This window comes from Chiroxiphia lanceolata, chromosome 7 (genome assembly GCF_009829145.1).
Source record: "Chiroxiphia lanceolata isolate bChiLan1 chromosome 7, bChiLan1.pri, whole genome shotgun sequence".
Classification (NCBI taxonomy): domain Eukaryota; kingdom Metazoa; phylum Chordata; class Aves; order Passeriformes; family Pipridae; genus Chiroxiphia; species Chiroxiphia lanceolata.
The window spans coordinates 724934-865663 of NC_045643.1; the positions used below are offsets into that span (position 1 = coordinate 724934).

Sequence of the window (140730 nt, forward strand, 5' to 3'; positions counted from 1 at the left end):
CCTCTGTTTGACTCCAGTGAAAGGCATCAAACAGCAGGTGCTGGGGCTCTGCCCTGGATTTGTTTGCAAATGTAGACACTTAATGGCGAAAAAAGGTATGCCAGCACTTCCCAGCCTGGAGGGGAGCGGCTAAACCTGTGCCCTCAGCACTTTGAAACCGTAATTAAGAGTTTCAGGCGCGTTTGGCTGAGGAAGCCTGTTAGCTTGGCAGGGAGGGGGATTGTTTTCCCTGCCACGTCAAAGATTAAGCTCTAATTACCTGGTTGAACACCTGGTGTCATGTGAACGCAGTGGCTGAAGATACATTTTCACTTGGGGGGGTCTCTGTAATTGCTCAGGCAGAGATGTTCCTGATCTTTGCTGCAGGGACACATTTGAGTCCTGGAGATCCCGATGTCTCTTGTGCAGCTGGGGAAGGAAAGGAGCAGCAAAACTGCTCGTTTCACACAATTTTTGGCTGTGTGGCTGCTGCAGTGTCCCTGTGCCCTCCCAGCGATGTGTGACGTGACTGAGGGATATCTGTCACATGCTGTTTGTCCTTCCATCCTCTTCCCAGGGGTGGGTGCTGTGCAGTGGCCTTGCTTCAAGGCTTTATCTGTTTGTTAAAGCCAGGAGGGTCCCAGACGTGGATATTCACTGGGAGAAAGCTGCTGAGGAGCAGGGAGGAACATATTGAACAGTAACAGGGGGTTAATTTTGTGGCTACTTTTACTCATGACAGAATTTAATTTGGCTTAAGTTTGGTCTGCAGTGCATGGGGGTATCCAGCCTGCTGGAGAAGGAGGGGTGTATAGTTAAAGAGCTCTTGTGATAAGGTTCGGGGGGTGAAAGAGTCCCGTTGGAGTGGGCTCTGCTTCACTGTAATGATTGAAATCCCCTCCTCTGCCTGATGTCAGAGATCCTTGGACAAGCCTCGAGCTGAACCTGTTGGAGCCATCCCTGGCACATCCCCTTTGATTTCACAACTCTTCCATTAGTGGGATGGGAAGGCATGAAGGTAAATCCCTGCTAGGCTGGCAGGCTGCCTGCCAGCTGATCCTGGCCAGGAGGAGCACTGCTCCAGGGATTTAGCTGGCTGTGGCACCAGAGTGCCTCAGGGGAGATGGATCACTGAGCTGGAGAGATCAGCAGTAAGATGGTCCCACCAAGGCACGTGAACACAACCTCACTCTGTTCCCCTCAGGAGCTAGAGCACTTCCCGGGAAGCATGCCTGAGAATGAGTCATTAAGGTGGGAAAAAACCTTTAAGATCACTAAGTGCAACCATCAACACACAACTGCCACCTTGCTAATCCTGTCATCAAGGGCCACATCCACGTGTGTTTTGAACACTTTCAGGGATGGCAACTCCACTGCCCTGGGCACCACATTCCAATGCTTTACAACCCTTTGCTTAAGAAGCAATCCTGAGCTTTTGGCCCCATCAGCCCCTAAACAACATGTGTGGAGATGGACCAGAGTTTATCAGATGGAAAGGATGCTTTAGTCCAGGCATCACTGCTGTGGCAAAGTGAAAGGTTTCGTTTAGGATGGTCTGGAGATGGGGCCAGAGCCAGGGCTGGAGGTGAAGAGACAGTGTGGGTCTAAGAGATTCATCCAGGAGATGTGCTGGAGACAGGCACTCCTTTGCTGTAACCAGGACTGTGTCCTGCTTTCAGAGGACGTCCTGGTCTGTTTGGGGGGTCCCAGGTGGGGCTGCTCAGGCCACTGAGGGCTGACACTGCACTAAATGCTCATTGTTTTTGGTTACTGAACCTCCCCCGGGGTGAGGAAGGTCCCTACTGCTGTGTCAATTCTTCAGGGACAGGCTGATTCCCAAAGGGGCAGCACAGAAGCACTGCCATGCAGGGAAACTCCTGCTGCAGCTGCAGTGAGCTTGAAAAATCAGTGCTGAAGACTACTGTCTTGGGTTTTCTTTAAATAATTGTTTTCTGAAATGGATTTTTTTTCAGACTACTGTTGTACCAATATTCATTTGGAAAGCTCAGGATTTCCATATAAAATTAATGGTGGGACTAGACTGGCTTCTTTTAAAGGATATAAAAGGAAGGTAACGATGCTTGTCTTATTGTACTAGTTTGGATGGGACAGTTAATTATCTTCCCAGCAGCCTGTATGGTGCTGTTTGGGATTTGTGGCTGAGGCAGTGTTGGTAAGACAGTGGTGTTTTGGCTAATGCTGAGCTGTGCTGGGTGAGGAACAGGGACAGGGCACAACCAGGACACCTGACCTGAACCAACCAGAGAGATGTGCCATGCTGGATGGGGATTGTATCAGGTGCCCAGAGAAGCTGTGGCTGCCCCTGGATCCCTGGAAGTGTCCAAGGCCAGGTTGGATGGGGCTTGGAGCAACCTGGGCTAGTGGAAGGTGTCCCTGCCCATGGCAGGGGGTGGAACAAGAGGGGCTTTAAGGTGCCTTCCAACCCAAACCATCCTGGGATTCTGTGATATTGTGCTTAGCATTAGGAGCTAATGGAAAGTAGGAGGGGGATGTTCAGGTAAAACTCACTTTCACAGGGAACAACACGAAACCTTGCATCTAAAAATCTGTAGTTCCATAGTGCTTCTTTGATACTAGAGACAAACAGAGGCAGAATTACCTGCTGTGCATCCCTTCAGCTGCTTTCAGCTGTGCTAAGGAACATCTCCCAGAGCCTGACCTCGGCTACCAGCCGCTCTTCTGTGTGAATGTTTGCTGTAAACAACGTGCTCGTTATCAGGGAAGTTAAAAGGAGGCGTGTTGGAGACTGAAGGGAACGAGCATTTGCCAAAAGATAAACACACAGCAGTAGCTGCTTCCCTTTCCCAGGCAGAGGGAAAATCACCTCTGCATCAGGACACCAGCTACACCAGCTGGTAGGTGGGAATGACCTGAGGCAGTGATATCCAGGGGCTGTGGGTGGCTCTTCCTGTAGCTTTTTGGAGGCTTGGTTGGTATGCTGTCCACAGCAACCCAGGGCATCCTGCAGAATTCCAAACCCTTAGTTAAATGGAGCTGCACTGCTGAAGCATCAGCTCTACATAAGAACATTTTTTTCATGTAAGAAAAAAAAAAGGGGGGGGCGGAAGGAAGGGAGAAAAGGTGGACCAAAAAAAAGCAAAGATAGAAAGGATTGTGATAAGTGAATGGCTTATGAAAGAGGCTCAGGAGGAGGGAGACTAAGAGGAGATTATTTCATGGGAGGATTTGTATGCAGTACTTGGGGGAGAGAACAACCCCAAGGCTGGGAGGTTGAATCCGTTGGTTTTTTTCTTTTAATTTGGAGAAACAGGAGTTGCTGCAGTGCCTGGGTGAGTGTTAGACACTGGACAGTGCTGGGGGGGCCTTTGTGGGGCAGAAGATGACAGACAGGATACCTGATACTTGTGGGACATGTGTCTGTAGCTCAGTTCATTTTAAGTCTCTGTATCTCAGTCTCAAAACTGGAGGCTGGACCACACTCGTGCTTTCTTTCCATGGGAGGAGGGACTGACCTTTCAGTGCAAAGAAATCCCCTGATACCAGTTGGTTCTTGCTTTTTTATACTGTTTTGGTGGAGAGTCTCACCCTTTCAGGTCTCTGCTTAAAGCAGGAACTCATGATTGCTCCCCCAGCAGCGTGTGGGGTTGTACCTCTCCCGTGCTCATGTCTGCTTACATTTTTTTCACTTGCATGAAAAGGCAGCCTAGCAAATTAGAAGCACTCAGTAGGCATTATGCTGCTGTTAATTATGGAGGAGCCCAGATGCCATTCACAACAGTAATAGGAAAACTACCCAGGCAAAGGCAGCAGAGTGAAATGCCAGATTAAGGTCTCAGCTCCTGAATGAAGCTGAATTTGCAAGTGGGTGCTGGACACTAAGTGTGGGGGTCTAGGCTTCCCTGAGTAGTCCCCAGGCTTTATCTGGTGTGTGCATCCTGGGATTAGAGCTGTATTTGCAGGTGGGATCAATGGGAGCCAGAAGCCTGGGGAATCATTAGGCTCTGTATTGAGATTTGGTGGCGAGGAGAAGGTGAATTGCTCCTCCTGCACCAGACCTGAGCAGAAGGGGGTGGCACTGCTGTCACAGTGTGACTGGCATTGTAAACTGTACATCTTGTGGCTTTCAGTTGTTCCAGGCTCCTGGAGCTGCTCTTTGTGAGCCTTGGCAACAGGCTGCCAGCCTGGAGGGGTCGGGGGGAGTGCCAACAGACTGCTCCTGAATTCTGGCACTGACACCAGAGAGTTAATGAGAGAGCAGTCCCTGCATCACCTTTCCATCAGCCTTTTGGACCACATTATCTCCAGTTCATGCACTGTTGCCCTGTGACACCTGGGTTATCACCTTCTATGTGTTGCTTAAAGCCAAGTTTTTAATCCTCGGTGAGGTCTTTGTGTGCTTGTTGTTTGCTGTGGAGGATTATTTGGCTGATGGCCCCTTGTACAGTTCTCACTGCACCCTCATGGCACTGGGCAGTTTGTTTCTTTGCTCTGTTTTCATGTTGTGGCTGAGGTCCATAGCAGAGAGAATGGGCTGGACACAGTCCTGGGGTAACTTTTATCTTCATTAAAGCAGTGCCTGCTGGGATTTCTGAACGTGAGGGCTCTGCAGGGGTATTTACACCAGCCTTAGATTGGATAGGAGGAAGAAGGGATACTGGGAATGAATGTTTGCTGTACTGGCTTGACAGAAACTCCTGGTGTTTTGTGTTTGTGATTGAGGAATTGCTTTCTTTGTTTGCCACAGGTAAGACCTGTAGTTTCCTGCTGATGACCTGGATTAGAGCTGTAACTTCAGCCAGCAATGCCAGGATCTCCTTTGAGTCCAGGTACTTTGGGTAACCATGAAAGTACCAAAAATTTCTGGCAGGTCCTAAGTTGCTTCTCATTCTTGTACGGGACAGACCTCCAGCCATGATCAGTCATCCAGTGTCTGGCTCTAGTCAGACATCCCAAAAGCCAACTGTGTTAAGTCTGCTTTGACCTTTTTTCTTTTTTTCCCCCTCCTGTAGCTTCTGAGCTTGAAAAGCATACATTCTAATAGTGTTGGCCTTATATCCTGGTATAAGTGTATGTATCTGAATACATCTGAACTGTATGTTCATTTTTCTAAAAATAGTACAAAAAGATGCACTTGGATGGGGGAAACACCCCTCTTTCTATTTTAATAAGACTCGCTGCATCTTTTCCCATAAAGATTTTTCAAGAACTAGGGAAAGATTCCCACTATTCTTCTAGGACTGAGTGCACCACAGGACAAAAATAACTATCATTAATATTGCAAATGCATATTTTGCCAGAGGATGGCGGTGTGAAAGGGTTTTCATTGCTCTGGGAATGCCTTTGTCTCCGCTGGGGAAGGAAAGCACCATCTGCTTTCACAGGCGAGTCAGCACATGCACCCCGACAGCTCCACCTTCAGACAAATCGGAAAAATAAGGTTTGGGACTGGTGGGTTAAAGGGAATTAAGCTTAAGGACTACCAAACCAGTGACCTTCCCTGACAGTGCTGTCTTAAAAGGGAGAATAATCTATTGAAGAAATTATTCATTAAAATACGAGTGTATGTGTGTGGTGAGAGTTAAGTGTGTGTAAAACACTTTGGGAACTGGAGCACTTAATATAAATAACACTATTCAAAGAGTCCAACTAGCAATCTGTGGTCCTCTTGTCCTAATTCATAAGGAAGTAATAGTGCCAAGTACGTACTTTTTTCCTATTTGTGTTGCATCAGATTGTGTTGGTACAACCTTTAGAATATTTATCAAAGCATTCACTGCCAGCTTGCAGGGGAGGCATAATTGAAATATGTGTTCAGTCTCCTCTTAATACCGACTGCAGTGTGTTTGTTGTGTCTGACCCAGTGCTTACAAACAGTTCAAACAAACCCAGCCAGTTTTCAAGGAGCTGTCCTGCAGCCTGGTGTTGGAGCTCCACATGTTGGCCAGTGCCTTGTCTCTTGCTCTCACACGGTGCCAGGGGGAATTTGGATGAACAGGCTGCTCCCAGGGCTGGCTCTGTGTCTGGCTGTCCCATGTCCGTTGGCTTTGGAACAGCAAATACTACAAAGTGACTTCTGAGAGCATGAGATGTGTCCAAGGGCAGTGGTTGGTGACACCTGTGCAGACCCTCCAGAGGGCTGTTTGGGGAGAGAACAGGTCTGCATGTCAGCAGGGAGCTATTGCAGTCACCTGGGGGGTGCCTGTGGGGGTGAAACGGGGCCAAATCCTGCCTCCAGCTGAGTCCCAGCAGGAGGATTGCTGTGGCTCTCCAAAGGGCAGGAGCATCAGGAAGGGGAGGCAGCGGGATACCAAAAGCTGCTATAGCAGGATTGTACAATAAATTAAAGCTTGAGGGCCTTAATAGAAGTGCTTAACAGGGACTTCCTAGTGCTGATAGCAAAGTGAAACCTCTTTCCTGTCCTTTGGAAGCCTGACTTCCCTGAAGGCTGATTCCACAGGTGTTGTGCCTGTGACCTGTGTCTGTGAAAATTCTGAGCAGTCAAGGCACTGAAGGCTGTTAAATACAGCTGCCAGTGTCCTGTGCAATCCATCCACTGGCACAGCCACTAAATGCCTTAAAACCATGGTCCTGGTGGTGTTTGGCATTTGAAACCTTTCCCTCTTTTCCTCAGGCCCATGAGGATGCAGCAGCAGAGCTCAGGGCAGGTAAAAGGGTCAATGGGACGCCTTGCTCCAAATGAGGGGTTGGACCAGGGTCCATCCAGGGGTCCAGACAGGAGCAGGGGCTGTAGGAAGGTTGCAGAGAGGGTCCAAGGGGTCACCTGAGAGATGGACCTGACCCCAGCCCTATCTCTCCTCTATCTCAGCCCAGGACTGGGTGCCCAGCATGGAGCTGGAAGGGATGCTCTGGGCAGGACTGCAGGTAGAGGCCTTTGGGGAGACTGCTCAGGGTGGCTGGGGACTATTGGTGCCATGGGGGGTCCTGCTGGTGAGCTGGGGTTTGTGGCTCTGCACTCCAGCAGCCTCTTCCTTCCAGCTGCCTGTTCATTGATTTTTTTTTTTCCCCTGTGCTGATGCTGCCTGGAATGTTTGCTCCCCAAGTCTGTAAGAACAGGAAGTGTTTTCATGGACAGGTATTGATCAGGCAATGAATCCCAGTTTCTGACTTTGCACATTCGAGTGAATACATTTCAGTATCCCTTGAAAAAGCAGGGACAAATCCAACAGGCAGCCTCCTCTGTGGCTTCCACAGGTCAGCACCCCTTTGAGTGAAGCTGAAGATTTCTCTGAGCTTAGCTGTGTTTTGACAGTCTTGAGGGCAAAGCTCCTGAGCTGAAGGTGCTGTTGAGTTGTTGATCTGCTGTGGCTGAGGAGAATTGTCACAGAAATAAATCCAGGCTTACCAAGGACATTGTGCTGTGGAATTTGGCATCTGTCAGCTGACTCCTGGGCCAAAGTCACTTCCCTGGCCCCTTTCTCATATTAATCCTTAGCTAGTCACTATAAGGCTTCTTATAATTAGATCAAGCAGCCAGAATGCACAGATCAGAGCTGAGACCAAATTCCAACCTGACAGTAGATCACACACTGGCTGTGTATCTTCTGCCGAGCTTGTTATGCTGGGGACTTGTGGCACTTCCCATGTGCTGCACTGCACAGCTCCGTGCCTGGAGATGAGACACCTTAAAAGCAACAATAAGCTTTCTCAGAACTCAGCTGGGCTTTGTGCTCATGAATAAAATATCCCCTGCCTTGGTTTATTTATGGGGCTTGTGTGCCGAGACATGAGTGGTAACAGAAAGTCAGGAAACTGTTCTGCAAAATAAAAACAGGGTTTATTTATATGGCTCTCAAATGGTTGGTGTCCACACTGGGCTGAAATCACGTCCTCCTTGTAGCAGGAAATATCTGTTGCATACAGGGCTGTGCCAGTGGTGCATGTAATCCTGTTACCTTCTGACAGGCTGACAGTTCAAGTCAGGCTTCAGAGCTTTCCAGTCCCATGGAAGGAAGCAAAGTCGTCATGGTGGATGAGGGAAGACCCTGGGAAAGGGACTGGTCACTGTGGTTAAGGCTGATGGTAGAGCAGGGTCTTAGAGGGGCAACAAAAGGAAGGTGAAGGACTGGTGGAAGGTCTAGAGCCAGTCCTGTGAGAGCAGCTGAGGGAGCTGGGGGGGCTCAGCCTGGAGCAAAGGAGGCTCAGGGGGGACCTTCTGGCTCTGCAACTCCCTGACAGGAGGGGGGAGCCGGGGGGGGTCGGGCTCTGCTCCCAGGGAACAAGGGACAGGAGGAGAGGGAACTGCCTCAGGCTGTGCCAGGGGAGGGTCAAATCTCCTGGTGCAGCAAGGAGTTCTCATGCAGCTGTCACTTCTGGCCAACTGTAGAAACAACAAGAAGTTATTTTCTTGTAAGAAAATCTTATTCTACCTCAAATAACTGCAGTGGGACCATATCTTATATGGATGGGGTCTGCTCAGCTCTCAGCACATGGCTTGGCGCCGTCTTTGATGCTCCACCATCTGCAGTTCCCAGCATCTAACGGGACATAAAATTATCTGCACTATTTTCTCCTCAGAATGTTAGCTGTAATAAGTAGTTTTTAAGTGATACCTTACAGTTCTAGCCCCTGACAGTTTATTTTAATGTTGAAGTAAACATCAACAGAAGTGTCGCCACGGGAGAAATACCTTCCCTAGAGTGCTTCCCTGCTGGAGTTGTATTATTGTTAAAACTTACAGAACTAAAGCACAGAAACAACCTGAATATGGGATTACCATCTAATACGCCACAAAAATGACAGTGAAATGAGTATATCAATACAGCAAGAATCTTTTGTTGATTTTTATCAAAATTTGAGAAAGCTTTTACGGAGTTGAATAATAACTTAAGAGTTCAAAGCAGCTCGAATAAAAATCCAAATTAGCTCACAGGGCTTCCATCTGGATTCTCCTCTTACTTGTGGGACATCTAGTGGCAGAAAGGAGTCTGGATCTTTGAATACAAAATGTTATTTTAGAGTGTGGTTCTTGTTTGAAAAAAAAAACCCCAACACTCAAACTCTTTTTCCTCTTTATGTTGGTTTGAAGTTGAAAGAATTGTGGGGTTTTTTTAAATATTGATATTTGAAAACAGTTTGGGCTCTCAGTCACAAAGGCAGTTTGTGGGTAGTGTTACTCTGTTGAGAAATAGCCTCAAGAAAAGTTTTACCTGAGTAAGACTGTTCTCTGTTCCAGCTGACCTGGGTCTCTTTTATGACACCCAACTGCTCCTCCCAGAAGCTGTTCATACCTCTTATTTGCCCTGGATGGTGTTTCTCTCTCTGGAGTATCCTGCTGTTGTCCCAGAGTTTCTCAGAGCAGATGTGGGGCTCCACAGCAGCTGGAGCAGACCTCAGCCTGGCTGCCAGCCAGGAATTCCCAACATGTGGGAATACAGGTGAGTAGGGCAGTGGGGGGCAGGAAAAGACGTTTTGTGCATTGGTCTTGCTACACCTGCAGGGTTCTTGGTGTGCTGTGCTGGGGATACTCTGCAGGAAGCAGCTCAGGCTTTTATCAGGTATTGACATGGGGTGGGACAGCCCCCTTTTCCCTTCTGTTTTGCCCTCTCCAGGCCAGGGAGGGGTGTAGCACAGCCCAAATAATGGGCACCAGGTGTTTCCTAAAGGGCAGCAGCCCTGGGCTCTGTGTGGCAGTGAGCTTCTTGCACAGCAGCCACTTTCCTGGGCATTTTTGTGCTGTTCCATTCCACTGGCTCTGCAAGAGTAACTGTGGAAATAGAATGTTCTTCTTTTTTCTCTTTACTTTTGTTCTTTAAACTTGTCTCTCTTCTTGGCAAAGCCCATGGAAACCTTCTTTGATGGAGCTGATGGGCTAATGTGAACTTCTGTAACAGCCACGGATATTTTGCAGCAGGATCAGATTTGTACAGAAAAATGCACCTGCCTTTAAATCTCTGCTTTAATGGTGTGGGTTTTATCACCTTTCTAGTACATGATCTCTTTGAGGTTTGGTGTGGTTTTGTTTTGGGGTTTTTTTTGTTTCTATTATATTCTGCAGACTTAAGGGCACAGAATCCATTTAAAAAGCAAATTGATATTCCTCTGGCACTAAGTTTTGGGGGTTTGTGTAGCAGGGCCTTAATGGAAAGATTAGCTGAAATGTCTGAGTTCTGTCAGTAGATTTCTGCACTTCAGAGTCTGAAGAAAGGTCAAGGCTCTGCAACCAGCAGGTGCCAGGTAACACCCGGGCTCTTGGATGCTGGGTGACCTCTTCAGAGAGCATGGAAGACCTGGGAGCCCTGGGATGCTCTCTTGTGGCACTACCCCTGACTCCCTCTCACCCCCAGCAGAGTGGGGAACAAAACAGAAAAGACCCAAAGATTCCCTTTCTCTTTGTGAGCATGGTGCTATGTTGTGTGGGCTGTCCCTTTGGTCAGGTGTCCTGGTTCTGAGGTGACCCAGCCACTCCAGGTGGATGTGGTCCAAGGTCCACTACTATCACTGGTTGCTAAACTGTCCAAGGTCCACTACTATCACTGGTTGCTAAACTGTGCAGGAACAAGGTGGGATGTTCTGGAGCTGTGCCAGGCAGGATGTCCATGTGTGAAGCTATCTCCAGCCTAACTCAGGGCTATTTGCCACCTAAGAGAAGCTGGAGCAACAATTAGGTCCATTCTTGTGACTCTTTCTATAAGAAGGGACTTGGAAAAAGCAATTGCAGGATGTGAGCAGGGGTTGTCTGAGGCGGAAGAGAGGGAACAACACATGGAAAAGAAATGTGCCTGGAGGCAGCAGGCTTGTAGGAGCCAGGACTGCCTGGGGCTCAGTGGGTGAAATCACCTCCTTAGGTGTATTCCTCGTGCTTGCAGAGTTTGCTCCATGTTCAGCTGGGAAAGGACATCAGGAATAGCAGCTTTTTTTTCATCCTGGCAGGAAAATGTTGGCTTGCAGTTTGTGTAATTGATGGTGATGGGAAGGGGGGTGTGTGACACTTTTGCCTCTGGATAACTCAGGCCTGGTGCAGCACAGCTGTTCTGCTCCAAGCCTGGCTGTCTAGAGGTTGAGGTGTGAACTCCAAACCACTGTTGTGCACCCTACACTAGGAAAAAAACCAGCTTTCTGCCTGCCAGAAGCCCATGGCTGCTCCTCCCCACTGAGGTGGTGCACAATAAATGGTGGCAGTGGGTGGGAGGCTCAGGTTCCACGTGAGATTCTGGGATGGATCACTTTTGGTAGTTGAAAGACCAAAAGCTTGGATGAGTTGAAGAGGTGCTGGGCCCCTCTGAGCATGCTGCTGTTGTCCAGAGTGCTGAGGGCCAGGAATGTCTGCAGGACGTGTTTGAAGATAGCACAAACTGTGGTTGTGAGGCTTCATTTGGAAATGAGCTCCTAAATGTGTGTGAGCTGGGGCAAGTCTGTATGAGAGGCAAAACCACTGGGTTTTGAGAAGGCAACCTGGAAATTCCTGTAGCTTATTCCATACCTGGGATCCAGGATATAAGCAAGGTCACTGGTTGTTGCATGACTCTGGCAACTGGTGGAGACAAAAGGAAAGGCTGAGGGAATTGGGATTGTTCAGCCTGGAGAAGAGAAGCTTTGGTGTGACCAAATTGGCCCTTCCAGGACCTGAAGGGAGCCTGAAAGAGCGATGGAAAGGGACTATTTACAAGGGCCTGGAGTGACAGGAGAAGGGGGAATGGCTTCCCACTGCCAGAGGGAAGGTTTATGTTGGATATTGGGAAGGAATCCTTCCCTGGGAGGATGGGGAGGCCCTGGCACAGGTTGCCCAGAGAAGCTGTGGCTGCCCCATCCCTGGAAGAGTTCAAGGCCAGGTTGGAGCAACCTGGCTAGTGGAAGGTGTCCCTGCCCATGGCAGGGGGTGGGACTGGAGGAGATGATCTTTAAGGTGCCTTCCAACCCAAACCATGCTGTGATTTCCTGATCTCTGATCAGAGCAATGCACACAGCAGCCTGCTGAGCTCGAGGAGCCTCTGGGCTGGGGAACAGCAGGATTTAGTGCAGTAGCACTGGTTTGTCTGGGCTGTGACAGTGGGAATCTGATCAGCCTTACAGGTTCTGATGAGGGGACAAGTCTGTAGAGCAGCTGATGGGCTCAGGGAGGGGAGGAGCTGGTCTCTCTGACTCTGGGAATCCAAACTGCTGTGAAGAGAAATGCTGCCTCTCCCATTTCTCTTCTGTCTCTTCTCACAGAATCATTTAGGTTGGAAGATCTCTGAGATGAGTCTGTTTTCTGCATTCATGCTGATTGAGCCACATGAGTATGTGCACTTGCTCCTGGTTTTCCTCAATTACCCCTAAAATTGTGAAAATTGGACACCTGAGAAGGGGATTTTCCATGGTGGGCAGTGGGAGAGGCAGTGTGGTAAGTGAGGGATTTGGAGGTGACTGCTGGGAGTGGATCAGAGATGTATGGAGTAGATTTGGGCAACAAAAGAGGTCAGCAGAGCCCTTGCTGTGCTGAAAACTTGCTTTAGGGATGGATTTGATTTTCAGACACCAAGTGTTAAGCTGGTCCTTTTTCCATTTAACCTCACCTTCTATGTGATGGAAAATTACTGCCCTCATATTCTCTCTTTGTCCTGTTGCAATCCTAAATACTCGGAGAGATGTTTATCCATGCTGTTAATGTGTAGTAATGGGATTGCTATTTTAAAAATCGATACAAATCTCACACTAGAAGAGAAAGGCTTATAGATTAGTCTGTCAAGAGCTGTTTTAATAGATCTATCTGACATTTGAGACACTTTCCCCAAAAGTGCTCTTGCAGTTTCAAATTGCTTCTTAAATGTTGCTGCCTGCAGATTCCAGGCCAAGCTGTCAGAGTGAAAACCTTTCTCTGCAGCTTCAGAGAAGCTGGAAATCATAAATGTTTTCATTAATTTTTTTCAGTTGATGAAGAATGTGTTCTCCCCTAAATTAGGGAGCAGCAGTTTCAGACACATGCTTTACTTTTGTGGTTTCAGCCATCTGGTAGGAGGGAGAAGCTGGAGAGTTGGGGATGATGGGGAAGTTTAGAACAGATCTTTCTAATACTGCCACTTGCAGTGAGAAAAGCTGAATGGTGCTGACTTGCTTGAGACTCCTTTTGAGATGCAAAAAATTACTAGCAGATGGGATATGCATTTGTAATCTAGGTATTTGAAGCTGGCTTTAATATCCTTTTTATATTTTAACAATATTCCCTACCCTTCTCATTTCCTTCCACAGCTCAGAGTAGGATGTCTCTGGTGTTCCTCTGTCAGGGTACTCACAGCCCTGATTCCTAAGGGACTGTTAATTAGCAATAATTGCATTAGTTCATCAAATTCAGGGCCATGTCTTTAGGGTGTGTGTTCTGGTGAGAGTCTGAGACCAAAGCACGTTACCAGTGCCAATAACTTGAAAACTTGCAAGTCTTGGAAGAATTATTGCTGCTGTTGCTCTCTCCATGACTTAACACTGCTCAGAGAAGTGCAAGAGTTTGGTTTAGGGGTATGTTTGACTTTTCTCCATCTTAAGACCTGCAGCAGCTTCCACTTTGCAAAGGGGGAGGAACAAGGAACTGGCAGAATGACTTCACTGCCTGCAGAGCCCACAGCACCAGTGGGAAGCAGGGAGATCCACTGTGGGTGATCAGATAGATATTTACCTCAGGCAGACTAAGGCCAAGCCTAAAGGCCTTAATGCTTGGTATTATGGGGAGAGAAGTTAATCCCTGCAAACTTTTTGCCAACTTTATTTTTAATTTATAACATGTTTCTTTCTGCCATTTTTCTGATGCTCCTCGTTCCCACTGGTCTCCCCCAGTAGCTGTTTTTTGGGACACGTACCATTTCTGCCTCCTGCTGACCTTGCTGGCAGTGCTGCCTGTGGTCTCTGGGCAGCCCATCACTTGGTGGCTCTGGTGAGCTTTGTCCCTTATCAGTGTCTCCACAGTGGTTTTGTTGGGTTTTTTTTTATGGTTTCCCCCTTTATCCCTTGAGTTCCCAACTGACAGGGTCCCCAGTCAACCTTCCTGGATTAAACATTCTCACCCTCTCACCTGCACTTCTGGTCCTGGGCCTTTGAGTGGTCTTCAGCCTTGTGAATGAAGCGTCTTGGAGAAAGGATGAGTGGATGCTTTGTGCTGCTGACGTGCTAAGGATGTACTGGAAGAAAGGCAAGTGGGACCAGGCTTGGAGAAAGTACCAACCTCACCAGAAAAGTGTATTTTGTATGCAATGCTAATGGGCTCTAGAGCCATTCAGTGTCCACATCAGTGGTATCTGTTGGGGCAGGGGGGGCAGGAGGGGTGTGTCTGGTCCCCTCTTTGCTGCTGGTTGTGTCTGCAGGTAGAGACTCCAGCTTTGGTGCAAGTGCTGCTCTCTATCCTCCAGTCCTGGCTGTGAAATCTGGGGATGTCTGGGAAGCAGCAGTGCCCACAGAAGCAGAAGCTCTCCAGAAGTGTAACTGCAGGTAAGTCGTGCACCTTCCCTTTGGGCCTGACCTTGGGCTCGTGCTGTTCTTCCCCTTAAAGTTGATCCAACCCCCCACCTCCCCAGACACCAACTCCTCATGGGCTTGGGACAGCAATGAAATGTATAAGTGAGTGGATCAACTTCATGGTTTACTCTAAATCACTTGTCTTTCATTTTAATGTTGCGTGATGGACATAAAATCAAATTGACAAACTGCCCCTTATAAAGAACACAATACTTAGTGTTTTTAAGCACATGGGCTTGACAGCAGCAGCTGATTAATTATTAATTAAAATAATGGTCAATGAAAGAAATATACCTTTGCTAACCTATAATTACTTGGAAGCTTCTTCATACATTTTCTATGAGAGTCTTTTCCTTGTAAGACTCTGAAAAAGTATATTTGGTGTTTGTTTGCTTTCAGCTATGGTTTTCAGCGGATATTGACTGAAACAGTGTCTTAATCCGTCTGACCTCAGCCTCCAGGGGACTTTTTTCCACTGATTCCCTCTCTTCTTCCTTGCCTCTCCCTGTGTGCTGAAATTCTTGTCAGAGCTGCTGCCTCTGTCTATTAATGTTGCCTTTAGTGGTTCTTTTTCAAAGACTCTTTTTAGCTCAAAACTTTTTCTGAACGTTCCTCCCTTGGGAGGGGGGTGGGAGAGGGGCAGTTCTTGCTGACTGACCTGAGCTAAATTTCTTGGAAGCAGTTTCCCCTCACCCTCCTACTTTTCTCCAACTGACTTTCCAGCAGCAGCTGTGCTGAGAACAAAGTACTAAGTAATACAAAGCATTTTAGAGGCCTCAAGGAGTCGGGTCTTCTGTGTGAAGAGCACTGAAACTTTCCCACCTCAAGCCTGAAGTGCGGCTATTTTTATTTTTTTCCTGTGAATTTGGCAATGGTTGTTGTGTTCTGCTTGTTGTCTCTGCATTCCCTGACATCTATTCTGTCATTGCTCCCTGTTTCAGCAAGTTTTAATGAATCCAGCTTTATTTCAATACATGAAGGTGTCCTTGGCCTCTCACCACTCTGCTTTTAGAAAACGAGTCACTCAGAGTGATCTGGGGTGACTGTCACAGCTGAGTTTGGTTTCTACCCTCACTTTCCAGCTGAACACTTCTCCTGGTACTTTCTTAACATTACCTCCAAGGGATTGATGATTGCTGTCCCTTTTTCTTCTCTGGCAGCGGGAAAACAAACAGAAAGCAAACAGGACTTGGACAAGTTACCTCTGGTCGACCTGCTCAGGGATTGGGAACTGGTAGCACATTCCCAGGAGCTGCCAGGTTTGTTCCTAGCTCAGCTAGCAGTTTGTAATTGCCTGACTACATGTTTCTGGTCCCCTCCCTGGTAAAGCCTGTCCTGGGTTAATAAAAATGTCATTAATTGGATCTGTGGGATGAAGTTGAATATGTGTCAGCACAGTTCCCTGGCAGCAAGAGGCCAGTGCTGGCCTGGGCTGTGTTGGAGAGAATCCCCCTCCGTGATATTTAAGGTCCCTTCCAACCTGAACCATGTATTTCCCCCACCCCAGTGGACGACAAGAGGTTGAGATAAGAAGGTGCTGTGGGATCTTAATGGTATCTGGAACTGCCTGACATGGGAAGGTGGAGAGGAAATGGATCCAATCTTCTCAGAGGTGCGTGGGAACGGGGCAGTGGACACAAGCTGGATTAAAGGAAATCTCAAGTAGGAAGCAGCCAGTCTTTTTTGCTGGAAGGTGTCCCTGACCACGACAAGATGAACTTTAAGGTCCTTTCCAACCCAAACCACTCTGGGATTCTCTGATAGTAGAAAAAAAAATCAGCCTGAGGATGTTCAAACACAAGAAGAGGGTCTGGACAGGTTATAGGATTGATGTCCTCTGAGCTATTGAACTATGTGGAGTTTAGTTCTGACTGACTTGGGTCTCTCGAGGTACCTTCCCATTACACGACTCATTCTGATTTCCATGGATTAAAGGCATTTTACCCAAGATACATTTGGATATCTGATTAACTGCACCCTTTTATGGGGGATGTTGACACACACTGTTACCCCATGTAGGGGTGTGAAATTGGAGTAAATGTGCAAGGTGTGTGTGTTACACCCAGTTCCAGAGAAGGGGGGCTGAAACAGTCCCAAGCATGTGTTCATTTGCACTGAATATTGGATGAATTTGACAGTGTGTTTTAATACCATGGCTCTGTAAAAGCAGATGTACTTCTTCACTGGAGCAGTTTCTTTGGATTAAATTACAATTGGAGAGCATTTTCTTTGGTGTTACCACTTGTCTTTGTGTCACTTTGCTTTGATTTCTGTATGTGATCTGAGGCATGCAAAATAGGAATATGAATATTATGCATTGTCTCAGTTCAATGAGACTGAAGTGTTTTGCTTGATAATTTTCTTAAATACTCTGTGTATATTCAGATATATTTAAACCCCTCCCCCCTTTTTAAGGAAGGTGGTTTTGATGAAGCTTAGATTTGGTGCAAATGTGAAGAGAATGTATTGCTACTTTAAAATTCAAAGTTTTTTAGTTTTGACAATTTTCCTTTGTGAGTCCATATCTTCAAGAAGTGCTGTGTCAATGCTGTCACTTCCCTGTGATTGTCATCAATGGGATTATTCTGTGTTAATGCACATTTTTATTTTAATTCCAGCTCAATTCTGAGAAACCCATGGAGCTGGAGCTAAGCTGTGCATTGAAACTGGTGGGAGTGAGTCTCCAACTCTAGTGTGTTGACTAAAGGTTTCTTGTTCCTTTTAGTTTAGGTTTTGGTTTTTTTTAATCTGATCTCAAGCATCCAAAGCTTTTCCTCTCCCCTCGTCATTTTTAAAGCTTGATGAAACTTTCTCAGAACACTTCCATCAAATTAAGTGCATAAAAGCCTGAGGTGACCAATTTCTAGTCACTCAACATTGATAAGCTGAAAATTATGTAATTATTTTTGGTGGATTTCTTTTTAAATTATTTTTAGGGCTTTTACAGAAAGAATCTGCCAGTGTTCTGTTCATACCTATTAATATTTCACACCAAAATGCACTTTTAAAGCTTTCTGGGCTGACATGCACATGGGCATGACTTCATTGTTCTTCAAATGCAATGCACTCTCACACTTAGAGGAAATCCAAGTGTCTGCATTTAGGAACGTAAATTGTTAAATAGGGTTTAAAATGCTTGTGGACAGCAGGATGGGTGATGAGAGAGGGCTGAACCAGAGCTCTCTGCTCTGGTTCGAGGTCCCATAACAGCAGGACTTTCTCTTTGCAAGGTCATACTTACATTTGTCCAGGAGACTGTCCTCCTTCAGTGAGAGTAGCTCTACGCTCAGATTAGTAAGAAGTGCTTCAAATAGTTTTAAATTCCATCAATAATCCTTTTTTTTTTTTTTTGAACAGTTCAAATATCAGGAGTTACCAAAATATTGCCATTTTGCAGTAGAGTGTGTTCCCTCTGCTGTGCCCCTTAGTGTGTCATTGTAGGCTTGATGGAATGTTCTGTTTCATCTTTAGGCAAACAGCTAAAAATTACAAAATTGCTTTCAGTAATGAATCTGAAATCCCTGTGACTTGAGCAGCCACCCAGAAACATGCCATTTTAAAAGGGTTTCCATTCACCAAGAGTAGAGGGATCACTGGCACCGGGATCTTTTGTGAAACTTGGTTTATCCTCAGCAGTGCACCTTTCTTCCCAAATACAGGAAAAGCTGAGGAGTCCAGGTGTTGCCTGTTCACAGAACTGTGCTCTTTAGGCTTTTCTAAGATGGTTTGGGTTTTCAGAAAGTTCTGCTGTGTTTTTGTTGCCATAGTTGTATCATGAAGGGACTTTCCACACCTGTGCTTTTCAGACAGGACTCTGCTATAGTGTGAATAGTTCTATTGACCTTTCTTGCAGTGAATCCCTTCTGTTGCTCCTCATTTTACTGAGCTTTAATATAACCCAAAATTAAGGCAACCAATTGACTGTATTATCGGAGACTTATTCTGGTGGCTGGTATGTGCATCCCAGTGGTCCACACACACAGAAACAGGAGTCAGATCTCTCACTGCCAAAAAACCCCAAGAAACACAAAGCTGGGGGAAGTTTATCCTTTTCCTCTTGTTTAAGTTTCCTTTGCTCTCTCTTAATGCTTTTGGGGGGTGCCTGTTGCCAGAATATTGACCTGCCACTGCTAGACTATTGACCTGCCATCCGTGTAGCAGCCTCAGGTATTCTTGTCCAGGGCTGGGAAATTGTAAAAGACACAAACAGGGAACTTGCCAGTTGGTCTCAGCAAAGCTGAGCATTTAAGGAGCCAGGTGAGGTAGAGAGACAAAGGGCATGGAGTTGAAATGGCAAAAGTTCTCTATTTCTCTCTCTGTTTTTTGTGTTCATTATGTTCAGGGTGCTTTTGAGGATGGAAGTGCTCAAGTATTATCTCATAGTTCCCATTTAATAATTTTCATTGCTTCCTCCTCTGCTTCTAATGCTGTTGAGAAATGGAGTGTCTCAATTGGCAATGTGACAGAACAGTTCTCCCCGGGGGTTACAGATCCAAAATCACAACATGAAAAGGGTGAGAAGCCACACACAAGCTGTTCCCCTGTTCAAGGGGAGTTTCTGCAGTTTGGGCAAAAAGAGAAGTGGATTGTTACCTGAGTAATAAATGGGATACAGTGGGCAGGTCACGCACAGCAAGTGGAATTCTGTTTGCAGCTGCATCAGTGCCTGTGTCCTGCTCAGAAACAGGAGCAGTGTTAACAGCTTGCAGCCAAAGCAAAGGAAATCCAGAGGGGTTTCTGGGATGGGAATGCTCTTTGTGAATCTCCATGGAACACTTTATTTGAGCTTCTGTAATTAGTCTGGCTGTTCTGTGACAGTGTTTGACACTTTGGTCTCTCTGGTGATCCACCGGGAGAATTTAGCCAAGGGAATGGTGGTGATTAGCACCCAACAGAGGAAGTATTTCACTTTCTTGCCCGTCTGATCCATCAAAAGATTAACCAATGGCTTCTGTGGAGCCTGAGCTTTGAAACCCTGTATACAAATTTCCAGTAAGATGTCTTGAAACAGTGGCCTAATAATCACAGAATCCCAGGATGGTTTGGGTTGGAAGGGACTTTAAAGTTCATCTCATTGCAACCCCTGCCATGGGCAGGGACACCTTCCACTTGACATCCACTAGACCAGGCTGTTATAAAATGTGTGGCTCAAAGCTTAGCCAAAACAGCCTTGTTCCTAAACAAGGGTTTCTTGGTCAGTAGTGGTGACTTTAATGCTGTCAGCCCATGACAGTCTCCTTGGCACTAAGAATTTTCCTTGCTGTGGTGAACTGAGACTAAAGTAGTTTAAAAAACAAAACCCACAAAACTCCCCCCCAAAATAAATTTTACAAGAGAATGAATATGTATTACAAAGGCAGAGAGTGAAAGGACAAGGGGAAATGGTTTTAAACTAAAAGAGGAGAGTTTTAGGTTTGATATTGGGAAGAAATTGTTCCCTGGGAGGGTGGGGAGGCCCTGGCACAGGTTGCCCAGAGAAGCTGTGGTTGCCCCATCCCTGCAAGTGTCCAAGGCCAGGTTGGAGCAACCTGGGCTAGTGGAAGGTGTCCCTGTCCACAGCAGGAGGTGGAACAGGATGATCTTTAAGGTGCCTTCCAACCCAAAACACCTTGGAATTATGTGATATCATTTAACTTCACAGGGGCACCATCAATTCTGCCTTCACCCACAAAAAACCCCTCTCAAGCTCTCACAGGTCCTGGGATAAAAGGTGATTTTCTACCAGCCATGGAATTAAATCCTATTGGACCTATTTTTCTGCACAGTGGGGGCAGCAGGGCTCAAATCTCTGTAGCTCTTCAGGCACCATTTTCCTTAAATCTGTTTTCTGGCTTTATGCTTATTAAAAAATGATCATAAGGTTTATTCACATGCAGAAGCATCTTTCTTCCTTACAGTTTCTTCTCTGCTCTCAGTACAATGGAAAATGCTTTTATATCTACATGAATTTCCATTTCTTTGTAATAATAGTGCTTGCTCCGTTTTGATTCCTGCATCAATAACAACAGTGCTGATGCTGAGGCTGACAGCTTTTACTTCACTCATCATAGAAACAGCTCTTGGGCCAGGATCCATGACAACTCCATTTGATTGTTCACAAATACCTCTTTTTAGTCCAAAACCAGAGTAATATAACTTCTGTGAATTAGAGAAGACAGGAAATGCTGTGCAGTTTGGCAAATTCTCACTGAAATCTCTCTGCTGCAGTCGGACCTGATTTGCTGGAATACAGCAAATATATTAGCATATTACTGTAGATTTGGAATATCTGTATATGTATTCTCAGACCAAGAATGCAGGAATGCTGGCAAGTGTGAATTATTGCCCATGGAGGAGCTCTTGTCTTTGGAAAATATTGATTATCTTGGCCCTAAAAACTTCCTGACCCGTTCAGAGAGCGTTTCTGAATTGTGCTTGGTGTGCCCGGTTTCTTGCTTGAGGTACGCGGGGATTTGCTGCACTTGAGAACAATTAAGTGGCCCCAAAAATCCGTCTGCTCTCTAGGCCTGCTCTGCCTGAGAGGACCAGGCAGAAGGGCTGTTCCCCAGCTCTGCAGCTATGGTTTTAAGGGGATCATTGAGTTCCCCATCCCTGCACTCAGTAGTTTCTTTTCTTGTGATCTGTTGTCGGGCTGGTTCCCAGGACAGCTGCTGAGGGAATTGCTGCAGGTGTCAAGATTCACGTTCAGCACTTCAGGGATGTTGATGCACGACCACATGGACAGGAACATGCTGCTGTCCATGAAAACTCTGCTCTTGGGAAACAGGGGGCCAGAGCATGCACAGGAGCCATTTAGCTCCCTCTCAGGTTTAGCTGCTTGTCTTTGGTATCTGTGTTTTCTGTGCACTCCTTAGGGGCAGTGGATCACCTGGATGTGAACTTTGGGCTGAACACCCGCAGGTGGTAGGGAGCTCTTGGATGCTGCCGTGTGAAGTGAAGCCCCTAATGTGTATATGCCAAGGTAATGTGAGATTTGGGATAATAAAGCTACACTCCGTCACAGAAGGAAAGGTCACTCTGAGACTTAGAATCCAGGAATGGTTTTGGTTGGAGGGAATCTTAAACATCACCCAGTGCCACCCCCTGCCACGGGCAGGGACACCTTCCACTAGCCCAGGTTGCTCCAAGCCCTGTCCAACCTGGCCTGAAGTGGGTTCAAACTGAGTGGTTCAAACGGGGCTGTAGAAGGTTCTCCAGCAGCACTTGGTATAGCTCTGCTTTCTGAAAGGGGAGTGGACTGGGGATAATCAGTCTCTCCAAGGACTCGCTGAATATCACCGCAATAGGAATTGCTCTGACCAAAGTGAAAAGCTTTAACTTAAAGGCGAGAGAAAACCAGCTGAGTGTCAAATAGAAAATTAAGACACTGACTAATATTTTTTGGGGTCAAAACATCACTAGTATAATCCTCTGTTGCATTCACCAGTGCTTCAACAACCTTGTAGAAAATTAGATTAATGGGTGTTGATTTTACAAGCCCTCCACTATCTTCTGCTGCCTTAAAATCTAATTGTTTATTCCCCCAAGCATTTTCTTATACCTCTGGCTTTTTAGTAGTGCTGTTACTGACATGGAGCTGCAGTGCATGGGCAGCAGGTGGGACAGCAGCACTGCTGCTCTCACAAATAACCTGCAGCTGTCATCTCCTGCAGCCCGCTGCAATTAGGCGGCTTCTGTTACTAATTGGTGAGCAATCCTGCCGTTCCTTGCTGCCGGTCCCTCCCTCCCTCAAAAGGAGGGCGTGACACAGATAAAGGTGGGGCTTTGCCAGCTGAAGTATATCAAAAGCTGCCTCCTGAAGGCATGACTGCAGTAGGATCGCTGGGGCACATCCTGGGGGCTTTGGTGAGTCTGTGGTACGCGATTAGACATTGGTTTGTTTTCTGTCCTTATGAGTAGAGACTTTGAGTTTGCTGGATTTGGGGTAGCGCTGCAGCTGGAGTTTGGTAACATCCTCTGCTTTCTGAGAGCTTTCACAGGAAGCCAGTTGTGGGATTATGTTAAACGCAAATAGTGGTTCCATTTATCTGGAAGCTGCCTGGGAATGGAGGCTGGTGTTGCTTTTTCAGTTGCGGACAAGTTTTTAAAAGCCTATTTAAAAGTCTCTTTAGAACTAGCTATTTTTTGTTACTTCTCTTTCTTTTTAGTCACCTCCAAGCTGAAGATTTCCTTGGAATATGCTCCTTCAAGTGCTGTGGAAGTCATAGTATTAGCCTTTACGTTTTAGAGGATTATTCTGGTGTTTATCTAGTGGCTATTACTCTCAATATGTGTTACTTCATAAAGTTATGCTTTAATCCGTTAAATATCTTATATATTTAATTCAATGGGTTGGAAATGTGATAGAAAATGAACTGTTTGCCTGTTCTGTGGGCTGCAGCTGTGTCACATCTTTTAAGATGTGTGTAATTGCTGCGTTATCTCTAACACTTGTGGGCGTCGCTCCCTGATACCAGCCAAACACTGAGCTATCAGTGATGCTCTTCAGAACTTGAATTTAAAATTAAATCCCACGTTTTCAGGGCTCCTTTGCCATCTCACGTTTTTTTTATTTGCAGCATGTTCATTCCTATCAATTCTGCAGCGAGGCAAACTTGCAATCCTGTAGTCTTTGGAATTAATGATTTAAAACTCTTTCCTTTTAATCTTCTCTGTACGGTTGTGTCCGTAGCCAGATTCCTGGTGTTAAACTTATTAAACAAACCAACAATGCAAGTAAAACTGTCAATAAATAAGTTCCACAGATCACGACCAAAGCGTAATTTCCCTCCACGGAGCTTTTATCTGGAATTACAGCTTTGAAAACATCTTTACAGTGAACATTAATCATATGAAATGATAAGAATTGCTTTCTGGGTTATTAGGAAAAATGTCTCCCTGTGCACAGTTGCCAGTATCCTCCAATCTCAGGTTTCCATCCCTATCAGCTGCCAAGTCCCAGTTTCCTGGGGTTTCTTGCAAACTGTGCCTGACAAGGTGGTTTTTTTCACGTCTTTATGTCCACGATGCTTCATTGCCAGGTTGGAGCCTCTCTGGGCGCAGCCATCCATCTCTTCACTTTCAACCTTTTGCCTTTTCTTGGGTTTAAATCACTCCTATCCTGTGCAGAAGTCGGGAAGGAAGAAGAGGGGTTTTTCCCATCACTTAGCAATGATGGAGATCCCAGGCATGCTGCAGAATTTGGGGGAAGTAGGTGAGGGCTTCTGCCATGCACAGTAAACAACGAGTCAGTCATGCTCCTCCTCAGCACAACATGATTTTCAAAGGATTTTTAAAATAACTGTAAAATATAAATATATGTCGTTTTGTGGAATCTTGCCTTTTCTTTCTGCTTTGGGGGTTGCCCACATCACACTCCCATCATCTTATTTACAACTGCAGCTTCCGCAGCCTGAGCCATTCCCGCTGTGTCAGGCGCCCTAAGGAAATTGTTTCACACTTGCCGGTTCTTGGCTCTCAAAAGTTACGTGTTTACAGGGGGATGGCTCAGCAGGGCGGCAGGACGAGTATTTCTGTGTCTGGGAGGGATGCTTTGTGCCGTGCAGTGCAGGATCACCCCAGAGCACACTGCCAGAGGTAAAGGCAGGAGAGAAAACAGTGTTGGAAGGACAGGTGGACTCTGAGTTCTTAATGTAAGCTGGCTGGCAGCTCTCCTTTCAGGAAAAGGCTTTTTCCAGTATTATTCAGAAAGCAGCATGAAGGGAATGGAAATATTTGCAGTAGAATAAGTACAGCCTTGTTCTGTGCTTTGGTGCAAATGCAGTGATGCTCCTTCAAAAACGGTGAGTTTAATACAGGGATGTATTAGAGGGCACCTGAAATCAATTTGCTCCCAAGGGTGACTTCCTAACTCTTGGATCCAGTATCCAGTCCACTCACTCTCAGGAGTGCACGTGTTGACTGTGGTTGTTCCAGGCTGGACAGACCTGTGGGATCGCTGCTCAGGTGCTACTGGAAGCTCCCGGGTCACTGCTAGGCCAGGTGCTTCAACACTGCAGTTTGTTGTCTTTGTACTCCAAATGTACCCGAAAATCCCCTTTCATTTGTAAATACGCCGGGTTAGGTACTACTCAGGTGCATGAGCCCTGAACAGCCAGGTCCTGAGCATCCCATCAGAGACAGAGTTGAGATTTGGGCATGAATTGAGTGGGGTGGCATATAAGGTGTGTTCCTCTCTCAAAGGATGTTGCCTTGGAGTGGGGAAAGAAAGAAGGAAGTCTCTCTGAGGTATGAAATAACAGAAAAGATTGGTTTGGAATGCTTTGTGTTTTAAGGATTGATGTACTTCCTAATTCTGTATGCTGGATTGAAATAACCTCTGCCTTGCCTTCCCAGGGCACCAAGTGTCCTTGCTGGTGTCTGGTGATAGAAATCTGCTCCTCCGTCCCCCCCTCTGCCGTGCTGTGCTCCTCCGGGTTTCCATGGGCACCATGAGGCACCGGAGAAATGGCAATTTCGAGAATTCCAGGCTCCTGTATTCCAGCATGTCCCGCAGCATAGACGTGGCCTGCAGCGATGCCGTGAGTACCTGGGACCTCTGCTGTCCTGGGAGTGGGACGCTGTGGCTGTGACTGGGGTCGTGTCAGGAGCAGGACCATGGGTTTGTCACTTCTCCCTTTGTGGAGAGGTTTCCCAGCCAGTGCCCTTAGAGCAGGAGCAGTGATTTGGCTGACATGGTGAATCTCTTAAGGAGGTATTGCATTCCTTTTGATCCCTGTAACTCTTTATTGTACATCCTTAGTCCCTCCTGGTTTTAAATCTTTTCTGGTGTTTCAGAGAGATAAATCTGTCCCAAGAACCACGCCGACCTCCTGAGCAGCTTGCTGGCCAAGGCAGACAACACAGAATTACCTTAAACACCCCTTTATGCCTGAATGATTTGCTGATGGCAGCAATTGTCTGACAGATTCCCTGCTCCTGACCGGCTTGCAAGAAGCCTAATGGCTGATTCTTGGGGCTTTAGCAAGTGCCTCCCCCTTCCTTTTATCTTTTTGGTCTTGCACCGTTGTGACTTCTACTGGTTAAATACGTTCCTTTCAATTTTCTTTGTTTTGGATATTATACTTCTCATGTTTTTTTTCCACTTGGAATAGCTTCCTCTAGTTGCTGTTTACCCACAAGTGTTGTGTCAAATTGGTAAACTTAACTGTAGCTTCATGTCTTCCCTCTTTGTCCTGAGCTAAATCTTGCCTTGCAAATCCAAGCAGTGCCTGAAAACAAACAGCCCCCAAGCCTTTATCAGCAAGTTAGAATTTCTCTTTGCTTTGGTAGCTTGCAGAGGCAGGTTAGGGATGAATTTGCATTCCCCAAGTGTGAAAGCTTCCCCTGGGCTCCTGGAGTTTCAAGGTTTAATAGGAGAGTTAATGGTTAAACAAGCTGGAGAGGCTTTGTATTCCACTGAGCTCCCATAAAGCATGACTTGAAGTTGTTCAGGTCTCCTTCGGGGGAGTCTTAATGTGTTGAATTAAAATAGCCTCTACCCTGGAAAACCTTGTCTCTTTTTTTTTCTTTTATTTTTTTACTCTTGGGAAGAACCAGTGTTTGCTGTACTGTTTAAAGTAGTATCTTGGTTTAAACTGACTATGCTGCTACTGAGGTTTCTTGTGTTCTGTGAGTTATCAGAAAGAAACTTTTAAAAATTATTTTCCAGGATTTGGCCAACTTCATCCAAGAAAACTTTAAGAAGAGAGAATGTGTCTTTTTTACAAAAGACTCCAAGTCAATGTAAGGAGATACTTTTCAATTGTTTTGCAAGGCTGGGGGGCCGGGAGCCGAGGATGTCTCTGTCTGCTAAGGCAGGGAGTAAACTGCTGGCTTTTTTTTGTTGAGAAGTGAATTCAGCAGTGCAACCACACCTTGGTCTGGTTCCTCTGAGTTACTCCATAAACAACTTGATACAAAACTATGGGTCTGACCTTCCAGCAGCTTTGTCACAGGGTTTAATATCAAATACCCTATTTGAAGCATAACTGTAGCAATGTCTTTTTAAGGGTGCAGTACCACTATTGGTCTGTAACAATGTATGTATGTATCAGAGGTTTGCATAATTTTACGTTTTCCTTTTAAAGACAAATCACAAATTTCGTGCACAAGCCTTTACAGCAAAGACAGTCACTCACTAGGTTTTGCTCAGGCTGATGTTCTCTTAAGACAGGATATTATCCTGGCTCCATTTTCAGCTGCAGGTACCTATGCAATGCAAGTTTGGGGACCATGACATTGCTTTCAGGGTTTTTTTGGGTTTTTTTGTTTTTGGTTTTTTTTTTATAGTCTCAAGAGAAAAGTGATCAAACTAATACAGCTGCAGAAGTCCTAATATAGAGCTCTGAGAGCTCTCTAACCCCATTCTGCTCTGAAGCTAAGAGGAAAAATGCCTCGGAGAGAGCGAGGGAAATTAGTCTCATTTCAGAAAATCTTACTTAGGGTCCTCCTCTGCCACCTAAAATGGGGTGTCTGGCAAAGGACCAAGGAAGGATGGAGGAGCTGGTTCCTCCCAGCTTCTCTTCCTCCAAGCCCACAGGGAAAGGGTTGCAGAACTTGCTGGTTTATTTTTGTCTGTGTATTTTTAAGGTGAGCTGGTTTGATTTGCAGCAGAGTGCAGGAAGCCTCTGAAGGAGAGAGGCAATGCCCCCTTGTCCGTGCCCTCCGAGGGAGCAGGGATGTGCAGAGCATTTCACGGATGGCGGTGCAGCTTTTCCTAGGAAGAGTTCTCCTAGCTTTCCCAACTAGTCCTGCACAACTAGTCCACACTTCCCAGTGCTGGGCAGAAGCAGGCTATGGGGAAGGAAGCAGGATTAGGTGCTTTGTCAGGTGGCAAATCCCAGTAGCTACAAGTGGTTCTGTAGCTCTGCCTGTTGCTTTCCTTGCTGCCAGAGCTCACTTCTCTGTGCTCAGGATAACTGTGATTTCCTGGCTATTCCCTCTTTTTCAGGGGAAACTTATGTAAATGTGGATACCCTGAAAACCAACACATAGAGGGCACTCAGGTTAACACCAGTGAGAAATGGAACTACAAGAAGCACACGAAGGAGCTTCCTACCGATGCCTTTGGGGACATTCAGTTTGAAAACTTGGGAAAAAGAGGCAAGGTAAGTGGGTGTATTAGGGGTGCCCATGAGGCCACTGTTGGGTGCCAGTGGAAGCCCCAGGAAAGCAAGGAAGGTGAAGTGGGTTTTAGCCTAATGGAAGGAGTTAGGCTGCAAAGGAGACAAGCTGGTTTCTCAAGCCCTGAGAAAAGGTAATAAAGAATAACTTCTTCTGTGCTATTTGTTGCCTAGGCTGGTGATTGGAGTGAAAAGAAATTATCCGTTGCTGGGCACGGCAGGAGAAGGGGTGAATGAGGGTGATGCTCTAGTATTACTTTACATCCACATGGACCAGTTTGCTCAGGCCTGTAAACAATTGAATGTGGAGTATTTCCCAGGGTGGAGATCCAACAGTAACAGTAAATTCTGGAGGGATGCAAGAAATCAGTGGAACTTGAGAGGTTTTATTCTGTTTGTTGTTTTTTTCCTCTGTGTTTTTGCTTGGAGTGGAGACAGTGGAAAGGAGTGAGAGGGGTGGAAAGGAGAAAGGAGCTGGTGTTGCTGTTTGTCATGATTTATGCTGATACTGTGTGAGGAGTCACATGTGGGTGAGCTCATCTGCCTCCTAAAAGACTGATACTTCCCACCAGTGCAACTTGCTTGAGACACTGAAAATAAATGAGGAAAATCAGAGCCCACTGTGTAAATTAATTGGGTTTGTTTTATGCAAAGTAGCAGAAATAGGAGGCATTTCAGTGGGAAATAAGACTGAGAGTTTTGAATCACGCTTAGAGCTGAATACTTCAAATATTTTTTGATATGCATATTTTAGCTTCAATACTGTGTTCTAAGCTGCTGTGTGACTTTACTGGAAGAAGAAATGTGTCGTCCTATTGCAGTATTTCAGAGTTCTCAAAGCTTAAATGTTCTTTCCTTAGGTTGTGTCCCCCCTTCCAACCTCAGAAATCAGTTTGTGTGTCCACAGTTGTTTCATGAGGACTCCCAAGGCCACTGTGCACGTTTCAGAGCACACTTTGTTCAAGGCTTTTGTCTCCAAATCCATCCCATCAACACGTTGGCTGGAGTCACATTCCCTGTTTTCATTCCCTACCTAGCAAGGCACCTGCTACTCTTAGAGATTGCAAAGTATTTCTTGTTGATCTCCTGCACAGTGGGCAGAACTTCAACCCCAAGGTGACCTAAGAATTGTTGTCAATGATCAGTGAGGGATGGGAAGTTTTATAGCCTGACTGGTGCTTTTTAGGAGAGATGAGTCCTAAAAAATTCTGATTAGAAATCAGATGCCCACAGACTCATAAACAGGTTTGAGGACAGGCTGAGAGAGCTGGGATTGTTCAACCTGGAGAAGAGAAGGCTCCAGGGAGACCTTGGAACCCCTTCCAGGGCCTAAAGGGGCTCCAAGAAAGATGGAGAGGGACTGGGGACAAGGGATGGAGGGACAGGACAAGGGGGAATGGCTTCCCACTGCCAGAGGGCAGGGATAGATGGGATAGTGGGAAAGAATTCTTCCCTGGGAGGGTGGGGACACCCTGGCACAGGTTGCCCAGAAAAGCTGTGGCTGCCCCATCCCCAAAAGTGTCCCAGACCAGGTTGGATGGGGCTTGGAGCAACCTGGGCTAGTGGAAGGTGTCCCTGCCCATGGCAGGGGGATGGAACAAGATGTGCTTTCAGGTCCCTTCCAACCCAAACTATCCTGAGATTCTATAAAATCTCTACCCTCAGTAAGTCCTGCTTTGAGCTCCTTGTTCCTGCTGTGCTGCTTGAACCCTGTAACACCCAGGGACATCACAGTTGCTGTGTTTTATGTTCTGGGAACTGTCAGTCCCCAGAAGGCTTCTCTGAATCGTGACCATGTTCAGGAGCAGGATCCAGCAGCACCAGGAGATGGCACCGTTGCACTGTGGAGAAGGGGAGTGGCTCAGCCCAGGGGCTCTAATGAGGTTTGCCTTGGGCGTAGTTTACTGGCTCACCAGTTAAATATACTGGTAGCCTCCACTCTCCTAGGGGGAACCCTCTCCTGAAAAACACCCAAAGCTTTATGTGGCTGAAGCTTCTCAGAGCAGAAGCTGAGGGAGGCCCTTAGCTCTCCTAGGTAGGTGCTGCAGCCTGCCAGTCATCCTCTGTGATGTTCTGTTCTGAGCCAAATACCTTCACTCCTCCTGGGAACCTGTCCTGGAACACGGGCATATGTTCTTTCATTCAAGTTCAGCGTCTCAGAGACTTTTCTTCCTCAATCGAATCCTTTGGTTTCGCTCTCCTGTAAATACTGGGCAATCTGTACAAGATCCTCCATGATTCAAGTCTGAGCTGCTCCCTTTCATCCCCCATATGGGCTGTGTAGCCGTGACTGTTTGCCAGAAGTCCATCCCACCAGTGATGGAATTGTGAAGGGGCTCTTGAATAGCAAAGCAGGACAAAGCCAGAGTTCAAGCTGTACTGCATGTTTGATACAGTTACGTGTTATGCTTGAAATGCTGCTATGGGTGTGTGTTGTGACAGGGGCACCTCACACATGGAGCCTGGAATTTGTAGTTCATTAAATTAAATCAAAACACAACTGTCATTATTATTAGTTCCCTTGCAATGGTGCTTGCACTGATTTGTGATGTAAGTTATAAATAGCATTGTTACAGTGGGAATTGTCATGCTGGTGGTGTGCTCATCCCTGCAGTGTTCCTCTGAACCCCGGGGTCAGTGCTTCTGCCTTCTCTAGAGGAAGGTGGGTTGGGAGCCTGGTTGCAGGGGAAGGATAAAGGTGTTTTGGAGGAGGAAACAAGGATTTCATCCTCATCCCTGCTGGCTGTTGGAATGAGGCCGTGCACTAGAGAAGAAAGCGCGATCCCCGCTCTGTCCCCGGCCGGGACTGGGATATTTGGTCATCCTGCTGTTCTCTCTCTCCTCTCACCCAAGTACATCCGCCTGTCGTGCGACACAGACTCCGAAACACTCTACGACCTCATGACCCAGCACTGGCACCTGAAAACCCCAAACCTCGTCATCTCTGTCACTGGGGGAGCCAAGAACTTCGCGCTCAAGCCCCGGATGCGCAAGATATTCAGCAGGTTGATCTACATCGCCCAGTCCAAGGGTAAGGACCTGCTTTTGTGCCTGTGGTGGTCGATGGCTGCAGGATAGTGTCGGAGAGGCAGCAGCTCAAAGGGTGAGGAGGAAAGCAGAGCATTCTGTTTGCTGCTGCCTGGCTGGTGTGTTTGGGGCATGTGTGACCCCGCGGTTTGGAAGTAACAGGGTTGAGAGTTAGTCGTGGGGTGCCCGGGGTAGCATAAGGTGAGTCGTGTAGCACATCTTTTGTGTTTAATTGAAACACAAGCACCTCCTCTAAGGTCGTGAGAGGGGGTTGGGTGGTTGTGTCTGAAGGCAGGGGGAGCGCAGGCGTTTCCCTGCGTTCCCCCGGGTCACTGGGTGTTGTTGCAGGGGCCTGGATTTTCACTGGGGGCACTCACTACGGGCTGATGAAGTACATTGGGGAGGTGGTCAGAGACAACACCATCAGTCGCAGCTCCGAGGAGAACGTGGTGGCCATTGGCATAGCGGCCTGGGGCATGATTTCCAACCGGGACACCCTCATCCGCGCCGCCGACAGCGACGTAAGGAACGGGGATCGTGGAGCGGTTAAGGTTGGAATAGATCTTTATCAAGTCCAACCACCAGACCAGCACAACCACCATGTTCACCACCTAACCATGTCCCCCCAAGTGCCACGTGGATGGGGTGGTGGGAAAAGAAAGAGGAGGCTTGGCCTTAAAACATCAAGTGCTCTTCCCAGAACAGGAGGAAGCTGAAGTGTCCAAGACAGTCAGGCCTGGTGGGGAGGGTTTCAGCTGTGCCAGATTTGAGCACGTCTGTGTGGAGGTTCAGCAGCCCTAATTCCATGTCTGGTGTTGCATTAGGGAATGACCTCTTCCATGGTTATTCTAGCTCCAGGAAAATCCCTATGCACTCAACCAGAGTGAGGATTCCCACCGGCCTAGACAGGTTGTACCTGCTACTGCTGTTGTTAAGGATCTTCATTGATACTGTCATCCAACTTTGCATAGCTCCCCTTGTCTCTTGTCCACTAGACGTTACAGAACATGTCTAAAAAACCATCCTACTAGATAAATAACAGCAGATCAGTTTGTTGAGGGCTCCAAAGATGTTCGAGGGTTGAACTAGATGATCTCAGGAGGGTCTCTTCCAACCTAAAAAATTCTGTGAGGTGTTGAAATGAGGTGAGTCTTGGGGATGGTCATGTGCAGGGCCAGGAGTTGGACTCGATAATCTTTGTGGGTCCCTTCCAATTTGGCATATTCTGTGATTCTGTGAAACTAAGTATACCACAGATGTAATGTTTTTGGTGGCTGAAGGAAGCATAAATTTAACTGGGTCTCTGAAGGGACTAAACTGTTGCAAATAACTTTGACTGTTCTTTTGGCTGAGGTGGAGTTACGGGAGGATCATCACAAATCAGGCAGCTCTTGTAAAGAAAAACTTTCTCTGCAAATATTTATGCTGTGCTCCTGTGCTAGTTTCTCTCACTGCCTTCTGCTGCTGTTGGTACTGCCAGTGAGCAGTGTCCTGAGTCAGGAAATTCGGGCTCCCAACTAATGAGGAGTAGCTGGTGGCTTGGGGTTCAGCTGTCATAGCTTGTCATAGAATCATAAAATGGTTTGGGTTGGAAGGGACTTAAAGCCCATCTTGTTCCATGCCCTGCCATGGGCAGAGACACCGTCCACTAGCCCACGTTGCTCTAAGCCCTGTCCGGCCTGGTCTTGGACACTTCAGGGATGGGGCAGCCACAGCTTCTCTGGGCAACCTGTGCCAGGGCCTCACACCCTCCCAGCGATGTGTCCTTGTCCTGGGAGGTCTCTGTGTTCCCTGTCCCTGGGTCTCTCTCAACACTGTGCTTGTGCTCCTAGGGGAACTACTTGGCCCACTACATCATGGATGACCTCAAGAGAGACCCACTGTATTGCCTGGATAACAACCACACCCATCTCCTGCTGGTGGACAATGGCACCCACGGGCACCCGACCACGGAGGCCAAAGTACGGACCCAGCTGGAAAAGTACATTTCGGAGCGGGTTATCCCAGGTTCGTGTGGGGGCTGGGGTGCACACCTCCTCCTGCTCGTCCTTGCATGCTGGGGGGGGATGCACAGCGATTTCCTGGGAATGACAAAGCGGTGGCAGCATGGAAGGGATGTGTGTGTGTGTGCTGCGTTCCATCTTGAGCGCTCTCAGGAGCTGCCAGACCTTTTCAGAGCAACACCTCCCCCTCATATTGCTTTCTTGATGTCACAACAAATGCTCCATTCCAGCCACACAGCCCTTCCCTCACCTCCTGTTGGAAGCTGACCCTTCTACACACATCCCACCTGGCACTGAATTCTGGGTAGCTGAAGAACAACTACGCAGGAGCTGAAATTAGGCTTTTCCCAAAATGTTTATGTGTGAGGGTGATTGAACCATCTGCAACCTGCTCCTAAAGAATTTGTCTTTCACCCCCCTCTTTACCAAAATGAAGCAAAAAATCAAAGGCCTTGGCAGGAAATTCTCAGTTAAAGAGTTTTTTTCTTTGGGGGGGTTTCTTGTTTGGGTTTGGGGTTTTTTTGGAATGTCTCTCAAACAGTAGCTCCTAAAGTTACGGGATTCTTAGCTTTCCTTTACAACTGAAAATGTTCTTATCACAAGTTCAAGATACAGTCCTCTGAGCTCACCTTTCACTGAGACTCAAAATGGTCAAAGCAGTAGGAAAATACAATAAAATCAAGTTTTGGAGGAAAAAATTTTGATTTCTAGCAGGAAAAAGCTTCTGTTGTAAAAGTGTGTCTGAAGCCAGCTATGCAGAGTGTTAGTCAAAACTGAGTTTTCCTTAAAAACAGGAAAAACTGTTAATAACTGTGGCAAAATCAATGTCAAACTAGTTTTTGCATGAACTGCTTGGAACTTCTTTCATTGTACTCAGGAAAGAGAAATTGTTCTGCATTAATAGATTTAACCCTTGTCCTTCGTTTTACTTTTGGCCTGTTTCACAGAATCTAATTATGGTGGGAAGATTCCAATTGTGTGTTTTGCCCAAGGTGGAGGGAAAGAGACTTTGAAAGTAAGTTTATTTCTTTTACTTTTTTCCCGTGAAGAAAGCAAAATTAAAGCAGTGATATTTATATTTATGAATTTTTTTTTGTTCAAAGAGGTGATCTTGGTACTTTTCTATTCTCCTGTTAATATTGAAGTTAATCAAACTATTTTGCTTGGCAGGTGTGCTACCACTTCACTGCTGATGTTAATCAATTAGTCTGAACCACAGTGAGAAATTTCAGTTATCCCAGCCCTTCCTGTACGTTTCCTGGGTGTTCTGGTTCCATTCACATGGTTAATTTTTGCTTTCCCACAGATAGGTTGTAGGGGAATGTGGATGCAGAGTGTTATTCAGAGGTCCTGAGAGGAAATGAAGGATCCATTCGGGTTTTAGGGGAAAGCTGTCCTCAAAAGGATGTGTTGAATGTGTCCATCTTCTTTTAGCTCTAAATTGCTGATGTTTAAAGAGAGGATTTGGCCATCACTGAAGGAACTGACTCTATGTGCCATGGAATTACACATGTTATAAAGAGACCTCAGACCCACTGTTAGGCAATGACATGTAACACAGACTTAGTGGCTGGTCAGAATGAGTGAAAGCCTTGTTAAATCAAATGCATCATTCCTAGCAAGAGGTTCCTCTGGAAAGTAACTGTATGATGATTCAATTAAGTACCCATGCCAGTCTCTTGGCTATTTAATAGAATCACGGTTGGAAAAGACCTCTGAGATCATCAAGTCCAACAATGTAGCACCGTCGTGTTCACCACCAAACCATATCCTCACGTGCCATATCCACACAGTTTTGAACACTTCCAGGGATGGTGACTCTGCCACTTCCCTAAGCAGCCTGTTCCAGTGCTTGACAGCCCTTTCAGTGAAGAATGTTTTCCTAATGTCCAGCCTCATCCTCCCCTGGTGCAACGTGAGGCTGTGTCCTCTCATCCTGAGTTCTATTTCTCAGTGGCACTAAGTGCACTGAGACACCCGTGCCTGCCTTCTTGCTCATTTGTAGGTGAAGACCTTTTCTGAAGGAGGAAATTGGGTCTGTGATCAGCCCAAATGACACAGCAGGCTCCATGCTGTGGGGGTCTGTCCTAGCCAGGCCTCAAACTTAGCAGTGCTGGCCGGGAAAGGCTCCCTCTTTCTCAGCTTCTGTGAATGATGACAAGAATCAACTTCAGCAGAGGAGAAATAAAACTGTTCCAAGCTTCTGTTTTAAACTCCCTGTGATGTAAAACGTGCACTTTAGCTGAACCCTTCTTTAGAAAACCACTCTGATGTAGTTGGTAAGAAAAAACACCTTGCCTTTGTCACAGACCTGCTCCTCACCTGACAGGAGGAACTTGCCTGTGGTTTTGATGACTACAAGTTGATTTTTTTATTTTTTTTTTTAATTCCCAGAAAACTGTCTCATTGCTAATGTGTCTTTCCAGTGCTTGATGATAACTTGCATGGACTCCCCTTGTACAGTTTGCTGGCAGACAGTGAGTCTGTTTTCACTGTAGTGACGCAAATGAAATCAATGTTTGCCATTGTGGTCTTTGCAACAGGGATAAGGGTCCTTCCATCGTGATTTCAACAAGTTTTTTTTTTTACTGTTAGTCCATGTACAGCACTGCTGTGTGAGAAATCACACAAGTGGCTACTTGGAGACTTTCAGTAACATCAGAGTTCCATGTTCTGTTGGTGCTACAGAAGTAGCGCTCTGTAAACGCTGCTGCAGGTAAATCCAGAGCTCTTTCTCTCAGCTGTGGTGTTACCTCACCAGTGCTGTGCCATAACCAGCAGTGACTGGAGCTGGCCAGTGTTATGTGACCTGACTGCCATTTCCACTTGTCAGTTGTCCTGATTTGCCCATCAACTCAAAAGCTGAGCAACCTGGTCTAGTGGAAGGTGTCCCTGCCCATGGCAGGAGTTGGAATGAGGTCTTCAGGGTCCCTTCCAACTCAAAACATCCTGTGACTCTATGAAAATCTGGCAGATGGTGATGTCTGCCCCTCAGTTTCTGTGGGACTTCTTGCAGCCCTTTGTCATTAGATAGGTGATGTTTTAAAGACTTGTCATTGGTAATGTATGAGTGGACAGCAATAAAAATACTCTTCTGGACTGTGGGTTTCTGTTGCTCTCCAGGCTTTCTTACTCAATAGCAGGCTCTAATAACACAGTTGTGCTTCAGGTGATCCCCTCTCCCTCTCTGCCTCCCTAGTCCATCAACGTGGCCATCAAGAGTAAGATTCCCTGTGTGGTGGTGGAAGGCTCTGGCCGGATCGCCGATGTCATTGCGAGCCTGGTGGAGGCAGAAGGCACTCCTGCTTCCTCCTGTGTCAAGGAGAGCTTGCTCAGGTTCCTGCCCCGCACCATCTCCAGGCTCTCGGAAGAGGAGACTGAAAGCTGGATCAAGTGGGTAAGTGAGTGGGACTGTGGGAGCTGAGAGCGGGAGAAGGGTAGACGGATCCAGGGATATCTGGTGATACCTGTGGGATGTGCAGGGCTCCCTGCCATGTTATGTCCACGGGGATTTAAAAAAAAAGGAAAATTCCAAACTCTCTCAGGGATCAGGATACAAGGAGGTGGGGGGCCCCAGTCTTTTGGAAAGTCAGCACATGTCTAGACCCAGGAGAGCTAAGACCAGATGTTTTGTGACTGTCTGCTCCTGGACGCTTGTGATTCCTCTGAAGCACTGGCTGCTGGATGTGTCTCCTGGCTGATGAACTGGTTGGTGTTGCAGTTCCACAATTGCTCGGAGAGAAAGGGTTGTTGCTGCTGCTGCACAGGCTTTCAAATTGCAGTGATTCTACTTCAGGATTCTGTCATTTCTTCCCTAAGCTCCTTTGTTAAGGCATGCAGGAAGAAAGCCATGGGGCAGGAGGCATTTCCCACCAGGAGTGGGATGTTCAGGGCTAGAGGCTTACTGGGGCAGTGTTTCACCACATCTCCACTGTGACTCTTAGGTTGATTTACTGGCTCTGTGTACATGGAACGCAGTTGAAGACACATCACTGAATATACACCAAAACATTCTTCTTTTGCCCTTTTTTTGCCTCTTGGACCAGAGGTAGAGCCTTTAGGATGTAGTCACCATTGTGATCCCACGTGTAACTGTTTATCACAAGTGTTTTCTGGAGGCTGGGAAGACTGGAGAAGTGAGGAGAGCACCTGCTGCTTTGGGTTGCTTGGCCCAGTCTCAGGAACCTGTTGTGCCTCTGGTTACCTGACCCTCAGGTGGACCTGTTCTTACACTTCTGCCCTCCTTAATAGGGACAGAAGAAAGTGCAGCTCCTGAAAAATCTGAGGCTGCTTTCAGCATTGAAACTGCCTTTGAGGAAGAGTTACCTTTTAGACAGAAAACAGTTTCCAGCTATCCCGTTACAAACTCTTCCTAAAGCACTACTCCTACAGTCAGGAGTGGTCAAGACTTTTTGTCTGTGTGCTAGAATGGAAGTAACTCCATAAAGCTTCATTATGTGAGAAATTATCTCTGTTTTTGACAAAGCACGAGGAGGTAGAGACTGGTATCTAACAAATTGTTTGACATTTGTTGAAACTTGTGCTTCACAATCTTTTTTTTTTTACTTTATAAGTAGCTTCTAATTACTGAGATTATATCTTTTTGTTCTGCATAGGGGAATCAGTTATTTGCTGTATGTTCAGAGGATAATTAATCTTGTACTTTGGTGACTTTAAAATAAATCTCATTATCTACTTGTATTTGGGCTTATTTAAATTTTAACTATTGGTGGAAATGAGACTGATGAGAAGCAGCTTTGCCAGAATGTGGTGGGAAATTTCTTTTTAAAATGCTCTAGGGGATCAACTACTAGACAGCCTTGATTGCTTTGAAATGGAACTTTTTCTTTTTGTAGATCAAAGAAGTCCTTGAGAGCCCTCATTTACTGACAGTGATCAAAATAGAAGAAGCTGGAGATGAAATTGTGAGCAATGCCATTTCCTTTGCTCTGTACAAAGGCAAGTAATTGTTTTTCCTGTTTGGAGTTTGTTTGGGTTTTTAAAATAAATGGGAAAAGATGGTTATTTATTTTCTAGAACAGTTTTCCTTAGAGCAGTGCCATCTCTCTACGCTCCTGCTTGTCTTCATCTGGAGTGGTGTGGGCAGGCTACAGCAACATGGTGGGATCTGTTAGTGTGGGTGAGATCCAAGCCAGGTAATTGGGAAGGGATTTAGGAGAGCTCTGGGGATGCTGGTAGGGCCCCATTGGGAATCCTTTTGCAGGACACTGAGGAACCTGAAGGAGACTCCTTGTGTCCTGCACGACACTTGTGTTGATTTTGGTTATAAAGTGTTCCTGGCAGCTCTTCTGTGGCCTGTGTTGGGCCATATGTATGTCTCTGAGTCTCCAGCATCCTCTGAAAGCCTTTCAGGAAGACGGGAAAGACACTTGGAAACAGTCTTGTCAGGTGGCATGAGAAGCAGAGGTAATCATGCCAGGAAGCTCTCTGGTCTTTACCTAGAGGTCGTTCCCCCTCTGCAGCTTTCAGCACCAACGAACACGACAGGGATAACTGGAATGGGCAGCTGAAGCTGCTGCTGGAGTGGAACCAGCTGGACCTGGCCAGCGATGAGATCTTCACCAACGACCGGAACTGGGAGGTACAAACCCCTCCTGTGTGAGTACAGGGAGTGGGACAGGGGGCTGTGGGAAGAGGGGCATCCCAAGGCTGCCAGAGCTCAAGGGGCGTTTGGACAACGCTCTCAGGTGCAGCGTGGGGTTCTTGGGGTGTCCTGGACAGAGCTAAGGGTTGGACTCAATCCTCGAGGGTCCCTTTTAGCTCAGGGTATCCTATTCTATGGATTCTATGGTCACTGTTTGCGAAGGTGATCTGCCCATGCCAAAAGTGCTCTGGGCCATCCAACAAAGGCAATAGCATGCAGAAAAAAACTGGTTCTGTTGAAAAGATGAGTAAACCACGTGCCAGGCCTTAGGTGAGCTTTGCATGGCTCACATGCTCCCTAATATTGCTTTCCCATTTCCTCCTAGTCTGCTGACCTACAGGACGTGATGTTCACGGCCCTAGTGAAGGACAGGCCCAAATTTGTCCGGCTGTTCCTGGAAAACGGCTTGAATCTGCGCAAGTTCCTCACCACAGAGGTCCTGAGAGAGCTGTACACCAACAACTTCAGCAGCCTGGTGTTCAAGAACCTGCAGATCGCCAAGAACTCCTACAACGATGCCCTCCTCACCTTCGTGTGGAAGATGGTTGAGGACTTCCGAAGAGGGGTCAAGAGGGATTACAAAAACAGCAAGGATGAGATGGAGATACACCTCTCAGTAAGTGGTGGATCCCACTGGGAATGAGGTTATCTCAACTGCATTGGTTACTGCAGGAAGTGACTCTGACTCAAATGTCCTTTAATGCCACCTTTGGGAAAACAGGGAGACTGATTTAAGGCTTTATTATAAATACCAAATGTAACCTAACTCACAGCAGTGTGTGACAAGTGGCAGAGAGCTGAGAGAGGGGGTCGGTGGGCTGGCTGTAAAAGGAAGAAAATGTGAAAACAAGAGAGTGGCAGGCTTGGATTTGTTCCAGCTGAGAACAGTTTGGTGAGCGGGATTGTTGCTCTCTCTTTCAGGAGGAGTGTCCTATCACAAGGCACCCATTACAAGCTCTGTTTATTTGGTCAGTCCTTCAGAACAAGAAAGAGTTGTCTAAAGTCATTTGGGAGCAAGTAAGTTGGATTCTCCTGTATTCCTTACAGTGGAGTTCTCTGTCTTTGGTTTATAGGCCTCTGAAGGCTCTGGATCCATCTTCAAACACAAAACCAGAAGACATAATTGCTAGGTGACTCTAAGTTGGTTTAATATTGCCCATTTTGAGTTTGGTGTGGTCATTTCTTAGGGTCATGTGTGAGTCAGCAGGCCAAACCAGTTGTATGTCCTCATCTGTGCTCAAGCTTGGATGCCGAGTTCCCACCAACATGGGTGGGTTCTGGTTCCAGGTGTTCGATTGAAATCCATTTCTAATTTGGATTAGACAGGATATTTAATGATCACAGAATCACAGACCACCTGGTTTAGAGAAAGGTGACCCTGGCCATGGCAGGGGGTTGGGACGAGATGGTCATTAATGTCCTTTCCAACCCAAACCACTCTGGTTCTATGATTCTATGACCATGTTTCCTTCACAGAGGGATTTGCATGAATTGACTCTCTCTCTCTCCACAGACCAGAGGCTGCACTTTGGCAGCCCTTGGGGCCAGCAAGCTCCTGAAAAGCTTGGCCAAGGTGAAGAATGATATAAATGCTGCTGGTGAGTCTGAGGAACTCGCTAATGAATATGAGACAAGAGCAGTGGGTAAGTGCCTTTTCTCTCTAATTTCTTTAGAAATTTAGTAGGAGAGGTCAGAGATCAGGGAATTGAAAACTAGATATCCAACATTAAATATTTTTCTTCAGTGTCAACACGTGTTTCTGTTGCTTGGAAATCTCTTCTACACCGTCTGTTCTCAGTAGAAACTGTGTGTCCTGTCTGAACAGCTTGCCTCCAAAAGTGGGTGTTGAGGGGTGGGGTTTTTGGGGGTAAAGAATTTCTTTTGTGGGGTAATAAAAGCTGCTTTTCCAACCTGAATGGTTCTGTGATTCTATAAGGAGTGGCACAAGGCCACACTGAAAATATTTTACTCATTACTAGAAAATATCTCCTACTCCACAGGACAAAACCTGCTTAAACAGACTTTCTTGCAGGTATCTACATCCCTCAGGTCTGATTTAACAAGACACTGAGGAGTGAACGGGTGAACAAAGCATTTCCCAGTGAAAAAGCATCAGATTCTGACCTTTTCCAGCCCTTAATATGGGAGTGACTGTAATTCATTAGATCAGTGCCAAATGGAATTTAAGAAAAGAAGATGAAATAGGTAGACATACCAAGTCATTTAAGGAGAAGGTTGTACTTTTTACTCTATTTTTTAGTGCAGATCTCAACCTAATGCTGTCTTTTGTGTGAGCTAATTGTGTTACAGTTTTCCATCCACACATGTGCAAGTGGGTTTGTAAAGCAATGCACACGTCGTTCTACAGTGGTGAAAACGTGAAAGGAGTTCTTGTGTCTGCATGCTCTGATACTGCAAATGTTATACTGAAGACAGTTGCACCCAAGTTGGTGGGAAATGGAAGCTGGATCTCAGTGTGGGGCTGCCTGTTCCCTGCAGAGCTGTTCACCGAGTGCTACAGCAGCGATGAAGATCTGGCCGAGCAGCTGCTGACTTATTCCTGTGAAGCCTGGGGAGAGAGCAACTGTCTGGAACTGGCAGTGGAAGCCAGAGACCAGCAGTTCATTGCCCAGCCAGGTGTGCAGGTAATGGCAGTGCACAGGAGGTGCTCAGGTGGCTGTAACTCCTGGGACCTGACTGCGGGTGTGGCTCCTCCTGTGGAAATAGGAGGGGGCTGATTTACCCACAAGTGCTAAGTCAGGAGGGAAGAATCTTGATTTAAAGTTGTAAATCATAATGAGCTGGAGGGCAGAGACTGCCTGAAGTGATTTCTGCCTTGGCACAGCTCTGTGTGCAAAGTGTGGATTTAATGCCTGGTGTGGATGGGCATTACATAAAAGGTCATGATTTATATATGTCTTATCAATCAGGTCCAGTCCTGCTCTCAGCCTCACTTTTAACTCCTCATCACACAGATGGAGAACGGCTGGACCTGGCACATGGTTACTAGTGCAGATAACTTTCTTTATTGTTGAAACAGAAATCTCAAGTATTTTGATGAAAACTCAAAGTTTGGGGTTTTTTTACTAAATCAGATGTTTTTTAATAGCACTTCTAGGTTGTTTTGTTGCTGTTAGAACTAATGAGAACGTTTTCTTCCTCCCTGCAGAATTTCCTTTCCAAGCAGTGGTACGGAGAGATTTCAAGAGACACTAAGAACTGGAAGATCATACTGTGCCTGTTCTTTTTCCCTTTAATAGGCTGTGGTTTCATCTCGTTCAGGTAATTAACTGGCTTCTCATTAGCAGAAAGCAAGTGAGTCAATTAATTGTAGAATCCTAGGGCAGTTCAGGCTGGAAGGAGATCACCCAGTCCAACCCTGTGCTCAAACTGGGTCAGCTGGAACAGGTTGCCCAGGACTGTGTCCAGTTGGGTTTTGAGTATCTGCAGGGACAGAGACTCCACAGTCCCCCTGAAAAACCTGTTCTAGTGTTCAGTCAGTCTCAAAGATATTAAAAGGCTGAATGATCTTTTAACAGCTTGTCTTCATTCTGATCTTGGAGTTAAGACTGCAAAATCCCAGACTGGTTTGGGTGGGAAGGGACTTTAAAGCCCATCTCGTTTCACCTCCTGCCATGGGCAGGGACACCTTCCAGTAGCCCAGGTTGCTCCAAGGCCCTCCAGCCTGGCCTGGAAGATGTACCAGTTTCCTGGAGTGCCTGAGGTCAGTGGATGCAGGATGGCTTCACTCTAAAGTAACATCCTGTGCTAGACTTTGCACCTTTCTCATTTTTGCTTTGAAGAACGCAAGTGTTCCCAGGCATAAAAGCTATGCTTTGAGACCTTTTCCCTCTTTTAATCCCTCAGAAAAAAGCCTGTGGAGAGGAGTAAGAAGCTCTTCTTGTATTACGTGTCTTTCTTCACCTCCCCCTTCGTGGTCTTCTCCTGGAATGTCATCTTCTACATCGCTTTCCTGTTGCTCTTCGCCTACGTGTTGCTTATGGATTTCCAGAAGGAACCCACTGCCCTGGAGATCGTCCTTTACGTGCTGGTCTTCATTCTGCTTTGTGATGAAGTGAGACAAGTAGGCAGCGCTTGCAACCCAAGTGTTCAGTGTTAGAGCCAAGGCCTGTGGTTTTCCCCCCTCTGAGTAGTGTAAGGCAGCACAGGCTGGTGCTCAGGGACAGGGGGACTTCTGGGGGGGGGGGTTGGGGTGGTGTTCAGGCAGCTCAAGGCTCAATGAATATTTTTTTTTTCCTCTCATATTTAATTTCTATTTGTACCCCAGTGGCTGCAGTGTCCATGCACCAGGAGGAGTGTGTGGATAAGCCGATGCCAGTGCAGATATTTCTCAGGAATGCTTGGCTCGCCAAAGCAGTTGAGAATAAAGGGTTAGATTTAGCACATTTATCCGGGTGCATACCTCTAGATCAAGTGATCCCAGCTTCCCTTCTCCACATCCCACCCCCTTACGTATTTCTGTTTAGCTTTTAATCATCTGTACAGTTATTACTAGTTTGATATAGGACCAGATTAGCTGTGGTATGGGAACAGCATGCAGGACAACCTTTATAGCCAACCACATACTGGTATCTTCTCGATTCATATGTAAGGGGACACATGAAATGGTTGGGTTTTGGGCAAGCTGGTCTCTGCCAGTCAGTGTTCAGAGCAGTGGGAACGTGCAGGGGAAATCAGAAGAGCAGTGGGTGGGTGTGTGGTTTGGTGCAGTGCTGTTTTCTGACTCCTGTAAGGCACGAGTGTTTGTGGGTGATCTGCTGGATCCTCCCACCCTGCAATAACACTTTTTACATGAGCTCAGATGACATTTCTGATGTTGATGTTATTGTGGTCTTTTCCCTTTTTAATAGTTAAGGTGGAACCTTGTTTATGTCAAGTTTACTTGCTAAGGAAAGTGGGGGAGAAGTACAAGACTCTTTTGCAATGAAAACACTAATGGAGTGTTTGTTTCTGCTGATTTAGGTTCTGGTGTCTCTGGACCTGTCCTTGCACTTCCTGTGTGTACCCAGCAAAAGTCCTGGGGAAATACCTTAGGGATAGAAACCTTAAATTCCTACCAATGTCCCTTTGTCTTGCCACCCTGAGCAGGTAGAACAGCTGCAGATCTCAGTAATCCTATTAGTAACTTGTGGCCAATTTGGCTTGGGAGCAGAAGCAGCTAAAACAGAGACTTTGGTGAAGGTTTAGTTATCTCAAACCAGTGTCCTGACTTCAAAGATGTTCTGCCAAGGAGCAGAACACAGAAAAGTGTTTCAATCCTCTATGCTTCTCAGGGAAATTTCTCCCTGGCTTCCTCCAAGATATGTTGTGTGTGGATTAGTCTAACTCTGTATCAAAATAGTATCTGTGTCCTTAATATTTAAAAGAAAAAAAGAAAAGCTAGGGATGTGCCAAATTTTGTTTTCACATCCAAGGAAAAGTAAGAGTAATGTTGGTTGGGTTCCCACTGTAGCTGCTGCAGTTGGATAACCAGTTTTGGGGAGAAATCAGCCCTCTGGTCAGAGAGCGGGGTGGCTGTGGAAGTGACAGCTACTAGACATGGTTCCAGACTTAAAGCAGGAGAACTGAACCGTATCTGAACCGTGAGCCGCTGGCTCAGCCCTGTTTTCAGTTCTGCTGGTCCCAGAGATGAGTAACTGGCTGGAGCTGCTCTCTCATGTCCCGTTTAGAGCTGTCACGGCCATAGTGGGATCGGAGGGGCCTTTTCCTTGCCGTGCCTGTAGCCACATGGATTTAACCTCCAGCCAGGTGAGTGGGTAGACTGGTGGGGTGTGCAGGAAAGCTCCATTTTCTCAGGCAGAGGAGGAGTCTGGGCAGAACCTCCGTGCATGTGAAGCCCCAGCAGTGGGAACTGCTTGGAATTTGAGGACTGACCTGCAGCGCAGTCTCGGTTGTTCTGCTTGATTTAGGGAGTTACTGGGCAGAGACAGCCTGATGTCACGGGTGTGAGACATGCTGTCCCCACTCAGTGCTCAGCCTTTGGTGCCTTAAGTAGTAAGAAAGGGCTGTGTGTCCCCTGAGATGCTGAAATACTGCCTGGCATGAATTTCAAAGGTATTTCCTGAGCCTGGCACCCTGGCAGCTGCCACCCTGTCCATTTTAGCTGTGCATCCCATCACGTGAAGGAAATGCAATTGTGCAATTGGAATAGTAAGGTGGGACTTTCTACTTACAGCTTCTTTTCCACCTAGGAGAACACTCCTCTTGATCTCTGTGTCCCATAGTGGTACTGGGAGCAGAATCGCTTTCCTTGGATATGCCAGTTAGATTCACTGACCAGTACTCTCTTAATCATTTCAATAAAGATTAAAAGGAATTATGATCAGGGACACAGTTTATTTCTACAAACCTGGCAGAGCTTTCTCCTGATTAAACTTCTTTTCCTCATGAGTCACCTCTGAACTAATTCAGGACGTTGGTTCTTGCAGAAACTTTGGATCCAGGCTGCAGTGCCAGTTAGTCTGGGAGTGGGCAGAGATTCTCACTAGACTTGCAAGTCAAAAATGGAGAGTCAGGTCATGAAAGGAATAAATTCAGTCTGCATCTTTGATCCAAAGCATGTGCATGTAGCCAGGGACAGGTTCCTGAATGACCTCTGTGAAAGAAGAGAAGCCAGAATTCATCAGCTACCCTGAAGTGACCCCCCTGTGTCCCCTCAGTGTTTCATTGCTCTTGATGGGTCACACCCAGATTCTGAAAACAGGTGGCCAGTAATTTCTGGCATTGCTGGATATATAAAACCCCCTCTTATTGGGGAAATTAAAAACAATCTGAACTCTGGTGCACCTATTGTGTGACCAAATAAAAAAAAATTGGGCAAGGAAATTGTGTTGTTTGGGGGTTACTTTCTGTTCTTTTTCCTTCCCAGTGGTACATGAATGGCAGTAAGTATTTCTCAGATCTGTGGAATGTTATGGATACGCTGGCAATCTTCTACTTCATAGCAGGGATTGTGTTCAGGTGAGTGGTACCTTTTCTTGTGGCTGTGTTATGGCTTTGCTTCCTCTGTGGGTGTTGACTACGTGTAATGAGATTTTGGGGAACAATGTGTTTGTGAAACTCCCTGTTCTTTATGAAGGCTCCAAATACTGCCAAGTCTTAACTCAAAAAAAAAAAGTCAGGATATCTTTGGGACTTTCCCTGGCTTCTGTTTCTGACTACTTAGTCTGGCAGTCTGGACTCTTTGAGCTTCAGTGTGCTGTATTTAAGGGGACTGTGACTGTCCCTCCAACAGTCTAAGAATGTTGTTATCTCCCAGAAGCTGTCTTACATGATGGGATGAGTTAACAACCATGGCAAAGAAATGATGCAAACACTTTTTCCAGGCTAATTGTTCATTCAGCTGTAGGCTGTTGCTGGTACCTCAGTGCAGCAGAGGGGTCGTTGCACTGTGGTGGTTTTGGAGGGCTGTGGGAGTAGCTAAAGGTACAAATTTCTTTGCTGTTACCAGTTTTGAATGTAAGAGGAGCTGCAGGGATGATTCAGGGAAGGCTGGAAGGGTGTAAACAAGGTGTGCATTAAACACTTCTGTCATCATGTGGGAGAGGGCTCTGCTTTCCAATTAACTCACTTTTCGCTCTCCATTTCAGTGTTTCCTTGTGTTTCTACCTGATTTCTGCATGTTTCACCCAACACTTGTCTTCATTTTCTTTTACTGTCTCCGTCAGGCTTCACTCTGATGAAAGCTCTTGGTATTCCGGGAGAGTCATTTTCTGTTTGGACTACATAGTTTTTACTCTGAGGCTGATCCATATTTTCACAGTTAGCAGGAATCTAGGACCCAAAATTATTATGCTGCAGAGGATGGTAAGATTCTGGCAGCTATTCAAGAGAGTCTAAGTAAATGATGCAACAGCTTTCGTTTTTTTTTTCCCCCTCAAGAGTGAAATCACTGTGTTCTGGTGATGGCAGCAAGTTAGCTCTGCTGAACAGGATGTATTGAGGTTTGAATAGGACATAATTAAGAGCAGGGCTTTTTTCTGTGCAAAGGGAAAGAATAAGGATCAGGCTGAAGAACAGAAGAGGAGATTTTGTTCCTGGTAGCTTCCATGTCTCAGATGTTTCAGTGGTGTATCCCATCACTCCTGTTGCCCACATGGGTGTTCCCCACACAAGACAGTGATGCTGAATGGTACAGGAAGAGGATTTTGGTCTTCCACTGCATCCACCACACAAATGCCTGGAGAAGAGGGTGGTGAGGAGTCTCTGATACAGTAGTTTTGAAGAAGTCTAATAAGAAGGGTGCTTGGGGCTAGTGGAAGACAGATCTGGAGGTGGATCTGTAGTAACTGGGGAAGCTCAGCTGGAGTATTACCAACCTTCAGTTCTCTGTGCATTGTTAAGAGCTAGAAATTCAAGAAACTGTTAGCCAGGGTGTATGAGCTATAAATGCTGGTTTAAACCATCCAGAAGGGTGTTTCCAGGAAGAGTGGCTGCTTTCACCTGACATGGGGCTCCTGAGGCTGCAGCCACAGCCCTTGTATGTGATTCTGGCTCTTGTGGAGCCTGTCTGGTGCCAGGGGGATATCCTGTATTTGAAAACATGCCATGCCTTTATGGTTTGCTGTCCATTTTTTGAAGTTCCCTGAGTGGGAATGGTCAGTTATTTGTGGCTGTGTGTTGGTGAAAGTGGGAGCAAAAAGCCACACGTGGCTTGGAACAGACGTGCGGTGGGGCAGCGATGCTTGTTGTCCTTTTTCAGATGATAGACGTCTTCTTCTTCCTCTTCCTCTTTGCTGTGTGGATGGTGGCCTTTGGAGTGGCCAGGCAAGGCATCCTGAGGAAGAACGAGCACCGCTGGGAGTGGATCTTCCGATCGGTCATCTACGAGCCCTACCTGGCCATGTTTGGCCAGTACCCTGATGATGTGGATGGTAATTATCCCCTGGGGGGGTCTCTGCTGGGTGGGTGGAAGGCTCTGTCCTTCTAGAGGTTGTCCAGGCCTATGTTGATCTGCATGTTGACCCTTTGCCTCCAGGTCTGATGGGAAGGCAGGGAGGGAGGAGGCCACACTAACTGTGGTCAGAGCAGAGCCCAGCAGAAGGAGGAGGAGGGCACTCACAGTTTGCTCTCCCCTCTCACCCTCTGAGGTACCACCTACAACTTTGACCGCTGCACCTTTTCTGGGAACGAGTCCAAGCCCCTGTGTGTGGAGCTGGATGCCAACAACCAGCCCCGCTTTCCCGAGTGGATCACCATTCCCCTTGTCTGCATTTACATGCTCTCAACCAACATCCTCCTCGTGAACCTGCTCGTGGCCATGTTCGGGTACGTAATAAAGGAGCGATGGCTTCCTTGGGATCTCTGGACCAGTGTATCTCTGGGAGAGGGAATGGAGTCCTGGAAAACAGCAGGAAGCCAGCCCTTGGGCTCTGCATTTCTCACAGCAGCCTGATGGAAGCTGGTGCAGTGTCCTGGGGAGGGGTTGCTGCCTGTCCTGTGCACAGTGGCTTGGTACAAACCCCCATGGTTCACACAGGGGGTGGTACCTGGGTCAGTGCCTTACCAGTGTGAGTTTCTGCTCAGCTGACCTCGCTAGACTGAGTAAGTGAGTTATCACCATCTTTTTAGGACCCTGGTTTTATTAACCAGAACTGCTGTGTGGTGAGCATGGGCCTGTTACTGCTCTGGTGGGCCTGCTCTTTATTGTTCAGACTTACACCACAGGCGGTGGGCCCCCTCCCCTTGGGATGTGTAAAAGGACTTTGTCTTGAAAAGTGCCATCACCTCTAGACCGGCAAGAGCAGGCAACATTTGCCTCAGCTTCTTCCAGAAATCTTTGTTGTTTCCACTGCAGGCTCTGACACAGAGTTGAGTTAATCATGGGAAGTCCTTCATATCAGACTTGGGGAGTGTGTGGCCCTCTGGTCTCACTTGAGCATGTAGTTGGATTGGTGCTGTGGCTCTGTTCCACTTCCCAACCCTGCTCCTTTTCTGCTTTACACTCCCTTACAGCATAACTAAAGCACCACAACCCTGGGCATCGTTCTCAAGGACCACTAGGTTTGTTTTTGTGTTCTGATGGTACCTTGGCAGTGACGATCTTGGCAGGGATTTCCTTTGGCAACAAGAGTATTTACAGGAGCTGCTGAGGACTCTTTGTGTTCCTCAAGAGGATCTCCTTTCTGAATGACACTGCCAATGTTTCCTGGCCTGGGATGAGATGTGTGAGTGTGGTGAGTTGAGAACACCCCAGCTTTAGGATCTGTGCTCCCCTCAGCAACAAACCTTTCTGCCCAGGTTTGAGCTGGACTCTAAAGACAGTCAGAAATGTGATTTTTGGCAATGCAGCCGGGACCAGTGTAGCACATCTGTGTGTTGTCCTAACCTGCAAGGACCTGGTGACAGACAACAGTGTTTATGCTCCTTAGAAGGGTGAAGCCACTCATGTTTATAAAGTGTAGCAGTAATCCAGGTCTTCCTTAGAAACCTCTGATATTTGTTAGAACACTCACTTTAGCAGCACCTAGTGGTAAATGCTCTACTTTATACTGTTATACCAGTAAAAAAAAAACCCTAGTTTTTGCCAGTTGTATTTATCTTCTAAACCAAAAGAGAATTTCCAGCAAGGAAGGTTTTGGCTTATCTCAAGAAAGGTCCATTGGGATCTCAGCACAGACATTATGAGAGCATTCATCTGTCATTTAATGTCACACTGAAGGTCAGGCAGCCTGTGAGCTGTTTGCCTCCCGGGTTTGTTGCATTGCTGGGTTCATACAGTGCTTAGTGCAGTAGGTTGATCCATTCCTGGAGTGTCCATAGTGCCTCTACTAAAAATCTCAAGAGCTTTTCATTTTTTGGTAAATGTTCTATTTTTAGTCTTTTTTTTTCTTTTTTTTCCCCTAGCAACTTAGCTGATGAATTAGTGAGGCGCAGTATCTTGGAGGAAGCATCCTGTTCTCATGTGTCTAGGCTGGAAGAAAATTGCCTAAAGCTGAGATAGTAAAAGTACATGGAGTATTTTCTCCCTCCTCCTATTTTTTCCAGTTTAGTTGTAATTTCAGGGTTTTTTCCTTCTGCTGTTTAGTTCCTCACATTTGCAAGTTTCTCTCTAAAAAGGAAAACTGAAGTAAATAACCTCTTAGTCAGTAAAAATTACCAGCTCCAGGATGACTGGGGCCCCCAGCAGAAGAATGTGGAACTGCTGAAGCAAGTTCAGAGGAGGCCATGGAGATGCTCTGAGGGCTGGAGCCCCTCTGCTCTGGGGCCAGGCTGGGAGAGCTGAGGGGGTTCCCCTGGAGAGGAGAAGGCTCCAGGGAGACCTGAGAGCCCCTTGCAGGGCCTAAAGGGGCTCCAGGAGAGCTGGAGAGGGACTGGGGGACAAGGGATGGAGGGACAGGACAGGGGGGAATGGCTTCCCACTGCCAGAGGGCAGGGATAGATGGATATTGGGAAGGAATTCTTCCCTGTGAGGGTGTGAGGCCCTGGCACAGGTTACCCAGAGAAACTGTGGCTGCCCCTGGATCCCTGGAAGTGTCCAAGGCCAGGTTGGATGGGGCTTGGAGCAACCTGGGGTAGTGGAAGGTGTCCCTGCCTGTGGCAGGGGATGGCACTGGATGAGCTTTAAGGTGCCTCCCACCCAAACCAGTCTGAGATTCCGTGGCTTTATAAAACCTGCCCTGGTGCAGCACAGACGTGCTGTATTCCTTGGCTCTGATGGGGCTCTTTGAATATCTAATCCTGGGGGTATTTTCTCTTTCTTCACCCATTAGTTTACACGGTTGGATCAGTGCAAGAGAACACGACCAGGTGTGGAAGTTCCAGCGTTACTTCCTGGTCCAGGAATACTGCAGTCGCCTGACTATCCCCTTCCCTTTCGTCATCTTTGCCTACATGTTCATGGTGATGAGGAAATGTTTCAAGTGCTGCTGTAAGAAAGAAAGCAAAGAGCCATCCATTTGTTGTGAGTTGGATTTGTCCTTATTGCCCAGAAGTCATCTCTCTGGCAGGTGCATCGCAGTTCCTCCTTGGCATTCTGTGCCTAATCCAGGCAGTTGGTCGTTTGGGTGAAAATTTCCAAGGGTACTGTAGACCCTGGAGGAGCTGGTTGTGCTGGAAAGGAGAAACAGCTCATTCATGTTGTCTGTCATAAGCAAACCCTCTGTGTTGCTGAAAATGTCTTGGGTAAGATTCAAATCTTCAAGTCAGAGTTATCCAGTACCTTCTTGTCCAAGGCATTTCGAGGTAGAATTACCTCCTGTGTAAATCAGTGAAGACTTCAGATTCATCCTATCAGTTTAGGGCTGCCTGTGCTGCTTTCCAGCTTTGCAGGGTTGTGGTTTTGTGTTTCTTTTAATTTGTTCTGTTTGCTAGAGAGTGACAGAAAGAGAATAAAGAGTTTCCTGGCCCTCTGGATGTGGCCAAATGGGCAGAGGACCTCAAAAATGTGGCGAGTCAGTCCTTTAGCTATTTCTCCCTCGTGTCCCTCTGTCAGAGGCACAGATAGGAATTGTTTTAACAGCTTTTTCCCCCAAGAAATGGAGTGTTTTCTTTTTTCTTCATAAGTGCCATTCAGAAGCAGCTGGGAGAAGATAAGTTGAATTAATTGACAGGCTTATTCCCTCCCATCAGCAACCTGCCTGTTCCCTGCAGCGCAGGCTGGATTTGTTATTAGTTTAGGAGGAAGAGCCTGCTTTGGGATATGAAGTTCCTTAGCACTGACTAAATCATTTTGGCTGCCCAAATCACTGGGTGGTTTCCTTGCAGGGGAGGGTGTTTGATAGCAGGTATTTCTGCTCAAAGGATGCACAGCTGATGTTGCAGTTCTGAAAGCAAACGGAAGAGTTAATTAGAGCCAGAATGTCATCAGGATTTTGCTGATGACAGGAGCTGAGACCTGCACGGAGAGAGCACATTAATGTCTAGACTGCTTCCAAATCCTGCCTTCCCCACTTAACTCTTATGGAAATGGTTGGGATTTGGGTGTTTGAATGCTTGTCGGTATCTGGGAGAACAAGTAGGGGCTGGGTGAGGTTGGAGGAAATGAAACTTCATCCATTTTCCAGCTCTGGACTTCTTTTGTCTCAGTTAATTTATTTTTGTAATAAAACCCATGTGGTTTGTGCTGTCCAAATGGAACAGGACTAATGCTGGAGTGTTATCCTGGAGGGCTTTGCTGCCTCCAAGTGGGTTGCTCTGTGTCACTGTTGAATTTACAGCATAACCCGGAGATGCTTTTTAGAGAAGACACTGCTTCATCTTTTGAAATATGAAAAGTTCAATGAAAAGTCATGATTCTTAACATATTTCACTCTTAACTTCCAATTGGGATAGTGTGGAAACAAACGGAAAGCTCAAATCCACATAGGAAGCTTCTGGAATGTCCTATACCTGTTGAAGGAGTGGTACCTGTGTTAACTAGACTCAAAAAAAAATATCCAGAAAGACTTTTGGAACTTTTAAGTGTGGTGTTTCTTTTTTTTTGTTGTTTTTTTTTTGTTTGTTTGTTTTTTTTGGTTGGTTGGTTGTTTGTGTTTTTGTTTGGGGGGTTTTTTTGTGTTTGTTTTTTTGTTGTTGTGTTTTAAACTCCATATTTCTCTTTTTAGCCAACTCTGGTGGCCAGAGTGAGCAGGAAGGGAAGAGGGAAGTGGGGCTGTGAGTGCTCAGGATGTGGAGAAAGGGAGTCATCAACCTCTGAGTGCAAGCACTGACCCAGCCTTTTTGCATCTTAGCATCGGAGAGACAAATTTACCTTTTTTTTTTTTTTCCAATACATTTCTCAGGCTCAAGAAACGAGGACAATGAAATTCTGGCATGGGAAGCTGTCATGAAGGAGAATTACCTTGTCAAAATCAATACCAAAGCAAATGATTCATCAGAAGAGTACGTCTGCCCTTCTTTGTCTTCCTTCTCTTAATTTTCTGTTGAATATTTCTAGTGAAGGCAAGTTTTCAGCAGCTCTAAATGTTTACAAACTAATGAGTAAGTAAATAAACTCAGTGTAAATGTGCTTTTTATTTTTAATTTTTGAAATGAAATGGTGGCTTTTTTTATGTGCTGCAGAGAAGAGAATGTCTTCCTGTGGTGTTTTGAGATCTCATCGTGGAAAGCAGTGCTATTGCTGACTATTTTCTTGTAACATTAGAAGTTCAGGTTGGATATTAGGAAGAATTTCTTCACTGAAAGGGTTGTCCAGCCCTGGCACAGCTGCCCAGAGCACTGGTGGAGTCCCCATCCCTGGGGGATGGAAAGCCATGTGGATATGGCACTTGGGGACATGGTTTGATGTGGCCTTGGCAGTGCTGGGTAAGGGTTGAACTCGATGATCTTTTCCAACCTAAATAATTCTGTGACACAGTTAGCAGAGAATACTTAGCATTACACCTGGAATATCAAACATTCCCACAACATTAAGTCTGTATGGAGATCTGTGCTTAGTACATGAGTAGGAAAGACCTCTGGGAGAGAGGAGGATGCCTCTTTGGAATGATGGTATTAGAAGTCTGGGGACTTGGATTATGCGGCAACTTCCAGCTTGTGACACACTATCTTTGGGATCTGTCTCAGTGTTTTCAGAGTAATAGTCTAAGAGGAAAAAAAAAACATAAACAAAGCTAGAAAACAGAACAGTAACCTGCTCTGTGTGATGGCTTAACTTGGTTGCTAACTTCCAGCAGCTTGAGTATTTCCCTAAATCAAATGGCAGGGAAGAGCTGATCAGAATGGGCAAGACAGACCAGACTCTTCTGTGCCCCTGCACATGGACACTGCTGTCCACAGATAAGTGTTTAAGTTAAGACTACCCAGAGGTAACCCAGCATTGCATAAGAAGCCAAACAAATGCCCAAAAAGTAGCTTTTGTATTGTAAGCAGAAGTGTCTTGAGAAGGAAAATGGAACAGCATCCTATTAATAGTAGTTCATATGTTAGTTCATTGACTTGTCATAAAAGCAATGCCAATCACCTGCAGCTCCACCTCCTTGGGAGGATGGAGCACTGGGGGGGAGTGTGGTGGTTAGCAAAGGTTTCTCTAATACCTGCACTCAGCCTTTTCCTCCGTGTTCTCCTCCTGCTTTCAGGATGGTGCATCGATTTAGACAACTGGATGCAAAGGTACTTGCGCTTCAAATTGCTCTGGGAAGTGTGATTGTCTCTGGTAAAGTCACTGTTTTGCCAGCCTGTTTTACCCTCGGAATGAGGATGAATTTAAGGAACACAGACATTACCTTCAAAGAACGGGTGTCTAAGTTTACTGCAAAGAATAACAAAAGAAGCAGTGGTTTATGAAAGGATACACTTGGCAATGCATCTAATCATGACTACAAAGAAAGTTTATAGTGATTAAGTAATTAAGTGTTCCCTTCCCAAACATGTCTGTCAGATTTAGCTTCTAGTGCTGAAGGCATGAAGTAATTAAGCAATGTAAAGCTACGAGTCTACTAGAGAGCACATCATTATCAGAATTGTCATACAGGTATAATTTTTATGACTGTGAAACTGAAAAGACCTTCCCAAGGGGTATTTTCTGAGGCTTGATTGAATTGTGTATTTGGCTTCTGAAGCAGGGAGTTGCTGTGCCATGCAGAACAGACTTTTTAGAAGTCCAAAAGACCCACATAATACTTCAAAATAAATCTTTTGTTGCTCTCAGATAATTTAAACTGCAAAATAATAGCTTACTTTCCAGACTGAAATGGAAATGGTGAGCAAGTCTGTGGCTAGTGATGCTCTTCTTGAAAGTGAAAGGAGATGTGATAACCTTAATTCTCTACTGAAAAGTAATATCCATATTGTGCTTTTGTTCTTGTTAACCAGCTGAAATACATCTGCATCAGGGCTCACTGCATTAATTGCCCTGATGAAGACTCTAATGGAATGTGTCCTTTCAAGCACTGTTGCATTTAGTGTAATATTTGGAGAGGCAATTTCTTGTTACTCACATGACTCATGAGCATTGCTTTCTTGGAGCTAGATTGACTTTACATAAATAACCTTTTTTTTTTTTTTTTTTTTTTTTTTTGTGGAGCTGTCTGATTTGAAAGGCCTTCTGAAAGAGATTTCTAGCAAAATCAAATGAATGCAACTGAAATCCCAGAGCAGCTACGTGAGCAGAGTAAGCCCTCTTGAAATCCATTCTCTGACTTGAATAAGATCTGTAAGTGTTTGTGATGTCAAATAGTTGTGTCTCTGGAAGAAGAGTTAGTATTATTTACTGATGCTTGTATTTGTATTGTCTAATATTGGAAAAGGAATATGGACCAAATTCTCTTCCTCGTTTCTGTTTCTTTAAGCCCATCCAGTCCCACCTCTTGCCATGGGCAGGGACACCTTCCACTAGCCCAGGTTGCTCCAAGCCCCGTCCAACCTGGCCTTGGACACTCCCAGGGATCCAGGGGCAGCCACAGCTTCTCTGGGCAACCTGTGCCAGGCAGGGCCTCCCCATCCTGCCAGAGAAGATTGACCTGTACAGGTGCTTTGCCTGCAGGTGTTTCTTTTGCTGTCACTTCTGATAATTAGTCTCTGCTTCTGCACCAAGACACCGTGTGCTGGATGGGGGCTGCAATGAGCTCTTTGAGCCCGAGTGCTGCACAAGGCATCCAGTTATCAGAGCTGATGTCAGGAGGAGGAAAGCAAAGCACTGAGGTGGGCTGGGGGCTCTGCTCTGACGTTGCTTCTGTTCTCACACAGGTACCAGTTCCTGAAGAGTGATTTCTCTGAGCTGGCAGTAACCACCAAGCAGGAGGGAACTGCTCCACCAGAGCAGCAGTGTCTCGGCAGGAGTCACTACGATTTTCTTGCTGTTTTTACTTTTTTTGACAAAACAGCCCTCTGTGCTTGTTGCAAGGTGATGGTAAAGCATGAGATGACTGTTTATGTACTTGCAGGACTCCCATGTTACCCAAACTCTCCTTTTTCTCATCTTCCCCCAAGTCCAGTGGCAGCAATTAGTCCTTGTCAGCTGCTGTTACAAAGCGCTCCTAATTCCCAGAGTTCTGCTGCTGTTGCCAAAATCACTTTGCTTTTCCATTTCACTCAAAGGGGCATGTTCTTGGGTTTCCTTTAGCCACTAATTGCTTGTCATAAGGAATCAGTGTCCCTTCCCATTCCTCTGTGTCATAGCCAGATGTAGGTTGTTCTTTGCATGCTCTGTCTGTCAGACCTGCTGAGGTCTGCAGTACTGATGTGCCAGAATACAGTGCATTTTAGCATCATCCCCCTGTGGAAAGCCTTTGGTCCAACCCTGTATCCACCTTCTGGACTGTACATGAGCACTGTGGAGTTCTCCCTGCTCTCCCTGGGCTGTGCAGCAGTGTGGAAGCTCAGTTATTACAACCCTATATGGCAGAGACTTTTATTCATCTAGGAAGTGTTTCCAAAGGCCTGGCTTGTTTCCTTAGTGGTAATTTGTATCCTGGGAGCCTTGCAATTCATTTGACTTTAGCAAACATCTGTTTGCTGATGTTTGCATTTGGAGATGGAGAAGAGCTTGTGGGCCAGCTTTTGATATTGTGCTGCTTCATGTGGGGAGATGGCTCTTTGTGCTTTCTGTCTAAAGGAGCAGCTGAATTTTGTCTCATTTTGTGCAGTATAATTGGGTGCACAACCGACTCAAGGCACTTCAAATGGCATTTATTTTCCTGGCAAAGCATTGTATCCATCTTCATTCCCAGTGTCTAGGAATCATAGAATTACAGAATACCCAGAATTGGAGGCTATCCACAAGGACCATGCAGTCCAACTCCTGGCCCTGCCCAGGAGACCCCAGCAATCTCATCCCATCCCTGGGAGTGTTGTCCAAACATTCCTTGAGCTCTGGTAGCTTTGGGGCCGTGCCCACTGCCCTGGGGAGACTGTTCAGTGCCCCACCACACTCTGGGGGAAGAACCTTTTCCTGATATCCATTGTAACCCTGCCCTGACACAGCTCCAGCCATTCCCTGGGGTCCTGTCCCTGCTCACAGAGAGCAGAGATCAGAGCTGTCCCTCTGCTTCCCAGCGAGGAAACTGCAGACCCTGGTGAGGTCTGACCTCAGTCTCCTCTTCCCCAGACTGAACAAACCAATTGACCTCAACTGTTCCTCATACTGTTTCCCCTCTTGTCCTTTCCTCATCTTCAGGGCCTTCTTTGGATGCTCTCTAATAGCTTTATATCCTTATGATATTTATATCCTTGTTATATTATCAGAAAGGTTACTGCTCTGTCCTTCCTGCATCTCATGACCTAACTGTACTGTGCTGTCCATTACACGATCCTGAGGCAGACAGCACTACCAATAGCAGTGTTACTTGTTTCCATGTGATAATAGTGGTGTATTCCTGCTAAAAAGTTTCCAAAGGACCAGACTTTCATTGTCTCCCATGGCAGTTAGCGTGCATCATAAACTCCTGAGATAAGTTTCCTTTCTAGAAATTATTTTTCCCACATCAGTCATATAGCTTGGATGTGGAGATTGTGCTTTTAGTTCGTTCCTTTCTTATATAAAACCTGCTGTGTATTTGCCCAGCTCAGCCCTGGGGCACCCCTGGGCAGGATGGAGTGTGGCCAGGCTGGCCAGCACAGTGTGGTGGGAAGGGAAGCACTTCTCGGGGGAAACTGGGCAGGTTGCTCTCTCTCTCTAGGCAGCTCTCCAGCTGCCCCTCCAGGACAGGCTGTGGGACTTGATAAGTGAAAGGGAGTCGTTAAATACTGTACCTTGAAAAAGCTGCTAAATCGTGTATGCTCCCAGTTCAGCCTGGATTTCTTAGTATGGACAAGTTTTTCCTTTGAAGTTCTAATTTTTAAGATTTTAATAAAGTAACACTTCAATAGAAAATAGTTAATAAAGAACTAATGTAGAGTTATTTTAGGCCAAAGTCATGTGCACTTCTAATGTAATAAGAACCTTGCATTTTTGCTTAACTTGCTGAGAATTTTTTAACTTTTACATAAGAGATATGCAAGTAAAGACAGACTGGAAAAAGAACTTCTGCAAGTAGAAAGGATACGTCTCTTCAACTGACAAGTATGCAATCAGCATTGGACATTCAAGGTTGGGAAATAATTCATTGAAGATGAAAAGGACACATCATACAAAGGATTTTTCTGGACCAGAAACAAAGGACTTACAAAGTGAGGAGGCATAGAAAGGTGGGATTTAACATGAATGTGCAATGACCTTTGAAAATATAACATATAGTTTTGCTTTTGTAATTCCATGGGAAGCATTTATGGAGGATTATCCCCAATACTTCTCCAGTGCTGTCAATAAAAAGAAAAGCTGCTGAACACTGATCAACTTGTGTGTCGAGTGAGCTTCTCTAAATCCTCTTGACCCTGGAATTAGTGGATGTGTGTTAATAAGAGTGTGCATATACAGAGATGCCTGTGGTCAGTTGTGTATTTGTTGTGAATTCAGACTGTTAGAGGTGTATTAAATGTTTGTTTGCAGCCACCCTCAGTATTGTGTCCATGAAGGAATTAAGCAGTAGGGCTGATGGGCTTTTGCCCCAGAGGAAGCACCGGAGCTGTCTGTTTAAAGGAAAATGAAGTTAAGTTCAGTCTTCTTACTGAAAGTGTATGTAAAGTACATTAAACATCTCATTAAACTATGCATTGTAAAGTTTATCTAGTTCTTTCCAGGTGTCCCCTGGAAAAGTCTGAAATTATTGGCTGTTTAAGCAGATACGAGGTCTTAATGCAACTATAATCATTGTCTTTTTGAAGGTGAAGTACAATTTGGACAGTGCAAATTAACCATGTTTCTCTACTGCTAACTTTAAAAGGCCCAAAGTACGTCAGATTGTTGAGACAAATAGTTACTTCTGTGCAGGGTAGGTGTGCTTTGCTTGTATTTTGTGTATTATATTAGCATTTATAAGAAGGTAGCTTTTGGTGAAGGAAATTGCTTAGTTCGAGAACAGCTTTGCATGAATACAAATTTTGCTTTTCACTGGTCAGGCTGTGTAGTTGTGCATCTTCTATAAGTACCTGTTGGGTTTTGAGTTATTATTACAGAGACAAGTTTCTTCTGCTCTCTACAGGCCAGGATCCTGTTTAGACTATTCTTGTTTTTGCAGAGAGAAAGAAAGGAGGATGACCCTTTTGTGATGGTATTAGAAAAGGAGGAGAGACTGGCTCTGGGGACGTTGCTGCACGAGCAGAAGCAGGTGCAAAGAGCGGTGCAGGCAGAGGTGAAGAACAGGGGCTGAGAATGAGAGAGAGGAGGGGCTTTCAGGGGGAAATGTGGACAGGGATTGGAGGTATCACTTCCAAATTTTGGCTGGAGTGGAAAGTTCGTTTTTAAGACGTGTAAGAGCGAATTGTTTGCTTGACTTGCCAGAAGGCTGCAGCTGAGGCCGTGAAGAGGGGAAGGTGGCAAGTTGGAGGGCAGAAAGAATATTTATGACTTTTCTATTTTTATTACTGGTGCTGGCTGTCATGCAGGGCAGAAGAGGGGAGAGCTGTACTTTATTGACCACTTACTAATCCTCTCTCTGGTACAGATAGGTGCTTTTTGAAATATCCTTATTTGCTTGGGTTGCTTTTGCAACACTGTGTGAACTTCCTTGAGAGCTTTTATACCTTAATAGAATATTATATCATTAGCCCTTAACAGAAAAGTGTTTGAAAACCAAACAATGCCCAATTCTTATTTTTTTTTCTCTCTGTTTAGTGTTTATTTTTTGCAATTCACTCTCAGTGGACCCTGTTAAGACAAAAGAGTTGCTGATTTGGAATGGGAAGCAAACTTCCAAATACGTTACATTCTCAGGTCATGCCAATTAACCTGGGAAGTTTGCAACTTGCTTTTAAACTACTTGTGTAGAGCAATGAAAAGTAATGTGCATTCCTGATTTCTTGAATTTAGGATTATTAAATGCCAGATTCTTCTGTGCTTTCTCAGCAAAGATGTTATTGTGCTGCAGGTCATCACTTGCATGGAAAAATCATTCCTGGAAGGAGCAACAACTCCTGCCTTCTGACAGCTGCCGAGCACGGCCACCAATTGCTCCAGCTGCCGCTCCCAACAGCCCCCTGCAAGAGCACAGACATCAGTGCCCGTGGGCTTTGGCTGCCCTGTGGCAGAGAAGTGCCCCGGGGACACAGCTGTGTGGGGCAGAGGGGCACCAGCCCTGCCAGGACTGGGGGCGGTGGCAGGTCTCCTTGGGCGAGGACTTGCCAGAGCTGCTGATTTTGGTGCAGCCCCAGGCAACGGGGTGGGAGCAGCATTGGTGCCCTCGCCCCCACGTTCCTTCTGTGTGTCACAGCCCTGAGTTCGGGAGGGCCACAAGCCGACACTTCTCCCAAGGAGCCCGTGCCAGCTTGTGTGGAGGCCCCGTGGCCTTCGCGCGCTGCGTCGGCAGCTGAGGGTCTCCTTCTGCTGCCGTGGGCAGGCACAGCAGGGGAGGGTTTGCTTAGTTTTCAGCTGTGCCTGAAGTTCATGTCCAGCTGTCTTGGATACTTTGGAGAACGGACTCTTTCCCACCTGGGGCAGGTTGTTCGGGCTGGGGGAGTCCCCAGGGCACATGGCAGTGTGTCACAGGGCCCTTTGTGACACGATGGGATGGCACGGGGCAGGGTGTCACAGGGCCCTTTGTGACACGTGAGGACATAGTAGTGGTGGTGAGGTGGCAACGCCTCAGTGCTCCTCGGAGTGTGCGACGGTACAGACGGGACAGAGCGGTGCTGTGCGGAGCCCCCGTGCAGCCAACTCGTTCCTTTCTGACCGAAGCGTTTTGGTGGATTTTCCTTTGTGCGAGCGTCCTCGAGGCCAGACCGCGGGACTCGGTGACACGGAGCTTTTGGCGAGGTGTCCCCAATCCCTGCGGCAGCTGCCCTTGTGGCCGCACTGCAGGACTCGTGTTCTGTAGGCTTTTCTGTCTTTCAGGTGCCCTTGAGGCCAGACCGCAGGACTTGGTGACCCGGAGCTTCGGCGAGGAGTCTCCAGGCCCTGCGGCAGGTGCCCTCGAGGCAATTTTCTGGGGCTTCGTGCCCTGGAGCTTTTCCCTGGCGTCTCCAATCCCTGCAGCAGGTGCCCTCGAGGCCCGACTGTAGGATGGCGGAGAGACGCTTCAGTGTGACCAGGCTGCTGAGGAGGAAGAAAAAGAAGGAAGACCCTGGGCCTGCCCCAGCACAGCAGCCTGAGGAGGTGGAGCAGTTCCAGCCCCTGCAGGAGGGTGAGTGGCAGAGCTGGGCCACAGGGCTGGTGGCTGCAGCCAGATGGGCCTCATCCCCCATCTCCTGTGGACATGGCCAGGGAAAGGGAGGGGGGAAGGGGGCTCAGGCCTGTTCTCCCGGCAGCTCCATGCACTGGGCATGCCGGGGCCGGCCCTGCCTGTGGAGTGCAGGGCTGGGCCGTGTTCTGCGGCCTGTCCCGCAGCCCCTCAGCTCTGACCGCGCTCGCTCTTTGCCAGATCCAGGACGGGACCGGTCACAAGAACAGGACCGTGCCCGTGGCCGCTTCCGCAGGGCAGCACAGGTACCTGCAGCCACGGCCTCCTGGGCTGGGCCTGCTGTCCCTGCTCAGCCTGGCACCGCTGTTGGAGCTCTCCATGGCACATCCCTCTCTTCCCTGCTCTCTGTTCTCCAGCAGGCCTTTCTGAAATTCGTGGGTGTTCGGCGTGAACAGTACAGGATCACGCCAGCCGAGGTCACGGCACAGCCTGACCCCACGCTGAGTGAGCTCAAGGCGCACCCTGATGTCGGCACCACGTTGAGTGACGGCACAGCAAACTGTGACAGCGCGGTGACCGATGATGGGACAAACTCCAACACCGCCCTGCCTGAGCTCACCACGGAGGCTGACGGTGCAACGACTGAGGGCATCGCAGACACCGAGAGCACACCTGTTCAGTGCCTGCCCGATGCTCTCAGTGTGGAGGTTCTTGACGAAGGAGTTATCTCTGTGGAAGTAAGCGGCCTGTGGGCAGGGATTGTGAGGCCCCTCGAGCTGGGTCTGCTGGTCCCCCTGAGCCTTTGAGGCTGGCACAGTGTGGTGGGAAGGGAAACACTTCTCTGGGGAAAGTGGGCAAGTTGCTCCTTCTGACAGCTTTTGAACTGCCCCATGTCCCCTCCAGGCCAGACTGTGGGACTTGATGACCCAGAGCATTCCCAAGACTCCTTTGTCGCAGGTGTCTTCAACATACTTCTTCAGTGACCCAGAGCTTTTTCCGTGCCGTGTCTCCTGCAGGTAGCCATGGAGGCAGACGGAGGCATGGAGCAGAGACCCCCAGGGTGCCGAAGCTGGCGTGGGTGAAGAAGGAGGAGGAAAGCCCTGGAATACCCCTGGCACAGCACCCTGAGGAGGTGGAGCAGTTCCAGCCCCTGCAGGAGGGTGAGTGGCAGAGCTGGGCCCCAGGGCTGGTGGCTGCAGCCAGATGGGCCTCATCCCATCCCATTTCCTGTGGACATGGCCAGGGAAAGGGAGGGAGGAAGAGGGCCCAGGGCTGATCCATGCACTGGGCATCGCAGGGCTGGCCCTGCCTGTAGAGCGCAGGGCTGGGCCGTGTTCTCCAGCCTGTCCCGCAGCCCTTCAGCTCTGACCGCGCTCGCTCTTTGCCAGATCCAGGCGAGGACCGGACAGAGGAGCAGGACCGTGGCCGTGGCCGCTTCTGTAGAGCTGATCAGGTACCTGCAGCCACAGCCCCTTGCGCTGGGCCTGCTGTCCCTACTCAGCCTGGCATTACTGTCGGAGCTCTCCATGGCACATCTCTCTCTTCCCTGCCCTTTGTTCTCCTGCAGAGGGTGCCGAAATCCGATCGTGTTCGGTCTAGAAATTCCAGGACCTCACCAAGCAAGGCCATGGCACAGCCTGACCCTGACCCAGCTGTGCTCAAGGCCAAGGCTGACACCCCACAGATTGAGGGCATCAAAGACACTGACACAACACCCGCTCAGTGCCTGCCCGATGATCCCAGTGTGGAATTTCTTGCTGAGGGACTCATCTCTGCTCAAGTAAGCAACCTGTGGGCAGGGATTGTGTGGGCCCTCAAGCTGGGTCTGCTGGGCCCCTTCATCCTCCATCCTTGAGGGCAGCACAGTGTGGTGGGAAGGGAAACACTTCTCTGGGGAAAGTGAGCAAGTTGCTCCTTCTGGCAGCTCTTGAACTGCCCCATGTCCCCTCCAGGCCAGACTGTGGGATTTGATGACCCAGAGCATTCCCAAGACTCCTTTGTTGCAGGTGCCTTCAAGGTACTTCTTAGGTGACCCAGAGCTTTTCTGTGCCACCTCTCCTGCAGGTCGCCATAAAGGCAGAGAGAGGCATGGAGCGGAGACCCCCCAGGGTGCCGAAGCTGGCGTGGGTGAAGAAGGAGGAGGAAAGCCCTGGAGTACCCCCGGCACAGCACCCTGAGGAGGTGGAACAGTTCCAGCCCCTGCAGGAGGGTGAGTGGCAGAGCTGGGCCACAGGGCTGGTGGCTGCAGCCAGATGGGCTTCTTCTCATCCCATTTCCTGTGGACATGGCCAGGGACAGGCCAAGGGAGGGGGGGAGGGAAGGGAGGGGGGGCAGGCGGGGGCGGACACGACTCTCCCCACGGGAGAGGGGTGAAGGGCAGGGGGGGAAGAGGGCTTGGGACTGTTTCCCTGGCAGCTCCATGCACTGGGCATCCCAGGGCTGGCCCTGCTGTGGAGCGCAGGCTGGGCCGTGTTTCCGGCCTGTCCCTCAGCCCCTCAGCTCTGACCGCGCTCGCTCTTGCCAGATCCAGGACGGGACCGGACACAAGAACAGACCGTGCCCGGGCCGCTTCCGCAGGGCAGCACGGTACCTGCAGCACGGCCTCCTGGGCTGGCCTGCTGTCCCTGCTCACCTGGCACCGCTGTCGGAGCTCTCCATGGCACATCCCTCTCTTCCCTGCCCTTCGTTCTCCTGCAGAGGGTGCGGAAATCCAAGCCCGTTCGGCGTAGAAAGGCCAGGACCCACCATCCAAGGTCACGGCGCAGCCTGAGCCCATCCCACCGAGCTCAAGGCCAAGGCTGACAGTGCAACGACTGAGGGCATCGCAGACACTGACAGGACACCCATTCAGAGCCTGCCCGATGTTTCCCAGTTGGCCTTTCTTGATGAGGGAGTTGTCTCTGCTCAAGTAAGCAACCTGTGGGCAGGGACTGTGTGGCCCCTCAAGTTGGGTCTGCTGGGCCCCCTCAACCTTGAGGCTGGTACAGTGGTGGGAAGGGAAGCACTTGTGGGGAAGGTGGGGGAATTGCTCCCTCTGGCAGCTCTCCAACTCTCCCCTGTGTCCCCTCCAGTGCCAGCTGTGGTGAGGTCCATCCACTGGTGGCTGACTGCCAACGTGTCTGCTGGGCACGTGCTGGATACACCCTTCTAGCACTGCCCAGGCACACCCTGCGGATGTCGCCATCAGCCTCCTGCGCTGTGCCCCCTCGGTGACAGGTCGGCCCCACCTGCCTTGAGGGCCACCAGCCTTTAGAGCCCATCACCCCCCTGCCCCTGAAAGCACTGTGGCTCTGTCACCCGGCCCCTGCAGCTGCCCAGGTCAGGGTGCTGTGCTCGAGAGCCCCCTGACGAGCTCTGACTCCACAGAGCTGCTGCAGTCATGTGAGGACCATCGCCTCGTCGGGAACCACCCTGGAGAAGTGCTGCCAGTGCTGCTCTCTGTGATGGAGGACTGGCCATGGCACAGCACCTGCACCTCCGATGGGGACAACCAGATGTCTTTGCCCTGGCTGTGAGTTTCTGGAAGCGCTTGCCCCCAAATCCCCTCTGGCAGCTCTCCATCCTCCCCCAGCACGGCATCTCCCTGCCCATCTCCCTGCAGGCACTGGGCTGAAATGTGGGTTAGCAGCAGGTTCAGGGGACCAGGCCGGGCGCTCCCCTCGAGTCTCCCCTGGCAGGGGGAGCCCTGCCACGCTCGGCCCTGCCACATGGATGTCTTGGCACTGAGCGCTGTGTCTGGGTGGTTTGTCTTTTGCAGGCAACTCTGGCACTGTGGACGATTGTCCAGGAGCCCCAGTGCCCAGGCCATTGATGAGTATGGCCCCCATCTCCTCGTGGCTCTGCTCTTCCAAGTTTTCATCACCACAGAGCAGATGTCCGAGGAGGTCGACAGCTTCTGGAGGGGATGCCGAGGAACACGACCTTCCCACTGACCCCAACAGGTGCTCCATCCCAGTCCTCCCCTCCCTCCCATGCCCTCGAGGCTGGGCCAGGGTTCCCAGCATGACCTGGGCTTTGCTCTGCACACAGATTTGCAGTGCTGAGCATGAAGGCCCTGCTCTGCTGCCTGCACTGTGAGGATGTGGTGTTCAGTGGAACACAATCGTGGCTGGGCGAGGCTCCTCAATGCTCGCAGCCCGCCCTACGCAGTGGGTCTGCTGGCCAGGTGAGACCCCCTTGGCCCCGCTACCCCTGTCCTTTCTGCTTGTCCTTTCTGCCTCCCAGAGGGCCCTCCCCCCCCTGGGCTGGTGGGGAAAGACCAGGGCTCTGTGAATCTGTCCTGGGAAAGGTTGGCCCACCCGGCTTGGGGTCAGTGGTGCCTTTTTTCCCCCTGGCAGGGAGATGCGCCGTGTCTCCAGCCCCTTGTGTTCCCGCATCACACTCCCCCTGCTGGAGCTGCTGAGCAGGGAGGAGCCGTGCTGGGACCTCCCTGCCATGGCATTCCTGTGGAGGTGAGCCTGACAGTGAGCGCTGCCTCACCGAGCTGCCTCCAGCTCTCTGGCCTCTTGGAGGGCCCAGCCCTGTGCAGTCTGGGCTCCTGTCGGCCGGGCACCCCGTCACTGCTCCGTGCCTTTCAGGTCCTGGACTGCCTGGACACCAGAGCGGTGACAGGGTCCTGGAGATCCTCTCAAGGACCTGGGAGCACAGACAAAAAGTGGCGTCATCTGGGGCTCAGAGTGCTCATAGCACTCAGCCAGGATCCTGAGATGGTGAGAAGGGGCAGTTGGCTGAAGCCGTGCTGGAATCCTGGGGCTGGGGAGTGCAGCACTTGGGCTTGGTTGGGCTTCGGGAGCTGTGGCAGCTGCTCCCAGCTCTGCTGCCTCCCTGTTCAGCTGCCCGAGTCCCTCGGCACAGGCCTTTGGCCTCTGGGCTCCACTCAGCACGTGGGGCTGCCTCGCCGAGAGGGTTGGGGCTGCAGCCGTTCATGGCTTCACAGCACAACCTTGTGTTCCTCACAGGACAAGAGCATCTGGAGCCTGTTGGATAGCCTGGTGCAGCTCCTGGGGGATGAGGACAGAGATACGGTTTGGATGACCCTCTCTGTGCTTGACAACGTGCTCTGGAGCAGTGTCTGGACACAGCTCCAGAAGAGGGTCCACAGCAAAGACCCTCTAATATCCACCGCCACCGGCCTGCAGTTGGCTGAGGCACTCCGGCCACTCTTTGACCACGTAAGGCTCTGTGCCCCCCCATGGACTCTGGGTACTGCTGGGAAACTTTGTGCCCTGTGGATTTTCAGGTCTGTGCCCCGGGGCCTGGAGAAACTGGTGCTGAGGTCTTTTCCTCTTTCTGTCCACCAGGCTGACAGCAGTGTGCGGGAGGGCTCCATGGTCATCTTCACACGTGTGATGAAACTCATAGAGAGCGGGAAAGACCCCTGAAGCCACACGTGTGCCTGAGCCTGCTCCCGCTCTACTTCCACCGGCACGATGAGAACCCGGTTGTGAAAAGGTGAGGACTCGTGGGCTCTGGTGTCCCATGGGAGGGGGCTGGGCTCCTCCTGGCCTGGCACATCGTGGGCTCCAGCCTCCTCCTGGCCTTGGTCCAGGGACACGGGTCCCGTGCCCTGGGCTGTGGTGCCATGTCCTGGTCTCTGCTGCTCTGCAGGCCTCTCGGAAAGCACTGCTGGCTGTGACCAGGTTCCTGAAGAGGAGGGATCTTGGGCGCCTGGTCAACACAGAGGAGCCATGGTGTTTCGGCGAGTGCCTGGTAAGGACGACCCCAAAGCCGCAGTCCCCGATGCCCAGAGTGCGGGGCTGGCACTGTGCCCCTGCCCACTGCTGCAGCCGCCCGCGGGACAGCAGCCTGCGCCCCACCCGCTGCTGCCTTGCCCGGGGCGTGCGGGCTCCTCTGCAGGCTGCTCTGCCCCCGAGCCAGGGGCCGCTGGAGCCCCGGCCCAGCTGGGCTGTGGGGCAGGGCGGCCCCGCGGCTGCCGGGAGCAGCCAGCCCTCTGCTCCCTCCAAAGCCGGCCCCAGCGGCTGCTGCCCGGGCCTCAGGGCTCTGCTGGCAGGGGAGGCCAGTGCTGGGCGCAGGCAGCGCCCGGCCAAGGGGCAGAGCCCCAGCCAACCCTTCCCTCTGCCCTGCTCTCTCCGCTGGAAAAGGACCGGAGCCGAGTGGCGAAGTACGTGCACCAGGCCCTGCCGTACCTGTGGAGCCCACAGCAGCCCCTGCGAGAGGCGGCCGTCAAGTTCATGGGTGAGCCACAAGGTCCCTCCCCGCCCCGCTGCAGCTCGGCCCCAGCCCCGGCTGCTGCAGCGGCAGCAGGATGCGGCCCAGGGATGTGCTGGGGCCCCGAGTGCCCTGGTGGCTGCTGCCGCCCTGTGCCAGCCCAGCCCTGGGGAGTCCCGAGGCGGGAAGGCCCCGGGCTCAGCCCTGCCAGGGCAGGAGGGTGCGTGGCCAGTGCCGGCAGTGCCACTGGGGGGAGCTGTGCCACTGGGGCCCTGACAGCTCTGTGTTCCCAGGGATGGCCGGGAGGTACCTGAGGGACAGTACAAAGAGCTGCAGCTCATCATCGATGGGAGTGAGGGCAGTGGGGCTGGTGAGGGGAGCACAAACCCTGGGCAGGGAGCTGCAATCCTGCTCTGGCTGCGCAGGGCTCTGCTTCACAGCCTGGACGAGGGGGCAGTGTGGGCAGAGAGGGAGAAATTCAGGGGCACAGGGGGAATTGGTGGCCAGCGCCTTCCAGCTGATCCACTGGGCCCTGCTCCCTCCTGGCAAAGGCAAGAGCTGGGTGGGATGGCCTGGCAGGAGGGGCTCCTCGGGTCCCCAACCATCCGGGCTCTGACTTGTCTCTGTTCTCTCTGTTCCAGCTCTTCAAGCCATGAGAGATGACAGCCAGCCACTGTCTCCAAGCTGGCGCTTGAAACCATCTCCTTTGTTGGAGCTGTACAGAGAGCTCCCTACCCAGGTTCCAGCAGCTCCGAGACCAGCTCTGCGGGCATGGAGTACCCGCTCTGTGGGGCTGTGTGTGCCTGTGCTGCTGTAGCTGTGTGGAGAGCTGATGCAGGCAGCTCTGTCTGTGGGGGCCACCTGAGCCTGTGGGGAAGACGCCTCTTCTCTGCAAGCTCTTCCTTCTACCCCAGTGTAGAAATATTAAAAAAATCTTGTCATCCACATTGGCCCAGGAGCTTTTTTGGGTGCCAGCCAGGGGCAGGGGCACAGGCAGAGCTGGGGGCCAGCCCGGGCCCCCGCGGCTGCCCAGCCCATGGGGCTGTGTCCCAGAGCCCGCTGAGCCGGAGCTCTGGGCCGCAGAGGTGCTGCCAGCATGGGGAGGGCGCGGGGCTCCTTGGGCAGGGCCGCTCAGTCACTGCTGCCCAAGCCACAGACAAGAGCAGCAGGCTGTGCCACAGCAGCAGCCACAAGGCCTGGGCCTCCTCAGCCAGGCACCCACAGGCGGCAGGCACATGGAAGGAAGCTCAGAGAGACAGTGAGGGCTGAACTCCTGCCAGGAACTGAAACACTGTGACACTGGACATAGAAAGACAGATGGGAAAGGCAGTTTAATATTGTTAGTGCCTGTGTTAAAATGGTTGTGCCCTGGATTTTTCAAGTTTTATTGTTTTTTCCCTCATGTTTAATTCCCATTTTCCTATTGGTCCAAGTTTGCTGCATTGCAGATGTTTCCCTCATTGGTCCTTGCTCATCCCATGTTCCCTCCTTCCTTCCCCGATTGGTTATCACCCTGTCAGTCCCATGCTCTCCCTGTTTCCAGAACCCCTACCTACCCTATAAATAGAGCTAGTCCCCCCCCAATAAGTTGCGATGGCTCTGAGCTAACCCCCACTCTGCTGGAACCCCTTGAGTTTGTCACGTCGTTCTTTCCACAATCCATGCGGCACCCACACCGGCCAGCATGCCAAAAGCGGGCATGCTGTGGGCACAATTGCACCGGCTTTGGCCAAAGGCTTCAGGAAAAGGACCACGAGGCCTTTCTATTGACTGCCCAGCCTCACAGCCAACACTTGGCAGCTTCAGGGGCAGCCTGTCCCCTGACTGACTTCCATGGCCGTACCCTGAGGGCAGACTCCCCTTCCACGCTCAGGGCGTCCCAAGGCAGTGGCGCTGGGGCCATCCTTAGAGACTGCCATGGCACAGGACCTGGGGTGCAGCTGCTCAACCTCTCCTCCAGGGCAGGCAGCCTTAAAAACACAGGCATGGCTTCTGAACTCGAAATGCGGCCTTTCTGGAGTGGAGGAAGAAGCAGAAGAAGCTGAAACAGGACCTCCTCTGGTGATGTTCAGGGATGGAGGGAAGTCAATCCTTTGGTTGTCTGCTGCAAAGATGGTCCAGTTTATGAGCAAGAGGAGAAAGAAGGCAGACCAGCAACAACCAACCTAGTCAGTGGAAGCATGCTGAGATGTAATGTGTGTTGATGGGGCTTTTCTCCCTCCGTGAAATCTACTGAGAACTTATTGTACGTAGAGCTGTGAGTGTGTGTTCTGTAGATGTTCAGTGACACAACCAGTGCTGCTGGACTTGGTGTGGAAAATGGTGCAATGCCAGAAGAAAGAGATAAGCCAGCTGGTTGTGTGATTTTATGGTTTTTTTTTTGATCCAAAGCAGTTTATTCTCCTCAGGATACAACAAACGCTTTTCTTCCCTTTGGGATCTGAGTGAGTGTAGGTGCTCTCATATAAGGAGACCACAGGTGACCGGCCAGTCCCATTTTTGTTATGTGATATAGGAACAGAAGAAGGTTCTGTGGTGGCTCTTGTCCCACGAGCAGTGATTTTTTTGTGTGGACCGAAGGATTGCTATCAGCAGGCAAAATCTCTCTTGCAAAGCTACTTGTGCAGACAAACTGTTATGGATTATTGCTCTCCCCTTTTTGGACTCCTCCTTTCCTGGGAACAAGCTGAGTGCGGACAATGATCAGTATAAGCACAACAGCTTATACTGTTGGATGTGAAGACATGGCTGGAAAGGATTTGCAGGAAGGCACGGGTGGGGATTTGCAAGCTGACAAGACTTTCTGAGCAACCGGAATGTAAAAGAGCCAAGAAAGCAAGAGATATTTAGTGGTGGTAGAGAGTTCAGTGTTTCACCTGCATGCTGTGGTGCATTGAGGCACAGACTCAGGGGGTGAAGCTGAGACAAGTTTATTGAGTCTCAGCCCTCCTTTATAACCCAACACCACAGACAGTCATACCTTTTAAAGGTAAAGCTGTGACTGCAGCATCTGATTGGCTACTACCTGTCAGGGCAGTTGGAACAGCAGCTGAAATGGCAGTTTTTAGGAGCTGCAGCTCACCCCTGTAATGAGCCGCTCCGTTCTCTGCAAATGGACGGTTTCTTTCTAGGCCCTATTTCCACACAATGCTGCTAAAAGACGAAAAGTCATGGTGCAGTTTGTGAACCTGAAAAGGGAAGACATAGGAGAGTGTGTATCCTCATGATCAGAGAGGGGAGGAATGTCACCTATTGTTTTGTTCAAAATTCACCTGTTCCCTCAGCAGCCCTTTTTCAGAATACTTATGTTTAGCTCCAGGGAGAACAGGTTGAAAAGGGGCTATTTTTGAATTAGATGATTAATGGAGCATAGAGGCGTGAGAAGAAATCATATTAGGATGTGAAACCCTAGAGTATTGTACAATGCAACTTCATGGCACAATTTAACTGTAAGGTCCACTGTGCTTTTTAGCAAGTCAGCTGATATCCCCTATTATCAGGGCTGAGTTCTTCCTTGGTTTTGGCTACATACTGCAAGATAGATACATCTACCCTTGAAACACAGTGGTAGAGGGTGTACATAGGGGTGAGAAAGATGATGTGAGAGGAAGATTATGTGGCAGGGGTCACTCACCCCCTGCCCTACAGGCAGGGCATGCACAGACTGTTGCCATCAGGTGATTAACAGGTGGGGTTTGGCTGCCACTCAGGGCATCACCAACTGCTGACAGATCCCGGCAGCCCTGCCTGTCTGTGTGGGTCAGCACAGTTTATTGATAGGAAGCAACTGAGAAAGCAAATTTTGTAATGTCCCTTTTAGTGTCCCTTTAATTCCCTTTTTATTTTGAATATTGTTACATAAATAAGTTGTCCATAGTATTTCCCTTTAATTTCCCTTTTTACTAACCATATCGTGTTAATAGTTATCCGTAATATTGTGTTAAGATCCGTTTTGGTACCCTTTAATTCCCTTTTACTAGTTAATACTGTATTAAAATGCTGTTAGTAGTATTAGTTTTAATGCCACCCGATAAGGTAGTTATTTTGTATTCTTTTTGTTTTTGTTTCTCTTTGCTAAGTTTATTATTATTATTATTCTCACTGTAATAAAAAGATATTCTGTGTGTTTGAATGTTTGTTGCACTTGTCTTTATTCTGGGCATGTATCCTAACCAACTGTTATGCAGGTCCTCAGATATTTGTCGGGAGATGGTGAGTTTACCACAAGCACCTGACTTAGTCTTTCCTCTGAAAAATTTTACAGGCAGGTCATGCCAATTAACCTGGGAAGTTTGCAACTTGCTTTTAAACTACTTGTGTAGAGCAATGAAAAGTAATGTGCATTCCTGATTTCTTGAATTTAGGATTATTAAATACCAGATTCTTCTGTGCTTTCTCAGCAAAGATGTTATTGTGCTGCAGGTCATCACTTGCATGGAAAAATCATTCCTGGAAGGAGCAACAACTCCTGCCTTCTGACAGCTGCCGAGCACGGCCACCAGTTGCTCCAGCTGCCGCTCCCAACAGCCCCCTGCAAGAGCACAGACATCAGTGCCGTGGGCTTTGGCTGCCCTGTGGCAGAGAAGTGCCCCGGGGACACAGCTGTGTGGGGCAGGAGAGGGGCACCAGCCCTGCCAGGACTGGGGGCGGTGGCAGGTCTCCTTGGGCGAGGACTTGCCAGAGCTGCTGATTTTGGTGCAGCCCCAGGCAACGGGGTGGGAGCAGCATTGGTGCCCTCGCCCCCACGTTCCTTCTGTGTGTCACAGCCCTGAGTTCGGGAGGGCCACAAGCCGACACTTCTCCCAAGGAGCCCGTGCCAGCTTGTGTGGAGGCCCCGTGGCTTTGGCGCTGCGGCTGCGTCGGCAGCTGAGGGGTCTCCTTCTGCTGCCGTGGGCAGGCACAGCAGGGGAGGGTTTGCTTAGTTTTTCAGCTGTGCCTAAAGTTCATGTCCAGCTGTCTTGGGTGCTTTGGAGAACGGACTCCTTCCCACCTGGGGCAGGTTGTTCGGGCTGGGGGAGTCCCCAGGGCACATGGCAGTGTGTCACAGGGCCCTTTGTGACACGATGGGATGGCACGGGGCAGGGTGTCACAGGGCCCTTTGTGACACGTGAGGACATAGTAGTGGTGGTGAGGTGGCAACGCCTCAGTGCTCCTCGGAGCGTGCGACGGTACAGACGGGACAGAGCGGTGCTGTGCGGAGCCCCCGTGCAGCCAACTCGTTCCTTTCTGACCGGAGCGTTTTGGTGGATTTTCCTTTGTGCGAGCGACCTCGAGGCCAGACCGCGGGACTCGGTGACACGGAGCTTTTGCGAGGTGTCCCCAATCCCTGCGGCAGCTGCCCTTGAGGCTGCACTGCAGGACTCGTGTTCTGTAGGCTTTTCTGTCTTTCAGGTGCCCTTGAGGCCAGACCGCAGGACTTGGTCACCCGGAGCTTTGGCGGGAGTCTCCAGGCCCTGCGGCAGGTGCCCTCGAGGTCATTCTTGAGGCTTTGTGCCCGGAGCTTTTCCCTGGCGTCTCCAACCCTGCAGCAGGTGCCCTCGAGGCCCGACTGTAGGATGGCGGAGAGACGCTTCAGTGTGACCAGGCTGCTGAGGAGGAAGAAAAAGAAGGAAGACCCTGGGCCAGCCCCAGCACAGCAGCCTGAGGAGGTGGAGCAGTTCCAGCCCCTGCAGGAGGGTGAGTGGCAGAGTTGGGCCACAGGGCTGGTGGCTGCAGCCAGATGGGCTCATCCCATCCCATCTCCTGTGGACATGGCCAGGGAAAGGGAGGGGGGAAGGGGGCTCAGGCCTGTTCTCCCGGCAGCTCCATGCACTGGCATGCCGGGGCTGGCCCTGCCTGTGGAGCGCAGGGCTGGGCCGTGTTCTGCGGCCTGTCCCGCAGCCCCTCAGCTCTGACCGTGCTCGCTCTTTGCCAGATCCAGGACGGGACCGGACACAAGAACACGACCGTGCCCGTGGCCGCTTCCGCAGGGCAGCACAGGTACCTGCAGCCACGGCCTCCTGGGCTGGGCCTGCTGTCCCTGCTCAGCCTGGCACCGCTGTTGGAGCTCTCCATGGCACATCCCTCTCTCCCTGCTCTCTGTTCTCCAGCAGGCCTTTCTGAATTCGTGGGTGTTCGGCGTGAACAGTACAGGATCACGCCAGCCGAGGTCACGGCACAGCCTGACCCCACGCTGAGTGAGCTCAAGGCGCACCCTGATGTCGGCACCACGTTGAGTGACGGCACAGCAAACTGTGACACCGTGGTGACTGATGATGGGACAAACTCCAAACACCCGCCCTGCCTGAGCTCACCACGGAGGCTGACGGTGCAACGACTGAGGGCATCGCAGGACACCGAGAGCACACCTGTTCAGTGCCTGCCCGATGCTCTCAGTGTGGAGGTTCTTGACGAAGGAGTTATCTCTGTGGAAGTAAGCAGCCTGTGGGCAGGGATTGTGAGGGCCCCTCGAGCTGGGTCTGCTGGTCCCCCATGAGCCTTTGAGGCTGGCACAGTGTGGTGGGAAGGGAAACACTTCTCTGGGGAAAGTGGGCAAGTTGCTCCTTCTGACAGCTTTTGAACTGCCCCATGTCCCCGTCCAGGCCAGACTGTGGGACTTGATGACCAGAGCATTCCCAAGACTCCTTTGTTGCAGGTGCCTTCAACATACTTCTTCGGTGACCCAGAGCTTTTTTCCGTGCCATGGTCTCCTGCAGGGTAGCCATGGGGAGACGAGGCATGGAGCAGGAGACCCCCCAGGGTGCCGAAGCTGGCGTGGGTGAAGAAGGAGGAGGAAGCCTGGAGGTACCCCCGGCACAGCACCCTGAGGAGGTGGAGCAGTTCAGCCCCTGCAGGAGGGTGAGTGGCAGAGCTGGCCACAGGGCTGGTGGCTGCAGCCAGATGGGCTGCTTCTCATCCCATTTCCTGTGACATGGCCAGGGAAAGGAGAGGGGGAAGAGGGCCCTGGGCTGATCCATGCACTGGGCATCCCAGGGCTGGGCCGTTTCTCCAACCGGTCCCGCAGCCCCTCAGCTCTGACCGCGCTCGCGTCTTTGCCAGATCCAGGCGAGGACCGACACAGGAGCAGGACCGTGCCCAGGCCGCTTCCGTAGAGCTGATCAGGTACCTGCAGCCACAAGCCCCTTGCGCTGGCCTGCTGTCCCTACGCAGCCTGGCATTACTGTCGAGCTCTCCTGGCACATCTCTCTCTCCCTGCCCTTTGTCTCCTCAGAGGGTGCCGAAATCCGATCGTGTTCGTCTAGGAATTCCAGGACCTCACCAAGCAGGCCATGGCACAGCCTGACCCTGACCCAGCTGTGCTCAAGGGCCAGGCTGACACCACACAGACTGGGGGCATCACAGACACTGACACAACACCCGCTCAGTGCCTGCCCGATGACCCAGTGTGGAATTTCTTGCTGAGGGACTCATCTCTGCTCAAGTAAGCACCTGTAGGCAGGTTTGTGTGGGGCCCCCCAAGCTGGGTCGGCTGGGCCCCTTTCACTTCCATCCTTGAGGCAGCACAGTGTGGTGGGAAGGGAAGCACTTCTCTGGGGAAAGTGAGCAATTGCTCCTTCTGGCAGCTCTTGAACTGCCCCATGTCCCCTCCAGGCCAGACTGTGGATTTGATGACCCAGAGCATTCCCAAGACTCCTTTGTTGCAGGTGCCTTCAAGGTACTTCTTAGGTGACCCAGAGCTTTTCTGTGCCACCTCTCCTGCAGGTCGCCATAAAGGCAGAGAGAGGCATGGAGCGGAGACCCCCCAGGGTGCCGAAGCTGGCGTGGGTGAAGAAGGAGGAGGAAAGCCCTGGAGTACCCCCGGCACAGCACCCTGAGGAGGTGGAGCAGTTCCAGCCCCTGCAGGAGGGTGAGTGGCAGAGCTGGGCCACAGGGCTGGTGGCTGCAGCCAGGATGGGCTTCTCTCATCCATTTCCTGTGGACATGGCCAGGGAAAGGGAGGGGGGGAAGAGGGCTTGGACTGGTTCCCTGGCAGCTCCATGCACTGGGCATCCCAGGGCTGGCCCTGCCGGTAGAGCGCAGGGCTTGGCCGGTTCTGCGGCCTGTCCCGCAGCCCCTCAGCTCTGACCGCGCTCGCTCTTTGGCCAGATCCAGGACGGGACCGGACACAAGAACAGGACCGTGCCTGTGGCCGCTTCCGCAGGGCAGCACAGGTACCTGCAGCCACGTCCTCCTGGCTGGGCCTGCTGTCCCTGCTCAGCCTGGCACCGCTGTCGGAGCTCTCCATGGCACATCCCTCTCTTCCCTGCCCTTCGTTCTCCTGCAGAGGGTGCGGAAATCCAAGCCCGTTCGGCGTAGAAAGGCCAGGACCCTCACCATCCAAGGTCACGGGCGCAGCCTGAGCCCATCCCAACCGAGCTCAAGGCCAAGGCTGACAGTGCAACGACTGAGGGCATCGCAGACACTGACAGGACACCCATTCAGAGCCTGCCCGATGTTCCCAGTTTGGCCTTTCTTGATGAGGAGTTGTCTCTGCTCAAGTAAGCAGCCTGTGGGCAGGGACTGTGTGGCCCCTCAAGTTGGGTCTGCTGGCCCCCTCAACCTTTAAGGCTGGCACAGTGTGGTGGGAAGGGAAGCACTTTTGGGGGAAGGTGGGGAAGTTGCTCCCTCTGGCAGCTCTCCAACTCTCCCCTGTGTCCCCTCCAGGTGCCAGCTGTGGTGAGTCCATCCACTGGTGGCTGACTGCCACGTGTCTGCTGGCACGTGCTGGATAACACCCTTCTAGCACTGACCCAGGCACACCCCGCGGATGTCGCCATCAGCCTCCTGCGCTGTGCCCCCTCGTGTTACAGGTACGGGCCCCACCTGCCTTGAGGGCTCACCAGCCTTTAGAGCCCATCACCCCCCCTGCCCCTGAAAGCACTGTGGCTCTGTCACCCGGCCCCTGCAGCTGCCCAGGTCAGGGTGCTGTGCTCGAGAGCCCCCTGACGCAGAGCTCTGACTCCACAGAGCTGCTGCAGTCATGTGGAGGACCATCGCCTCGTCGGGAACCACCCTGGAGAAGGTGCTGCCAGTGCTGCTCTCTGTGATGGAGGACTGGCCAGGGCACAGCACCTGCACCTCCGATGGGGACAACACAGATTCTTTGCCCTGCTGTGAGTTTCTGGAAGCTTTGCTTGCCCCCAAATCCCCTCTCTGGCAGCTCTCCATCCTCCCCCAGCACGGCATCTCCCTGCCCATCTCCCTGCAGGCACTGGGCTGGAAATGTGGGTTAGCAGCAGGTTCAGGGGCACCAGGCCGGGCGCTCCCCTCGAGTCCTCCCCTGGCAGGGGGAGCCCTGCCACGCTCGGGCCCTGCCACATGGATGTCTTGGCACTGAGCGTGTGTCTGGGTGGTTTGTCCTTTTGCAGGCAACTCTGGCACTGTGGACGATTGTCCAGGAGCCCCAGTGCCCAGGGCCATTGATGGAGTATGGCCCCCATCTCCTCGTGGCTCTGCTCTTCCAGTTTTCATCACCACAGAGCAGATGTCCGGGAGGTCGACAGCTTCTGGAGGGGATGCCGGGAGGACACGACCTTCCCACTGACCCCAACAGGTGCTCCATCCCAGTCCTCCCCTCCCTCCCATGCCCTCGAGGCTGGGGCCAGGGTTCCCAGCATGACCTGGGCTTTGCTCTGCACACAGATTTGCAGTGCTGAGCATGAAGGCCCTGCTCTGCTGCCTGCACTGTGAGGATGTGGTGTGTTCAGTGGAACACAATCGTGGCTGGGCGAGGCTCCTCAATGCTCGCAGCCGCCGCTACGCAGTGGGTCTGCTGGCCAGGTGAGACCCCCTTGGCCCCGCTACCCCTGTCCTTTCTGCTTGTCCTTTCTGCCTCCCAGAGGGCCCTCCATCCCTCCTGGGCTGGTGGGGAAAGACCAGGGCTCTGTGAATCTGTCCTGGGAAAGGTTGGCCCACCCGGCTTGGGGTCAGTGGTGCCTTTTTCCCCCTGGCAGGGAGATGCGCCGTGTCTCCAGCCCCTTGTGTTCCCGCATCACACTCCACCTGCTGGAGCTGCTGAGCAGGGAGGAGCCGTGCTGGGACCTCCCTGCCATGGCATTCCTCGTGGAGGTGAGCCTGACAGTGAGCGCTGCCTCACCGAGCTGCCTCCAGCTCTCTGGCCTCTTGGAGGGCCCAGCCCTGTGCAGGTCTGGGCTCCTGTCGGCCGGGCACCCCGTCACTGCTCCGTGCCTTTCAGGTCCTGGACTGCCTGGACACCAGAGAATGCGGTGACAGGGTCCTGGAGATCCTCTCAAGGAACCTGGGGAGCACAGACAAAAAGTGTCGTCATCTGGGGCTCAGAGTGCTCATAGCACTCAGCCAGGATCCTGAGATGGTGAGAAGGGGCAGTTGGCTGAAGCCGTGCTGGAATCCTGGGGCTGGGGAGTGCAGCACTTGGGCTTGGTTGGGCTTCGGGAGCTGTGCAGCTGCTCCCCAGCTCTGCTGCCTCCCTGTTCAGGCTGCCCCGAGTCCCTCGGCACAGGCCTTTGGCCTCTGGGCTCCACCGCAGCACGTGGGGCTGCCCCGCCGGAGAGGGTTTGGGGCTGCAGCCGTTCATGGCTTCACAGCACAACCTTGTGTTCCTCACAGGACAAGAGCATCTGGAGCCTGTTGGATAGCCTGGGGCAGCTCCTGGGGATGAGGACAGAGATACGGTTTGGATGACCCTCTCTGTGCTTGACAACGTGCTCTGGAGCAGTGGTCTGGACACAGCTCCAGAAGAGGGTCCACAGCAAAGACCCTCTAATATCCACCGCCACCGGCCTGCAGTTGGCTGAGGCGCTCCGGCCACTCTTTGACCACGTAAGGCTCTGTGCCCCCCCATGGACTCTGGTACTGCTGGGAAACTTGTGCCCTGTGGATTTTCAGGTCTGTGCCCCATGGGGCCTGGAGAAACTGGTGCTGAGGTCTTTTCCTCTTTCTGTCCACCAGGCTGACAGCAGTGTGCGGGAGGGCTCCATGGTCATCTTCACACGTGTGATGAAACTCATAGAGAGAGCGGGAAAGAGACCCCTGAAGCCACACGTGTGCCTGAGCCTGCTCCCGCTCTACTTCCACCGGCACGATGAGAACCCGGTTGTGAAAAAGGTGAGGACTCGTGGGCTCTGGTGTCCCATGGGAGGGGGCTGGGCTGCCTCCTGGCCTGGCACAATCGTGGGCTCCAGCCTCCTCCTGGCCTTGGTCCAGGACACGGGTCCCGTGCCCTGGGCTGTGGTGCCATGTCCTGGTCTCTGCTGCTCTGCAGGCCTCTCGGAAAGCACTGCTGGCTGTGACCAGGTTCCTGAAGAGGAGGGATCTTGGGCGCCTGGTCAACACAGAGGAGCCATGGTGTTTCGGCGAGTGCCTGGTAAGGACGACCCCAAAGCCGCAGTCCCCGATGCCCAGAGTGCGGGGCTGGCACTGTGCCCCTGCCCACTGCTGCAGCCGCCCGCGGGACAGCAGCCTGCGCCCCACCCGCTGCTGCCTTGCCCGGGGCGTGCGGGCTCCTCTGCAGGCTGCTCTGCCCCCGAGCCAGGGGGCCGCTGGAGCCCCGGCCCAGCTGGGCTGTGGGGCAGGGCGGCCCCGCGGCTGCCGGGGAGCAGCCAGCCCTCTGCTCCCTCCAAAGCCGGCCCCAGCGGCTGCTGCCCGGGCCTCAGGGCTCTGCGGGCAGGGGAGGCCAGTGCTGGGCGCAGGCAGCGCCCGGCCAAGGGGCAGAGCCCCAGCCAACCCTTCCCTCCGTGCCCTGCCGATCTCTGCAGCTGGAAAAGGACCGGAGCCGAGTGGCCAAGTACGTGCACCAGGCCCTGCCGTACCTGTGGAGCCCACAGCAGCCCCTGCGAGAGGCGGCCGTCAAGTTCATGGGTGAGCCACAAGGTCCCTCCCCGCCCCGCTGCAGCTCGGCCCCAGCCCCGGCTGCTGCAGCGGCAGCAGGATGCGGCCCAGGGATGTGCTGGGGAGCCCCGAGTGCCCTGGTGGCTGCTGCCGCCCTGTGCCAGCCCAGCCCTGGGGAGTCCCGAGGCGGGAAGGCCCCGGGCTCAGCCCTGCCAGGGCAGGAGGGTGCGTGGCCAGGCCGGCAGTGCCACTGGGGGGGAGCTGTGCCGCTGGGGCCCTGACAGCATCTGTGTTCTCAGGGATGGCCGGCAGGTACCTGAGGGGACAGTACAAAGAGCTGCAGCTCATCATCGATGGTGAGTGAGGGCAGTGGGGCTGGTGAGGGGAGCACAAACCCTGGGCAGGGAGCTGCAATCCTGCTCTGGCTGCGCAGGGCTCTGCTCCCTGCACGGACGAGGGGCAGCGTGGGCAGAGCAGGGAGAGATTTCAGGGGCACAGGGGGGATTGGTGGCCAGCGCCTTCCAGCTGATCCCGCTGGGCCCTGCTCCCTCCTGTCAAAGGCAGGGGCTGGGTGGGATGGCCCTGGCAGGAGGGGCTCCTCGGGTCCCCACCCATCCGGGCTCTGACCTTGTCTCTGTTTCTCTCTGTTCCAGCTCTTCAAGCCATGAGAGATGACAGCAGCCCCACTGTCTCCAAGCTGGCGCTTGAAACCATCTCCTTTGTTGGAGCTGTACAGAGAGCTCCCTACCCCAGGTTCCAGCAGCTCCGAGACCAGCTCTGCAGGGCATGGAGTACCCGGCCTTCTCTGTGGGGCTGTGTGTGCCTGTGCTGCTGTAGCTGTGTGGAGAGCTGATGCAGGCAGCTCTGTCTGTGGGGGCCACCTGAGCCTGTGGGGAAGACGCCTCTTCTCTGCAAGCTCTTCCTTCTACCCCAGTGTAGAAATATTAAAAAAATCTTGTCATCCACATTGGCCCAGGAGCTTTTTTTGGGTGCCAGCCAGGGGCAGGGGCACAGGCAGAGCTGGGGGCCAGCCCGGGCCCCCGCGGCTGCCCAGCCCATGGGGCTGTGTCCCAGAGCCCGCTGAGCCGGAGCTCTGGGCCCGCAGAGGTGCTGCCAGCATGGGGAGGGCGCGGGGCTCCTCGGGCAGGGCCGCTCAGTCACTGCTGCCCAAGCCACAGACAAGAGCAGCAGGCTGTGCACAGCAGCAGCCACAAGGCCTGGGCCTCCTCAGCCAGGCACCCACAGGCGGCAGGCACATGGAAGGAAGCTCAGAGAGACAGTGAGGGCTGAACTCCTGCCAGGAACTGAAACACTGTGACATTGGACATAGAAAGACAGATGGGAAAGGCAGTTTTAATATTGTTAGTGCCTGTGTTAAAATGGTTGTGCCCTGGATTTTTCAAGTTTTATTGTATTTTTCCCCTCATGTTTAATCCCCATTTTCCTATTGGTCCAAGTTTGCTGCATTGCAGATGTTTCCCTCATTGGTCCTTGCTCATCCCATGTTCCCTCCTTCCTTCCCCGGTTGGTTATCACCCCTGTCAGTCCCATGCTCCTCCCTGTTTTCCAGAACCTTCCCTACCTACCCTATAAATAGAGCTAGTCCCCCCCAATAAGTTGCGATGGCTCTGAGCTAACCCCCACTCTGCTGGAACCCCTTGAGTTTGTCACGTCGTTCTTTCCACAATCCACTGCGGCACCCACACCGGCCAGCATGCCAAAAGCGGGCATGCTGTGGGCACAATTGCACCGGCTTTGGCCAAAGGCTTCAGGAAAAGGGACCACGAGGCCTTTCTATTGACTGCCCAGCCTCACAGCAACACTTGGCAGCTTCAGGGGCAGCCTGTCCTCCTGACTGACTTCCATGGCCGTCCCTGAGGGCAGACTCCCCTTCCACGCTCAGGGCGTCCCAAGGCAGTGGCGCTGGGGCCATCCTTAGAGACTGCCATGGCACAGGAGCCTGGGGGTGCAGCTGCTCAACCTCTCCTCCAGGCAGGCACCTTAAAAACACAGGCATGGGCTTCTGAACTCGAAATGCAGGCCTTTCTGGAGTGGAGGGAAGAAGCAGAAGAAGCTGAAACAGGGCCTCCTCTGGTGATGTTCAGGGATGGAGGGAAGTCAATCCTTTGGTGTCTGCTGCAAAGATGGTCCAGTTTATGAGCAAAGAGGAGAAAGAAGGCAGAACCAGCAACAACCAGACCTAGTCAGTGGAAGCAGGCTTGAGATGTAATGTGGTTGATGGGGCTTTTCTCCCTCAGCAGTGAAATCTACTGAGAACTTATTGTAACGGTAGAGCTGTGAGTGTGTGTTCTGTAGATGTGCAGTGACACAACCAGTGCTGCTGGACTTGGTGTGGAAAATGGTGCATGCCAGAAGAAGAGATAAGCCACTGGTTGTGTGATTTTATGGTTTTTTTTTTGATCCCAAGCAGTTTATTCCTCCTCAGGATACAACACAACTCTTTTCTTCCCTTTGGGATCTGAGTGAGTGTAGGTGCTCTCATAATAAGAGACCACGGGTGACCGCCAGTCCCATTTTTGTTTATGTGATATAGGAACAGAAGAAGGTTCTGTGGTGGCTCTTTGTCCCACGAGCAGTGATTTTTTTTGTGTGGACCGAAGGATTGCTATCAGCAGGCAAAATCTCTCTTGCAAAGCTACTTGTGCAGACAAACTGTTATGGATTATTGCTCTCCCTTTTTGGACTCCTCCTTTCCTGGGAACAAGCTGAGTGCTGACAATGATCAGTATAAGCACAACAGCTTATACTGTTGGATGTGAAGACATGGCTGGAAAGGATTTGCAGGAAGGCACGGGTGGGATTTGCAAGCTGACAAGACTTTCTGAGCAACTGGAATGTAAAAGAGCCAAGAAAGCAAGAAGATATTTAGTGGTGGTAGAGAGTTCAGTGTTTCACCTGCATGCTGTGGTGCATTGAGGCACAGACTCAGGGGGGTGAAGCTGAGACAAGTTTATTGGAGTCTCAGCCCTCCTTTTATAACCCAACACCAACAGACAGTCATACCTTTTAAGGTAAAAGCTGTGACTGCAGCATCTGATTGGCTACTACCTGTCAGGGCAGTTGGAACAGCAGCTGAAATGGCAGTTTTAGGAGCTGCAGCTCACCCCTGTAATGAGCCGCTCCGTTCTCTGCAAATGTACGGTTTCTTTCTAGGCCCTATTTCCCACACATGCTGCTAAAAGAGAAAAGTCATGGTGCAGTTTGTGAACCTGAAAAGGGAAGACATAGGAGAGTGTGTATCCTCATGATCAGAGAGGGGAGGAATGTCACCTATTGTTTTGTTCAAAATTCCACCTGTTCCCTCAAGCAGCCCTTTTTCAGAATACTTATGTTTAGCTCCATGGAGAACAGGTTGAAAGGGGGCTATTTTTGAATTAGATGATTAATGGAGCATAGAGGCGTGAGAAAGAAATCATATTAGGATGTGAAACCAGCTAGAGTATTGTACAATGCAACTTCATGGCACAAGTTAACTGTAAGGTCCACTGTGCTTTTTAGCAAGTCAGCTTGATATCCCCTATTATCAGGGCTGAGTTCTTCCTTGGTTTTGCTACATACTGCAAGATAGATACATCTACCCTTGAAACACAGTGGTAGAGGGTGTACATAGGGGTGAGAAAGATGATGGTGAGAGGAAGATTATGTGGGCAGGGGTCACTCACCCCCTGCCCTACAGCAGGGCATGCACAGACTGTTGCCATCAGGTGATGAACAGGTGGGGTTTGGCTGCCACTCAGGCATCACCAACTGCTGCAGATCCCGGCAGCCCTGGCCTGTCTGTGTGGGTCAGCACAGTTTATTGATAGGAAGCAACTGAGAAAGCAAATTTTTTAATGTCCCTTTTTAGTGTCCCTTTAATTCCCCTTTTATTTTTGAATATTGTTACATAAATAAGTTGTCCATAGTATTTCCCTTTAATTTCCCTTTTTACTAACCAATATTGTGTTAATAGGTATCTGTAATATTGTGTTAAGATCCTTTTTTGGTAACCCTTTAATTCCCTTTTTACTAGTTAATATTATACTGTATTAAATGCTGTTAGTAGTATTTGTTTTAATGCCACCCGATAAGGTAGTTATTTTGTATTCTTTTTTGTTTCTCTTTGCTAAGTTTATTATTATTATTCTCACTGTAATAAAAAGATACTTTGTGTGTTTGAATGTTTGTTGCACTTGTCTTTATTCTGGGCATGTATCCTAACCAACTGTTACACAGGTCCTCAAATATTTTGTCTGAAGATGGTGAGTTTACCACAAGCACCTGACTTAGTCTTTCCTCTGAAAAATTTTACAGGCAGCCAGATCTTTCTGAGTCCTCATCTGTTTTTCAGCCTGGGCATTCACACAGCAAGAAGAGACGCTGATTTAAAAGAAAACAATGCCCAGCTTGGGGAAGCAGACTTCCCCAAGGGAGATCTTGACTTGAATGAGAGATGAAAACACGTTGTTGAGTGGAAAAGACTGAACAGCAGATCAGTACATTATAGTGTGGCTCTGGGATTGCAGTTTACTTACAGAAGCAAGACCTAAGCTTGCTTCCCTAGCATAGGGAAATGTCATTTGCTCAGATTGTCCCTGCTCTTGTGCAGATAGGAAGGCAGGGTCCTGTGAGATTTTTTTTCTATGCTTTGTGAGATTCATGTCAGCAAAATGAATATTCAGTATTTCTGGAGTTCTTTGGAGAGCAGCTTCACTGCTTGTCTTGTTCAGAGTTAGTGTGTTGAACACTTGTTTTTCTTGAGAAATAGGAAATATTTGTGCTCTCAAATCTGCATGGCTTTTACTTCTGTTTTGAGAAATCTCTTTGTATTTACGTGGAGATTTTGTTGTCACTGTGTTGGTGGAAACCCTCTTTTTGTTCTCATGAACTTAGAAGTCTTCCGATTTTTCTAAATGAAGATAATTCCTCACAATGTAATGCAAGAGCCAAGTGGATGTTTGAGAGGTTTGAAACCTTTTGTCTTGTGAGTAACTGTTTCACATAGAGCCTTAGGGGTTTCATTTTCAGAGAAGCTGCAAAATGCAAGTTTTCATTTCTTCTGTGCCACCAGCTGAAGCCGGAAATACTCTGCAGAGATAGCAGAAAGTCAATAGGATACTGCAGCTGAGCTAATGTCTGGGGGAAAAATGGAAATCTTTGCCTTTGCTGTCTTAGAGCTATGTTTGTTTTAAATCTCTTGGCCTTGGCAAAAGGCTCAACAAGAACAATGTGTTACTGTAGTTTCCTAGGACTGTCTCGCCTTGGGGGCAAGAGGTCTCTCTTTAAAACCCATTTCCCACTCACTTTCTCTCTCCAGGGTTTCGTTCAGTTCCCACTGTATCAGTTACAAGTCTTCTGACTTCAAGTTGATTTGGATCAAGATACAGTGATTTTAAGTGTGGATAAGGTTAGTAGAACTGACTAAGTAACACTTCAAAACAAGGGCCCTGTGGGCTCTGCTGTAGCAAATAACATGGATTTTTTTCTTCCATCTCCTGCAAAGATGAGCAGTAATATTGACTCTGAAATTATAAGTTTCAATGTTGGCAGTTTTTTGTCATTAAAAGCGACAGATGAGCAGATTCTTGGTTTAGTCCGCTGGGACTGTTTTGGTTTTTTCCATAGAAAGGTACGAAACTGTTACTACAATTTTTAATTTTTTTTTTTTTAATAAGAGATTCACTCCCTAACTTTCACTAGGGAAGAGAAAATTCCAGGGTGTTGGATGTCCTCCCTATGAGACACTGCTCCAGAGCCGACAAGCTGGGGAGGATGTGGAACCCTGATCAAGCTGAGGGAAAAGTTCTTTCCCTTTTTAGAAAATTCTTACTGTAAATTGTACTTATCCAATTTTCGTGTCTTTGTTGGTCTCCCAAGAGCTTTTAATGAAGCATTCTTCACTAGAACATGACTCTTTGCAGCATTTGCAAAAATGTTCTTATAGTCTCAAGAAAAAGACATTTAGAAAGAATTTCCAGTTTATTTTCAACTTACCTGTCTTCCATAGTTAGTACTCAGAATACCAGGCTGGAGGAAGGTCATTGCAGAGCTGATTTGTCTGAAGAAGTTGGGAGATCCTCCAAATATGTCTGATGAATTCCTTTGAGATCAAGGGGTTAGTAGTATTCCAAAGAAGGTCTTGAAGACCAGCTAATAAGGTGCAGGTCAATCTGCACTTGTGCCTGCTTCTCCGGATCCAGCTTCACTGAAAAACATCCTTGCTCCTTTCCAGCACTCACCTAAGGAGCTTTATCTTGTATGGCACTGACTGGTGAAGTGCACAGAGCTGCCAGCCGTGAGTTGCAGGGTCACTGGGGGCAGCTGGGGGGTGTCTGCTCCAGGTGGAGCACTCCTGCCTCTGGCTCCAGTGTCCCGCCCTTCAGCTGTTTGCCAGGTTGCTGTGCCTGTGTCCTGAGAGCAGAAAGACACAGTTATGGTGGGAATGTGCTGCATTTAGCAAGGAGCTGTGTTTGAGAGTTCAAAGAGGGAGGCTGTGGCCCCAGGTGTGCCCTGGTGCCTTACCTGGAAAGCACTAAGGTTCCTTGGTTGCACTACCTGTACCAGAAGGGTGGGCATTCCCCACCTCCCCAGGCGACCTCAGGCTGTTTTGGTTTCACAGGAATCTCGAACGGTTTGGATTGGAAGGGACCTCAAAGCTCATCTGGTTCCAGCCCCCCTGCCCTCTGTCGGTGTGAAGCCATTCCCCCTTGTCCTGGACTACAAGCTCTTGTAGATAGTCCAGAGGGCAGGCCTGAGAGCAGCCCCAGTCCTGCCCATGCAGCCTGTCTGCAGGCAGAGAAACACTTCTGTGTGTGCTGAGGCCTTCAGAAAGTGAGGCAGAGCAGATGGAAATCTATGAAAGAGTGGGAAATACATTAATTAGTCTTTGTTCCCCAGTTTCTTCCAACATCTTTGCAAATAACGATGAGTCATCTGAAGCCTTGTCATTTTTCCCATAGTTAAGAGTTCCCAGGCTTTTGTAAGATGTGTGCTGTTGAAAGCATGGATTTACTCCAGTCTCTTTTTCAGGGATCTAGGCTATGATAAACAAATGTCAAGGAAACATTAGCTCAAAGCTTTTTTTTTTTTTTTAAAAAAACCCCCACGTTAAAACAGTCAAGGTAAGTATAAGGAGCCATGTCCTGATTTATGCATGGATATAAACCAAATCCTATTCCTTCTAGGCAGGAATTAAGGATTATATATTTAGCTATTTGGGTGCCCAGCATACCTACACTTCAGAAAAAAAGATCCATTGTTTACTTAAGCTATGACATTTGTGATAGATGTGCTTCATTTTGCACCTCTTTTTGAGAAGAGCATGGGAACTGGGAGTTGGCTTCACCATCTAGATTTTTGAGTCCAGATAATAGGAACATCTCCAGGATGTCACATCCTAGAGAGCATCTTGTTGCATCTTGGAGAGCATGTGACAAAAGACGGAGTCCTGTTCTCACAGAAGCCCAGGAGAAACCTTCCACTGGCTTCAGAAGGGACAAGGATCCCACCTCAAGTCCAGCACAACCTCTGGAGAACACATCTGGCCAGATGGGAAGAGGAGAACTGTGATAAGGAATTTTGCAGGCTCTGTTAGGAAGCCACTGAGAACCAGACTGTAAAGCATAGGAAGCTCTCTGTGTAAAGCAGAGAGGGGGAAGGAAAAATAAACAGATATGGACATGTTTAACCTTAAATTCAAATTTATTTCTCTCAGTATATTTTATATGACGGAGAAAGCGGTGCTGCTTTCCCTTCTACTTCTAAATTTCATGCTGTCTTTAGGCACCTAGCACAGAAGTTAGATTCTACTAAATGATTAAATTTACCACTTAGAGGCTGAATTCCAGAAATACCAGCATATCTAGTCTGATCAATTTAACAGCACACCTCAGGACCACTTTCTTCTGGTAGTGTTGTATCCCACACAATTTCAAATGATACTTTTCCAAGTAATAGCCTTCTTGGGCAGCAGTCATGCAGGGGGAAGGGTGACTTAAAAACCAAAGCTTTTGATTCAAAAAGAGGTCTTCCTACTCAGAGTTACTTGAGGACTTTCCTTGTATATGACAGATGTAGCTGGAAATCCCTTAACAACTTGTAGCTTCTTGTCCCTGTAGTATATGTAATAGAATTTGGTGTCATTCACCATTAATGTTTGAAGCCTACTGGGTTTTTTGCTGTTTATATTCTGTGTTTGCTGGTGGAGTTGATATCAGCCCTTGCTACTGCAGAATCTGCACTGTCATGTGTGGAGTGGTCAGCTCTATAGCACCACAATCAGTCAGCAGGAGGAATAATTTGGGGAAAATCAAGTTATCGCGTTTATGGCTTTAAAGTTTTAATATTTTGGCCTGGAAAATTGTTTATTCAGGCAGCCCAAAGAGACTTCAAGGATAAACTGTGATATTTAGTAGTATATTCACAACATGAGTGTTGTGAATATACTCATGGGGGAAAGAGGCAGAAAAGGAAATGTTAAGAAATCCCATAGTTTGGAGCACTTCCCTCACATGTGATATGTGATGTTTTTGTGTGCCTAGTCGCTCTAGACCCTATGGAAGGATGCACCTGAGATAATAGGTGAGATGGATTTATTCAAAAGACCCTGGGAAAGGAGTTTAGGATTGAGAGAATATAAGGCAACATGGATCCAGAGACCTCTTGGCAAGATTATTAACTCAACAAAGGCTTGTATTAGGTTTGAAATTGAGTGTAAAGCTGGTTCCTTTGATTTTTATTTTTATTTTTTAATTAGGCCATGAGCACTTAGACAGTTTTGCAGCCCTCCCAGATGCATATTGTGGCCAAAATAGAAACCCTCCCAGTTTAGCAGCTCAGGGATACTTTGCCATGTTAGTGAGACATGAAGGACTATGAAAGGCAACCTTCTGTTGAAAACCCTGTGTCCTGCAGTGAGTGGGAGCAGCCACGGCATCCTTGTGTCCATTAGCCCAGTGACATACTTGGGAATGAATCAGTGGGGAGAAAACTGTCATAGGTTCTGGTGGACAATTTGTACCCATTGCAAACCCAAATAGCTCTTTGACCTGTTTTGGAGCTTGACTCATGCCAGGAGGAGACCTTTCTCTCCAGTTTCCTGACTGCTTTCTGGGCTCATTTGTTTTCCTTACAGCAGTGGTTTATGCTGCATGGACTGCAAGGGGAGACACATCTCTGCCTTGCCACCCCTCCTGCTCCTGGAGACCACCACTGCCACAAACCCCTCCTTGAAGAGGTTAACCAAATGGCTGTCCTGGATTCATCGTGGGATGGGGCTGGTAGGAAGTGGAGTGGGGTGCAGTGCCAAACCATGACGTGTGTGCTCTCTCCGCTGGGAACACTGACTCATGGAAGAGAGTAAAAAGCTGTTACATTTCCACATGATGAAAAATGGGCCCCAGTCTTGTCTCTCATGTGTGCTCACACAGTCTCTGTCCAGTGAATGCTTTCCCTGTTGTAGCTTGTGAAACCTGGCTCCCATTGGTAAAAATTCAGTTTATTTCAGCTGAGAAGAATTGGGTGTCACCTTGGATGGGGCTTCTTCTCACCCACAGTCAGGCCAAGCAGTGGACTTGTGACTTTCTAAATACAGTCCAGGTTACTTATTCTCTGTTATTCTAATTCAGCTGAGAAGAGCTTGGCAATGTCTCCCTTGGGTTGTTCTCTCAGCTGGTTGCATTGCTGATCAGTTATCCAAGGTATGCTTGGTAGAAAATAGAGAAGGAAGCACTTCCAATAGCTACGGTTCCCACTTCTAACTCCTGTTTCAAATCCAGAGTGTAAGATATCAACAGGAGAAGTAGATCAGACAATTAGAGGTGAGGAAGCTTAGGAGAGGATGTGAATATTCTCACTGTGTCCAGCAGAAGGTGCAATAGTTAAGGACCGGACTTTGTTGTATGATGTGTTACAAAGTGATTGTGATGTGGTGTTAGACCAGTGCAGTTTTCTTCATAAGTAGATAAACTCTGGGCAAAACCCACTCAAACCTCTAATTATTACAACTATGAATGGGGATACACAGTTAAGTTGCAGTTTATATTACTGTGACATGGTCTCAAACTATCTGAGATTTCTGAAAATGCCTCTATTTGCCTGAAAGAGGAACAAATGCAGTATAATTCAAGTAGAGTGGCAGAGCTTGAACTGCCTTTGGGAGCAGTGGTATAGTAGGAGTAGAAGGTAAACAAACTGTCAAGAAGTGTTAAATTGGACTTAGTGATCCTTATGGGTCTCTTCCAACTCGGGGTATTCTACGATTCTATGACTAAGAAAGAATAAGAAATGTTTTGCTTTACACTGAGGCTCAGACACAGCTGGAAGAATCACTGCTGCTCTTGCACACCCTCACAGTTGATAATTGTGTGAGCTGTGCCTTAGCCAAAGCCTGTTCCTGATGTTTTGTGCAGCCTGGGCACGGCTGCTCAGCTACTGTGGTTTTACAGGTGGGGAGGTAAGTTGTTGGGACAGTGGAACCTGATTGTTTGGCCACTGAATATTAGGATGTTCCGGGTGATGCCATGTTGATGAGTTAGAAACATGGCCTAGTTATACAGCAGCTAACTAGCTGGAATCTTGAAGTCTGGCTACTGTCTCTCAGAAGATTTCATGTCAGGAATAACTCCACAGGTGCAGACTCACAGAGAAGGCTTTCATGCTTCCAGGGATGCTGGGTTCATAGAGTTCTAGAATGGCCTGGATTGGAAAGGACCTTAAAGACTGCATAATTTCAACCCCCTACCATGGGCAGGGACACCTTCCACTAGACCAAGTTCCTCTGAGCCCCATTCAACCTGGCCTTGAACACTTCTAGGAATGGGGCAGCCACAGCTTTTTGGGACAACCTGTGCCAGGGCCTCCCCACCTTCACAGCCAGCAATTCCTTCCCAATATCCCATCTATCCCTGCCCTCAGGCACTGGGAAGCCATTCCCCCTTGTCCTGTCTCTCCATCCCTTGTCCAAAGTCCCTCTCCAGCTCTCCTGGAGCCCCTTTAGGCCCTGCAAGGGGCTCTCAGGTCTCCCTGGTGCCTTCTCTTCTCCAGGTGAACCCCCCCAGCTCTCCCAGCCTGGTTCCAGAGCAGAGGGGCTCCAGCCCTGGGAGCATCTCTGGGGCCTGCTCTGGACTCTCCAGCAGCTCCACGTCCTTGTGCTGTTCCCCAGGGCTGGAGCAGCTCTGCAGGGGGGTCTCAGCTGAGGGGCAGAGAGGCAGGATCCCCCCTGCCCTGCTGCCCACGCTGGGGGACCAGCCCAGGGCATGAGGGGTTTCTGGGCTGGGGCATGTCCAGCCTCTCCCCCACCAGCACCCCCAATCCCTCTGTGCAGGGCTGCTCTCATGTTGCTTGGGTCAATCTGCTGAAGCCTGTGGAAGAGCAGGAATGCCCAATTCCCAGCCCTGACCACTCAGCCAGTGCAGAAAGTCAAAGCAGCAGGTGGCTGCAGAGCTGAGAAGGTGATGTGGGCAGCCTGGGTGGTGCTGCTGTGCTCTGGCTGCTGGCTCAGACACAGGTACAACCCTTGAGCAGTTGCACTCTGCTTGTGTCAGCCATGGGATATGGACAGGAGGCAGGACAAAGTCCTTCCTTGTCTGGATCCATTTTATCCTGTGGATGCTTCATTTTGTGCTGTTGGCTCTCATCACCAGCTGCCTGAGTGCATTTTGGGTATATTATGAGCTAATGGGTGTCTAATCTAGGTGTTGTAAAGATGGCATTGCTGTTGTGGAAAGACTTATTCTTTCAAGCATTAGATTCCATGATTTGTTTTGTTAGGGGAAATTCTGCTCTTCTACCCTCCATTGGCATGTATGGGAAAGGTTACAGTTCCTTGGTGACTATTGGACTTCTCTCAATGTCCTGCTTGGGCCACTAAATTCAATTTTAATGAGTTTAAGTTGTCCCAGTGAAAAAATTCTCGTTGCTTGGACTTGGCTCACTTTAACCAGTGGGGTTTTCATGCAGTGTGAGAATACATCCTTGCTTTTCAGTTCAGTGTTCTGGATACACAGTGGTGTGAATTTCTGGAGGCAGGGTGGTTTTCTGCTCACATGGGAACAAAGAGCCAGGAACTCTGTTTAAACCTTTTTGTTATCAGCAAAATGCACTGTGGCCTTTGCCATCTCCTAATTCAACTTCTCTGCAAACTGATAGATACTTATGGTAGTTATAGTACCTACCATCTGTGGGAATGTGGAGGATCCTGGAGAAGTATGTGGCCTCTTTAAATCTGTGAAGTGATACATCTGCTGAGTATTAATGGTTTGTTAAATTTATTGAGCACTTTGGGACTGTTGAATGAAAGACCTTATATAAAAGACACTTAATTGTTGTTATTGCTGAATATATTCTGTCCACCTTACTCTGTGGGAAGTACTCTGCCCTGGTAGGATTGTCACAGGGATCGTGTGATACTCTTTTTACGAATCTGCTTTAAACACTCCTGTCTCCTTCCTCACAGGCCTCACAGAATTGAGCAGAAATGTGCATTGATGTTTTTCATTCATGACCTCAAGCGTCCTCACAAACACGGGCAGGACTGTACTGCAGAGCACAGAGCAAAGTTTTCCAAGGCAGGTAACGAAGCTTTCTATTTCTAGGAGCTCTCCCAGCCCCTTAAAACTCTTGGGTCTCAGCATGTGGAAAAATCCATTAGTGTGTGGTCTTTGGCTCTGGCTTTGCTTTGCTTCTGGAGCAGTGGGAAGCTCAACCGCTCAATTTGAAGAGAAACTGGGAACTTTGCAACACCAGTCTACTGTGAGTCATCCACCCAGTGGCTTCAGAGGAGAGAGGATTAAACCTTCTACTCCCAAGGTTGATTGCCAGTGACTGTGGCAGTCTTAGTGGGCCCGTTTCCTAGCAATTCTATGGGTACTATGATGAATTCACTGGCAAGCTTACTCTCGCCTTTCTGTGGTGTAAAAACAGCAGAGGGAACAGGTCAGGGAGATGAGACTTATTTAATGCTTCTATTTATGTTCATATTTTGGACCAATAAACTGCCAAGTGCCTTATGAGCAGCAGGTTTGCTCACAGTCACGAGGAGCAGGTGGTGGTGGCTGCTGAACTTTTGTGTCTTGACTGAACTAAATTCTTCCCCAGCACTTAAAGGGATGACTTAGCCATTCTGAGTATATCAGCTAAAAGCAAAGCCCATAATTCATTAAAGAAGGTGCCACTGCTCTCTTTAACCTACTAGTTAAATATTATCCCGGGATATGGAAGCTTCCAAATCTTGTTTTGATAGCTATTTTTGGCTTTTTATATTGTATACAACCAGGAGCTGTGGAAAGAGGCCCAGGACAGAATCTCAGATGTGTGAGCAGCCCTTCTAGGACACACAGGATCCAGCTGGAGGTTTTGCTTACGTCAGGTTGAGGAGGAGTTTGCTTTTTGGAGGTCTCCCATGTCACACAGACCTCTGAATTACAAGGGGATGAGAAGGGAAGGCTCCACCTCCATCCCCTCTCTGCTCTTTCAACCAGCATCAAATTCCATCTGCTGTATTTGAGCCATCCGTGGTCATAATGGTATTTCAACTCTACTTTATACATAAATACTTTATTATTCAGCAAACCCTTTTGTCAGTGGTTGGGAAGAAACAAAAGGTTCTTTTTCTGAGATCTTTCTTCTGGCTTTAGCAGCTCAACTACAAATGGAAGCAAACAAGAGAAGCCATGAATAAGTACTTTTACTCCTGTTTGATCTTCCCTGCCCTTAGGACATTTTTGCTGCTCTTTCCACCCCACAGAGATGAATGTTTCCTCCAGCAACTGCCCACCCACAAATCCATACCCACATAGGCCTGTGGTTGCTCAGCACACTTGCATTAGTAATACTTTGGCTAAGAGTAGTGTCCTGTCCTCAGACACAGCTGTGATTGCTCTTACACTTGCTTTGCCAGAGTACCAGGAAGGAAAATTGTCTCCACAGCAGCCCTTGATGGCTCAGGAGAGAGTGGTACCATCCCCTTTTCTTGGAATGCCAGAGATCAATTGGTTCCCAGATAATTTCATGGTGTCAGGAGCTGTAATTTCTGTAGATGAATCTATGGTTTCTGGTTTTGACTGTAAGTCTGTGGCTTTCCCACTTGTGTGCTGGACTGGAAGAGTGGAAATGTTAATTTGAGCGTGGAAGGTTAGTCCTTTTGCCAGTGGCTGAAGAGAATGGAGCTTGGTACTTGTGCATGGATGTGAACTCTTGTTTTGCAGGAATCTTGTTTCTTTGTAGAGCAGCAGGTACATATTTCCTTTCCGAGGCAGGCAAGAGAACTTTGCACTTCTAATTTGTCTGTATTTCGCCTACACTTTGAGATCTGACTACATCTGAAACCATGCTAAGTAGTGCATATCATGTCGTTCCCAGTCCAAACTGTTTGGTTTCACTGCTTTGTGTTCTGTTCTGCAAAGTTATTAATGCTTAAAGGGGTAACTGCCATAGTTAATAAGGAAACTGATTTTTTTTTTTGCCTAGTCTTGAAGTTTCCTTTTAGGAACAATTAACACTGACTCCTGATATTTTAACTTTAGCATTGCTTTTGATACTTTTCTAATCAAACAAGGCCTTAAGTAAGTATTATTGGTCCCTTGTGGTTTATGGACAGTTAAGTCAGGACATCAAAGACTGAAAAACAGAAAATTCCTTTTTCTGCCTCTTCTATTTCTAGACCTTTTGGGCTTGTTAGTTCCTATTCCCCAGGCCTTCCTGAAATTTGTTCTTTTTTTCAACAAAATGATTCCCAGAGCAGCATTTTGAATAAAATATTGCGTATTCCAAGAGTTGACAATGTTATGTGGGCCATTGCTGGTTTGTTCTCTGTGCCAATTTTAAACATTTCACTGGTCTTGAATATTGCTGAGAGTCTGATTAAAATATTGATGTGCTCATCCTCAAGTTGTCTTCACAAGAGGAGAGTACTTGGGCTGGATTTGAGGCAGATAGGATAACCCTGCTCTGAGGTTTCCAGCATTTAAAATCTAGGCTCTGTGTGGAGCACACGGAGCATCCCCCTTGCCTGTGCATCCCCCAGCAGGGGAGCAGAGGTCAGGACAAGCACCAGTGTGCTTGGAAGAGACCATTTCCAGGGTTACATCAGGGGCACGTACAGCTACAATAGCCCATGGCATCAGGGAGAGAGAAATCCTGTGCCACTGCAGCTCAGCTTGCACTCCAGTTTTCCAGTGCTTGTGATCTCTCAGGCCCAGCCACTGCTGAATTTTCTCCTTGGGACCATTCAGCATATGTATACTGGGGATTTTATTTGGAACCGGAGAGAAAACGTGATCCTTGTGCATTTGACGCCCTCTTGGATTGAGGGCTGGCTGAATTTCCGATCTTCCCTTGCAGGAGTTTCAGGAAGTGTTGCTTTGTTCCTGGTGATGCTCCATCAGAGCTGCTCTGAGGAGACGCTCTGGCTGACACGCAGCTCGAGCCTTGGCTCTTGACCCAGAAACATTCCTGCCAAATGCCTGGCCACTGAGTTCCTGCTCCCCAGCGCCAGCGACTTGCTCTTTGCAAGGTGGGGAACTGCTGGGGAAGGGAAGCATTTCATGAATCACAACTCCCACGCCTTTGCATACCCACTCATTCCCAGCCAAAATACTTTCACTCTTACTCACACCAAATACCACCTTTTCTCCAGAAGCTTTTCCATCTGTCCTGCAGGTTGCCATGCATGAAGAAAAGGACATGAGAGACTCTAGGACTTCTCTGAAAAGACAGGCAGCTGAGCTGAAGCAGTAAATACGTGTGTGCCCGCATCAGGTACTCGAGTTACCTCAGTGACTTCTGTTCTCTCCTGTTCCTGCTGTCAACACCAACTCAGGGGAGACAGCAGAAAGGTGTCAGAGTTACCCATCAGTTTGCCTGTATCTCACAACTTGGCAAGAAAAAGTATCAATTTCTCAAGTGGGTGCCTGAGGAGCTTTCTCAGCTCTGATACCTTCCTGTGGGACTGTGCTCATCTTTCATCGGATGTATATTTGATAGTAAGCCAAAAAGGAGAATTACTTACACTTAGCTAGTAGCAGGGATTTGTTGCAGTGTGGCCTATTTTAAGCACCTAAAAGCATGTGTAAGACACTCTAAAATAGCTTGATTTTAGGTTTTGTGTGTGTTGTTGCCAGATAGGACCTGTTCAATCATTTGTCTGAACTCTTAGACAGTGGCAAAACGATACTCAGTGAAATAGATTGTACTGTTTGTACTCCTTGTGTGAGTGGTTAAAATCTGGGCTTCTTAAAGGCAGGACAGCTCTGAAAGGAAAGTCTCCTTGGCCTGCACAGAACTGGCTATCAGAAGTGAGACTGTTCAGCACAGCTTCTTCTGTGGCCCCTGGGGAAGCGAAGGGGATGAGTTGGGTGCTGTTGGTACTGCTGAGATTTGAGGGAGCAGCACAAGGTCCAGGGTGGAGGCAACGTGTGGAGACCCCAATCTGGAAACACCAAGCCTGAAGCTACAAAGGTGGATCTGAACCCTTCTGCTGGGGCAGACACAAAGCATATTCTGGCAATGTCAGGGCATGGCACCAGTGTGAGCCGTGATGTTTCATGGGCTGGAAGCTCAGCCTCAGAAAATAGGGATTATCAAGCCAGATACTCTGTTCTGTCCATAAATATTTATGAGCTCACTGTGTAGAGAAGAGTCAGGTAATGGTGTTGTTATTGGCATGGAGCATTTGAAGGACCTGGGTGTGAGTGTCAGGCAACACCTAAAGCTCTTGTGATTTTAGGATATTAGCAGAGCCTGGAAAGGAGAGGATTGTGATTTTCTTGCTAATGTGAAGTGGTAAAAGCAAACCACCCTATAATGGGAACATTAATCATGAAGGTACAGGTATTGATTGCCCTTATGTTGGAGTAGTAAGAGTGGTGTTCTTGCCACAGTCCTTCTCTTTCTTTTTCCATATCCATGAAATAAGGGCAATCTCTTGCCTGTTCTTCTTCCTAGGTGTAATGGAAGGATATTAGTCCTGTACTTTGAGCTGGTGTTTGGATACCGAGTGATATGGATAGGCATTAACTGGCCAAATCCCACTAGGCTTATCTTGTCCTCAAAGAGATTCCCAGGGCCGAATCTCCTGGCTAAAATAAGTATTGCTCAGATATGAATAGGGCCCCTTCAGCTGGTTGATGAGGTTGAAGGTTGGCAGCAGTGACTGCAGCTGGCTCATTCCTTGAGGAGGCAATGCCAGGCAGGACTTTGTCACTAAGTGACTGATACTATTACCTCCACCCTGCTCTCCTCCCTCAAGCTAAAGCTTTCCATGGAAAATTTAGCTGGGTTGGCTCTGGCTGAGGCTTCAGGCATAGAAACATTCTTGCACTCCTACTGCGTTCAGGTCTTTAATAAAGCACAGCAGTGAGTTTAGTCTGGCTAGTGTGGCCTTCTAGTGATTGATGGATGTGAAAAGTTGGCTTTTGCCCCCAAAATAGTGGTTACTATTTTCTTTATAGTCATGTCTGGCATGTTCAGGTTACAGAGAAGGGGTGACTCAGCTCTATCAACATCTGAACTGCTTTACGACATTGTCTGTCCCTTCATTAAGCACATAAAGACTCAAGGAGCTCAGTGCCTGCCATTAGCTGGGTTGAATCTTGGCCATGGTGAGAGGCAGCTTCTCTCTGACTCGGAGATAAACCACTCACAAGTTGGGCTGGCACTAAGGATTAGGAACATTTGTTTTGGAAATAAATTTGGTATTAGGAAACAAAGAGTCAAGATGCTTATTTTGTTGAGCACTGAGCTACAGAGAATTTTTGGGATGTGGTTCTGACTTTTCCTCAGGCACAGAGTAGCATTTTATATTCCTTACAGATTTATTCAATGTGGTGAGTTACTCAGATTTTAAAGAGTTGGTTCAGCCAGAGACAGGTCTTCAAGGATGTGCAAGTTCACACCAGGTGTCTGTGTCAGAGCTAGAAATAAACCCCATGTCTCCAGTGACTTGGTTGTCATCAACTGTAAGGAAGTTATAGAGGTGTTTTTCCTTGTGTTATATGAGAAGTTTAGGCTGGAGTGTCTGCCTTGGCAGATGCTGTTTTTCCTTTTCCAGGGAATGAGGGGAGATTCACTCCTTCCAGTGGCAATGAGAATTGCCTTTGTGTTCAAGTTCATAAACTGCAAGAGATGAAGCTGAACATTATGTACAGATTAGAAATACAGCTTTGCCCAGGAACTAAAGATGCAGGAAAGAGAGTCAGCAGCCTGGAACATACAGCAAGTTCTTATGCTGGGTGTGGTATTAAAGCCATTTCTTATGGACATTGCAGGAAAGTCTTTGAGACTGTCTTCCAGTGATTGCTGGAGCTTTTCTGGTAGCAGAGAACTCAACAGAGCCATGGGTGAATGATGCAGCTTTTGTCTAAACCAAACCAGCTTCTTATTAGCCTTAAATCTCTGCTCTCCAAACTGAATGTGCTCCACTGCTCCAGGAAAAGTCATACACTTGAGTTAGGAAGCCTGAGGCACTCTGGGCTTTTTTATCTGGGAGACAGAGGCACAAACACACCTAGAACAAGCTATTTTGGCTTTTTTCTTTTCACTGCGTCAGGGTGGTGGGGGAGTTTTTTAAATAGGAATGAGAAAGATGAGCTGTATCTCTTTTTCCATTTGGAATCTGACAGGGTAGAAATCACACCTCTAATAAAAAGAGAAAAGTATATTATTGGACCTGTTGAGGACATGAAAAATGTCTTACATTTCAGTCCATCTTCAACAGCCCAGCTTGGAAACAGAAATCTGTAGAAGAAAGAGACATTGTTTTAAATGAAACCATTTCAGGCTCTAAACTTGGAACTTTTCCCTTGAAAAATGTTACAGCAAAACATTTTGTGAAATTCGAAACTTAAAACTCATATGGAATCACTCTTCCCTATGAACATTCTCATTTTCAATGAGGTCTCTGTTTGCTCCAGTGTTCTAGTGAAATATTTCTAAATAACTGACAGAAGTGTCTCTTCCCTGCATTCAAACCAACTGTTGTTCAAAGGATATTTTCTATGGAGGGAGAAGATATGTCAGGGTATGTTTGCAGTGGAGAGCACCTAAAGTTCAAAAACATATTCAGGCATTCTGATCAGCAGGTTGATGCTTGGGACTGAAGAGATCAACATGCTGAAGGCTCGGTGCTTTGTGGTTTTCCTTCTGGCTTTGAGTATCTGGCTGTAAACATACCAGAGTTTGCTGATGGGCTTTGAATAGTTGGATATCAGAACTTGATCAATCTTTCCCATCACTTATGCTCAGGTCTCCGAGGCACTTCAGGCTGGGGTGGGGAAAGGGTCCTGACTGGGGCAATTTGGAGCATTTTGAGTAGGTTTCTGTGGTGCCTGGTCCTCTTGGAAGGTGATTGGAGGATGATCTGGCTGGCTTCATTGGATCCCTAAATGGGTGGGACGTGATAATCTCCCTGTGAAATCCTGGCTTGCAGAAGTGAAGACCTTCCAGTACCTGAAGGAAGCCTGCAAGAAAGACAGAGAGACAATTTTTGAAAGGCATGGAGTGATAGAAAAAGGGGGAATGGCTTCAAACTCAGACAGTAGGTTGAGATCAGGTATTAGGAAGAAGTTCTTCTCTGTGAGGAGGGTGAGGCCCTGGCACAGGTTGCCCAGAGAAGCTGTGGCTGCCCCATCCCTGGAAGGGTTCAGGACCTGGGTTGGATGGGACTTGGAGCAAGCTGGGCTAGCAGAAGGTGTCCCTGGCCATGGCAGGGGGTGGGGAACAGGATGATCTTTAAGGTCCCCTCCAACCCAAACCATTCTGTGATTCCGTGATGAGTCACTGTAGGGTTTCACCTACAGTGACTGTGTGTGATATTCTCCAGTTGTTTTGGGGGCTCCAGTGTTAAAAGCAGAGCCACGAGGAAGGCGTTTGGCACTGGGTGACGTCATGGACTGGGATTCTGGAAAGGCTGCTACGTGCACAGGAAAGAATTTGATCTTGTACAAACAGGATAGCCATGTGCAGTTATGGGCAACTTCTGTGTTCTCTTTCCCAGGGAATATATGCTGTTCAGCTGAGATCCATCCCTCTTGCTTTCACTTGCCAGCAGTTTTCAGCTGACATCGTGTTTGCACGAAGGCAGCACCACGTAGGAACCGCATTAACCATTTATTTTCCCCCCACTCTCATATTTCAATTTTATCATTTTCTGTTCCTCTCTGTCTACAGTTTTATATAAAACACTTTCAGTAGAAGCATACCAGGGGCTTGTTTTTACTTGCCATTAGTTGAAGACAGTGTAAAACTACAAAAAATACAAGCAGAGAGAACAGGACTCTGAAAGGGGGTGCTGGGCATGGTGGGGCTCTGGTTCTTTAAAGTTTTAGACCAACCAGGCCGTTGTCATCTGTCTGACTTCCACCAGGTCACCATTGAGCAAGAGACAGAAGCAGGACCCTGTGTGACACGATGTATGCTGTGAGACAAATTTGGTCACACAGCAAAGGAGGTGACTAAAAATTCCTGATGGATTGTCTCTCGTGTCCCAGCAGCCAGAGAGGGATCAATGCTCCACACAGCCAGGAACATCTGGTGTCCCATGGCTTTCTGCAGAGCTGGTAGCACAGTCCTGTCTGAGTGCAGTGGGATATCAATGGAAGCCTGCAGATCTCAGCTTGGGCAGGGATAGATTCATTTGCCCAGGCTGCGTGTGAATGTCATTAGTCAGGTTCAAAAATGGCAAAGCAAAGTTAGTGTGAAGAAGTAACAGGTGAAAACAGAAACTCTTCTATACTTAAGAGCATAAGCATGGCTCTGCTGGGTCAGATCTGACATCTGGGCATCTCGTTCCTAGCACGGTCCAGGGGTAGAGATTTGGAGAGAGTGCCAGAGTGGCTCTGAAGGGTCGGTGAGGGAGGTGGAGAGAAGATGCTTCAGCCTCCCTCAGGAATATCATGCAGGCAGCACTCTAGCCCTCAAACTGGTCAGTGAGGTAACTACACCACTGTAGTTGAAAAGTTTGCATTCAGGAAATGCAGTTTGCTGCCACCAGCAGCCATGTGTGCACTGTTGCTTTATGAAGTTTCCTGGGATGGCTTTCCGTGTCTGTAAGATGGAACAAGACAAGGCTTTTGCTTTCACCAGGGCCACCACATCCCCGTCACTTTTGCAGGCACTTTGCAGTCCAGACCAAGCCTAGTTTGCATTAGGCAGCACAGGCTGATGAACTCAAACACATGAAGGGATAATGCCAAGCAATAACACTTGCCACATTCCTGGACTGCACTAGAAGTCACTCTTGTTCTGTGCTGAGGTTGTTCCAGGAACTAACTGGCAGTTCATAAAGAAATATATCACCATTAAAGATGCCATTAAGCTGAGCCTATTTTTCTCCTGGTGGAGACATTCCTTGTCTGACTTCCTGGTGAATCATGGGGAGAGTGAAAACTTACTTGCCAGGCCTCCTACTCATTTTTTTGGCTGAGAATATTAATTCAGTGTCCTGCCACTTTTCTCCAGAATCCTCCATGGTAGCCAAGCCAAGAGAGAAATGGGAGAGACATCAGGAGCTGGTCCAAAGTTCTACAGCTTCCATTCTTGTTTGCACCACAAAGTTTCCGTGGGGCCTTTGGGAGACCAGAGAGAGTCCAAGCACCAAACTGACCAGTGTGTGAGATGCAGTTCACCAATTTTAGTGCATCAAATTTACAGAGAATAGGTTTAGATGGGACATTAGGAAAAAACTCTTCCCTGTGAGGGTGGGGAGGCCCTAGCACAGGTTGTCCCATCCCTGGAAGTGCCCAAGGCCAGGTTGGACGGGGCTCGGAGCAACCTGGGCTAGTGGAAGGTGTCCCTGCCCATGGCAGGGGCTGGAGCTGGATGAGCTTTCGGGTCCTTTCCAACCCAAACCATTGTGGTATTCTGTGATCCAGAGAGGTCAGCAGGATCCAGGTAGAAAGGCTGTTTTTCCTCTCTATCCAAACTGTGATATGATTCAAAGAACTCCAGGTAGGATTCCCAGAAGCCCTGCATACTGCTCTTTTCTGGTGTAATTCTGTGAAATCAGCTCTGTTTATTGCCCTGTTTTACAGCCCCTCTTTTAGAGGCAGATACATTTACTTCCCAGCCTGATTTTACAGTTGTTTCAGTGCTTAGGATTTTTCAATGGAAGAGTGGGTCAGGATGCAGATCTGAAGGGATGGAAAGGTCTTTGGTTCAGAGTTTGAATCCATTGCTTGAGAGGGTGTATTCCAGGATTTTCCTGTCCTGGGGAGCTACCATGCTAATAGGAACACTGTTACTTTAAAGTCTGATGCTTTCCTTTCCTTTTTGTGCACTAGAGCCTCAACCACAAGCCTTGCTTTAATTTAAACTTTAAACAGCAGGCTGACACACACGCTAAGAAGAATTATGGGGTGTTGCTGCCAAGGATACCATCAAATGATTGAGCAAAAGGAAACGTTTACAAGCTAATAAAACCTGTTATTAAGGGGATTATTAATGAAAGGCTTTTGAGCAAAATAACTCCCTCCTCCTCAAAGCGCTTGAGGTTACTTTTTTGTGAGCTCCTCTCTATTTTTCTTTTACTAAAATTCATGGGAACATAAATATCAAAAGACATTACTGAAGAAGCTATCACCATTATTTGGGTCATTTTTTGGGACCTGGAGGTTTCACAAGAGCTCAGATCATGTGCCTGTCCACCCCCACTATTTTGCACAGATGTTGTGAACTTCACAGTCCATTCTAATTAACACCAGGCCTAATGAGGAGCTATGGCGTGGGAATTCAGGAGTCGGGGGGGGGAGGAGAAAAATAATTCATACTGTTATTATTTGGATTTGATTAGTGAGGGGAAAGTGGTTGCAGTCTGGAAAATACGCCTTGGTACTTAAGGTTTCATTTAGCAAATGGGGTGAATATCTGGGAGACAGGGGAACTGGTCTGTAATCCTGGTTTTTGGATCATGTAGGTAGGAATTTGCCTGTCATGTCACCTTCGCTTGCCTTGGTAGAAATGAAACCACTGGATACCTGCATCCCCAGCAGCAGGGGATTCTCCCCTCCTGCTCTGCTCAGGTGAGATCCACCTGGAATACTGTGTACAGGTCTGATGCCCCCAATGTAAGAATGACATGGAACTGTTGGAGCAAGTCCAGAGGAGGCCATGAAGTTTTTAAGGGGACTGGAGCACCTCCCCTGTGGAGACAGTCTGAAAAAGTTGTGGCTGTTCATCCTGGAGAAGAGAAGGTTGTGTGGAGACCTCAGACCAATCTTCCAAGTCGGAGAAGGACTCTGCATCAGGAACTGGAGTGACAGGACAAGAGGGAATGGATTCAAACTGAAAGAGGGTAGATTTAGGTTAGATATACAGACACAATTCTTGGCTGTGAGGGTGGGGAGGCCCTGTCAGAGGTTGCCAAGAGAAGCTGTGGCTGCCCCATCCCTGGAAGTGTCCAAGGCCAGGTTGGATGGGGCTTGGAGCAACATGGGCTAGTGAAAGGTATCCCTGGCCATGGCAGGAGGTGGGGGACAAGATGAGCTTTAAGATTCCTTCCAACTCAAGCCACTCTAGGATTCTATGATCTTGCTCTATGGTCCTTACTCTAAGATGGCTAAAGAGAGGAGAAATGCCAACAAGAGAGTGGAGGAAAGGGAAGCCCTGAGAAAGGAGATGATTTCTCCTGAAGTCCTTTCATGGGGCACATGGCAATGTGGAGAAGAGATCCCACATCTCTTGAGGGTCCACCTTTCCATTTGCTCAGCCAGCTGCTCAGAGCTTGAGTTACAGGGTGACTCCTTGTTCCTCATCTCTATTCCAGTGTTCCATTCCTGGTGGGTATCATCTACTTTGGCAGCAAACAGGGCTGACAGACCAAGCCCAAAGACCCTTCTACCTATGGCAGCACCCAGCGTACCTACAATAGTTATGTTGTTGCTGAGGGAAAGGACAGGTGTTGCTGTGCAATTCTGGCTGCCCAAGGGTGAGGTGATACTCCCCCATGCTGCTGTGCTGTAGGCAGGGAAGCACATTTCTGAGCTGGAGACAGGCTTTTCAGGGAAGCCAGGGCTTTTCTGGGAAACTCTGAGCAGTTGGCAGATGCTTGTGAGTGGAAGTACCCACAAGAGAAAGGCAGGAATTGATCAGTGTGGAGAAGAAGAAGGGCAAAGCCAAAGTACCTGGGATGGAGGAGCAGCCTGTACTCCATCAGAGGGTCAGGGAGTCAGGGTCCTGCAGCTCTGCTCTGACTGGTCTGACTCTGGTTGTGAGCTCAAACAGCTGGTAGAAAATGGATGATGCAGAAGAAGCATCTTTGGAGTTGGAAGCAGTAAAAGGCTTGGCTTCTTCCACGGCAAATGTTCCCAGGAATCGAGGTGGAAAAAAAATTCATGTGGATTAGTTGCGTGCAGCTGGGAGCAGGGACCCTGCCAGTTCCTCCCTCCTTGCTGTCACTGTGAAGGAAAGCTAGGGAATGTCTTTAAAGGGATTTCACATGATGCAACTGCATCTTCCTTGAGGTTTGGGAGGCAGAGGCCTTGTTGGTATCTGTCTTGCTTACATCTGATGTGGACTGCCCCCGAGGGCTGCATGTTGCTCTCTGCCTTTGCAGCCCAGCTGCAGTTTGTTCCATATAAAATCCTCTGGCTTAAGGAAATCAGGTTGCTGAGCTGCTGCTCTGCTGAATGAAGCACATATTTAATGTGTGGCACTGGACAGCTCAGTGGGAACCTGTGAAAGGGAATAAATGGGATTTGCTCTCTGTCAGTGCTCACTACTCTCTTCCTGCCATGTCTCTAACCTGGTATTGCCCCCATGATGAAGAGTCCTCTCAGCACTTCTGAGTAGGGATGTCCTGTGTCACCTAAGCTGTGTAGCTCCTACAAATCCCTGGAAAACCCTCCTCTGAGCAGGGCTGAGCGGGCATTCACAGTTGTTCCCCAGTGAGCAGCCTGCAACACTTAGACCACAGTCTTTGGTTACTGGATACAAAACTGAGGTGCCCATCAAGTCATCCTGTTCAGGAGCTGCCACACCTCAGAAGTACAACTTTCCATGTTGGTACAGCTCCTGCATCTTGTGTGGCATGTGCCCAGCACGGCTGCTGCTGGGAAAGGTCAGTGTTCAAGGATTTGGGTGCAACCGTGGCAGAGCTGGCCCCAAACCTCCCCAGCCTGCCTCTGTCCCTCACTGTACCCATTAAGGCAAGCCCAGAGCACAGGATTTACCTTATGGCTGAGGTCCTCCAGCAAATCTGCCTAAGAGAAGACAGCATCCTCCCATTATTAGGTGGTAGCCTATTTAGAGTGCTGCTTGCATGCTCCTACTGTGTGTGTTTGAACCCCTTCAGTGGGGTTCAAACCTCCAATCCTTCAGGAGGATCTCAAGGAAGACAGAACAAACAATATATGAGCAACCTGGTCTAGTGGAAGGTGCCCCTGCCCATGGCAGGGGGTTGGAATGACATGGGCTTTACAGTCCTTTCCAACCCAAACCAGTCTGTGATTCTGTAATCTTCACCTGACAGGGCTTTTGACTGGCACAGGGAGCAGGGGACAGATGTGTTGGGGGTATGGCATGGAGGAAGATGTGGACAGAGAAATCTATGGGTAGCTAATGTGAGTAGCATTTGGGAATGGTTTCCTCTCTGCTTGCTCTTGACATGACTCTATTGGCTTAACTCAAGGGGTCGCTGCCTTCTGGGCTGAGTGGGAGGGGAGGATCATCCCTTCAGCCTGCATCCTCTGGGCCATGAGAAGGAGCAATATTCCCAACAGACACCTCTCACTTCTCTCTTAATAATGTAAGATGATTAGAGCAGCTGTGCTTTATAGTTTCTGGTCTAAACCCATGCCACACTTATTTCGAAAGCTTTCCCGTGTCAGATGTTTGTGGTCCCGCCTGTAAAATGGTGCTTCCTGAGATCCTTCATAAGAGTCCTCTGGACTTTCTTCTTTCCAAGTAACAACTTGGAGGTTATTACTCTCCAGTTTTGCTTCTAGATTTGCATGTGCTCTGTCCTCCTGCTTTCTGAACACCCTCTTTGGCAGCCTTAGGTTTGCTCGAACCTCTCCGAGTTGTCAGTGTGACTGATGTCTCTCAAGCACATTTAAGTCAGTGCTCAGGACATCCATAGGTTCCCCTTAGTCTGGGCCTGGCTCTGCCACCTCAGATGACACCACAGTGGGTGCATGGCCAAGCAGTCTCCATGGACTTACTCTGCATAAGGACGGTGGAATCACAGAATCACAGAATGGTTTGGCTTTGAAGGAACCTTAAAGATCATCTCATTCTACCCTCTTGCCTTGGGCAGGGACACCTTCCACTAGACCAGGTTGCTCCAAGCCTCATCCAACCTGTCCTTGGGCACTTCAGGGAAAAATAAGTCTTATTGTGAAAATCTCTATTTTGGTCAGAATACACATTTTCCACTGGAGTCAAGACAGATGGAACATTTTGACCATTCGTGCAGCAGTGTCTCACTCCTGACTGCATGCAGTTGATTTGGAAGAATAAGCTTATTTAAGGTTCAGACTATTAAAAACATCTGCTTTCCCATGTATCCTGAAACATTGCAGGATTTGAAAAAGGAGAACATGTATCATGCTTGTCCTACCACTATAAAACCTCAGCTCCAGAGTTTAAATTGTGGGATTTTAATGATGGTGTATCTGTATTATTCAGTCCTGTGTAATGCACTGTTGGTTATGGTGCTGTGATCCATTTTCCTGGGTTGGAGCTGGGCCACCTGACCATATTTTCAGTGTGTGGTTAAACATCAATCTGAATAAGCAAAATAATCACTTCCAGACTAAACACAATTTAAAATTTGTTTAAAATATTGAACAAGCTTTGTCACTGGGAGATTTCTATGACATCAGGCTACATTGGGGTGTCACTGCTGATGCCAGTTTCTTTTTCCCCTGTTTTGGGACTAAAAGCACAAAATTCCCTGAAAATGCTCCTTTGACTGGGGTAACTTTTGGCTGAGGGTCACTCTCTGTCTTACATCTGGGCATCTCTGAGCATTAATAACTATGCCTTCAGTGGCCCCTGTGGAGCAACAAGTTATATACAGTTATCCTCCTCTTTCAGATGGAAAAACTGGATTGTAAAAAGACAGTAAAAATCCTCATCTGTTTAGCTTGGAATGACTTGGGAGAAGCTGGTGACAGCACTAGAGGACAGCAAAGATTTGGCAAAGATTGAGTTGCTACAGGACCCTTACTCTTTTAGCAAAACTGTTTGCTGGTGGTCAGGGAGAAGGGAAGGAAAGATGCTTTATATCTCAGGAGTGCTGGAAGAGCAAGCAGAGCCCATGTATGTGTGTGACTTCTATCCCTACTGACTCAGTGTCGTGGTTATGATTTTTTTAGGCTTTTTTCTCTTTTGGATGTTTAGCCCTGATGTTGTCCCGACAGGATGCTTTTGACTTCTTGCTTTCTTTTTCCCTTTCTATTTAGTTCTCCAAAGCCCTGAGGTTGGAGTCTGTATGTTGATATTGGGCCTTGGAGATGAGCAGTGAGAGCTCCAGCTGTATGACATGTGTTCTGCCTCTGATCCTGTCCCATACTGGTACCTCTGGCACCAAAGGCAGTGAGTGTGTCCAGTGCCTGCAGGGTCTCTTGTAAGTGGTCCCTCAGGAAAGGGCAGCTGTAGATGCTGGTCTGTAGATGTGATGCTTGCCCAAAGCTCTGCATGTTACAGAGTAGGGGTGCAGCACTACAGGCATCCTGCCTACATAAATCCTTCTTTTCTGGCTAATTTGTCTGTCTTCTTGCTGTCTACACTCCTGCAGTTGTGGCAAGAGTTTATTAAGCACCTGTGGTCCTTAAAAATTCTCTACCTTCCTGTTTCTCTGGAGGGAAGGGTGGTATTAAATACAGCCTCCCACCAAATTCCAGTCAGTAATCCCACACGGACCAGAGTCCCAAACCAGCCAGGACTCGGACACCAAAGACCCCCTGAGCTGTTGCAGGAAGAGCTAACACACTTCTTCCCTGGCCTTGCACAGTGGGAATGCTGAATAAATCAAGCCAAATAATGAGGTTGGTTCCTGAGCCAAAAAAAAAAAAAAAAAAGAAAAAGGTGCCTGCAGTCCATAAGGATTGTCCAGTGTTAATGCTGAGCTTTCACAGGGCCACAGTGAAGGAGCTGAACAGGGATGCTGTAAAGGTCTGGGACAGAGTCAACAGGCTGATAGATTCCCACTGGGAAGCTTTCCTTTGAGTTTAACGTGGCATTTAAGCACATCCCTCAGGGCAGAGGGGAGATTTTGGCCCCAGTGACAACGTGTGTTTAGGGTCAGACATAAACTTGAGCATCCTACTGGAGTAATGCTCTGGATAAGAGTTAAAAAAATGTTTTCCTAATCAAGCTCTTCCCCACCCAGAGATAGTTTTCATCTTGGACTTCTGAAATTCTTTAGAAATGAACTCTCCCTTCCCCTTTCAAAACTTTTTCTCTTGAATAGCAATGTAGTCAGTAATTTCAACCTGCTCCTGTAATGTTTGTGATTACTGAAATTATTTTTATATGTTCAAAAGTGTCGTATTTTTTCCCGTGATTGTACCTAAATAGTAAAGGACACTTTGAAATGGATAGCACTCTGGTTTTTTTCCAAAATCATCTGAGTACAAGAATGAGGATGGAGAGTTTGTGGCAAGTTGCTGTGTTGCTGAACAAATGGGCTCAAAGGATTTACCTTCCCAAAGTAACTGCAGCCATTAAAAAGTCCTTCTGCATGTGTTTTGCTTTTCTGAACACATTCTTATCAGTATGTTTAGTTTGAAAAATACTTTTTTATGTACTGAGAAATGTCTTTTCTGTTTCTTTCAGAAGTGAAGCTTTGAAACTTAAAAAAAAAGCCTCCGTTTGTATTCCAAGAGCAATCAAGATTCTCTTTAAGATGCTGATTTCCTCAAAGTTTTTATGTTGTTAAGAACAGGCATTCAGAGCTGAGGCTGGATGAGTTCTGTCATGTTTATGAAGTCATGAAAGAATCTGGATACACTACAGAAACCCTCAATCAAAAGCTTTTTCAAGTCTCTTTCTAATATAATCATCCAGGCTTGCTCCACTAAACCAGGTATGTATTGGATTTGGATGGAAGATGAGGAAAGAATCAAACTGATATTGTGGAATACAAATATATTGTTAAGATTACATTGCTTTAGGGAAATGTCCCTAAATTGTGACTGTTAGTTGTATGCACTTTTCAGCACCTACTTGGTACTTCTACAATTGATTCACAACCATCCTGAGCGTTAGGCAGGTCAACTGGAAAGTGCTGTCTGTTCAATGAGCACTTGAAGCAACCTTTGGCTTCCTCAAGTATCAGGGAGCAAAGAAACAGAGTAGTGTGTGTGGCCCTGAGTTTTCAGGGCATCACTCATCTTGGGCTTCATTGGCATCAGTTTCTTAATTACTATGTGGGAATAAATAAATAAATAAACAAACAAATAAATAAATAAATAATAATAATAAATCTAAATAATTATAAATAATAAAACCTGAGGCACCACTTAGTGTCTGTGGTCCCAGGATAAAGAGCTTCACCCTGGCTCTGCTGCAAAACACCAGTGCGCAAAATAATTCAACATGTGATGTATTAATGATCTGTACTTACTGTAATTTACCTCTCCACAGTCTTTATCACCTATAAAATTAGCAATAATGTTCTTAATTTTATTTCCTAACATCTGATATGCTGTGGATTGTGTCTGCCCCACCCCTGGAAGTGTTCAAGGCCGCGTTGGATGGGGCTTGGAGCAACGTGGTCTAGTGTGAGGTGTCCCTGCCCATGGCAGGGGATGGAAAGATGCAGTCTCAAACCATCCTGTGATTCTGTGATTTCCCCTTACACTCTTTTGCCCTTTAGCAATTTTCAACCCAGGCACTACCTGAGTCTATTTATCTCCAGCTCTTTACAGGGTTTTTTTGCTATGTCTCTGCCTTAAAATTTTTCAGGTGTCACAGCTGCACTTGAGACAGTGTGTATTTCCAGGCTGAGCAGAAGAGTTCAGTCAAGCTGCCGATTAATGTGACTCTCAGTTTTCCCACATAGCAAGGTCCCAGCAGTTTAGTCTGTAGCAGGATTTACCCCTCTGTAAATACTTCCAAAACAAGCCCTTGAAGTGATTCAAGAAGTCATTTGAAATGATTCCTTGAAAAGAGATTGGGATAGCTATAACATTTGTTTCTTCCTGTCTGCCAGGCCAAAAAGAGCTGGAAAAGAAAAAAGGAATGCAAACAGACATACAGGAGTGTGATCACTGGTGCTGGTGACTTCTTTCTTCACGTTGGGATGTTTTCTGCTATCAGCCCACTTCAGGATAGTTGGTGACACCTCACTGGGGGTACTCCAGAACCATCTGGGTGCAATCCTGTGCAGTGTGCTCCAGGATGACTCTGTTTGAGCAGGGAGGTTGGACCATTGACCCACTGGGGTCCCTTCCAACCTGACCCCTCCCGTGATTCTGTGAAACCGAACCCAGCCAAGGGCTGGAGAAGAGCCCCTGAAATTCTTGAAATCTTGAAGAGCCCTTGAGATTTCTCTTGAAATTCTCCCATCTTAGTCTAGGCTTGGGGATTTGCTGGACTGTAACAGGTAAGGGAGACCAGAGCAAAGATTGCTGCTACCTGCAAAGCTGCTGTGGGAGAGTGGCTCATTGAGCTGGAAGCAGGTCAGGGACTGGTGGATCTGTTCCCAGTAGCAGCCATGGGGATGGCCTGGAGGAAGCAGCTGAAAGCAAACAAACACGGGGTTTTTACTGCTTCAGAGAACCGTCTGGGTCACCTCCTTATCTGTGATTTGTGTTTCTCAAGAATAGGCTGCTCAACTATCTGGATAAGAGGACTCACCACCTTGGAATTAGAGCTGGGAAATGTTTTTGGAAAAACAGAAGAGGTGCTGGAGGAGAATAGTGTTGTCTCTCTGGCCTGGCAGGTTTGTATAGATTTGTTTTTTTCCATTAAGATGAGAAATTGATTACTTTATTTGGAGAGAGGTATTCCTTGGAAAAATCATTATTTGCTCGCACACCATGTCCGTGTTGTCCTGTTGCTATGATCCCAAAAGAAACAAACAATTTCCTTGTCAAAAACATCCCACTCTCTCAGCAGGCTGTGCCTAAAAGCTCTGTGTGTCTTCCTCCTCCTCCAGACATGTCTCCCACTTCCTCCTTTAGGCTTTCTGGAGTACTTAAAAGACATGTTGTCTAGTCTTTCTTTCTGTCTGTGGGTCTCAGAGTCAGTCATTAACAGCTTCCAAAGGAAATTGTGTGTTTGTAATGTTCTGGAAGGACAAAGATTTTAGCTCTGGATTAAAACAAGATGACATTTCTACTGACTTTTTTTTTGGTTTGACTCTTTAGACTGTACTGCATTTCACTTTTCTCCAAGTGGTACTCCTCACCCCTCGTGGGCTTTAAAATAAGATGGAAAGAGAAGCATAACAAAGGATAATTGGATTAAAACCAGTGTTTGATTGTGGTAATGTAACATTTCTGTCTGGCCTTAGTCTCTGAATTTATAACTGAGGGACAAGCAGTGCCCAGTGTCAGGGCTAAGTGTGGAGGACAGCAAGGATGTAGCACTGAATCACAGGAGAGAGGCTGTCCCATGGCAGGGTGGGATAATCTGGTCCAGGAGGGAGCACGTGTGCTATCCGTGGTGTCTCAGAGCACTGTTACTGCATGGATGATGTTATATTATTGCATGAGTGGTCTATGCTCCTGTATTTCAGCTCTGTTCTAAGGGCTGACAAGAGGGAGGAATTCTGTGCCAACCACACCTCCCAAAGGACTTCTTAGCTTTTTTATGGCTGGACCACAATGTGGGGCTTCCCCTTTCTAGGGTGGCTGCTGTTTGCTCTGGAATTTCCCAGCATATTCAGGCAGCAATGACTCTGCTTTTGGATGGAAGGCTCAGGTCTATTCTGGGTGCACAAACTATGCCCAGCCCTCTGAGAGCTGGGTTTCACTGAGCTGGGTTTCACTGAGCTGGGTTTCACTGAGCTGCCATTCGCCATTGTGCAGGTCTGTCAGATAGTTGCTGACATCTTTGACTCACGGGGAAAATCTTATTTGTTTTTCAGACTCATTCTGTGGGCAGCAAAAAAGCACAAATGTAAAGAGATATTGACATTCAGTGGTGCAGCCTGACCCTGCCTGAGCTGCAACAGAAGGAAATTTGCCTTGGCATCAGAGTTATCTGTGTGCCTATTTCCCTCAAACCAAGCAGGAAAACCTTTGGATCCCATTTAACAGGTTGAGATGACTCAATCACCAAACTTAGACTCCCAGCTGAGCTGGGCACCCTGCCCCAATACATACAGTATGTGACACAAAGATTGATTCCTGCTGGCTCACTGACTGGGAATTTTTTTGTAGCATGTTGCAAAATCGTGTCCTGTTAAACTCCCTGACAGCTTCTACTCCCTGCTGTGCATTGTGGTGTGAGCTGGACCTTTGTTACCCTCAATGCACAGTGAGGAATGGGCAGATTCTAACCTATCTCAGTCTCCTCCTTATCATTACTGCCAGGTTCTGTGGGACATTTCTTCAAACATCTCTTCTGAGCTCATCTCTTATGGCCTGCAACAGGGGACAAGATTTTCATAAACCTTTAGCAGCTGTGAGATGTAAGGCAGGACTCTTCCAAAGCACTTACCCTGTGGACTCCACTTCTGTGGAAATAAGTGGTGAATGATCTCGATTTCTGTGAATCCAGGGGAAGAGCAACAATAGGATTTTTGTAAAATCCGACAGATTAAGCCAAGTTTTCAGCACTCACCATCCTGAGTTCTCTTTAAACACAAGAAATTAAATCCCAAACAAGAGCCCCAAGGGAACATAAAATTTTCCCCATGTGTTTCAGCCCACAACATGGGAGCACAGAGCTCCTGTGAGCTCACCTGAATGTTCCTACCTCTGTTTATCCTGTAAAATGGATATCAAAGAAATAATCTGAACAAAAGATGGACTTTTCAGATATGTGAATGTGTGATCTTGAGTTAAATGAGCCTTGGTCCTGCGGTATCAGGACATTTTCTGAAAGGCTTCTTCTGCTCTAAAGCAGAGATAGCAACATTACTCTCAGGGGGAACAAGTTTCTCCTAAAATTATCACCAGTAACAACCACAGAGTGGTTTGGGTTGGGAGGGTCCTTAAAGACCATCTTGTTGCATCCCCTGCCATGGGCAGGACACCTTCCACTAGCCCAGGGTGCTCCAAGCCCTGTCCAACCTGGCCTTGGACACTTCCAGGGGTGGGGCAGCCACAGCTTCTCTGGGCAACCTGTGCCAGGGCCTCCCCACCCTCATAGAGAAGAATTTCTTCCTATCCTGTCCCAGAATTCGGTGTCATTAGGCTGTAAATTTAACATATGACCAAAATGAAGTGGGTAGGTTACATTTATCTTATTTTTATTAATCAAGAGATTGGGAATTTCACCTCTTTCAATGACACTATGTGAGACAGACTTGATGTGATAAGCCCTAAACAGGCAGATAAAAGGAGTGAGTGATTCCTGCCCAAAATATTTCTAATGTAAGTAGATCAAGAAGGAGGTGATGAGGGGGCATAAAATTACGTGATTTTTTTGAACAATAAGACCCTAAATGGTTACTGGGTTAGAATTCCCACCAGATTTTAGCCCAGGCTGACTCATCTGCCTACAATTGTCTTCTCCATTGGCTTGAGGAAGGACAGCCAGCAGGGTATGATGTCATACCACCTCCTTGCTGCTACCTGGCCCAGAGGGCCATGGCTGTGTTTGAATGGGCCCAGTTCTTGGAGAAGGACTGAACTCCAATTCCACTGCTCCTGGCGCCTGTTCCTCGAGTCTCAACTAGAAAATGTTGTGTCCTCTCAAAAAGAGTTAATACAGCTTTTTCCTGTAGCTTATGAAAGAAATTCAGCATCCTCAACATCATCTGGCTTCACAAAAACACTGAAGTCTGAGTGAAAAGCCCATTACAGCCAACCTTTATTGGAGCTCTCCATCTCCCAGGTGGAAGGGCTCCAGCTGTGTAAGGAGGCAGCACAGAGCTGCCTCTCCCTGTCTGTGCTCCTGGCTCTGCATGCCAGTGTGGTAAAAATAACCATATTTTCAATCTAATGCAAATATTTGGGGCTTAATTACCGTCTGCTTTGGGGCTTTTCTTCAGCTGAGGCTGAGGAGATATGAAGAATTTGGCTGCTGTTTCCTGCTCCTGCACTACCCAGCCACCCTGAGAGCTGAAGCATCCTGGTGGCTGCTGTGTTTTCAGTGGCTCCTCTGGTAGGAAGGGATTAGAGGGACTTACAGCTACTTCAATACCCCCTTGTTCCAGGCATGTGCATGTCAGTCCCCAGCAGACCCCTGGACTGTGTGTAGCTGTATATAAAAGAGGGACACTAAAATCTGTTTATAGGCAGTCTAGAAGCTCGTTTTTCAGGCTGGGTTGTTGACTCTTGCCCATCTGATATCATTCAAAGGCTTAGGTATTGCCAGGGAACAAAAATAAGTGCTGTTACTTCCTTCTAGTCAGCAGAATTAACTGTTCTTAAGATGACATTTGCTTTCATGGCAGAAGCAGTGCATCCCAAAGGTCCTGTTAATAGTGTATACATGGCTGAAAAGGTGCAAATCTGGATTTTCTTGGGTTTATGGTGATGGAAACAGAAATATGAAGGCAGCAAAGCTGCCAGAGAGCCTTCAGCTCTGTCTGGCACTTACGTTCATCTCTATTAAAAGAACTTGCAGAAATTATAAGGGAAGGAGACAAAAGGAAGCCCTGTTAACACCACGGGTTCTTCCTTTTCCGTGGTAGAGTCTTGGAAAGGCCCTTCCCTCCTCCTCCTCATCCCAGTTTGTCTCAGGAGTATTTGCTTCGTTAAATAGAAACTCTTCTGTTTCCTGTCTGTTGGTTTTTGGAGTCAGTTTTTAAGCCCTGAATTACTCTCTGGGGATGTGCACTGGAAAACTGATGGGAACCGATTTCCTATCAGCAGCTGAGATGCAATTCTTGGCTCCCTTTTCCTAGGGAATCACAGTGTGCAAACCTGGACAGCATCATGTGCACAGTGGAAGAGACCAGGCACCTCTTGAGGGCTGAGTGTGTGAAATCCTGAGGCAAATACTCATTGCAAAGTCAGGGCACGAGGGAGGTGGGAGGGGAAAATATCAGCTCATAAAGCTTTGACTGCTGGCTCAGGAGAAGGGAAAGGAATACATAAAAAGTGAATATAGGTCTGCTTCTTTTCTAGGTCACAGCTGAAATTAATCATGAGAGATTTAGCACTGAAGTGGAGGAGAAAGCTGAAAAACTAGGAGAGGCACTGCTCGAACACTGGTGAGCCCAATGTATCTTTACAAAAAGAAAGGTGGAGGATTTGCTCGGTGTAAGGTCACACAGCCATCACAGAGTGGTTTGGGTTGGCAGGACCTGAAATCTCATCTTGTTCCACCCCCTGCCATGGGCAGGGACACCTTCCACTAGCCCAGGTTGCTCCAAGCCCCGTCCAACCTTGGGCACTTGGACACTTCCAGGGATCCAGGGGCAGCCACAGCTTCTCTGGGCAACATGTGCCAGGGCCTTCCCACCCTCCCAGGGAAGAATTGCTTTGTAATATCTAGTCTAAACCCGCCCTCTGTTAGTGTAAAGAATCACAGAATCACTGAGGTTGGAAAAGCCCTCCCAGCCCATGGATCCCCCCTGTGCCCAGTTCCCACCTTGTCCCCCAGCCCAGAGCACTGAGTGCCATCTCCAGTCCTTCCTTGGACACCTCCAGGGGTGGGGACTCCACCACCTCCTTGGGCAGCCCCTGTCAAGGCCTGACCACTCTTTCCAGGGAGAAATCCCTCCTGATGTCCAACCTGACCCTCCCCTGGCACAACTGGAGGCCGTTCCCTCTCCTCCTGTCCCTTGTTCCCTGGGAGCAGAGCCCGAACCCCCCCAGCTCCCCCCTCCTGTCAGGGAGTGGGAAAGAGCAAAAAGGTCCCCCCTGAGTCTCCTTTTCTCCAGGCTGAGCCCCCCCAGCTTCCTCAGGAGACAGAGCTGAACTCCCCCCACAGCTGCTGTAATTCCTTTAACTGCCCAAGTCCCTCTGTGGTGGCTGCTTCTCCCATTGAAGGAATGCTGAGAGCTGCTCTCTGGGTGCACCTCTTGGCTTACCATAGTGGCCATGGTGCCTTGATTGCACTGTTAGAATTTAGGCTAATCAGAACCAAACGGGGCTTTGCTTGTAGAAAAGATTTTTCTGTACCATTACAGTAGTAGTAATCTCAGAAATATTCCTGGAAAGGTCGTGTTTTTCTCCCAAATGAGAACGTGGGCAGAGAATGGCACTCTAGAGACAATATCTGAGTCAATCCCAACTCTTTGTGGGGTTTGGAAAACCTTCTTTAAAGTGCTTCTCAGTGTCATTGGATGCATAAAGCAAAATTTATGCTGCTCTTCAGGTTAGCACTGCACGTGCTCCCTTTGCCTAACTAGAAAATTTATCCCAGACCTGAAAGAAAACCCTTCCCTGATGTAGATAAATTCCTTTCTAATAAAAGCACATGTTCTTTTTCTGAAAAAAACCCAAGATTTATCATGAGGTGAGTGGGAGAAAACTGCATTCAAAAGTGCACAGCAAGAAAGCACATCACAAGAATACAGGCAGAGCAGTTATCAGCAATTAGAACAGTTACTTGGAGGACGCCCTGAAATAGCAAAAGAGCTTCTTTATTTGTGATATGTTGATTAATGATGTGCTAATAGCTGAGGCATGTCTGTAATAACTAATTGGGTTTCAGAAAACTAAGCAGAGCCAGGGTCCTCTTTGGGCTGAAAGGGCATTTACAGCTTCCCAGGAAGGCAGACAGTGGGACTGTACCCAGCAGATCCTGGGAGTCACAACCAAGGTTCAGCAAAGCCCAGAAAGCACATGCCCAACCCTGCCCTTCCTCCATAAAACTTGTGATACATATTGACAAGGCAGAGCAAAAGAAATATTGGATTAAAGGGGAAAAGACTGAGTTGGCCAAGTCAGGCAGGAGGCCTGTGTTCAAGCCAGGAGCTGAAATCACCTCTCCTGAGGACGCTCTTTGCCGTCACTGCCAAAGGCAGAGATGACCTCCCCAGCTCCCTGGGTGAGATCCCAAGCTCCACAGGACCTGCCACTTGGACCCGGCTTCTTGCTGGTTGGTCCTCAATCTTCTTTCCAAGGGGACCATGAGCATCACAGTCCCACAATCTGCTTTCCAAGGGGGCATAAGCATTGTGGGGAAATGCTGGCAGAGGGCTTTTCCCATTGAAACAAACAAACAAAACCCACCAAAAAAAATCCCGAACAAACAAACAAAACCACAACCCCCTCCCAAGAAACCCCCCCCCCCAAAAAAAACCCCCAAAAAACCAACAAAAAAATCCCCAAACCCAAACAAAACCCCCAAGCTACTATCAAAAACCTTCCTGAGGCTTTTTTACCACAAACTCATGAAGAAGTTTAATGCCGTGGTGCAGGACTATGTTGTGCAGCGTGGTCTGAAAGGTGGGGAGGAGAAGGAGAGCAAGAATTAATCCTGTGGCATGTGGTGAGCAAGATGTTCACCTTGCAGACAGATGCTTTTCAGCAGTTAGTGGGGATGCAGTCCCTGCCTAACTGTATTTACCCAATCCCTGACCTTTTAGATCAGTGGGAAGAGTCCCAGGCAGTCAGCAGACTTGGGAAAAAAGCCCCAAATGACAGAGAAATTTAGACTTTGAGATTGCTTTTTGAGTCATGGCTGCGGGTATTTTTCTCTCTGTGCAGCTGTTGGGAGAGCTGTGGGTGGCTACTGGGAGATGATTGAATCCATGTGACATCCCTGGGGTAAAAAAGCTCTGTGGTGAGGCCTTACAGCAATCCTAACAACCAACAATTCTGACAGGCAGGACTGAATCTGGGAGAGCAGGCATTGGCTCTGTTGTTGAATTCCTTGAGTAGTTTGGGCAGTCATAGCACCCACTGCCCCCAGTGTTATGTGAGAGGTCAAAGGGAGAGGTTGTTGCTCCCAGAAAACTGCTTATAAAAGAAATGAGAAACTGAAATAAAGGGGCTGTTGAAAATTTGAAACGCTACAACAAACAGGAGGATTGTTCAAATGTGGGTGCTGAAGGCTCCTCTAACTGCTTTTAGGTGCCTTCTCAAATGAGCTGGCCATCTGAGAAAGGTTTTAATGAGGTGAAAAGGAGCTAATCTGCTCCAGAAGTTAGGACCAAGGATGACTGCATCCTTTTAAGTCCTATAGCAGTGGCACAGAGGAAAGAGAGGCCCTTAACTTCTGCCTGCTGTCGGGCTGCAGCTCAGGAAGCTGCACGGCTGTGCTGCTCACAGCTGCTGGCTCCTCTCTCTTCCCCGCTCTGCTTCTAAGAGGGGTCAGAACCAGGGCAGTAGTCAAAGTGCCAGAAAGAAGTTTCAGTGGTGATAACCATAGTTTCTACTTCATCTGCAAAGCTGAAAATGGAGAGAGACCAAAAAAAAGTCTGAAGCGCCACAATGATAAAAATAATCCCAATTCCCTCACAGTCAGTCTCATCCCACCCCACCCTTTATTTCTTCTCCAGCAGGAAAATCTTTCCCCAGGATTGCTGGCACCCTTTGGAGGACAGATCCAGTGCAGGAGTCGTGCTGGGGGTCAGAGAGATGGTGTGAAGGGCTGGGCTGGGATGTGGGTTTCTTTCAGGACAGTAAGTTCAGCTCATGGTCTGCCAGAGTTTTTTCCATGCAACCTCAAGCCTACCTTTTAAACTCCTCTCTGATTCAATTTTCCTGCAAGTAAACGGGGTAGTACTTTTCTCTTCAGCTGTTTGGATTGTCAGCTCTCTAGAACAGAGGTTGTTCCACCTCCTGGTCCTGGCTGTAGCTGCTCCCTTTCAGTGAGAGAACGAGCACACATCCTCCTCTCTCTGCTCAGGACCAGCTAGATCTTCCCCTTTGGGTTTCCCATCAGTCAAATCCTATCTCCAAATTGTCCCAATGTGAAAGCACACCATGTGCTGTACCTGTCAAAGCACGAAGCAAAGCTCAGCTTCATGCAAACTCATTGCCTGAGCTGGAGAGGAGCAGGGCAGCTTCTCCTGCACGTCCTGCTGCTGCCCAGCACACATTAGCCAGGCATTTACAAAAAGCCTTGGGACAGTCTCTGCTCTGAGAAGGAGCTCCCTGAAGGTTGTGTCCCAGCCTACAGTGGGTCCCTCTGGACTGCTGGGCTCTCACTAGCAGGGCTTGGCAGTAGGACACTCTGAACAGATCCTGAAAACTTTCCTCCTTTTGTGTTTGGTTGTTTTTTTTTTTTACAAGCAGGGCAAGACCATCTGTTATGCTCTGAGGTCATTAATGATTTCCAGGATTGCCAGGAAATAGAAAATACTTCTGCAGCATACGACATGTGGGGCAAACAAATATTGTCCATACATATGCAAGAACACAGAGCAGGGTGTAGGATTTTATGAAATATTACAGTGGAGCAGCTTCCAGCGGTTTTGCCTGAGGAAGCTGCACAGCTGGTCCGGGCTGTGAGCGCTGGGGAGATGAGCCGGATTTGCATGACAAAGGCAAAAACATCGCAGTGGTCTGTGACCTTTTCCTTGGTGTGCCACGCAGGGGTGCCTTCCCTGGGAAGGGATTGCCTCCACCTGCAGCCAAGGATCTCCAAGGTGTTACCCTGGCACTCAAACCCACCACTTACCTGGAGAGCTTGGTGTTTTGGGCTGTAGCCCAGAAATCCAAATGAAACCCTGCTGGAGCCATTGGGAATGTTCCCATGAAATGCTCAAGGGTTTGCCTTGGATTTCATTTGCTTTCTGCAAATCTGATCCAAAGGGAGTGGAATGACTCTGCTTTGGGATACTCACGCTACCCCTTTGAGGAGCGTTTCAGAGGTTGGGAAGAGCTGGTCTCCAAGCAGAAAGTGGGGCCCTACCAGGAACACAGGGGGTCCCATGGATCTAATCCCCCCAGAAGCCTTAGTGAAGCTCTTGTATGGGGCAAGGCCACTTAGTGCTGCTGTCAGACACTGGTAAACAAATCCTTCCTGGCCTGTAAAGCAGCTGAGAGTGCTCAGAGGAGAGCTGGGATGTGCTGCTGTAGTTTGGCAACGGGCAAGCAACGTCAGCCATTGGCTTCTCTGGGACAGGCAGGATGAGGCTGTATTCATGGATCAGTGATCAGGAGTCTGGCTCAAGTGGGAGACAGAAAGGCTTGTGATAAAATTGTCTGGATGTTTCATCTGCAGCCAGGAAAGGGAGCTTAATTTTCCTAGGCTGGCGTGGGTTTCCCAGGCTTTGACACAACAGTTTTTGTTTTGACATTGTCAAAACATTTCGTTTTTCTGTGCTGCTTTGCCTTTTTGATGGAGATGCTTTTATTAGAATCTGACTTCAGTATGCTATAGACCATGCTATTTTTATAGTATATTAAGTCTGATTTATTGTTTTACTGTTATTGCAACAAATTATCTCTACATCATTAAGAAGAAGAGATTTTATGCTATCAGAAAAAGAAATCAGCATTGCTAGAACAAACTACATTGATATTTCAGGTGGGTTTCGGGCTTTTTTTTTTTGTGGTTTGTTTGGGGTTTTTTTTAGTAATTCACCAATTAATTTCCACAATGCTGTTTTTATTTAATTTGCCTTTCTAAGAGCTTATACAAAAATATTGAGGTTTTCCAGAGAACAAAAACTACACCTGCCAGCCCACCTGAGTGTGATTCTTTTTGTAGGGATAAGCAGGCATTCATTTCACTGGTGTGAGAGTTCCTTTGTAAACCTATTTCATGATCCATGTGGTCTGGCAATAAGAACCTGCAATAATTTAACATTACTGATTTTATAATATGTTATTACATATACTTGACTTACAAAAGCACCCAGGGGGTTTTCACTGAATGCCATACAGAGTCAGAGACAGATTGTTAATCCTCCTATTTTACATGTGGAGAACCTGGGAATGGAGAGAGCAATTATTTTCCAAAGCTTAATTAAAGGGTGATAAAACCTTTGTCCCAGAACTCCCATGCAGCATCAGGACCCCCAGCAGTTCCAAGAGGTCCTACCTCTGCTTTCCATTCTGTCTTGCCAATGTTTTATCCAGATCCCAGCCTTCTATAGAGAACTTGTAAAGCTCTTTCAGGAGCATCCACTCTGTCCTGTTTTAAACTGTGCTGTGTCCTTGAGGAAACAGAATTTTCCCTCCCTCTCTTTTAAACTTGTGGTATTTTCAGCTGTAGCATCACAGGAAATTATTTGGTATGATCCTGCGTAAAACTGTTTTCTCAACAGCTTCATGCCATCGAAAATTCTTACTTTCTGAAGGTTATCCCAAGAGTGATGGTTAGGACATGCATACTTCTGAATTTACTCAGAATTAGAAGCTTACCAGGGTTATTCTAAACTTAAAAACTGAATTTGAGAGTAATAAAGGGCTTAAGCAGCCTATTGTGGTTTGATGGTCCTGCTCAGGTAGAGAAGTGTATCCTTGCACATCCAGATTCCACTGCCAGCAGCCTTTTCACTCCATCGGGGTGAAACTGGATGGAATGGGGGCTGGCCAGTGGGATTGCAATGGGAGGGTAGGGATTGTAATATTTGTGGGATGCCCAAGCAGGAATCTGGTGCAGTGGAGTCTGGCTTGAAGTGGAGACTGCAGCTCCTGCCCTCCCCGGAGCTGTGCCTTCAGTCCCCTGGAAGGAATTAGAGGGAGTTACTCACTGGACTCTCAACACTGCCAGTGCTTTAGGACAGATTTACACAGAGGGTGACTGGAGACAGAACTCCCCTGCAGCAGAGTGTAGAGCTTTCAAAATGTTCTAATCATTCCCCTATTCAGGGAAACCTGCCTGAGGCTTCCCCAGTTTAAATTCCAGATTGCCTTGGAAATCCTGGGGTCTGGGAACATTTCAGTCTGACGTTTGTGCTTTGTGATGTCTTGCCTTTGTTCAGCAGCATTAGATGCTCCATGTAAAGCAAATCCTAAAGTGAAAGATCTTAGAAAAGGGTTTGCCCTTTCTCTATATTGAGAAATACAGTCAATCCTCCAGCTTTTCTTCATATTGTGGTTACCTGGGCTTAGAATAAACAGTCTGTTTTAAAACAGCATGATAACTTGCAGCTTGCCAGGGAGCTGCTTCCTTCAAGTCTCACCTACCAAATGTTTGGGCCAGGTCAGCTCCTGTCTTTGTGTTGTTTGGTTGTTTTTTTTAGCATTCTCTGAGCTTTCTAGGAAACAATTTGTGTTACAAGGTTCTCCAACCAAATGTAGCTCTAACTCCTACACTAAAAACGCTTTTGATGTGCTGTTCAAAGTAAACCCATAGAAGCAGGGTTCTGTTAATAAAACTGGGGAGAAACAAGAGGTCGAGTGATGTAAGTAAATAGACCTTTCCATCTCTTTGGAGCTCCTATTCAAAGGCATGAGGAATTTATCCTGACAAAAACACTAGTTTTAACTATGGAGATTGTTCTTTGAGCCCACAAAGGACTACTTCATGCTAGTGGATTGCATAGCAACACTTACCCACATCTTTCCAGTGCTCCCAAATGTATCTGGGAACAACTATTTTTTTTTCTTAATATACCTTTCCATCAAAAGAAATAGATGCCAAACCTCTATGTTTAATCCTTTGGTGACCTCTAGACTTTTGACAGCTTCAGCATGTCAGTAGCAGAATCATTTGTAACAGGAGATGTGTCGTTGTTTTTATTTATCACATAATAAAAACTTACACTGGGCAGTTCTTGTGGTAATACAAATGCTCTCGTTTGGGCAATAGGGAAATGCAGTGAATTTAAAAGAACTTCACCTGGTAACCTTTTGAGAGGTGTGCAGGTCTTCTGAAGCTTCACACAGAGGTGAAGGTCAGTCCATACCTAAGTCCTCGACTTTTTTTGGTGTTTCTTAGCTTCAAATATCACTTCTGAATAGAAACAGAGGTATTTATTCTGAGGAAGAGGTGAGGGTTTGCACAGGATATCAGCTGGCAAGGGTTATCTTTACCCAAGGAACCTCTGTTTCTAAAATCTGCTGGGTTTTGTTGGGGTTTTTTGATCCCCAGAGGCAAATCCATGCTATTACTTTCTTTTGCACATGGCCCAGTGCTTTTAGCTGACTTTCCACCCTGCCAGTCACATAACTGAGATGATGCCAGTACACAAAATACCACATCTTGCAGAAAACTTATGCCTTCATATGGGAGCACCACACGTGAGGGTTATCTGGAAAAGCTGCTGCCTGCCTTTGGGATGTCTGCCCTGGACATTTGGAATGGGGTAAGATTTACCCACTGGGCTGGCTTCCCCTCTTCTGTGAGGTTTTAATCAGCTGTACCTCTGTCCTGTTTTCAGATTGGTGCCACCAAGAGAAGCATCTGCCTTAGCTGATGGGAAGAGCTGCATGCATTGCTGTACCCAACAGCAATGACCTCTTCCATCTTAATGCAACTCATTGTGGGAAGCCTTTGCTGATGGCATCACAACCTTGTTTTCACCAGGATGGGAGGTAAGGAAGATGACTATGGCTGAAAATCTCATTTGACATGGCCCACCCAGCCCTGTGGTTTGTTTCTCCACCTCTTGTCTCAGTAGCCTTGAGCTGCTTCTTGGTGTGGGGACTGCCAGTGGTGATGGAGAGATGTGCTCATCTCCTGCCAAAGATGTTTTTCATGTGACCACAAACCCAGAGCAATCCTGTAATGCTCACTGTTCCCTGCCACTTCCTCTCTCCTCCCAGTGTCCAGAAGTGACCTTGCAGAGGCCCTTTGCAGGTTTTTCAGGCCTCCAGCAAGGTTACTGAGCCAAATAATTTGGCTTTCTCTCCAAGTCTTGCCTCTAACTGAAATACCTCAGCATGGACAATGTGTCAGCCATGTGGGCCTTCAGCCTGGCAAAACACAAGATTCTGGGTGCCCTGAAACCTCTGTCCCACTGTTCTTATGTAACCTGAACTTATAATTTCTATCAAGGGAGCTTTGAATTAAGAGGAGCCTGTGGTATTCTTTAGAGATGAAAAGGAGGATGTCAGAAACCCCGAGCTGGCCCCAGCCTGTTGGATATCCAATAAGTACTGGCTGATGGGAAGAGAGAACGTGGGATAGTCTCTGTGGGACCTTCTCCCTTCTTTCCACTCCTTTGGCTCTGTGCCTTTTGCCAACACTTTCCATATCTGTCAGCCTGGTGACACTCTTGCCAAATTTCTCCCTTGGTGAACAGACACGGTCATCAGACTCACTGAGCAAAAATCTTGCCCTGGTTTGGCTCAGGCCCTAACTGGTCACTGTTCCCAGCCCTCCCCCAACCCCTGCAGAGATTTCCATGCCCACAGACGCCTACGGCTCTTTCAGAATTCCAAGCAGCCCTGTGAACCAGTTACATCCCCATGTTCCAAGGGTTTTCCCTTTCCTCCAAATGACTCACGGCGTATGGGGATAAGAGGCCCTTTCTTCTAGAAGGCTCCCAAACACATTGGAGATGTTGCAGAGAAGGACAAAAGTCATCTGGAAATTACTGTGTTGTTGGTAAAAAATGCAAAATATTGCAAAGTGGGATTTGTCTTCCCAAGGGAATGGTAGGCTGTCTCAATCCCTCCCACATATCTTTGGACAGATTGACTCACCCTGTGAGGCTTCTTCTTTCTCTTTCCATCAGATACAGAGTCCTGCATACCTAGCTTAGGTGAGCATTTAACTTGGAGGACTTTTGAAGGACTCTACATTGTTTTAATTTCTCTTTTCAGGAGGGTTTGGTGCACTCTGTAAGTCAGATAGTGTGTGAAATGGGTGTTCAGAAACACTGAACCATAGCCTCAGCTCAGCCTAGCACAAGGCACAGAGAAGTAAAGGGCATTAGGAGCTTGCCCAGGCTCTTTTTAGACTCCTCAACTTAGTGGGTGAGGATGGAAAGAAAACAGCTACTGGGGTAGATGTGTGGAAAATGAGCATCCAGGGACACTGGGTATCACTAGTCCCACTCTGTGAGGGAAGCACAGGTAGAAGCTTCCCTGGTTTGTGAAACTCCAGACTTGGGAGTCTTCAGTTATTGTAGGAAAACCTGTTATATCTGTGACAAGTCTCAGAAGTGCAAATATATTCACCCATTATGGGTCTCTTCACTGCCAAGTGGTACCTCAGTGGGTTGGTAGTAGCCCAGCTGCTGAGCAGTGACTTGTGCTTTAATCATAAAATAAATCACAGAATCATAGAATGGTTTGGATTTGAGGGGACCAGAAAACTCATCCCTTCTACCACACCTTCCTCTATCCCAGGTTGCTCCAAGCCCCGTCCACCCTGGCCTTGGACACTTCCAGGGATCCAGGGGCAGCCACAGCTTCTCTGGGCAACCTGTGCCAGGGCCTCCCCACTCTCCCAGGGAAGAACTCCTTCTGTAATGCAGTGCAAGAACAGAGTAAAAAAAGTAAAACTTCTTGTTTTAAGCCAGGCACAATTATCTGGGCACATACAAGTGATGTTTGGAGATTTGGGGTTAACGTGTGTATCTGAAGGCAGTTTTTGGATTTAAAGATCAGTTCTGTATGCTGATGAGAGGAGGCTGATTTATTAAAGATACTTTTCTCACAATTTTTCATACTTTTGTGACTGCACATCCCTACTGTCTTAAAGAACAGCCATCACTTTAGCTGTTACATCATGAGCTTGATATCTCTCCCTGGGAAAAGAAACACTTTTTTAGGGAAAAATGAAAAGGGATGGGAGAAAAAAAAAAAGAAAGAAGGAAGTGTTTGCAGAAGTTCAGAAAGCCTCAGATTCCTCTGGGGTCCCCAGCTGTGCTGTATGTTGTCCCAGCTGACCGCCAGATATTTCTGCTCTGCACATTAATGCAGTCACAGAGAGATCGAAGCAGCTGCCCTGAGAGTGCTTTGGGCCAAGTGTGGGTGTCCTACCTCCAAACAGCCCTGAGCCCTGAGCCCCCAGCCCTTTATTCCTCCCTCCTTACGGGCCTGGGGCTGAGCACAGGCTCTCTGGAGCTCACTGTGGCAGTGCATTAAGTGATGGACAAATCTTCCAATGCCTCGTGGTCCCGCTGGCCTGGAAGCCAGATCTGCTGCTGGACCATTTTGGTTGATGGAGTGACTTTCTTTCCATGTTGAGAGCAAGAAGGGCAGTACTTCTCTGATGGTCCCATCATACCACATGTGCTGTGCTACCACTCTTCACTGAGGTGCCTCCTCTGGAGACAAATGCTGGTGTGTGGCCAAGCACTGATGGCCTTGGGACAGCCCAACTAATCCAGTGTGTTAGGAAGGCTCTGCCAGATTTGTTGTCCCGTGGGGTTGGTTTACTGCTCTGATGTTAGCTTGGTCCAGCCACTGGCATGAAGCCAGGTTTTGGTAGGTGACATCTGCAAGCAGAAACCCTTGTCACAGCCCCCTGCTTTCCTGATGTCCCTGAGGAAAGTCCGTGTGGGGCTGTGACTGTGCAGGGGAGCAGGGCTGTGTGCTGCAGCACCCTTGGGGGGGGGTCTCTGCAAGGTGGCAAGTTCTGTCCAGACCCAATATTCCAGCACTGGAACAGGCTGCCCAGGATGTGATGGAATCACCACCCCTGGAAGTGCTCAAAAGGAGTGTGGATGTGGCACCCGGGCACATGGTTTAGTGGGAACGTGGCTGTGCTGGGTTAATGGTCGGACTTGATGGTCTTGGAGATTTTTTCCAACCTTAAAGATTGTGATTTGTCACTGAAGAAGCACTGCATGGCAGAAGTGCAATAAAATGAGTGCCTGACATATCACCCTTGATGAGGTGAGGATGTAGGGGGCTGGGCTGACCTGGACTGGCCATGCACATGGTTTACCTGCTTTTTACATCTCTGAGTTTGGAGCTGCTGTGACTGGCACTCAGATTTCCTCCTGCCCCTGTGTTATTCACTGTCCCTCAGCCTTCTGTGGGGTTTTGTGTCTTTGTTGGGGGACTCTGTACAACCTCTTGTGGTTGCTTGTTATGCAGCTCAGATCAAAACCTTGTCACCAGCCAGTAAATGATTTGAAGCAGTATTTCACATTTGCACGGTATCTTTTCACTCTATGAAGGAGATGGTTCTGAAATCATAGAATCACAGAGTGGTTTGGGATCTGTAAAGATCATTTTAGTTCCAACCCCCCTGCCCTGGGCAGGGACACCTTCCACCAGAATCAGTCCTCGTATCTTGCCTTTCTCTTTTTAAGTGTTTTTAAGGAACCATGACTGAACATAAAGGGAACAGGGAGATCTGCTGCAAATTGAAAATACTGGAGACAGTAAAGTGTGTTGTGCAAGGGCTTCTGTTGGCCAGAAGAAGTGAAATAACAGCTCACTTCCTAAAATGGACATATCCCCACATTTTGTTCCTGGCTGAGGAGAACAGTACTATTTGCCATAGATCTGACAAGTACCAGGGCATTTTGTACCCTATAAAATTCCTATAACTTACCTGAAACTGCCAATAAATTGACTTAAACCTAAACAGTGTATCTTCCTTGAAAAGAAGCCACTGTTCTGTGTTATTTTTTTGTTTGTTTGTTTGTTTGGGGTTTTTTTTGCTGGTTAGTCTGTTACTGCTTATATTGCTCCCAGATTCCCTGGGGCTCAAATGTTTTGGGCACGTTGTTAGAACAATAAATTAAAATTGGAACTTGGAAAATCCTATATTTGGAATTTATTTGCACAGTTAAGCAGCAAAAGACTGTTCCTTGAAAGGGGAGAGCAGTCAAGGTCCACCCATGCAGTGTGGGGAAAATGACTGGTAGGTGACAGTGGAGGAAACCCAAATATACTGTGGGACTCCTCACCCTGGGAATGATCCGTCATTCCATCCAGAGGAGCAGGTAGCCTCCCTCTCTCTGTTTGGGATCCTAAGATTGCAGCTTTGTTTTGATTTTAATTTTAACTTCACTCACCATTTAAGCCTTCCCCAAGACTTTGGGCAACATGACTTTCCCGAAACCTGAGGTGCTGCTCATGTTCTTCTGTGACAATTTTTACCTCTTTTTTTTTTTTTTCTCCCCCTTACATGGCTGCAGCAGGATTGTATCACGAAGATGTTTCCAGGTAAGTTATTTAGCCAGATAGCACATTTGTTTAGCAGTAGCTCTGGACACCAGTTCCTTCCAGATGTCCTTGAAGCTGGCAGTGTCTTGCTCACAGTGCATTAATCGTGCGGCCTCTGCCCTGCCAGAGCTTGTGGACAGCATTTGTCCTGATGTTGCTTCCAATACATCTGAGCATTTTTATCCATTTAAGGACTAGGGACTTGAATCACTTCTCCTTCCATATGAGTTTCCCCATAGTTTTAGCCATTTGACCAATGCAAGCTCTTATTTTGTAGTGAATTTTTTTCCACATTCATTTGTTCTTTCCTGTTACAACTTGCCCAGCCCCTCACCACTCCAGAATTTGCTCTGCCATGCATTTTCTTCCTAAAAGCTCCTTGATGGTATCTGTGGACCTATTGTCTTGGCTTTCTGGAGCAAAACTCCTCTCTTTTGGGATGCACCATGTGGAGTTTCACTGCTTGCCCCCACAGTCCAGCTCAGCTTGGCCTTTCATATTTGTTACTCCTTCAAGGGTCTCAGCTCTGCTTGTTATCACCCACCTCATACCCCTCCTAGGGTCTGGCCCCCCATGTGGCTCAGTGGAGATTTTCAAGACCTTTAAAAGTCTTCAGAAACGAGGTTTTTACAGAACTGATGAAAATTGCATCCAGTCCACGGCTTCTCTCCACAGCTTAGTTTCAGAACCAAATCTGGCACCAGCCCAGCCCAAACTGCACATCATGCTTCCACACAGATGTGTCCTCTGGCATGTCAGGTATGGATGTCCAACTAAATTAGAGCTAGTTAGCAAATCACCCAGTTTCACTGTTCTGTTGCACAGCTCTCATTTACTCCTGTCCTGAATGTGTGAGCAAAATCCAAGCAAATTTAAAGCAATGTAGTTGAGCTGCTTCTAGCAGGGTGCAGGTAAGGAGCAGATGTCAGGACCAAGAGGGACCACATGACTGCTTCCACTTTATGGTTCCACTTATTTTAAGGCCAGGGATCAGGAACAGGGATATTTGTTCCATGAACACATTAGTTGAGTCATTCATGCACATCTGACCCTGATTACTGAAGTCATTCTATGGATTAACCCGTTATGTATCTCTAGGGATAGATATATACATGTTACATAAAGTCAGTGTAGTTTTTCAGCAGAAAAAAGGGGCAAAGTCCTGCCCTGATCCATGCAATGGACATCTGCAGCCGTGTCTTCCAGCACAGTGACCTGGGCATGGAGCTGAAGGGCAGAGCAATGAAGTTTGGTGTGCGGAAACCTGAATTTTGGCTGCCCTTGCTCTGGGGCAAGACTTCATTTCAAGCCCCTTTGAGCACTACGTGCAGCAGAGACAGGTTCAGGTGGTGTCAGCAGGCCAACTAGGAATTCCTGCTCTAAAAACAAGGGAAGCATTGAGTGGGTTTTTCTTTTGCTTTGTTCTTTCTTTCAGAAGAAATAAAAATGAGAGTGAAAGCCATAGCAGTCACTGGGATTGTGGAGCTATCCACATTTCATACACGGGTCTGGGATCTGCCCTGAAATCCCAGCCCATGGGGAGTTCCCAGTCCTTCCTGGGAAAGGATTCACAGATATCAAATTCAGTATGAGATTCAGTATGAAACCCATAACACTGAAGGGAATAAATTAAAGAAAGACGACATGAGTTTTTCCTTAAAAAACCCTATATTTAAAGTAACATCAGGATTTTCCTGAGGTTTGACTCAGTTTATTTGGGAAGAGCTGAGGCAGACATGGAAGAATAGCTTCCCTAGGGGCAGTGGCAAGGATGGAGCAGGAGACCAGAGGGATCTGAGGTCTCCAGCATCACCTGCTGTGAGAAGGGAGGATCATTGCCATTTCCTTGAGGCAGAGCTCAAGGAAATTGAGAAAGGTGGGAAATACCCTCTAACAAAAAGTTCTTTTCAAAGTCTTCAACTTGTGGGTTTTTCCTATGTTCAATCCTTTGGCCTGAAACTGCAGGTTTTTGGAATGGGAGGTTCCTTTTTTTTTGACTGGGAAGGTGTGTGTGTGGCTAACAGGATTCCTGGGACAAATGTGTCTCCAGCCCGTTAGCTCTGGGCTGGGATTCAGTCCATCAACTGTCTTTGAAAGCACTTGTTTTCATTTCTGTCCTCCTTGGCACAGGAGGGACACAGGCCATGACTAAACTTTTCTGGCTTCTGTGCCAGTGCAATCATGTGAGAGGTTCAGGACTGAAGAAAATACCGAGGCCTCGCATCTGAAATAGGAGGGATTTTTGCATATCAGATGAAAATGAGCAACCTCAGGCAAAAATCCAGGAGAAAGACGTTTCTCTCTCTGAGGGGCACAAACCACCCAGCAGCACTTCCCAGCACTGGTCAGAAGCAACAGCAAGAGCAAAGGGTGGATGCAAAGGGCATTTGCAGCCTTTCTCCTGGGCTGGCCCAGAAACCTCTGCCCTCATCTCCCAGCCCCAAATCTGCCTTTTTCACCCCAAATCGGCCTTTCCCACCTCAAAATATCCCTCCAGGCTCCACAATCTGCACCTTCTACACAAAATCTACCCTTTTCAGCCCCAAATCTGCCTCCAGACCCCAAAATCTGCATTTCTTATCTCAGAATTTCCCTTTGCACCCCAAAATCGCTTTTAATGCCCAAATCTTCCTCAGATCCCCAAATCAGCAGTTTTTCACTCCAAAATCTGCCTCATATCCCCAAGTGCATTTTTTAGATCAAAATTTCCTCACAAACCACAAATACGCTTTTTTTTTACCCCCAAATCTGCCCTGGATCCCCCAAATTTGCATTTTTTACCGTAGGATTTTCCCCACCCCCTGCCCCCATAAATCTGCCTTTTCACCCCAGAATCTGCCCTGGACCCCAAAATGTGAATTTTTTTTACCTCAGAATTGTCTCTCAACACCTCAAAATCTGCCTCAGACCTCCAAAGTCTGCATCTTCACCTCAAAATTTCCTCCCATGCTCCAAAATTTGCTCTTTTCACCCCCAAATCTGCATTTATTTTTTTTTTTACTTCAGAAATTTCCCCCACACCCCAAAATCTGCATTTATTTTTTTTTTACTTCAGAAATTTCCCCCACACCCCAAAATCTGCCTCAGACTGCAAAACCCACATTTTTTTTACCCGGGATTTCCCCCCCCCCCCCCAATTCCACCTTTTTTTTACCCCGTAATGTGCCCCACACCCAAAAATCTGCACTTTTAACCTCAAAGTCTGCCCCTTTTACCTCAGGATTTTCTCCCAAGCCCCTAAATCTGTCTTTTTGCCCCAAAAATCTGCATTTTTTTTTTTATCTCAGGATTTCCTCCCGCACCCCAAAATCTGCCCTCCACCATCACCCCCCTGGGGTGTCTCATCTTTATCCTACTGATTGCCAGAATAACATCAGGAAAATCATGGAAATAAATGTATTCTTATCCTTGATGCTGTTGGATGATAATGGAAGTGAAGGAGCTGTGGGAAAGCGGGGTGATAAGGAATGAGGGGTGAGACTGAGTAAGTCCATCTCTCCCTGTGCATTTGCTGACCCCAGCAAAGGATGGATGCTCCAGAAATAATGAACTTTTATTAAAAATGAAGAAGGAAAGCAGGAATCGCCTTGGTAACACATCCCTGGGTGCTGGGTTTTCCCTGGTTTCTTGTATGTGGAAGGAGCTGGGAAACCTTGTTGCCAGCCAGCTCAGCACTGTGCTCTGGGAGTTTTCCTGCCCCTGTCAGAAGTGGGGTATTCAGACTTTCACTAATTTGCTTTCTTTCAAACTGTTTCATAGAGAAACTTGTTTTCTCCTGTCTGGATTTTCAGGAGAGGGATGATCAGGGTTTTCAGCTCTGAATGGGATCAGAAGTGGGACAAGGACACTTTTTCCAGCGTGGCCCAGCAGCGTGTGGTCACCTGCCAGCTTCCCGCCCCGAGTGGCTGCCAGGAATGTCGGGCTCTCACATCTGGCTTTCATTCTCTGAGAAATATTGTTTCATCCAAAAAAATTACGGAGAAAGCAGCTAAATAGCAAAGCTTTTGGGGACATGTTTTCAGCCAACCCCATGCCACTGGGGGACGGAGGAGTGGTTTTGTCTTCTCATACAGTAAACTCCCCAGGAAATGAGAGGGTGCAGAGTTAAATCAAAGCTTGAAGTTTTCCCAGATTAAGGTATTATTAGATTAAAGTACTACTAGAAAGCACCAAGTTTCTTTAAGCCCAGCTTGGGCAGTCAGTTGCTGTTTCAAGGAGGTGTTTGGCCGTCCCTGTAAAACATGAGACACCTCATGACGCAGTAAAGCTCTCGGCAGAAAATTGCGTCAGTGAAGTAAAGGAAAAAGATACTAATTGGAGGAAATTACTAGAATTTCTGCCTTGGATCAGCCAGTATCCACCCCTGAGTTTCTGAAAAATGGCAAAGCCAAGGACTTGGAGAACTGGATGAGTTACTGACTTGTTTTTACTGTGTCCTGAGGAATTAGCCATGTTGGTAGGGTTGCAAGGGACACCCAGTATCAAAGCTTGTTTAGTGGTTAAGGACTGGGATGGTGTGAGAACATGGGGGTTAAAAAAATGTGGGGAAAGGCTGCAATGAGAAGGGTCATTACTGCAGAAGGATGGAAAGGCCCCATTCGGTGCCAATCTCCCACTTTAGGGTAGGATTGCATCCCCAGGAGGATTGTATGGAGAAGCAGCCCCCTGCTCCACCCTGAGCTCCCCACAGCACATCTCTGATTCCCACTCTAAAGGGAAAGAGTTTAAAACATGCTTGAACCCCACTCACTTCTCACATCCTTCAGGATGTCAGCAGGGCTGGATTTGCCACTGGGAGGAAAGTCTTCTTATCCACTTAGCCTTGCTAACAAAATAATTCCAGAAAAGTCACAGTGCAGGTGGGTTGCAGCTACCCGAGGGCTGGGTTCTTCTTAGTCCTCCAGTGATGGCATCATCAATTTTGTTGGCAGAGTTTGCCAGCTTGGGTGTACAACCCCCTCCATCGCCAGGCGCTGCCCAAGCCAGCCTGTGGGTGTGCTCCAAGCTGGCTCCCACAGGTACAGTACAAATGAAATGCTGCCTTGAAGGTGCTTTTACGATTCCCAGAGGACGGTTAAGAGGCTTTATCAGTGGCTTATTGTGAGGTGAGGTGAGATGAGATGAGGACTGCTTGAGTACCCAAGGCAGAGGTTGGAAGCAGATAATCTTGAAGGTCCCTTCCACCTCAAACCAGTCTGTGATTCTGTGAGTACACAGGGGTTTTGTAACTGAGCTCCTCTGTGGCTGAAGCACATTTCTGCAGAATTTGTAGAACCTTCTTGGGAAAATGCAGTTGTATTGTTGGAGAGGCAGGGGATGAGTTGCCCCACAGGCTTTCCCATGGGATCCTGCTCCATGGTGCAATCCCAGTCATGCAGGAACCAGAGCAGACGATGGCAACTGCACGAGTATTAAAGTTGCTGTGGCTGTTGATGAAGTAAGTTCTCCTTTTTTCCACCAGCCTGGCCTTTAGAGCAGGAGACAGCAGCTGTAATGTCAGCAAGGGACTTCTTCCAAATCTCACACAGGGATTTGTGGCCACAAATCATCCCCTTGTCTCAACCAGCTCAGAGGGGAGACCAGCCAAGCAGGGTCTTCAAAAAAACACTTGGCTTTCCACAGAGAGGGTTATTTCCTTGCACCCCTCCTTGTCTGAGTGTGTGCTGTGGCTGTTGCCCCCTGCCAGTCTCACGGAGAGCAAAGAGGTCTGTGAAATCCCAAAGCCAGCCCCTTTTCAGCCCCTCAGGCCAGGAGAGTTCCCTGCTTGTACGTGTGTTAAATACACACAGGGCTCAAAGCTCCATTTCATACGGGCTCAAAAGGCATTGAAGTTAAGATGATTTTCCCCCCCGTTTCTGGGTTTGGCAGGGAGGCTGTCTTCAGCAGGAAAAAGCTCCCTTGGCCCTGCCCTGGTCCCCATCCCACTTCTTGTTCCTTCCCTGAGTTGCTGTAGGTCCATGTGGACTCGGCCTCAAGCTTTTTCTTTCCTTTTTTTTCTTTTTCTTTCTCTTTCCTTTTTTAATTTTCCTTTCTCTTTCTTTTTTTTTTATTTTTTTTTATTTTATTTTTTCCTTTTTTATTATTTTATTTTTTCCTATTTCCTTATTTTCTTTCATCTTTCTCCTTTTTCCTCTTGTCTGTTTCCTTTTTTCTTTATTTTTTTCTTTTTCCTTTTCTTCTTTCCCTTTTTCCTTTATCATTTCCCCTTTTTCCCTTTTCATGTATATATACTCCCCATTTCCCTTTTTTACCTTCTCTCTTTCTTTTTTCCTCTTTCCTTTGGTTTAGTTTTTTAAATAAACATATATTTTCCATTTTCCTTTTCTCTTACCCCAACCCCCTCCTTCCTTTTTTCTTTTTGATCCTCGTTTTCCTCGTGCTGCCTTTCCTTCCCTTCCCTCCTGGGTCAGGCTGGCACGCCCCCAGCGATGAGCTCACGCAGCTCACGGCTGGGTCCCGGATCTGTGTGGGAGGCAGGGAGACGATGCTCAACCACAGAGCTCAGCCCAGCGCCTCTCTCGGTGCTCCATTTCCACTCCATCCCTCGTGTCCGTGGTGTATCCATCATCTCCCACTGCTCAGCAAGCAGGACAAACTCCTCTTATATATTTAATTGTTAAATTTTCTTTTTTTTTTTTTTTCCATTTCCAACCTCCAAAACAGGGCAGTTGGGTCTTATTCCTAGGGGATACAATCACTGGCCAATTCAGGATTGTGCTGCCTTCTTTGGGATAACCATCTCCATCCATCTACACGTGACTTGCCAATAGATCCATAAACTTCCAGCTACACTTCTTGGAATAAGCGCGTGCTCGTTTCAAAAATGCAAATATTTGTCTCCTTCAAGATGCCTGGCCTGAAATCAGGTGTCCAGAGGCGCCAATTTTGTCTCACAGCAAAAGTTTCCACTGGGGCTCTCTGAGGCCAGAGGTGGGTGAAACCGGGATGCAGCTGGACCTTCAGAACAAACCCATGGAGATTTGCTACCTATGGAGAGTTATTTGTGCTTCATGCTTTCCAAAACTGAGCTGCCAGAGGTGCCCCAGTGTGCTCAATGACCACTGAACTCCCTGACAGGAGGGGAGAGCGGGGGGGGAAATCGGGCTCTGCTTGCCGGGGACAAGGGGTAGGACAAGAGGAAAAGCCTCAAGCTGTGCCAGGGCAGGGTCAGGCTGGATATTAGGGACAATTTCTTTGCTGAAAGGGTGGTCAGGCATTGGAAGGGGCTGCCCATGGTGGAGTCCCCATCCCTGCACGTGTTCAAGGAACAACTGGACTCTGGTCTAATTGACAAGATGGGGGATCAGTCAGGTTGGACTTGGTGATCTTGGAGGTGTTTTCCAGTCTTAATGACTTTTTCCAACCTTAATGGTTCTATAAGATGCTGCTTGGCCCCTGCAGCATTGTCTTTCTAGCTCTTCTAAATCCACCATGGGCTGCAAGCAACATTCCCAGGGTTTTACAGCTGGGAAATAGCAGCGACCCCCTAAGAGAGCCTGATGTCACAAGATTTTTCAACTTGATTTCCAGAGCAGTGGTCTGGATGCGCTTCAAACTTCTGACTGCTTTTTCCAAGAGCAGTTGTTGCTTGCGATTTTTCTCTCTTTTTTTTTTTCTGAACTCTCACTTCCCCCGTGCTGGGACCATCTTGTGCAATCGGTGTCCCTTCATAGGCATGTCTGTGAGAAATGCAGAGATTTCCTGAGAGCAGTGCCATGGAAATTCCTGAGATTTCTGGTGCAGACAGATGTGTAGGGAGCTGGGGCTGGGGAGGAGGAGGCAGTCATTTGGGAGATGCATCTTCTGCAGAAATAAATCCTTCCTACTCATCCTCTCTACTCTGTACCTGCCAAAGGGTTGTTCCCCCCATGGTATCCCAGAACTGAGGGAAGGTTCAAGCATTCACTGCTGTGCCAAGTTCCTGCAGCTCCTTCGTGCCTCTGGCAGGTTGGGGGCTGACAAACAGGGCTTGGACCTCTCCCTGCCTGCTGAAAATGCCAAGGGAGCAAAGGTGGGATGAAAACTCATGGGGAGATAGTGGATTTTGGCAACTGGGAACTGGGAACTGCAACTCCTCCCATGCTGCTGCTGAGGCTGGGAAACTCATCACATGCAGCCTCTCGCAGGCCTGGAGGAATTCAGCAGGATGCACAGTTGTGGAGCATGTAGCAAAGGAAAACCCTCTGGCAGGAGGGTTGGAATAAGATGATCTTTAAGGTCCTTTCCACCCCAAACCCTTCTGAGATTCTGTGACTCAGGATGAGTTACCCCCACATAGGGAAACCCATCTGGGAAAAAGTGTTGAGCCCGCGCTGCAAGGAGGGGAGCCAGTAACATGGGCATCCAGGGATCAGCACAGCACTGCTTCGGGAAATCCTCAAGTCCCCTCGGAAAAGAGCAGAGCTTAGCACTCCCGGGCACAGGCTGCCAAAGGAAATTTGTGAGGGGGATATTCTCCTGCCCATCTTTACGTGACCACCAGCATCACATGTCCCTGCGGTGGAATGCAGCTGCAGGGACGATGCACGGGGCTGACCAGAGTACAGCCCGCTCTTTTGCAATGAGTTTGGTTCTGGACTGCAAACAAAAATGCCTTTTTATTCCCCCAAAAAAACTATAAAAAGGATGCAGCGTTCCAGCTGCTCTGCCTGTTGCAGTGGCAGAAGAGGAGGGGTGGAAAGGAGGTGCCGTTTTCAGTCTTCCCCGTCCAGCAATGGCTCAAATGTCTGTGGCAGAACTGGGGTCTCCAAAGTGGAGGCTTTGAATAGAGGGGAGACAAATGGATGAGGGATTAAAAAAGCTGTGGAAAAGTGAAAAAAGACCTGGGTTGTTAAATGCAGATATGCAGGTGATGGTTGATGATTTCTGAAACTGTGGGGTGATGCAAGCCCTAGGTGGGAAGAGTAACCATCCTTTTTTCTATGCCTACATCCCTTCCCGAGGGAGCTGGGCCAGGAAAATAGGGCAGATATGGCTTTGTTCAGATTGGGGAAAAAACCCACTAAAAATTGGATGTAGCCCCCAGATTAGAATCACCTGAGCTGGAAGGGACCCACAAGGACCATCCAGTCCAGCTCCTGGCCCTGCCCAGGACACCCCAACAGGACAATGCCCTGTTCCTGAGAGCATTGTCCAAACACTCCTGGAGCTCTGGCAGCCTTGGGGCCATGACCAAACACTGGGGAGCCATGTCAGTGCCCAACCACCCTCTGGGAGAAGAACCTTTTCCTGAGATCCAGCCTAAACCTTTCCTGACACAGCTCCAGCCATTCCCTCAGGTCCCATCCCTGCTCACAGAGAGCAGAGATTAGGGCCTGCCCCTTCACTTCCCCTCCTGAGTAAGTTTTAGCCCCTTATAAGGTCTCTCCTCAGTCTTTTCATCAGGGTGTTTAATCTGGGACTAACCCCATCCCTGAGGGCCTGTGCCCTTCTCAGGCATTGACACCTGCCTTCTTTGCTCCCCTCCCACTTCCAGGATGAAGCTGGCTTTAATCCCAAGTACTTCGGAGCTTGTTAAACTCTTCCAAACTGCAGATATTTTTCCAGCACTTGACAAGGCTTTTGCACCTAAGTGTTAAACTCAACTGATCCACCCCGTGCTGCTGGGAAGTGGGCATAAAGGGGCCCAAGATGCTCTGAGTCGACTGACTTCAAGAAAAAGCCTTTCTTGGGAAGACAATTCTAATTCTGCTTGCTAGGACAATTAGCACATGTTTCCCAAAATTACAGGCAATCTGGAGATGTCACCTAATGTCACTCATGGCAGCTGCCATGAGTTCAGAGGTCCCTAAGCTGCTTAGTCTGTGTAACACCTCTGTGAGGAGCTGTGCTGTCCTCATAGACCTCGTGGGCTTGGCCACTGTGGTTTTTCAGGGTAACATTTGCATTTTCAGGTGTCTCATTAGCCAACCTGCTGCCTTATTCCCAGATTGACAGCTACAACCTACAGGCTTTCAAGGTAGGAAGAGGAGGTGCAGCTTCCAGGCTGCTCTGGAGGTGTCCCTCTGCCTTTCTCCATCCTGGGGGAGAAATAGCATTAAATAATCCATCCTGAGGGAGAAATAGCACTAAATATAATGCTTCTGCCAGCCCAGGACCACCTGCATCTCTTGCTGGGGGGGCACAGAGGACGATGCAAAGCTGTGGTGCCTTTGCCCATGGTTTGCACCCCAAGGGAAAAGGATGAAGGATGAGAAAGCACAGAGAAAAGAAGGAGTACAATGCAAGTGGAGATTTTGAATAATTATTCTGGAAAAGGTTTTGGGATCTGGCAACCTTCTGCTGTGTGTCAAACTGTCAGTCAGTTTATCCAAAATCCACCCCTGTGTAACTCCAAGTGCTGGGAGTCTGGGAGCTGGAGTTTCACCCAGTGAGCCATGCACAGCGCCCAGGGCAGGATTCTGGCTTTTCCAGAATCATTTCTCACCTCTAGCAGCCTTAAAAAAAAAAATGAACTGGGGCAAAATGCAATGCCATGAGATCTGTGGAGCTGTGGGTTTTGATGGGAAAGGTCAGGCTCATCGTATCTAATCCTCCTGCTGCAAAACTTCCCTTTTAAACCCTTGGTTATCTCTTTTTTTCTTTCCCCTTAGAAAATCATTCCTGCCCCCAAAATTGCCACATTTCTGGGAAAAAAATGTGTGAGCAGTGAGTGAGAGTATTTAACTTTCCTTTCCAAATGGCACTTAAACTTTTAGCTGCTAGACAGTAAGTGGGAACGTTGTCATCCGAGATTTGCCATCAATAAATATAAGGATCTCCTCAGGGCTGGAGCAGGGAAGCAGCAGGGGAGCCTGAAATCCAAACGCTGTAGAAGAGTGGCCGCAGTGCTCCGGTTGTTTCCAAAGGCTGTGTCATGCCCTCTGCAATATTCCAGTCAGTCTAATGCAATGCTCATTTTTTTCATTAACCTCCAACGCAACCTCCCCATCTGCCGAATTAATCACTGCTGGAAAGCTAGAGGGGTATTTTAGAAATAACAAACTACTGATTTTGTCCCTAGCAACCCTTTTCTCCAGGCCTTCGGTTCCTCTTCTGTTCATTGACCATGCTCACCATCTTGCAGAACCTATTTATAAGCTTTAAATATTATATATATATATATATATATACATATATATATATATATATATATAAATTCACAGACTTTAAAATAATTTCTACCTTTTTTAAAGAACAATGGCTTATTTGGCCTTTGCTCACTGGGATATCCTAAAATTGAGACACTCCCATCTCAGAGGGGATCCCCAGCAGCACACTGGTGTGCTTTCATCCCAGGTTTGGAAGCTAATTTTCGATGAGTGAGAGCTGGATGTTATTCCTAGGGTATTTCCTTGGCTGCAAGGCATGGAGTTAGGAGTTTGGAAATCAGAGAATCCCTAGGTTTGGGTTGGAAGGGACCTCAAAGCTCATCCAATCCCATTCCCTGCCATGGGCAGGGACACCTTCCACTAGCCCAGGTTACCCCAGGCCCCGTCCAACCTGGCCTTGGACACTTCCAGGGATGGGGAAGCCCCAGCTTCTCTGGGCAACCTGTGCCAGGGCCTCCCCACCCTCCCAGGGAAGGATTTCTTCGTAATATCTCATCTAACCCTCCTCTCTGGCAGTTTGAAGCCATTCCCCCTTGTCCTGTCATTCCATGCCCTCTCCACCTTTCTTGCAAGCTCCCTTCAGGTGCTGGAAGGCTGCAGTTAGGTCACCCTGGAGCCTTCTCTTTTCCAGGCTGAACAATCCCAGTTCTCTTGACCTTTCCTCAGAGCAGAGGTGCTTCGTCCCTCTGATCATCTCTGTGGCCTCTTCTGGACTCGCTCCAACAGGTCCATGTCCTTCCTGTGCTGGGGGACCCCAGAGCTGGATGCAGCACTCCCCATTTTGTCGTCCCCCCCCCTCAACCGAGCCTTCCCAAAAGCTTTTCATCCCCAGTGGCCAAAAGCTGCCCCTTCCCTGGGAGCACAAGGCAGCACCCACCAGTCTCCCACATCTTCCCCCATGTCTCTTGTTCCCTAGACTGGAAAAATCCTCAACCTCTTGCCTTTGTTCCCCCTATTCCTGCCCTTTCCAGCCCCACTGTCCTGGAGAGCACAGCGACGGGCACGTCCTCAGTCCTCTGCCCGGGTTATACCTTTACAATATCCAATTTTGGTGGAGCAATAGGATGAGGTCACCCCAGCCGGCCGCACTTTTATTTCGGCGCGGTCGCTATAGCAGCGGAGGGCGAAACAAAACATATAGTTCACCAAAGCAAAGTTTCCTGGCTCCTGGTGTTCATTTTTCTTCCTGAGCTGGCTTGGGAAGGCAGCGGAGCGGCAGCTAATGGAAACTCCAAGGTCTTTCTCTTTCCCCTGTCTGCTCCTCCGTCTCCTCAGCAGTCGAGATAAAGGTTAGACATCTGGTTCGGATCTGCCCCGTTCGGCCGAGGGAAGAGCCACGCTCCCGCCGTCCCATAAATCATCCCACAGCTGGAGCACAGTCCCGGCCATTCCCGCGGCTGTTTGTCCCGCCACGTCCGATTTAGCCACGGGCTTTGCTTTTGGGGAGGCTGTGCTTCCAGCAAGCTGCCTCCTGCCATTTTGTGAGTGAGCCACAGCTGCTGGGCAAGGGCTGAGAAATTATCGTGGGTTTAAAATGATCCCAGGATTTAAAGCCACCCAGGATACTGGGCTCGGGTCAGCTCAGATGGCGGGAATGGTGCTTGCTTGTGCAGCCAGATGCTGCTCCCAGGGGGAAACCACTCTGCCCCGAAGAGCTTATGGGGCTATAAAACACAGGCAAAAAGCAAACGAGCACCTAGAAAATCTGGGATCTTTCAAATCCCTTTCTCCCAGCTTATTGTTACTCAGAAGTTTAATGATTTTAGGGTTGGGAGATGTAGCACTTCCATTCCACAAGCAGAAGGAAGGGCCAAGGGTAGGGTGGTGGCCACACAGAAAACCCCTGGCCAATAAAATGCCCATATTTCTGCCCCAGTTATGTGAAGATCCTTTTCTCCAGACTCAACCGCTTTAAGTTTATCTGCATCTATGCTGAAGCACTTGGATACAGTCCTAATTTCCAGGAACACCCAGCGTGGAAGACATCCTTTTCCTTCAACTCTTGACCTTGCAATGTCAACACTTGCCATGTAGGGCATTGCTGGAAAACCCTCTTTAACTGGAAGGATACAGGATAGGCAGGTACACGTGTGCATCTATGGACTGTTAGACTGGCTTCCTTTACTGATGTAATAAATTTAATACTGGCTAATAAAATGTGTCAAAGCCACTTTGCCTCTCCTTGTAAAGGTCTCCCAAGAAGGCCAGGATTAAATGCAAAGCTACAGCATTAAGGGCACCAAACCAAGCATTAAATGCTGATGATGTCTTAAATTTAAGGGTCTGCTTTCAGTGTTTAACTCCCTCTAGGGAGGAGGTGTGGGTGCAGGAGGGGATGTAGGATTTTGTGGCTTCTTCTGGGCAACCTTACTGTGAAATACTCCATGACAAAGGTCACTAGTAAAAGAAGGGCTACTGGCTTTGCTGATTGTAATTCACTCATCTCCCTTCAGTACCTGTAGGGACCCCACAAAACAGATGGAGGGAGACTATTTACAAGATCATGAAGGGACAGGATGGGGTGATGGCTTCAAACTGACTGAGAGTAGGTTTAGATTGGGTGTTAGGAAAAAATCCTTCCCTGTGAGGGTGCTGAGGCCCTGGCACAGGTTGCCCAGAGAAGCTGCAGCTGCCCCATCCCTAGAAGTGTCCAAGGCCAGGTTGGACAGGGCTTGGAGCAACCTGGGCTAGTGGAAGGGGGTGGAACGAGTTAATTTTAAAGGTTCCTTCCAACCCAGGCCATTTTATGATTCTGTGACTGGGACAGAATTAACACAGATTTGAAGACAAAGGATTAAATTCAAGGCTCACTTGGACTTTATGCAGGTCTCCAAGTCAGGGTCAACTCAACCTCCGTCAGCCTTGCGAAGGTTTCCCTGACCCGTTCCTGTAAAACTCCGGGGATTTAAAGCAATTCCAGCGAAGCTCTTTTATTCCTCAACGTGCCCTCAGCTCGCAGGGAAATTCGAGGCTGGAGTCTGACTTTTGTGTCTTTGCTGTCCCACCCCTGGGCAGGGGTGAAGCAATGCCACTTTTGATGCGGGAGGTTTAGACAGGATGTCTCCGTAAGAAATCCTGCTTAGAGGGGATTCTAAGGCCACCCCAAAAGCAGCAGGGCGTGGATCTCGGGGCTCCCCATGGACAGCCGGGAGCAGAGCACGCTGAGCTATTTTTACTCCCGGTCTGGTCCCGCAGCCACGCTGGCAGATGCGCTCCCAGCTGCAGATGACTTCCATGTGTAGCCCCTCGTGGCCGCTGGCCGGGGGCCCGGGGCGTAACGTGCTTCCTTAAAAGGCTCGGGAGAGGCGATGCAACGCCCCAGGCATGGGAGGGAATGAGGGGCCCCCTTCCCAAGCCTCCTCCTCCTCCTTCCCCCCGCCCGGTAAGTTGTGAA

The 140730-nt window shown here is 48.3% G+C and overlaps 1 protein-coding gene and 2 long non-coding RNA genes across 9 annotated transcripts; all 3 read left to right on the forward strand.

The window, feature by feature from the left end:
• Positions 1 to 2787: 2787 nt before the first annotated feature.
• TRPM8 (transient receptor potential cation channel subfamily M member 8) lies at positions 2788 to 55975 on the forward strand. 3 transcript variants are annotated; one of them, XM_032694068.1, is made up of 28 exons: positions 2788 to 2855; positions 4706 to 4787; positions 9155 to 9356; positions 24736 to 24920; positions 26051 to 26124; positions 27332 to 27488; positions 30357 to 30534; positions 30879 to 31051; positions 32363 to 32537; positions 33481 to 33548; positions 35733 to 35930; positions 37390 to 37492; positions 38017 to 38135; positions 38524 to 38814; positions 39120 to 39215; positions 39712 to 39841; positions 40698 to 40843; positions 41368 to 41480; positions 42066 to 42282; positions 45088 to 45179; positions 45887 to 46025; positions 46921 to 47092; positions 47309 to 47501; positions 49949 to 50121; positions 51941 to 52040; positions 53237 to 53270; positions 54184 to 54270; positions 54846 to 55975. In XM_032694068.1, exons 3-27 carry the CDS (start codon positions 9173 to 9175, stop codon positions 54232 to 54234), a joined length of 3561 nt encoding a protein of 1186 aa, XP_032549959.1. In that variant the 5' UTR covers positions 2788 to 2855; positions 4706 to 4787; positions 9155 to 9172; the 3' UTR covers positions 54235 to 54270; positions 54846 to 55975. The 3 variants fall into 3 exon arrangements, 2 of the variants coding, with proteins under 2 accessions (XP_032549959.1, XP_032549958.1); XR_004358170.1 differs by lacking the exons at positions 2788 to 2855; positions 4706 to 4787; positions 9155 to 9356; ... (2 more) ...; positions 54184 to 54270; positions 54846 to 55975 and adding exons at positions 13565 to 14373; positions 15908 to 16012; positions 22053 to 22245; positions 51492 to 51610 and having other exon boundaries at positions 47309 to 47486; positions 49932 to 50121; XM_032694067.1 differs by lacking the exons at positions 45887 to 46025; positions 47309 to 47501; positions 49949 to 50121; ... (2 more) ...; positions 54184 to 54270; positions 54846 to 55975 and having other exon boundaries at positions 46921 to 47016.
• Positions 55976 to 73265: 17290 nt separating this feature from the next.
• On the forward strand, positions 73266 to 74854 carry LOC116789830. Its single transcript, XR_004358171.1, has 3 exons — positions 73266 to 73315; positions 74564 to 74628; positions 74742 to 74854. It is a non-coding gene; the product is annotated as an uncharacterized LOC116789830 (long non-coding RNA).
• Positions 74855 to 81374: 6520 nt separating this feature from the next.
• LOC116789831 lies at positions 81375 to 125714 on the forward strand. Of its 5 annotated transcripts, none has more exons than XR_004358172.1 (5): positions 81375 to 81422; positions 107145 to 107285; positions 109025 to 109145; positions 113449 to 113583; positions 125385 to 125714. It is a non-coding gene; the product is annotated as an uncharacterized LOC116789831 (long non-coding RNA). The 5 variants fall into 5 exon arrangements; XR_004358174.1 differs by having other exon boundaries at positions 109030 to 109145; XR_004358173.1 differs by lacking the exons at positions 107145 to 107285; positions 109025 to 109145; positions 113449 to 113583; positions 125385 to 125714 and adding exons at positions 90720 to 90835; positions 91539 to 91788; positions 93605 to 93776; positions 93923 to 94015 and having other exon boundaries at positions 81376 to 81422.
• The last annotated feature ends 15016 nt before the right edge of the window (positions 125715 to 140730 follow it).

What these genes read in the sequence shown, in the direction of transcription:
- TRPM8 (XM_032694068.1), top strand. Translation starts at nt 9,173, where the DNA reads ATGACACCCAACTGCTCCTCCCAGAAGCTGTTCATACCTCTTATTTGC. An exon ending in ACTTGGGAAAAAGAGGCAAG is followed by an intron (nt 27,489 to 30,356) that starts GTAAGTGGGTGT and finishes CTCTCACCCAAG; the next exon opens with TACATCCGCCTGTCGTGCGA. An exon ending in AGATGGAGATACACCTCTCA is followed by an intron (nt 38,815 to 39,119) that starts GTAAGTGGTGGA and finishes TCTCTCTTTCAG; the next exon opens with GAGGAGTGTCCTATCACAAG.